General features: G+C 42.7%; 6 long non-coding RNA genes, 36 other non-coding genes and 5 pseudogenes across 46 annotated transcripts; all 47 read left to right on the top strand.

Moving 5' to 3' along the window:
* Positions 1-10734: 10734 nt before the first annotated feature.
* On the top strand, positions 10735-12206 carry LOC136793759 (uncharacterized). The gene is made up of 3 exons (XR_010839403.1): positions 10735-10840; positions 11242-11325; positions 12131-12206. It is a non-coding gene; the product is annotated as an uncharacterized lncRNA (long non-coding RNA).
* Positions 11770-11843, top strand: LOC131754127 (small nucleolar RNA SNORD113/SNORD114 family). The gene has a single exon (XR_009335166.1). It is a non-coding gene; the product is annotated as a small nucleolar RNA SNORD113/SNORD114 family (small nucleolar RNA).
* A 342-nt stretch (positions 12207-12548) lies between the features above and the next one.
* Positions 12549-12621, top strand: LOC131754140 (small nucleolar RNA SNORD113/SNORD114 family). The gene has a single exon (XR_009335178.1). It is a non-coding gene; the product is annotated as a small nucleolar RNA SNORD113/SNORD114 family (small nucleolar RNA).
* A 705-nt stretch (positions 12622-13326) lies between these two features.
* Positions 13327-13399, top strand: LOC131754126 (small nucleolar RNA SNORD113/SNORD114 family). The gene has a single exon (XR_009335165.1). It is a non-coding gene; the product is annotated as a small nucleolar RNA SNORD113/SNORD114 family (small nucleolar RNA).
* Positions 13400-14765: 1366 nt separating this feature from the next.
* On the top strand, positions 14766-14839 carry LOC131754151 (small nucleolar RNA SNORD113/SNORD114 family). The gene has a single exon (XR_009335186.1). It is a non-coding gene; the product is annotated as a small nucleolar RNA SNORD113/SNORD114 family (small nucleolar RNA).
* A 903-nt stretch (positions 14840-15742) lies between these two features.
* On the top strand, positions 15743-15813 carry LOC131754103 (small nucleolar RNA SNORD113/SNORD114 family; annotated as a pseudogene).
* Positions 15814-16704: 891 nt separating this feature from the next.
* LOC131754128 (small nucleolar RNA SNORD113/SNORD114 family) lies at positions 16705-16779 on the top strand. The gene has a single exon (XR_009335167.1). It is a non-coding gene; the product is annotated as a small nucleolar RNA SNORD113/SNORD114 family (small nucleolar RNA).
* Positions 16780-18158: 1379 nt separating this feature from the next.
* Positions 18159-18230, top strand: LOC131754153 (small nucleolar RNA SNORD113/SNORD114 family). The gene has a single exon (XR_009335188.1). It is a non-coding gene; the product is annotated as a small nucleolar RNA SNORD113/SNORD114 family (small nucleolar RNA).
* A 756-nt stretch (positions 18231-18986) lies between these two features.
* On the top strand, positions 18987-19060 carry LOC131754144 (small nucleolar RNA SNORD113/SNORD114 family). Its single transcript, XR_009335180.1, has one exon. It is a non-coding gene; the product is annotated as a small nucleolar RNA SNORD113/SNORD114 family (small nucleolar RNA).
* Positions 19061-21530: 2470 nt separating this feature from the next.
* Positions 21531-21602, top strand: LOC131754114 (small nucleolar RNA SNORD113/SNORD114 family). Its single transcript, XR_009335155.1, has one exon. It is a non-coding gene; the product is annotated as a small nucleolar RNA SNORD113/SNORD114 family (small nucleolar RNA).
* A 1552-nt stretch (positions 21603-23154) lies between these two features.
* Positions 23155-23226, top strand: LOC131754108 (small nucleolar RNA SNORD113/SNORD114 family). Its single transcript, XR_009335150.1, has one exon. It is a non-coding gene; the product is annotated as a small nucleolar RNA SNORD113/SNORD114 family (small nucleolar RNA).
* Positions 23227-23716: 490 nt separating this feature from the next.
* Positions 23717-25933, top strand: LOC136793909 (uncharacterized). The gene is made up of 3 exons (XR_010839991.1): positions 23717-23803; positions 24332-24409; positions 25866-25933. It is a non-coding gene; the product is annotated as an uncharacterized lncRNA (long non-coding RNA).
* LOC131754106 (small nucleolar RNA SNORD113/SNORD114 family) lies at positions 24112-24186 on the top strand. The gene has a single exon (XR_009335149.1). It is a non-coding gene; the product is annotated as a small nucleolar RNA SNORD113/SNORD114 family (small nucleolar RNA).
* On the top strand, positions 24751-24825 carry LOC131754157 (small nucleolar RNA SNORD113/SNORD114 family). The gene has a single exon (XR_009335191.1). It is a non-coding gene; the product is annotated as a small nucleolar RNA SNORD113/SNORD114 family (small nucleolar RNA).
* A 250-nt stretch (positions 25934-26183) lies between the features above and the next one.
* On the top strand, positions 26184-26255 carry LOC131754150 (small nucleolar RNA SNORD113/SNORD114 family). Its single transcript, XR_009335185.1, has one exon. It is a non-coding gene; the product is annotated as a small nucleolar RNA SNORD113/SNORD114 family (small nucleolar RNA).
* Positions 26256-34042: 7787 nt separating this feature from the next.
* Positions 34043-34114, top strand: LOC131754154 (small nucleolar RNA SNORD113/SNORD114 family). The gene has a single exon (XR_009335189.1). It is a non-coding gene; the product is annotated as a small nucleolar RNA SNORD113/SNORD114 family (small nucleolar RNA).
* An 869-nt stretch (positions 34115-34983) lies between these two features.
* On the top strand, positions 34984-35055 carry LOC131754102 (small nucleolar RNA SNORD113/SNORD114 family). Its single transcript, XR_009335146.1, has one exon. It is a non-coding gene; the product is annotated as a small nucleolar RNA SNORD113/SNORD114 family (small nucleolar RNA).
* Positions 35056-35966: 911 nt separating this feature from the next.
* On the top strand, positions 35967-36038 carry LOC131754139 (small nucleolar RNA SNORD113/SNORD114 family). Its single transcript, XR_009335177.1, has one exon. It is a non-coding gene; the product is annotated as a small nucleolar RNA SNORD113/SNORD114 family (small nucleolar RNA).
* On the top strand, positions 35970-40161 carry LOC136793908 (uncharacterized). The gene is made up of 4 exons (XR_010839990.1): positions 35970-36605; positions 38118-38195; positions 39123-39183; positions 40076-40161. It is a non-coding gene; the product is annotated as an uncharacterized lncRNA (long non-coding RNA).
* LOC131754131 (small nucleolar RNA SNORD113/SNORD114 family) lies at positions 36918-36994 on the top strand. Its single transcript, XR_009335170.1, has one exon. It is a non-coding gene; the product is annotated as a small nucleolar RNA SNORD113/SNORD114 family (small nucleolar RNA).
* Positions 37898-37972, top strand: LOC131754098 (small nucleolar RNA SNORD113/SNORD114 family). Its single transcript, XR_009335142.1, has one exon. It is a non-coding gene; the product is annotated as a small nucleolar RNA SNORD113/SNORD114 family (small nucleolar RNA).
* Positions 39527-39590, top strand: LOC131754143 (small nucleolar RNA SNORD113/SNORD114 family; annotated as a pseudogene).
* A 742-nt stretch (positions 40162-40903) lies between the features above and the next one.
* Positions 40904-40977, top strand: LOC131754134 (small nucleolar RNA SNORD113/SNORD114 family). Its single transcript, XR_009335173.1, has one exon. It is a non-coding gene; the product is annotated as a small nucleolar RNA SNORD113/SNORD114 family (small nucleolar RNA).
* Positions 40978-41463: 486 nt separating this feature from the next.
* LOC136793906 (uncharacterized) lies at positions 41464-49700 on the top strand. Of its 2 annotated transcripts, XR_010839985.1 has the most exons (8): positions 41464-41545; positions 42354-42440; positions 42991-43068; positions 44915-45000; positions 46097-46207; positions 47069-47151; positions 48046-48131; positions 49639-49700. It is a non-coding gene; the product is annotated as an uncharacterized lncRNA (long non-coding RNA). The 2 variants fall into 2 exon arrangements; XR_010839984.1 differs by lacking the exon at positions 49639-49700 and having other exon boundaries at positions 48046-48926.
* On the top strand, positions 41860-41930 carry LOC131754161 (small nucleolar RNA SNORD113/SNORD114 family; annotated as a pseudogene).
* Positions 42771-42845, top strand: LOC131754110 (small nucleolar RNA SNORD113/SNORD114 family). Its single transcript, XR_009335151.1, has one exon. It is a non-coding gene; the product is annotated as a small nucleolar RNA SNORD113/SNORD114 family (small nucleolar RNA).
* On the top strand, positions 45309-45380 carry LOC131754104 (small nucleolar RNA SNORD113/SNORD114 family). The gene has a single exon (XR_009335147.1). It is a non-coding gene; the product is annotated as a small nucleolar RNA SNORD113/SNORD114 family (small nucleolar RNA).
* Positions 46510-46581, top strand: LOC131754146 (small nucleolar RNA SNORD113/SNORD114 family). The gene has a single exon (XR_009335182.1). It is a non-coding gene; the product is annotated as a small nucleolar RNA SNORD113/SNORD114 family (small nucleolar RNA).
* On the top strand, positions 47460-47558 carry LOC131754155 (small nucleolar RNA SNORD113/SNORD114 family; annotated as a pseudogene).
* LOC131754119 (small nucleolar RNA SNORD113/SNORD114 family) lies at positions 48441-48515 on the top strand. Its single transcript, XR_009335159.1, has one exon. It is a non-coding gene; the product is annotated as a small nucleolar RNA SNORD113/SNORD114 family (small nucleolar RNA).
* Positions 49701-50056: 356 nt separating the features above from the next.
* Positions 50057-50128, top strand: LOC131754132 (small nucleolar RNA SNORD113/SNORD114 family). Its single transcript, XR_009335171.1, has one exon. It is a non-coding gene; the product is annotated as a small nucleolar RNA SNORD113/SNORD114 family (small nucleolar RNA).
* Positions 50129-50355: 227 nt separating this feature from the next.
* Positions 50356-50427, top strand: LOC131754158 (small nucleolar RNA SNORD113/SNORD114 family). Its single transcript, XR_009335192.1, has one exon. It is a non-coding gene; the product is annotated as a small nucleolar RNA SNORD113/SNORD114 family (small nucleolar RNA).
* Positions 50428-51305: 878 nt separating this feature from the next.
* On the top strand, positions 51306-51377 carry LOC131754145 (small nucleolar RNA SNORD113/SNORD114 family). Its single transcript, XR_009335181.1, has one exon. It is a non-coding gene; the product is annotated as a small nucleolar RNA SNORD113/SNORD114 family (small nucleolar RNA).
* A 494-nt stretch (positions 51378-51871) lies between these two features.
* On the top strand, positions 51872-57243 carry LOC136793907 (uncharacterized). 4 transcript variants are annotated; one of them, XR_010839987.1, is made up of 6 exons: positions 51872-51954; positions 52444-52528; positions 53373-53459; positions 54330-54415; positions 55948-56034; positions 56304-56573. It is a non-coding gene; the product is annotated as an uncharacterized lncRNA (long non-coding RNA). The 4 variants fall into 4 exon arrangements; XR_010839988.1 differs by lacking the exons at positions 51872-51954; positions 56304-56573 and adding an exon at positions 56995-57243 and having other exon boundaries at positions 52344-52528; XR_010839989.1 differs by lacking the exons at positions 51872-51954; positions 56304-56573 and adding an exon at positions 56990-57243 and having other exon boundaries at positions 52344-52528.
* On the top strand, positions 52261-52337 carry LOC131754122 (small nucleolar RNA SNORD113/SNORD114 family). Its single transcript, XR_009335162.1, has one exon. It is a non-coding gene; the product is annotated as a small nucleolar RNA SNORD113/SNORD114 family (small nucleolar RNA).
* Positions 52832-52905, top strand: LOC131754160 (small nucleolar RNA SNORD113/SNORD114 family). The gene has a single exon (XR_009335194.1). It is a non-coding gene; the product is annotated as a small nucleolar RNA SNORD113/SNORD114 family (small nucleolar RNA).
* On the top strand, positions 53775-53847 carry LOC131754121 (small nucleolar RNA SNORD113/SNORD114 family). Its single transcript, XR_009335161.1, has one exon. It is a non-coding gene; the product is annotated as a small nucleolar RNA SNORD113/SNORD114 family (small nucleolar RNA).
* On the top strand, positions 55427-55499 carry LOC131754164 (small nucleolar RNA SNORD113/SNORD114 family). The gene has a single exon (XR_009335197.1). It is a non-coding gene; the product is annotated as a small nucleolar RNA SNORD113/SNORD114 family (small nucleolar RNA).
* Positions 56348-56423, top strand: LOC131754124 (small nucleolar RNA SNORD113/SNORD114 family). The gene has a single exon (XR_009335163.1). It is a non-coding gene; the product is annotated as a small nucleolar RNA SNORD113/SNORD114 family (small nucleolar RNA).
* Positions 57244-57396: 153 nt separating the features above from the next.
* On the top strand, positions 57397-57465 carry LOC131754115 (small nucleolar RNA SNORD113/SNORD114 family; annotated as a pseudogene).
* Positions 57466-58227: 762 nt separating this feature from the next.
* On the top strand, positions 58228-58299 carry LOC131754152 (small nucleolar RNA SNORD113/SNORD114 family). The gene has a single exon (XR_009335187.1). It is a non-coding gene; the product is annotated as a small nucleolar RNA SNORD113/SNORD114 family (small nucleolar RNA).
* An 896-nt stretch (positions 58300-59195) lies between these two features.
* LOC131754148 (small nucleolar RNA SNORD113/SNORD114 family) lies at positions 59196-59268 on the top strand. Its single transcript, XR_009335184.1, has one exon. It is a non-coding gene; the product is annotated as a small nucleolar RNA SNORD113/SNORD114 family (small nucleolar RNA).
* A 508-nt stretch (positions 59269-59776) lies between these two features.
* Positions 59777-63232, top strand: LOC136793905 (uncharacterized). The gene is made up of 4 exons (XR_010839983.1): positions 59777-59858; positions 60391-60466; positions 62313-62355; positions 62924-63232. It is a non-coding gene; the product is annotated as an uncharacterized lncRNA (long non-coding RNA).
* Positions 60197-60268, top strand: LOC131754118 (small nucleolar RNA SNORD113/SNORD114 family). The gene has a single exon (XR_009335158.1). It is a non-coding gene; the product is annotated as a small nucleolar RNA SNORD113/SNORD114 family (small nucleolar RNA).
* LOC131754133 (small nucleolar RNA SNORD113/SNORD114 family) lies at positions 61014-61088 on the top strand. Its single transcript, XR_009335172.1, has one exon. It is a non-coding gene; the product is annotated as a small nucleolar RNA SNORD113/SNORD114 family (small nucleolar RNA).
* Positions 63063-63208, top strand: LOC131754187 (small nucleolar RNA SNORA79). The gene has a single exon (XR_009335220.1). It is a non-coding gene; the product is annotated as a small nucleolar RNA SNORA79 (small nucleolar RNA).
* A 1579-nt stretch (positions 63233-64811) lies between the features above and the next one.
* LOC131754166 (small nucleolar RNA SNORD113/SNORD114 family) lies at positions 64812-64886 on the top strand. Its single transcript, XR_009335199.1, has one exon. It is a non-coding gene; the product is annotated as a small nucleolar RNA SNORD113/SNORD114 family (small nucleolar RNA).
* Positions 64887-119926: the final 55040 nt, after the last annotated feature.

Here is a 119926-nt window from a genome sequence, read left to right as displayed (position 1 = left end):
CCCGTGACCCCTGCATCGGCAGGCGGATTCTCAACCACTGCGCCACCAGGGAAGTCCTGGATGCAGTTACTATTAATGAGTATTATTGAATTGAGTTTGTATACAAGGATACTGATCTTAGTATTATAAATTAATAAATAAGTTAATACCTTAATGAGATCAAAGGGGACAAAGCACCTGGCCAGTGATGAGGATATGATGAAGCATCATTCATCAGTTTTACTCCTGTTGTGTCCCTCTTGAGAAAAAAGAATCTTAGCTCTGGCCAGTTCGAATAAGGGGGATTAGACAGATATACACAATCGGCATTTGTCTCTTGGTTTCTGGGAAGTTAAACATTTTGCATTTTGTTTACGACATGAATGGTTTGTCAGATTCTTTCACACATTAAAGAATGGGTGAATGAAAATTAAAGCTATTAGTAAATAGCTACCGACAAATAAATTCAAAGCAGACCAAATATGGATATATGCTGAAGATATGCAATGTGGCAAGTTTTATGAAGTCATCGAATTCAGTAAAATTTTTTAAAAGTTTGAGGGTTTTACATTCACTTTTACACCTACTTATTATTCCATATTAGGTTTGCACCACAGTTTATGAACATTCCTCTGTGGAAAAGATCTAAGCTGTGAATTGAGTGAAGCAACCCACAGGAAAATGTAAGATATTTACAGTGTTTGGATGTGGAGTGGTTGGTGGGCCCATGGTGGTTCTTTCTTACATCTTTAAAGAATGCAGAAGTTAAATGAAAACTAGTCAAGCACGGATCCATGATGTGAATGGAATGCAGCCTGAATGTGTCTTGTGATTAATTCGTTTCTGCATCACTGAAGTTCATTTCAAAAGGAGATTTGATATATCTGTGGGAATAAGTGTATAGCTAGATTTCAGTAATTTTTCAAGCATCTAATTCTGGGGTTTAAAAGGATTATGGGGACTTATTACATTATTCTAAGGGAATAAATTAAAGAATCAATAGACGGATAGATAGATAGATAGATAGATAGATGATAGGTAGATAGATAAAGAGAGTAAAGCTGAGCTAATTAAGAAAAAATGTTGTGAGACAGAAATTTTTGTTCATATAATTCTGAAGCACGGCAGTGCATTAAGAAACCAGTAGATCAAGGGTTTTACCTCTCTGGGATAGGTTAATAATAGAGCAGTGTCCTTGAGTGGGAATCAGAGTCACCCGAAGGGCTTGTTAAACTACAGATTGCGGGTCCCACTCTCAGCATTTCTGATTCAGTAACGTTAGTGTAGAGGCTCCGCTAATCTGCATTCCTAACACGTCCCCAAGTTCTGCTAATGTTGCATATCAGGAAACAACGTTTCGAGAATCACCGACAAAGTCAAATATATGTCGTAATAGTTAGTGCTGTTGCTGTGTGTCAGTGGTGAGTTCCAGGTTGCTTATTTTTAAAGAAATAACAAATACATTAACTAATAAACATCTAAAAGTCTAAGTAAACGAAAGGGGAAACGCATGGTCCAATGGAGAAAATGTCTCATTCTTTTAACATCATCTTTGTACTCTACAAAATGGGTGCACCTGAACTGATTTAAGCATTCTGAAAAGACCAAGATCTGTAGGCTGCCAGTATGTTTAGGAATGTATATTTAAAATGAGTACGTGGCTACATACATGAACAAAATCAAACAAGGATAGGCCTATACTAAGGATGAGGAACCAAAGTTTATGATTAATTTGATCACTTGGGATGATTTTAAAAACAGGTTGAGTCCATGTCATTCATTTTATAGCTCTTTAAATTTGTTTTAGGTTTTCCCTACACATTCCTTAATTGATAACAATGTAAGCTATTTTCATTTTGAGGACGGAGCACATAGGAGACATAAGTACTAGTCAGTATTGTAGTGCTGATGGTGGGTTCATGCTATATATAGAAACAATATATAAATTATATGAAGAAAAGGCCAACTATGGACCGATTCTGAACTATACTTTATGATGAAAACATCTACGAACTACTGAGGTCCATTACAAACAATATTAAGTGTTTACATTTATGGGAATGAGCCCATGGATAGATTTGAGTAATATTCAAGGGTCGTATTCTCAGTCTTTGGTGCTTCATGGATTTTGATTTTATTAAGTGAATAAATGAAAGAATAAACAGATATGTCAGTGTATAAAGATGAAAAGGGTGAAGCGTATCAAACTATGAAAATATGTGGTGAGGCATGAATTACTATTAATATAACTTAGAACCATGAGAGTTCATTAAGTGATAAATGGATCAATCAGGTTACACTTGGGGTAAGGATGATATAGATATATGTATTAGTCTGTCTTCTTGCTTTGAGGCAGTCATGAGTTTGAGTAGTTTGTTTACTTTAGAAAAAGAAGTATATCACACTATAAAATAATAAATACTTAAATATTAAGAAAATGAAATGAGAAAACCATGTATTAATGGGAAGAATGTCTCAATATTTTATTATCTGCATTGCTTATAATCAGAATGCATGAACTGAACTGATGTAAGCCTTTTGCCATGGCTGTGAATTCTGTATTAGGAGCAAAGAGACCAATGTGAGTAATAATCAAAGCTCTTATCTTGGTGTGGGTGACTTGTTTAAGAATATTCACTGTTTTGTTAAAAACATGTATTAAGTATAATCTAAGAAGTTAGCGATGGCCCACTATGGGTTTCATATGTCACATACGTCCCTTAATGAATAGGTGCAAACTAAGATTGATTAATGAAAGATATAGTTGCTGAGGGAAATTATTCTATGTACAGATGTGAGGGATACTTGAAACTCTTGTTCTTGAGTTTTTGTGCTTCATGTAAATTAATTTTATTATTATTAGGCAATTAAAAATTAGAAATCAACTAGTGTGCAAATGAATGAGGAGAAAGAGGGAAAATACTGGACCGATAAGGGACCACTGGTGGGGTATAAATCACGGGTGATGGATGATATGTATCTGGCTCTGAGGTACTGTACAGAAAGAGATCTAGTCTATGGTCTCTGTCGGAAGTGATCCTCAAGACAGACTAGGAATGCACTAAAGTCTGTTCCTGGACTTTTGTGGTTCATGAATTTTGATGGTATTATTGCTACAAAAAATCAATAACAAAATCTATACAATTAAGTAAATAAAGATGAAAGGGGTGAAGTACTGTCCAGGTATATAAAACAAGAAATACTATTAATTTAATTTGGAAATATGAGTATCCATTAAGATATAATTGGATCAACACTATATAAAAGTTAGTTATTAAATTCTGGAAAGTAATTTAATTAATTAATTAACATCTTTATTGGAGTATAATTGCTTTACAGTGGTGTTAGTTTCTGCTTTATAACAAAGTGAATCACTTATACATGTACATCTATCCCCATATCTCTTCCCTCTTGCATCTACCTCCCTCCCACCCTCCCTATCCCACCCCCCTAGGTGGTAACAAAGCACTGAGCTGATCTCCCTGTGCTATGCGGCTGCTTCCCACTAGCTATCTGTTTTACATTTGGTAGTGTATATATGTACATGCCACTCTCTCATTTTGTGCCAGCCCACCCTTCCCCCTCCCCGTATCCTCATGTCCATTCTCTAGTAGGTCTGCACCTTTATTCCCATCTTGCCCATAGGTTCTTCATGACCTTTTTTTTTTTTTTTTTTTTTTTTTTTTTTTTTTTTTGCGGTACATGGGCCTCACACTGTTGTGGCCTCTGCCTGTCGTGGAGCACAGGCTCTGGAGGTGCAGGCTCAGCGGCCATGGCTCACGGGCCCAGCCGCTCCACTGCATGTGGGATCTTCCTGGACCGGGGCACAAACCCATGTCCCCTGCATTGGCAGACGGACTCAACCACTGCGCCACCAGGGAAGCCCTTGTTGTTTTTTTTTTAGATTCCATATATATGTGTTAGCATATGGTATTTGTTTTTCTCTTTCTGACTTACTTCACTCTGTATGACAGACTCTAGGTCCATCCACCTCACTACAAATGACTCAATTTCATTTCTTTTTATGGCTGAGTAATATTCCATTGTATATATGTATGCCGCATCTTCTTTATCCATTCATCTGCTAATGGACACTTAGGTTGTTTCCATGTCCTGGCTATTTTAAATAGAGCTGCAATGAACATTTTGATATATGACTCTTTTTGAATTATGGTTTTCTCAGGGTGTATGCCCAGTAGTGGGATGGCTGGGTCGTATGGTAGTTCTATTTATAGATTTTTAAGGAACCTCCATACTGTTCTCCATAGTGGCTGTATCAATTTACATTCCCACCAACAGTGCAAGAGTGTTCTCTTTTCTCCACACCCTCTCCAGCATTTATTGTTTGTAGATTTTTTGATGATGGCCATTCTGACCAGTGTGAGATGATATCTCATTGTAGTTTTGATTTGCATTTCTCTAATGATTAATGATGTTGAGCATTCTTTCATGTGTCTGTTGGCAATCTGTATATCTTCTTTGGAGAAATGTCTATTTAGGTCTTCTGCCCATTTTTGGATTGGGTTGTTTGTTTTTTTGATATTGAGCTGCATGAGCTGCTTGTAAATTTTGGAGATTAAACCTTTGTCAGTTGCTTCGTTTGCAACTATTTTCTCCCTTTCGGAGGGTTATCTCTTGGTCTTGTTTATAGTTTCCTTTGCTGTGCAAAAGCTTTTAAGTTTCATTAGGTTCCATTTGTTTATTTTTGTTTTTATTTCCGTTTCTCTAGTAGATGGGTCAAAAAGGATCTTGCTGTGATTTATGTCATAGAGTGTTCTGCCTATTTTTTCCTCTAAGGGTTTGATAGTTTCTAGCCTTACATTTAGGTCTTTAGTCCATTTTGAGTTTATTTTTGTGTATGGTGTTAGGGAGTGTTCAAATTTCATTCTTTTACATGTAGCTGTCCAGTTTTCCCAGAACCACTTATTGAAGAAGCTGTCTTTTCTCCATTGTATATTCTTGCCTGCTTTATCAAAGATAAGGTGACCATGTGTGCATGGGTTTATCTCTGGGCTTTCTATCCTGTTCCATTGATCTATATTTCTGTTTTTGTGCCAGTACCATACTGTCTTGATTACTATAGCTTTGTAGTATAGTCTGAAGTTAGGAAGCCTGATTACTCCAGCTCTGTTTTTCTTTCTCAAGATTGCTTTGGCTATTGGGAGTCTTTTGTGTTTCCATACAGATTGTGAAATTTTTGTTCTAGTTCTGTGAAAAATGCCAGTGGTAGTTTGATAGGGATTGCATTGAATCTGTAGATTGCTTTGGGTAGTAGAGTCATTTTCACAATGTTGTGTCTTCCAATCCAAGAACATGGTATATCTCTCCATCTGTTTGTATCATCTTTAATTTCTTTCATCAGTGTCTTATAATTTTCTGCATACAGGTCTTTTGTCTCCTTAGGTAGGTTTATTCCTAGGTATTTTATTCTTTTTGTTGCAATGGTAAATGGGAGTGTTTTCTTAATTTCACTTTCAGATTTTTCATCATTAGTGTATAGGAATGCAAGAGATTTCTGTGCATTAATTTTGTATCCTGCAACTTTACCAAATTCATTGATTAGCTCTAGTAGCTTTCTTGTAGCATCTTTAGGATTCTGTATGTATAGTATCATGTCATCTGCAAATAGTGACAGCTTTACTTCTTCTTTTCCAATTTGTATTCCTTTTATTTCTTCTCTGATTGCTGTGGCTAAAACTTCCAAAAGTGTGTTGAATAATAGTGGTGAGAGTGGGCAATCTTGTCTTGTTCCTCATCTTAGTGGAAATGGTTTCAGTTTTTCACCATTGAGGGCGATGTTGGCTGTGGGTTTGTCATATATGGCCTTTATTATGTCGAGGTAAGTTCCCTCTGTGCCTACTTTCTGGAGGGTTTTTATCATAAACGGGTGTTGAATTTTGTCGAAAGCTTTCTCTGCATCTATTGAGATGATGATATGGTTTTTATTCTTCATTTTGTTAATATGGTGTATCACATTAATTGATTTGCATACATTGAAGAATCCTTGCATTCCTGGGATAAACCTCACTTGATCATGGTGTATGATCCTTTTAATGTGCTGTTGGATTCTGTTTGCTAGTATTTTGTTGAGGATTTTTGCATCTACGTTCATCAGTGATATTGGCCTGTATTTTTCTTTCTTTGTGACATCTTTATCTGGTTTTGGCATCAGGGTGATGGTGGCTTCATAGAATGAGTTTGGGAGTCTTCCTCCCTCTGCTATATTTTGGAGGAATTTGAGAAGGATAGGTGTTAGCTCTTCTGTAAATGTTTGATAGAATTGGCCCATGAAGACATCTGGTCCTGGGCTTTTGTTTGTTGGAAGATTTTTAATTGCAGTTTCAATTTCAGTGCTTGTGATTTGTCTGTTCATATTTTCCATTTCTTCCTGGTTCAGTCTCAGAAGGTTGTGCATTTCTAAGAATTTGTCCATTTCTTCCAGGTTGTCCATTTCATTGGCCTATAGTTCCTTGTAGTAATCTCTCATGATCCTTTTATTTCTGCAGTGTCAGTTGTTACTTCTCCTTTTTCATTTCTAATTCTATTGATTTGAGTCTTCTCCTTTTTTCTCTTGATGAGTCTGGCTAATGGTTTATGAATTTTGTTTATTTTCTCAGAGAAGCAGCTTTTAGTTTTATTGATGTTTGCTATTGTTTCCTTCATTTCTTTTTCATTTATTTCTGATCTAATCTTTATGATATCTTTCCTTGTGCTAACTTTGGGGTTTTTTTTGTTTTTTTTTCTCTAATTGTTTTAGGTGTAAGGTTAGGTTGTGTATTTGAGATGTTTCTTGTTTCTTAACGTAGGATTTTATTGCTATAAACTTCCTTCTTAGAACTGCTTTTGCTGCATCCAGTAGGTTTTGGGTCATCGTGTTTTCATTGTCTTTTGTTTCTAGGTATTTTTTGATTTCCTCTTTGATTTCTTCAGTGATCTCTTGGTTATTAAGTAGTGTATTGTTTAACCTCTATATGTTTGTATTTTTTACAGATTTTTCCCCTGTAATTGATATCTAGTCTCATAGTATTGTGGTCAGAAAAGATACTTGATATGATTTCAATGTTCTTAAATTTACTGAGGCTTGATTTGTGACCCAAGATGTGATCTATCATGGAGAATGTTCCATGCGCACTTGAGAAGAAAGTGTTATCTGCTGTTTTTGGATGGAATGTCCTATAAATATCAATTAAATCTATCTGATCTATTGTGTCATTTAAAGCTTCTGTTTCCTTATTTATTTTCATTTTGGATGATCCGTCCTTTGGTGTAAGTGAGGTTTTAAAGTCCCCCACTATTATTGTGTTACTGTCGATTTCCTCTTTTATAGCTGTTAGCAGTTGCCTTATATATTGAGGTGCTCCTATGTTGGGTGCATACATATTTATAATTGTTATATCTTCTTGGATTGATCCCTTGATCATTATGTAGTGTCCTTCCTTGTCTCTTGTAACATTCTTTATTTTAAAGTCTATTTTATCTGATATGAGTATTGCTATTCCAGCTTTCTTTTGATTTCCATTTGCATGGAATATCTTTTTCCATCCCCTCACTTTCAGTCTGTATGTGTCCCTAGGTCTGAAGTGGGTCTGTTGTAGACAGCCTATATATGGGTCTTGTTTTTGTATGCATTCAGCCAGTCTATGTCTTTTGGTTGGAGCATTTAATCCATTTACATTTAAGGTAATTATCGATATGTATGTTCCTATTAGCATTTTGGTTTTTTTGTGGTACGCGGGCCTCTCACTGTGTGGCCTCTCCCGTTGTGGAGCACAGGCTCCGGACGCGCAGGCTCAGTGGCCATGGCTCACGGGCCCAGCCGCTCCGCGGCATGTGGGATCCTCCCGGACCAGGGCATGAACCCGTGTCCCCTGCATCGGCAGGCAGATTCTCAACCACTGCGCCACCAGGGAAGCCCCCTATTAGCATTTTCTTAATTGTTTTGGTTTTGTTATTGTAGGTCTTTTCCTTCTCTTGTGTTTCCTGCCTAGAGAAGTTCCTTTTGCATTTGTTGTAAAGCTGGTTTGGTGGTGCTCAGTTCTCTTAGCTGTTGCTTGACTGTAAAGGTTTTAATTTCTCCGTCAAATCTGAATGAGATTCTTTCTGGGTAGGGTAATCTTGGTTGTAGGTTTTTCCCCTTCATCACTTTAAATAAGTCCTGCCACTCCCTTCTGGCTTGCAGAGTTTCTGCTGAAGGATCAGGTGTTAACCTTATGGGGATTCCCTTGTGTGTTGTTTTTTTTCCCTTGATGCTTTTAATATTTTTTCTTTGTATTTAAATTTTGATAGTTTGATTAATATGTGTCTTGGCATGTTTCTCCTTGGATTTATCCTGTATGGGACTCTCTGTGCTTCCTGGACTTAACTATTTCCTTTCCCATATTAGGGAAGTTTTCAACTATAATCTCTTCAAATATTTTCTCAGTCCCTTTCTTTTCCTCTTCTTCTTCTGGAACCCCTATAATTCAAATGTTGGTGCGTTTAATATTGTCCCAGAGGTCTCTGAGACTGTCCTCAATTCTTTTCATTATTTTTTCTTTATTTTGCTCTGTGGTAGTTATTTCCAGTATTTTATCTTCCAGGTCACTTATCTGTTCTTCTGCCTCAGTTATTCTGCTATTGATCCCTTCTAGAGAATTTTTAATTTCATTTATTGTGTTGTTCATCTCTGTTTCTTTGCTCTTTAGTTCTTCTAGGTCCTTGTTAAACGTTTCTTATATTTTCTCCATTCTATTTCCAAGATTTTGGATCATCTTAACTATCATTATTCTGAATTCTTTTTCAGGTAGACTGCCTTTTTCCTCTTCATTTGTTAGGTCTGATGGGCTTTTTCTTGCTCCTTCATCTGCTGTGTGTTTTTCTGTCTTCTCATTTTGCTTAACTTACTGTGTTTGGAGTCTCCTTTTCACAGGCTTCAGGTTCGTAGATCCCGTTGTTTTTGGTGTCTGTCCCCAGTGGCTAAGCTTTGTTCAGTGGGTTATGTAGGCTTCCTGGTGGAAGGGACTGGTGCCTGTGTTCTGGTGGATGAGGCTGCAAGTTGTCTTTCTGGTGGGCAGGTCCACGTCTGGTGGTGTGTTTTGGGGTGTCTTTGGCCTTACTATCATTTTAGGCAGCCTCTCTGCTAATGGGTGGGGTTGTTTTCCTGTCTTACTAGTTGTTTGGCATAGGGTGTACAGCACTGTAGCTTGCTGGTGTTTTGAGTGGAGCTAGGTCTTGGCGTTGAGATGGAGATCTCTGGGAGATTTTCGCTGTTTGATATTTCGTGGAGCTGGAAGGTCCTTTGTGGACCAATGTCCTGAACTTGGCTCTCCCACCTCAGAGGCACAGCCCTGATGCCTGGCGGGAGCACCAAGAGCCTGTCATCCACATGACTCAGAATAAAAGGGAGAAAAAAAAAGAAAGAAGGAAAGAAGAAGATAAAATATAATAAAAGTTATTAAAATAAAAAATAATTATTAAAATTTTTTAAAGTAATAAAAAAAGATAGAAAGAAGAAAGCAACCAAACCAGAAAACAAATCCACCAATGATAACAAGTGCTAAAAACTATATTAAAAAAAAAATAAATAAACAGACAGATAGACGCCAAGGACAAATGGTAAAAACAAAGCTATACAGACAAAATCACACACAGAAGCATACACATAGACACTCACAAAAGAGAAAAAGGGGAAAAAAAAAATATCGTTGCTCCCAAAGTCCACCTCCTCAATTTGGGATGATTCGTTGTCTATTCAGGTAATCCACAGATGCAGGTACATCAAGTTGATTGTGGAGCTTTAATCTGCTGCTTCTGAGGCTGCTGGGAGAGATTTCCCTTTCTCTTCTTCGCACAGCTCCTGGGGTTCAGCTTTGGATGTGGCGCCGCCTCTGTGTGTAGGTCGCCTGAGGGCGTCTGTTCTTCGCTCAGACAGGACGGGGTTAAAGGAGCAGCCGATTCGGGGGCTCTGGCTCATTCAGGCCGGGGGGAGGGAGGAGCACGGATGCGGGGTGAGCCTGTGGCGGCAGACGGCGGCGTGACGTTGCACCAGCCTGAGGCACACAGTGGTTCTCCCGGGGAAGTTGCCCCTGGATCACGGGACCCTGGCAGTGGTGGGCTGCACAGGCTCCTGGGAGGGGAGGTGTGGATAGTGACCTGTGCTTGCTCACAGGCTTCTTGGTGGCGGCAGCAGCAGCCTCAGCGTCTCTGGGGTCTGCGCTGATAACCATGGCTTGCGTCCGTCTCTGGAGCTCCTTTAGGCGGCACTCTGAATCCCCTCTCCTCGCGCACTAGGAAACAAAGAAGCAAGAAAAAGTCTCTTGCCTCTTCGGCAGTTCCAGACTTTTCCTGGACTCCCTCCCGGCTAGCCGTGGTGCACTAACCCCTTCAGGCTGTCCCCAGTCCTCTCCCTGGGATCCGACTGAAGTCCGAGCCTCAACTCCCAGCCCCCACCCTCCCCGGCAGGTGAGCAGACAAGCCTCTCCGGCTGGTGAGTGCTGGTCGGCACCGATCTTCTTTGCGGTAAACTCTCCGCTTTGCCCTCCGCACCCCTGTGGCTGCGCTCTCCTCCATGGCTCCGAAGCTTCCCCCCTTCGCCACCTGTGAAGGGGCTTCTAGTGTATGGAAACCTTTCCTCCTTCTCAGCTCCCTCCCACTGGTGCAGGTCCCGTCCCTATTCTTTTGTCTCTGTTTTTTCTTTTTTCTTTTGCCCTACCCAGGTATGTGGGGAGTTTCTTGCCTTTTGGGAGGTCTGAGGTCTTCTGCCAGTGTTCAGTAGGTGTTCTGTAGCAGTTGTTCGACATGTAGATGTATTTCTGATGTATTTGTGGGGAGGAAGGTGATCTCCACGTCTTACTCTTCCGCCATCTTGAAGCTCCTCTCTCTGGCAAGTATTTTAGTAGCAATTGAACTATCTTTGAATTTTCATGAATACTTTTTTCACTTATACCAAACACTGAGACTTCATTTTACTTGGCCGTGTCATATTTTTGTTTTATGTAATAAATTTACTTGAGTTGTATTAAAAAAATAAAAGAAATAATTGGATAAAGGGTTTTACCTCTTTGGCTAACTATCACATAGCCAGAGATAATATATAGTCATTGTTACTATTCTGGATCAGTAGTCAGTTCAATGTTGTTCTCTTTTTTTAGGAGATGAGAAAAAGAATTATTAACGGCAATTAGTATATATTTAAATGCCTAAGAAAATGAAATGTGGACAGCAATGATCAATGGAAATAATGCTTCAATCTTTTTATCATCTGCTATGCTTTGTGCTCCTTAGGGTGGGTACTGAATGCTGTTCAAGGTTCTGCCATGATCCCTGTGATCAAAAAATTTACATTTGCATCTACGTGTGCAGACCAGAGTAAGTAATAATTAAATTTCTTGTCAAGGTGACTAATGACATTCACTCTCTGGGACTTCCCTGGTGGTCCAGTGGTTAAGACTCCATGCTTCCACTGCAGGGGGCGAGGGTTCAATCCCTGGTTGGGGAACTAAGATCCCACATGTTGCGCAGCCAGAAAAAAATATATCTATGAAATATAATGACAGAAGGCCAACAATAGCCTGATAATGAAGCTGGTGTTGTCATGAAGCATGATGTTGATTAATTGATATATTAAACATTGAGGTCAAATAGAGAAAGAGATCTAGTCTCCCAGTAGATCTAGTGGGAAATAATTCTATAGACAGATCTTAGGAATTTTCCAGAAACTTCTGAGGTTTTTGTGATTTACATGAATTTATTTTGTTATTATTTGTGAATGATTGAGTTAAACAAAAGATGAAGAAAAATAAGGGTAAATTACGGACCAATGATGATGACTGGCGCATATGAGTCATATACAGTGAATATTACATGTCGGGAGCTCTGAGGTCCAACATAAAAAGAATCTAGTACATTCACCCTATTTGACATGTTCCATTAGGTATTGGTCACATATATGCAAGGATCTTTTTCTTGGACTTGTGGTCATAGACTTAAAAAATATTGTTATAAAAGAATCAATAGCAGAGTAAGGTTGATGTTTGATTGATTAAGAGAAAAATAAATATTACTATAAATTAATAAATACCTAAATTACTATGTATATGAATGGTAGAAAGTATGGATTAATGGTGTGAATGTCTCAATCTTTTTATTACCTTCTCTGCTTCGTACTCTTCAGAACAGATACTGGAGCTGATTTCAGCTTCCACCATGATCAAGGTTACTGTACTGCATCTGTCAGGAAGGAGACAAAGGTAGGTAGTGGTCAAAGATCTTGTCTTGGTTTGGGTCTTTGTTTAATGGTGTTCATGGTATTATTAAAATTTCTTAAATCAAAAAGTTAACTATTGTCAATGATAAATATGTATGAAACATGTTGATTAATCAATAATGTGTAACACTGAGATTGAATAACAGCAGAGATATGATGCATGTGGGAAATGATTGTATAGACAGACTGTAGAATCTTGCTCTTGGGTTTTTTTTGTGAATTATATACTTATTTTATTATTATCAAAGAATTAATAATTATTAATAGTTTAATCAATACAAATGTAAACACCAATGAAGAAAATGACACCCTAATATGGAATAACATGACATTGATGACTACTGGTGACATATGAGTAGTGGATGATGAAAATAAGTGTCTGAAATGCTGAGATCCAATACACAACATAATGTGTTCGATCCTTCTTTTGGAAATGATCATATAGACAACTGTCAGAAATATACAAAGGTCATGTTCTTATATTAGATTCATAGATTTAGATTCATCATTATTAATGATCATAAATGGAACCATTAGAGAAAGATAAAAGGGAAAATGAAGCACTATTCAATCATGAAGATATATAGTGAGGCAAGATATATTATTAATAAATATTGAAGACAGTGAAGCCCTTTAAGAAATAAATGGATCAAGGGTGTTACTTCTTTGGCTAAGGCTCATGTAGACATAGATAACAGTCAGTTTCATTATTCTGGATCAGTTGCAAGGTTGAGGTTGTTCTCTTTGTTAATAGAAAAAATGTGTATATATAGTGAAAAATTAATAAATACCTAAAAAATTAGAGTAAGTGATGTGGAAAGGAAGGACCAATGTAGATAAGGTCCTAACTTTTTTTTTTTTTTATAAACTGTTCTGCTCTATACTCCTCAGAGTGAACACCCTTGAGGGATTTAACCATCTTTCATGATCACAAGCTCTTTGGTTGCATCTATACATTAGAAGCATGGAGACCATTGTAAGTCATAGTCAGAGTTCTCGTTTTGGTTTGGGTGGTTTGCTTAAGAGTAGTTACTGTATGATTAGTGTGAATTAATGAATTAATAAACAATTTAGAAATGAACAAAGAGAAATTGAGCCAATCTTAGACCAATGATGATGACTGATGGTTTGAATCAAGGATGATAAATAATATGTGTCTGAAACTCTGAGGTCCAGCAAAAAGAAATCTAATTCATTAACTCTGTTTGTAAAGATCCTATAGATAAAAGTCAGGAATATACAAGGATCTTGTTTATTCTTTGTGTTCATTCATGCATTTTCACTTTACTGTTATAATTGGAGAAATGAAATAATCAAAAACCAAATATGTAAATAAATAAAGCTGAATGGGTGAATCCTTATCCAATTATAAAAATATGTGGTCATACAAGAAATACTGTTAATAAATTTGAAAACAGTGAAATCCAAAGAGAAACAAATGGTGCATAGCTGTTAATCTTTGGCTAAGAATAATACAAACAATAGTAAGATACTTACTGTAATCAGTAAGATTACTTACTGTAAGTCACTGCTCATTTTCTGTGTCAGGGACGAGTTTTAAGTTCATTTTTTTAAGAGAAAATGAAATAAACATACTCCAAATTAACGATTATCTAAGCCACTAAAAATGAAATGGAGAAGCAAGGATCAATGGAGATTAGTTCTCAATATTTTATTATCTGCTCTGACCTGTACTTCTCAGAATGGATGCTCTTGATCTGATTTAAGCATCTTTCATGGACAGGAGCCCTATGGTTGCATCTGTGTTAGGAGGATGGAGAACAATGTGAGTAGTAGTCAATGTTCTTGTCTTGGGTTGAGCCATATATTTTTGAAAATTATTACTTTAAAAGATATTATTTAAAAAATTAAGTATAATAAAAAAGTCCAAGCATGCTAATGTCAAATACCATTGATACAAAACAATATGATTAATCCATATATGAAACACTGAGTTCAGTTAATGAAAGAGTTGGGTGTCAGGGGAAATGATTGTATAGATAAATGTTAGGGATATTCAAGACTGTTTCACATAATTTTTTGTGTGAATTATTTATTTATTTATTTTGGCTTTGTTGGGTCTTCGTTGCTGCACATGGGCTTTCTCCAGTTGCGGTGAGTGGGAGCTACTCTTCATTGTGGTGTGCGGGCTTCTTGTTGTGGTGGCTTCTCTTGTTGTGGAGCATGGGCTCTAGACATGCGGCTTCAGTAGTTGTGGCACGCGGGCCCTAGAGCACACAGGCTTCCATAGTTGTGGCACATGGGCTTAGTAGTTGTGGCATGAGGGCTCTAGGGTGTGCGCGCTCAGTAGTTGTGACTCGCAGGCTCTAGAGTGCAGGCTCAGTAGTTGTGGCGCATGGACTCTGTTGCTCTGCGGCATGTGGGATCTCCCTGGACCAGGGATTGAACCCGTGTCCCCTGCATTGGCAGGTGGCCTCTCAACCACTGGGCCACCGGGGAAGTCCCTGATTTATGTTTATTTAAATAATAGTGAATTAATTAATAAACAAATGTAGATGACAGTAGAGAAAAGTGCCTCTCCTGGACCATTGGCCATGACTGGAGGCATAGGGGTCATGTATGGTGAATACCATGTGTCTGTAACCCTGATTCCACACAACGCAAAACCTAGCCTATCTTCTGTTATAAATGACCGCATGGGTCAATGTTAGGAATATACAAACATTATATTCCTATCTTGGGTTAATAGATTTAGACATATTATTAATAATCAGCCATCTAGCCATTAAAAAATGTAAAGAAACACATAAAAAGAAGGTGAAACATTGTTCACTAGGAACATATGTGGTCAGGCAAGAACTATTATTAATAAAATAGAAAACATTCATGCCCTTTAAGCAATAAATGAACAAGTGTTCTGCCCTTTTGCTGAAAGGATCATACAGACACTGATAAGTAAGAGTCAACATTGTTGTTCTAGGTCAGTCTCAAGTTTAAGGTTTTCTTTTCTTAATGGAAAAAATACTATGTTATGAAAAATTAATGAGTGCCTAAATGAGTAAGTGAAATGTGGATAACAAGGATCAATGGAGATAAGGCCTGAAATTTTTTATCATCTTTTCTGCTCTGTACCTCTTAGAATGGGAGCACTCAAGCTGGTTGAAGGATTCTTCTATGGTTCTTAGTTGTCTGGTTGCATTCATGCGTTAGGACTGTGGAGACCATGTGAGTAATAGACAAGTTTTGGCCTTAGTTTCAATATTTTATTTAAGGCTATTGACTGTATTATTGCAAGTTGTGAAATATAATCAATGAAATCCAAATAGCCCAGTGTGAAACATGGGATTAATATGAAGTACTATATTGATTCATTCATAAAATGAAAAATGAGAGTAATTAATGAAAGATGTTGACACAAGAATGATTCTAAATATATATTAGAGATTTCTAAGCTCTTTGGTGGTTCCGATGAATAACCATTTTAAAAATTATAATTACTGAATTATGAATTGAGCAATAAGTCATATAGAAATGAATGAGTAAAAAGAGGTATGGTATTGGATCAATGATGACTACTGGTGGCGTATGAGTTGTGTACAGTGAATACGTTCTGGAACTCTGAGGTCCGATGCAAAAGAAATTTCTTTTTTCTCTTCATGCATTTTCATTCTTTATTATAATTGAAGCAATGAAAGAATCAATAAACAAACATGTGGACAAATGGAGAGAAAGTCTCAATCTTTTTATCACCTTCTGTTTGGTACTTTTCAGAATAGAAGCTCGAAGTGATTTCAGCCTCTATTGTGATCAAGGTTATCATTTTCAGGTTGGTATAGGACAGAGACCCAGGTGAGTAATGACCAAAGTTCCTCTCTTGATTTGGGTAATTTACTTAAGTGTTTTCATTGTATTCTAAAAAGTAATAAATGCAATCAACAAGTTAATAATGGCCCATTGATAAATATGACCTGAAACCTTATACTGATTAATTGATATTGTAGGGACTTCCCTGGTGGTGCAGTGGTTAGAATCTGCCTGCCAATGCAGGGGACACGGATTCCAGCCCTGGTCCAGGAAGATCCTACATGCTGCAGAGCAACTAAGCCCGTGTGCTACAACTACTGAGCTGTGCTCAAGAGCCCACGAGACACAAGTACTGAGCCTGTGTGCCTAGAGCCTGTGCTCTGCAACGAGAGAAACCACTGCAATGAGAAGCCCGCACACTGCAACGAAGAGTAGCCCCTACTTGTCACAACTAGAGAAGGCCTGAGTGCAGCAACAAAGAACCAACACAGCCAAAAATAAATAAATTTATTTTTAGAAATTGATATTGTATAACATTGATATTCATTAATGTAAGAGTTGTAATCTATTTTGGTAATGATTAGAAAGAAGTTAGGGATATTCGAGTGTCTTGTTCTTTGGCTTTTGTTAATCATATATTTATTTTATTACTATCAATGAAGTAATGATTTAATTGATACAAATATATAAATGAATGAACTAAAATTGGGCTTAAATGAACCAATGATGAGGCTTGGTAGAGATTGAGGCACAGATGATGAATAATAAGTATCTGGAACCCTGAGGTCCAAGACAATACATACTCTGTTTTCATGTTTATTTGATCCTATGGACAGATGTTAGGAATGTATAATTTTCAAGTTCTTTGATTAAGTTTTAAAATTATTACTAGATCAATGAGAGCACCATTAAAGATACATAAATAATAGATTACAAAGAAAAGATAAATTATGTTCTCATTATGAACATCTATGATGAGACAAGAAATATTAATAAAAATTTCCAGCACTGATGACCATTATGAAATAGATGGTTCAAGGGTGTCATCACTTTTGCCAGGTATCAGATAGACTTGAACAATTAGGAGTCAACTTTATTGTTCTGAGTTAGTCTTAAGTATGAGGTTGTTCTTTCTGTTAAGAGAAAACAATTTCTACATTATGAAAAAGTTATAAATTCCTAAATGACTGGGTAAAAGAAATGTAGAATGCAAGAGTCAATGGCGATAAATTTTCTTTTCTTGTTTTCCTCATTGTCTGTGCTTCATATTGTTCAAAATGGACACATTTGTGCTGATGAAGTGTTATTCCATGGTGATGCACCTTATGATTGCATCTCTATTAGAAGCACAGAGATAAATGTGAGTAATAGTCAAATTTCTCATCTTAGTTTCAGTGACTTTTTTCCCCTGTGTATTCAGTGTATTACTTGAAACTTCCATATAGAGTAACAGAAGGCCAGTGTAGCTCAGTGATAAATATAGACCTTCATTAAACACTAATTGATTAACGCATAGATGTATAATAGCATATAATTTAAAAAGAGATACGTTGCTGTGAGAATGATCTATTTACAGTTAGCGATATCATGACTCTTCTTGGGTTTTGTGACTAATAATTTTTTTTTTTTTTTTTTTTTTTGTGGTACGCGGGCCTCTCACTGTTGTGGCCTCTCCCATGGCGGAGCACAGGCTCCGGACGCTCAGGCTCAGCAGCCATGGCTCACGGGCCCAGCCGCTCCGCGACATGTGGGATCCTCCCAGACCGGGGCGTGAACCCGTGTCCCCTGCATCGGCAGGCGGACTCTCAACCACTGCGCCACCAGGGAAGCCCTGTGACTAATAATTTTAAAATTATTATGAGTGACTTACTGAATTAGTCAATAAACAAATATAAATGAACAAAGAAAAGAGTAAAAAGTATTAAGAAGTATTAAATTAATCAAAAACTTACTCATAGTTCAATGATAAATATAAGAAATATTCTTTGGAATAATTGATAATGGGCAGGATTGAGGTTGAAAATTGGAAGATATGGACCCTTAATGGGGAATGATTCTGTAAACTGAGGTTAGGGTTATTGAAGAGTGTTATTCTTGGAATATTTAGTGAACCATATATTGTTTTATTATTCTTCCATATAGAAATGATGGAAGAAAAGAGACTCAGTGATGGACCAGTGATGCTGATCATGACGGGAAGAGTCCTGAACGATGAAAACATGTCTGAAGCTCTGAGGTCCAGCCCAGACCACAAGTAATCTCTTCCTTCTGGTGAAACTGTTTCTGTAGAGAGGTGACAGGAATATAAATAGATCACATTTTTGTATGGATTTCATAGACAGATTTGTTATTATTAATAGATCTATAATGAACCATTATGCACATATAGACGAACATAAGGAAAAACAGGGTGAAGCGAGACAAAAGATACTGTTAATAGATATGAAAACACTGATGCCCATTAAATAAATGGGTGAGGGTCACCTGTTTGGCCAAGGTTAGGTAGAAAGACATGCATAAGTAAGAGTCAGTTTAATTATTCTGCTTCAGACAAAAGACTGAGATTTTCTTTTAACAAGGTAAAAATTTTAGAGAGAAACACCTCAGAATGAAGTTACTAGACATGATTTAGAATCGTCCATGGATATGAGCTATGGGTTTGCCTCTGCGAAATAGGAGATGGAGATGACTGTGAGTCATAGTAGAAGTTCTTTCCTCTATGGTTTTATTAAAGTAATTCAATGTATTTAATAAGAAATGAGGAATATAAATAAAGAAGGAGACTGCATCTCAGTGTTGAGTATGGATATAAAAACCACTATATGGATTAATACATGTATAGAAAACAATGTATTAAAGAGATATATATATTTAAGTAATAATTATTCTATATAGATGAAGGCTTTTCTTATTTTTTCTTGAATTATACTGCTAAAACTAATTAGTGAATTTTTTATTTAATCGAAAGAAAATGTGTACATAGAAAAAGGACCAATATTAGATCGATGATAATTTCTGGTCATCAATATGAGTGATATACAGTGAATACTTGTCTGGAATTCTGAGCTCTGATATTACATTAATCTATTTCATTCTCAACTTGAGAAGGCATCCTATAGGCAGGAATAAATGAGGAGCTTACTTTGGTCTTGTGTTCATATTTTTCATTCTATTATTAAAATAGGAAAATGGGAGAATCTATAAATACATATGTAATTAAAAATAAAGGTGAATGATCTGCATACCTTCTTGGGAGAAATGTCTATTTAGATCTTCTGCCCAATTTTTTGATTGGCTTGTTGTTATTTATTTATTATTTTTAAAATTAATATGTATTGGAGCATGGTTGCTTTACAATGTTGTGTTAGCTTCCACTGCACAACAAAATGAATCAGAGCTGCATGAGCTGTTTGTATATTTTGGAGATTAATCCCTTGTTAGTTGCTTGGTTTGCAAATATTTTCCCCCATTTGGAGGGTTTTCTTTTCATTTTGTTAATGGTTCCCTTTGCTGTGCAAAAGCCTTTAAGTTTAATTAGGTCCCATTTGTTAATTACTGTTTTTATGTTCATTAGTTTAGGAGATGGATCAAAAAAGATCTTGCTGCAATTTGTGTCACAGAGGATTCTCCCTATGTTTTCCTCTAAAAGTTTTACACTATCTGGCCTTACATTTAGGTCTTTAATCCATTTTGAGTTTATTTTTGTGTATGGTGCTAGGGGGTGTTCTAATTTCATTCTTCAACATGTAGCTGTCCAGTTTTCCCAGCACCACTTATTGAAGAGACTGTCTTTTCTCCATTGTATATGTATACTTGCCACTTTTGTCATAGATTAGGTGACCATAAATGCGTGGGTTTATCTCTGGACTTTCTATCCTGTACCACTGATCTACAGTTTTGTTTTTGTGCCAGTACCATACTGTTGGATGACTATAGCTTTCTAGAAGAGTCTGAAGTCAGGGAGCCTGGTTTCTCCAGATCTGTTTTTCTTTCTCCAGATTGCTTTGGCTATTCATGGTCTTTTGTATTTCCATACAAATTGTAAAGTTTTTTGTTCTAATTCTGAAAAAAAAAATGGTAATTTGATAAGGATTGCATTAAATCTGTAGATATCTTTGGATATGTAGCCATTTTCAGAATATTGATTCTTTCATCCAAGAATATGGTATATCTCATCATCTGTTTGTGTCATCTTTTAATTCTTTCATCAGCATCTTATAGTTTTCTAATTACAGGTCTTTGGCTTCCTTATGAAGGTTTATTCCTAGCTGTTTTATTCTTTTTGATGCAACGGTAAATGTGATTGTTTCCATAGTCCCTATTTATGAACTTTCATTGTTAGAATATAGTAACCTAAGAGATTTCTGTGTATTAATTGTGAATCCTGCAACTTTTCCAAATTCATTGAAGAGCTTTACTAGTTTTCCGGTATCATATATATGATTTTATGTGTATAGTATAATATCATTGGCAAATAGTGACAGTTTTACATTTTCTTTTCCAATTTACATCACTTTTAATTCTTTTCTTCTCTGATACCTGTGGTTAGGGCTTGCAAAACTATGCTGAATTATACCCAAATAAAAAGTTTAAAAATATTAGGTGAACGAAAAAGAAAACAATTTCCAATTACGGAAAATTTGGGTGGAGACAATAGATAGCTAGTGGGAGGCAGCTGCATATCACAGGGAGATCAGCTCGGTGCTCTGTGACCACCTAGAGGGTTGGGATAGGAAGGGTGGGAGGGAGGGAGACGCAAGAGGGAGGGGATATGGGAACATATGTATATGTATAACTGATTCACTTTGTTATAAAGCAGAAACTAACACACCATTGTAAAGCAATTATACTCCAATAAAGATGTTTAAAAAAAAGATATACCAGTAATATGTCAAGCAAAGTCTGAATTTCAATTATAAAGCCACAAGACATGACTGTTACCACTTAGGGTAAGGAGGAGGGGTCAGGAGAAGTGGTTGACAACCTTCATATTCTGGCGCAGTGGCAAGATCGAAGATTCCTTTTCAACAGATTTCACATATCCTCAACATTAGGGATAGCTTACATAACGATGTGAATGTGGAAGCAGGGATAAGTGGAGAGTGTCTCCGCCATTTTTATCTTCTGCTTTGTTTTATACTCCTCAGAGTGGACGCATTGGACCAGAAATGAGAATTCTTCCTCGAGTGCCAGCTTAAGATGACATCTTTGTCATAGGAGCCCGGACACCCATGTGAGCATCATCTAGTTCCTAGTCTGGGAGTGGGTGGTTTCTCTAAAAGTAATGACTATGCTAAAAAAATGGGTGAAAGAAGATTAAAGGAGGACATCTTTATCCCATTGATAAACAAGGAACTGTTGTGAAGCAAAAACCTGATAATAAATATGAGAGAGATATAATGATGTGAGAATGGTTATAGAGACAGGTGAACGTTATTGAGGTCTCGCTGGGTTTTGCAAACCCTAGAGTGTCAAAATTCGCATTAATGAAGTAACGCGTGAATCAGTGAAACATATAGAATGAAGAGAAAGTCATCTTTTCTGGATCGATGATGATAAATGCCAGTGCATGAGTCATCGATGACGAATATGTGTCTGGAACTCTGAGGTCCAATACACGAGAAATGTGGTCTATCTCTTCATGCGTTTTCACTGGTTATGCTAATTGAGCCAATGAAAGCATCAGTAAACAAATCTGCTGGTCCATGGAGAGAAAGTCTCAATCTCGATCATTACCTTCTCTGTTTGGTACTTTTCAGAAGAGAAGCTCAAGGTGATTTCAGCCTCCATTTTGATTAAGCTTCTCCTTTTCAGGTTGCTATGGGACAGAGACCAGGTGAGTCATGGCCAGGGTTCCTGTCTTGGTTTGGGGAATTTGTTTAAGTGTTTTCATTGTATACTCAAAAGTCATTGATGTATATCAAAGGGTTGACGAAGGCCCGTTGAAAAATAAGCCATGAGAGCTTATGCTGTTGAAGTGATCTTCTAGATCCTGGAAATGCATTAAGGAAAGAGATCTCATGTATGGTCATAGTGACTGGACAGAAGTTAGGGATATTCGCAGGTCTTGTTCTTGGGTTTGGGATATTCGTGTCTTTCTTTCATTAGTATCAATGGTGTAATGATTTATTTGATAGAGATATGTCAATGAATGAAGTAAAATTGGACCCAAGGGGACCAAAGATGAAGTTGGATAGAGGATAAATCATGGGCAAGGAGCTATAAGTATCTGGAATTTGACATACTCTGTTTTCTACATTGATTTCTTCCTACGGACAGATGTTCAGAATATATAACATCATGCTCTTAGTTTGGGTTACTCAATTTAGATTTCATATTATTAATCGTTAAGTGATAGAACCATTCAAAATATGTAAATAGTAGATTAAGAAGAAAAACTCAGTTAATTCCTACTGTGGACACATGTGGTCTGGCAAGAAAGCAGTCCTAAATATTTCCACTGGTGGATCTAGGAAGTCAGCTGTTTGGCCAAGCTTCATGTGGATGTGAATAATTAAGAGTCAATTTTGTTGTTCTGGGGTGCTCTCAAGTTTGATGGTATTTTTGTTTGTAGAAAAAGAAAAATCTCTGCATTATGAAAGAGTGACCAATTCCTCATGATTGAGAACATTAAATCTGGAAAGAATGCATCGATGCCCATAAAGTTTCCTTTCTCTCTCTTTTGTTTCATTGACTGTGCCTTCTGTTGATTAAAGTGGACGCATTCGAGCTGATCAAGCTATCAGTATTTCATGGTGATGCACCTTATGGTTGCAGAAGCCCTCTGAGTAATAATCAAATTTCATGTCATGGTTTCTGTTATTATTTTGTCCCTCTGTGTGTGCATTCAGTGTAGTATTGGAGAGATCCCTATAGGAAAACCAAGGGCAGTGAAGCTCACTGATAACTGTTACATTTTATGAAACATAAATAGATTACTTCCCTGATGAAAAAAACAAAACAAAACAAAACAAACCACAACAACACAAAACCATCATCGTGATTTACAGGAGAAACACTGCTGTGAGAATGAAGTAATGAGAGAAGAGGGATATCCTGACTGCCCTTAGGTTTTGTGATTAATAGGGTTTTCAATATTTATGAGAGATTTATTGCCTCAATCAGTACACGATGTAGAAATATGCGAAGAGAAGGAGGGACGGTATTGGATCCATGATGACTACTGGTGGGGTATGAGTCGTGTACGATGAATATGTGTCTGGAGCTCTGAGGTCCGATGCAAATGGAATCTCGTCCGTTGTGCTATTGGAAGTGACTCTAGGGGCTGAGGTCAGGAATGAGTGAGGGGCTTCTTTGTAGTCTTTGTGTTCATACCTTTTCATTCTGCTCATACAATTGAAAAACTGAGGCTCTCTTCATAAATATATGAATAAAAATAAAGATGAATGACAGAAAACAATTTCCAATCACGGAAGTATGGGTGGAGATGAGCTATACCATTAATATGTCAAGGAAAGCCTGAGTTTCAATTGGAAAGCCATGGCACATGACTGTTACCACTTAGGGCAAGGAAGAGAGGGGGGCAGGAGAATCGGTAGACATCCCTCATATTCTGGCACAACAGCAAGATTGAAGTGGTTTCTTTTCAACAGATTTCACACATCTGCTACGTTAGGTATTGCCTAAATAACAATGTGAATGTGGAAGCAGTGATGAGTGCAGAGTGTCTCCACCATTTTTATCTTCTGCTTCGCTTTATACTCCTCAGAGTGGATGCACTGGACCAGAAACGAGGATTTGTCCTCAAGTGCCAGCCTAGGATGGCATCATGGTCATAGGAGCCAGGAGACCTGTGTGAGCATCATCTAGTTCCTAGTCTGGGGGTGGGCGCTTTCGCTAAAAGTAATGACTATGCTAACCAAACGGATGAATGGAAATTAAAGGAGGGCATCTTTATCCCATTGATAAACAGGAACTCTTGTGAAGCAAAAACCAGATAATAAATATGAGAGAGATATGATGATGTGAGAATGGTTCTAGAGACAGGTGAGCGATATCAAGGCCTCACTGAGTTTTGTAAACCCTAGAGGGTCATAGCTGGCATTAGTGAATTAACACATGCATCAGTGAAACATATAGAATGAAGAGAAAGTCATCTTTTCTGGATTGATGATGATAAATGCCAGCGTATGAATCACTGATTATGAATAATACGTGTCTGGAACTCTGAGGTCCAATACAAAAGAAATGTGGTCTTTCTCTTCATGCTTTTTCATTGGTTTTGCTAATTGAGCCAAAGAAAGCATCAATCAACAAATCTGCCTATCCATGGAGAGAAAGTCTCAATCTCAGTTGACACCTTCTCTGTTTGGTACTTTTCAGAATAGAAGCACAAGGTGATTTCTGCCTCCACTGTGATCAAGGTTCTCCTTCTCAAGTTGCTATGGGACAGAGACCCAGGTGAGTTATGGCCAGGGTTTCTGCCTTAGTTTGGGGAATTGGTTTAAGTGTCTTCATTGTATTCTCCAAAGTCATCAATATATATTAAAGGGTTGATGATATGGCCCATTTAAAAACAAGCCATGACAGCTTATGCTGGTGAAGTGATCATCTAGATCCTGGAAATGCATTAAGGAAAGAGATCTCATGTATGGTGATAGTGATTAGAGAGAAATTAGGGATATTCATGAGTATACTGTTCTTGGGTTTTGGTTTTTTGTGTCTTTCTTTCATTAATATCAATGATGTAAGGATTTAATTGATAGTGATGTATCGATGAATGAACTAAAATTGGACCCAAGGGGACCAGTGATGACGTTGGGTAGAGGATGAGGCATGGCCAAGGAACTATAAGTATCTGGAATCCTGAGTTCCAAGAAAGGATAAATACTTTGTTTTTTACATTGATTTCTTCCCTTGGACAGATGTTCGGAATATATAAAATCATGCTCCTACTTTGCATTAATCAATTTATATTTCATACTATTAATCGGTCAGTGGTAGAACACTTCAAAATATATAAATAGTAGATTAAGAAGAAAAGGTCCATTATTGCCCACTGTCGACACATGGGGTTCAGCAAGAAGCAGTCCTAAATATTTCCATCAGTTATGACTGTTAATAACAAATGGATCTAGGAGGTCAACTGTTTGGCCAAGCATCATTTAGATGTGAATAATTAAGAGTCAATTTTATTGTTCTGGAGCACTCTCAAGTTTGAGGGTATTTTTGATTGTAGAAGAAGAAAAATCTCTGCATTATGGAAGAGTGATCAGTTCGTGAATATTGAGAACTCTAAATTTGGAAAGAAAGCATCAATGTCCATAAAGTTTCCTTTTCCTTTCTCTCCTTTGTTTCATTGACTGTGCTTTCTACTGATTAAAATGCACACGTTCAAGCTGATTAAGCTATCAGTATTCCATGGTGATGCACCTTATGATTGCTGGAACTAATGTGGGTAATAAATTTCATGTCATGGTTTCCGTTATTTTTTTGTCCCTCTGTGTGTGCATTGAGTGTATTATTGGAAAGAAACATACAGGAAAAGTAAGGCCAATGCAGCTCAGTGGTAAATGTTACATTTTATGAAATATTAATTGATTACTGCCCTGATGGAAGAAACAAACAAATCAAAACAATACAAAACAAATCAACACAAAACCAGAATCATGATTTATGGGAGAGACTCACTGCTTTGAGAATGAACTCTTTTGATAAGAAGGATATATGACTGCCCTTCGGTTTTGTGATTAATAGGTTTTTCAATATTTATGAGAGATTTATTTCTTCAATCAGTAAACAATGTAGTGATAAGCAAAGAGAAGGAAGGGCCATAATAGATCGATTCCATGGCGATCCATCATATAACTGCAGGAACTCATGTGATCAATAATCTAATTTCTTGCCTTTCTTTCAGTCTTTTTCCTTCCTGTGAGTGTACACTCAGTTTGTTTTTAGAAAGATCCATATAAGATAACATAAAGCCAATGCAGCTCAGTTTTAAATGTTGCATTTTTGAAGCATTAGTTGATTACTATGTAACTGAAAAAAAAGTACAAAAGCAGCATCGTAATCCACAGAAGAGATTCATTGCTGTGAGAATGAACGATTTACAGAATAGGGATATCATGACTCTCCTTAGGTTTTGTGTTTAATAGCACTTTCAATTATTTTGTGATGTATTGAATTATTCAACAAACAATGCCCAAATACTTGAGGTCACAGAAGTTCACATTGTATGACTGATTACTCCTGGTGGCTTATGGGTCATGAAAGTTGAATTTGTGTCTGTAACTTTAATGTCTTATTCAAAGCTAATCTAAGGATTTTTCTTTGGGCATCTGCCTTGGGTGGCATCGTTTTTTAGGAGCCAGGAGACCAGTGTTAGCATCATTTAATTCTTAGGCGTTCTTTTTGCTCTGTTTTCTAGGAGTAATTACTATGCTAATAGTATGTTTGGAATATAATTAAAGATGGCCATTTTTATCCTATTGATAAACAAGTAATTGATATGAAGGTTTTTATTGATTAATGCATGTATGAAACCTGATAATAAATATGAGAGAGATATAATAATATGAGAATTTTCTAGAGACTTTATTTCATGTATTTGTTGCATTTTCAATCTATAGAGTGTTAAAATTGTAATTAAGCCTTATTCCATGATGATGTGCCTCATGATGAATCTCTTTGTTTGTTAGAAGTAGAAAGACCAACGTCAGTAATAGTCAAATTTCTTGTCTTGGTTCAGGTGATTGTTTTTCATTAAAAAATATTTAATCATGGGAGTCAGAGTCAAGATGGCAGTGTGGGAAGATGCAGAGTTAGTGTCTCCCCACAACTAGGATGCCTGCCGGCCGCTGGTGGGGACTCTGATGCCCAGGGAGATGGGAGGAACCCCAAAGTGAACCAGTAGGATGTAGGGGGACTGAAGGAGGAGGAGAAGTGGAGGCCAGACAGGATCAGCGTCCCTGAGGCCAGGGAGACCAGGAGAGGCAGGTGGGAGGAACTGTCCAGGAAGAGCGGGAGAGGAGCAGAGGGTGATCGCTTGGCCCACTCTGGCCAGGGAGGCTGCTGAGCTCCCAAGCCGGTACCCCAGCTCCAACACCCCATCCAGGCCGTGTGGGTCCTGGGGGCATTAGAGGAAGGCTGGGGAGATCAGGAGAGGCAGGCAGAAGGAGCCATCTGGGAGGAGCAGGAGAGGAGCGGAGGGCCATTGCCCTGCCCACTGGGGCCCAGGGAGCCTGCTGAGCTCCCAGGTGATCCACTGCCCTCCAAAGCCCCCTCTAGGCTGCATAGGTCCTTGGGGGAATGGGAGGGAGGACCGGGAGATCAGGAGAGGCAGGAAAGAAGGATCCTCCCAGATGGGAGGAGCAGGAGAGGAGAGGAGGGCATTTGCCCCACCCACTCGAGCCCAAGAAGCCTGCTGGGCTCCCAGGTGAGGTACCCTGCCTTCTGAGACCAGGGGTGGGGGGGCATGCCTGGGCCCCTTCTGTTCCTTGAGCCTAAGTCCCACTACCCACAGCCCCCAGGACCTTTTCCAGCTCTGTGGGTCCTGAGCATAGGCCCCACCCACTGCCCAAACCTCACCCTTGCTTAGGTCCCACCCTCCAAAACAAAGGCCTTCCACCCCCCCTTTTTTTTTCTTTTCCCTCCTCCTTCTTTTTACTACTATGGTACTGATATATCTTCTGGTTGTTGATTCATCTATATATATCTATATATTTTTTTAAAAAAATAAATTTATTTATTTGTTTTTAGTTTTGGCTGTGTTGGGTCTTCGTTGCTGCTCACAGGCTTTCTCTAGTTGTGGCGAGCAGGGGCTACTCTTTGTTGTGGTGCATGGACTTCTCATTGTGGTGGCTTCTCTTGTTGTGGATCACGGGCTCTAGGTGCATGGACTTCAGTAGTTATGGCATGTGGGCTCAGTAGTTGTGGCTCGCAGGCTGTAGAGCACAGGCTCAGTAGTTGTGGTGCATGTGCTTAGTTGCTCCGTGGCATGTGGGATCTTCCCGGACCAGGGCTCAAACCCGTGTCCTCTGCATTGGCAGGCGGGTTGTTAACCACTGAGCCACCAGGGAAGCCCCTGATCTATATTTTTATTTTTACATTCTTTCTAACACATCTATTAGTTTCCTAGTCTAATTTTATTTTTTACTTTGTTATTTTTTATTTTTTTTATTTTTTTTGCTGCCCCAGGCAGCTTGCAGGATCTTGGTTCACAAGCCAGGGGTCAGACTGAAGCTTCTGTGGTGGGAGCTCTGAGTCTGAACCACTGGACTAACAGAGAACCTCAGACCCCAAGGAATATTCATCAAAGTGAGGTCTCATGGAGTTCCTCATCTCAGCACCAACACCCAGCTCTACCCAATAGCCTACAAACTCCAGTGTTGGAAGCCTCAGACCAAACAACCAGTAAGATAGGAACACAATCCCACTCATTAAAAAAAAAAAGAGAGAGACGGCAAAAAAATATGTCACAGATGAAGGAGGAAGATAAAAACATACAAGACCGAATAATTGAAGAGGAAATAGGCAATGTACCTGAAAAAGAATTCAGAGTAATGATAGTAAAGATGATCCAGAATCTTGGAAGTAGAATGGAGGCACAGATTGAGAAAATACAAAAAATGTTTAACAAAGATCTAGAAAAACTAAAGAAGAAACAAAGATGAACAGCACAATAACTGAAATGAAAAATACACTAGAAGGGGGCTTCCCTGGTGGCACAGTGGTTGAGAGTCCGCCTGCCGATGCAGGGGACATGGGTTTGTGCCCGGATCCCACATGCCGCGGAGTGGCTGGGCCCGTGAGCCATGACTGCTGAGCCTGCGCATCCGGAGCCTGTGCTCTGCAATGGGAGAGGCCACAACAGTGAGAGGCCAGTGTACCGCAAAAAAAGAAAAAAGAAAGAAAAAAGAAAAATACACTAGAAGGAATCAATAACAGAATAACTGAGGCAGAAGAACGAATAAGTGAGCTGGAAGACAAAATGGTGGAAATAACTGCCGAGGAGCAGAATAAAGAAAAAAGAACGAAAAGAAATGAAGACAATCTCAGAGATCTCTGGGACAACACTAAATGTACCAACATTCGAATTATAGGGGTCCCAGAAGAAGAAGAGAAAAAGAAAGGGCCTGAGAAAATATTTGAAGAGATTATAGTCAAAAACTTCCCTAATATGGGAAAGAAAATAGTCACCCAAGTCCAGGAAGCACAGAGAGTGCCATACAGGATAAACCCTAGGGAAAGCACACCAAGACACATGTTAATCAAACTAACAAAAATTAAATTCAAAGAAAAAGGATTAAAAGCAGCAAGGGAAAGACAAAAAATAACATACAAAGGAATCCCCATAAGGTTAACAGATGATCTTTCATCAGAAACTCTACAAGCCAGAAGGGAGTGGCAGGACATATTTAAAATGATGAAAGGGGAAATCTACAACCAAGATTACCCAGCAAGGATCTCATTCATATTCGTTGGAGAAATCAAAAGCTTTACAGACAAGCAAAAGCTACGAGTATTCAGCATGAGCAAACCATCTTTACAGCAAATGTAAAGGAACTTCTCTAAGCGGGAAACACAAAGGAAGGAAAAGACCCACAAAAACAAACTCAAATCAATTAAAAAATGTTAATAAGAATATACATATCAATAATCACCTTGAATGTAAATGGATTAAAAACTCCAACCAAAAGACACAGGCTGGCTGAATGGATACAAAAACAAGACCCTTATATGCTGTCTACAAGAGACCCACTTTAGACCTAGTGACACATACAGACTGAAAGTGAAGGGATGGAAAAAAGATATTTCATGCAAATGGAAATCAAAAGAAAGCTGGAGTAGCAATACTCGGATAAAATAGACTTTAAAATAAAGACTCTTACAAGAGATATGGAGGGACACTACATAATAATCAAAGGATCAATCCAAGAAGAAGATATAACAATTATAAATATTTATGCACCCAACATAGGAGCACCTCAATACATAAGGCAAATGCTAACAACCATGAAAGAGAAATTGACAGTAACACAATAATAGTAGAGGACTTTAGCACCCCACTTACACCAATCTACAGATCATCCAAACAGAAAATAAATAAGGAAACACAAGCTTTAAAATGACACAACAGACCAGATAAATCTAATTGATATTTATAGAACATTCCACCCAAAAGCGACAGAATACACTTTCTTCTCAAGTGCACATGGAACATTCTCCAGGATAGATCACATCTTGGGTCACAAATGAAGCCTTGGAAAATTTAAGAAAATTGAAATTATATAAAGCATCTTTTCTTACCACAAAGCTATAAGACTGGAAATCAATTGCAGGAAAAAACTGTAAAAAACACAAATACATGGAGGCTAAACAGTGTGCTACTTAATAACTGAAAGATCATTGAAGAAATCAAAGAATAAATAAAAGACTACATAGAAACAAATGACAATAAAAACACAACGACCCAAAGCCTATGGGACACAGCAAAAGCAGTTCTAAGAGGGAAGTTTAGAGCAATACACTCTCACCTCAAGAAACAAGAAAAATTTCAAATAAACAATTTAACTCTACATTTAAAACAACTAGAGAAAGAAGAACAAAGAAAATCCAAAGTCAGTAGAAGGAAAGAAATCATAAAGATCAGAGCAGGAATAAATGAAATAGAAACGAAGAAAACAATAGCAAAGATCAATAAAACTAAAAGCTGGTTCTTTGAGAAGATGAACAAAATTGATAAACCCTCAGCCAGACTCATCAAGAAAAAAAGAGAGAGGACTCAAATCAAAAAAATTAGAAATGAAAAAGGAGAAATCACAACAGACAGCGCAGAAATACAAACGATTATAAGAGACTACTACAAACAACTATATGCCAGTAAAATGGACAACCATGAAGAAATGGAAATTCTTGGAAAGGTACAATTTTCCAAGATTGAGCCAGAAAGAATTAGAAAATATAAACAGACCTATCACAAGTAGTGAAATTGAAACCGTAATAAAAAATCTTCCAACAAACAAAAGTCCAGGACCAGATGGCTTCACAGGCAAATTCTATCAAACATTTAGAGAAGAGCTAACACCCATCCTTCTCAAACTCTTCCAAAAAATTGCAGAGGCAGAAACACTCCCAGATTCAATCTACGAAGCCACCATCATCACCCTGATACCAAAACCAGAAAAAGACATCACAAAAAAAGAAAATTATAGACCAATATCACTGATGAACATAGATGCAAAAGTCCTCAACAAAATACTATCAAACAGAATCCAACAACATATTAAAAGGATCATACACCATGATCAAGTGGGATTTATCCCAGGGATGCAAGGATTCTTCAATATATGCAAATCAATAAATGTGATACACCACATTAACAAAATAAGGAATAACACCCATATGATCATCTCAATAGATGCAGAAAAAGCTTTTGACAAAAGTCAACACCGATTTATGATAAAAACTCTCCAGAAAATGGGCATAGAGGGAACCTGCCTCAACATAATAAAGGCCATATATGACAAAACCACAGCAAGCATCATACTCAATGGTGAAAAACTGAAAGCATTTCCACTAAGATCAGGAACAAGACAAGGATGTCCACTCTCATCTCTTTTATTCAACATAGTTTTGGAAGTCCTAACCACAGCAGTCAGAGAAGAAAAAGAAATAAAAGTAATACAAATTGGAAAAGAATAAGGAAAACTGTAACTGTTGGCTGATGACATGATACTATACACAGAAAGTCCTAAATATGCCACCAGAAAACTACTAGAAGTAATCAGTGAATTTGGTAAGGTTGCAGGATACAAAATTAATGCACAGAAAACTCTGGCATTCCTATACACCACCAACAAAAAATCAGAAAGAGAAATTAAGAAAACACTTAGAACAAGAATAATATACCTAGGAATAAATCTGCCTAAGGAGGCGATCAGTTGATCATCTGATCAATTGGTTGGAAGAATCAATGTTATGAAAATGACTATACTACCCAAAGCAGTCTACAGATTCAGTGCAATCCCTTTCAAACTACCAATGGCATTCTTCACAGAATTAGAAGAAAAAATTTTACAATTTGTATGGAAGCACAAAAGACCCTGAATAACCAAAGCAATCTTGAGAAAGAAAAGCAGAGTTTGAGGAATGAGGCTCCCTGACTTCAAACTATACCACAAAGCTACAGTAATCAGGACAGTATGTACTGGCACAAAAACAGAAATATAGATCAGTGGTATAAGATAGAATGCCCAGAGATAAACCCACACACTTATGGGCACCTAATTTACAACGAAGGAGGCAAGAACATACAATGGAGAAAAGACAGCCTCTTCAATAAGTGGTGCTGGAAAACTGGACAGCTACATGTAAAAGAATGAAATTAGAACACTACCTAACACCATACACACAAATTAACTCAAAATGGATTAAAGTCTTAAATGTAAGACCAGACACTATAAAACTCTTAGAGGAAAACATAGGAAAAACACTCTTTGCCATAAACCACAGCAAGATCTTTTTCACCCACCTCCTAGAGTAACAGAAATAAAAACAAAAATAAACAATAATGAAACTTAAAAGCTTTTGCACAGCAAAGGAAACCATAAACAAGACAAAAAGACAACCCTCAGAATGGGAGAAAATATTTTCAAATGAAGCAAGAGACAAAGGATTAACCTCCAAAATGTACAATAGGTCATGGAGCTCAATATCAAAACCAAAACAAAACAAAACAATCCAGTTAAAAAATGGGCCAAAGACTTAAATAGATATTTCACCAAGGAAGACATACAGGTGGCCAATAGGCACATTAAAATATCCTCAACATCACTAATTATTAGAGAAATGCAAATCAAAACTACAATGAGGTATCACCTCATGCCGGTCAGAATGGCCATTATCAAAGAATCTAGAAACAGTAAATGCTGGTAAGGGTGTGGTGAAAAGGGAACCCTCCTGCACTGTTGGTAGGAATGTAAATTGATACAACCACTATGGAAAACAGTATGGAAGTTTCTTAAAAAACTAAAAACAGAACTACCATACAACCCAGCAATCCCACTACTGGGCATATACCCTGAGAAAAACATAATTCAAAATGAGACATACACCACAATGTTCTTTGCAGCATTATTTACAATAGCCAGGATATAGAAGTAATGTAAGTGTCCATCAACAGATGAATGGATAAAGATGATGTGGCACATGTAAACAATGGAATATTGCTCAGCCATAAAAAGAAACAAAATTGAGTTCTTTGTAGTGAGGTGGATGGACCTAGAGTCTGTCATACAGAGTGAAGTAAGTCAGAAAGAAAAACAAATACTGTATGCTAACACATATATATGGAACCTAAAATAAAAAAGGTACCGATGAACCTAGATGCAGAGTAGGAATAAAGAGGTAGACATAGAAAATGGACTTGTGGACATGGGGTGGGAGGGTGAAGCTGGGGCGAAGTGAGAGTAGCATTGACATATATACACTACTGCATGTAAAATAGTTGGCTGGTGGGAAACAACAGCATAGCACAGGGAGATCAGGTCGGTGCTTTGCGATGACCTAGAGGGGTGGGGTGGGGAGGATGGGAGGGAGGCTGAAGAGGGAGGGGATATGGGGACATGTGTATGCATATGGCTGATTCGCTTTGTTTGCAACATCAACTAACACAGTATTGTAAAGCAATTATACTCCAATAAAGATCTATTAAGAAATATTTAATCATATTTTTTCTCATGGTTTTGTTGATTTCTGTGTTTGCGTGTGTGTGTGTGTGTGTGTGTGTCTGTGTGTCTGTGTGTCTGTGTGTATTAAGGGTAAAGTTCAAAATTTCCATACAGAATAGTAAATGGCCAAGCTCAATAAGAAATAGAGAATTTGATGAAACATTAAATGATTAGTAAATAAATGAAAACAGCATCTAATTCAAAAAAGAGTTTTGTTGATATGAAACTGAACTATTTACACAGTAGGGATATCATGCTCTTTTTGGGTTTTACAGGTAATAGAGTTTAAAAATGTTTGTGAATGGATTAGTTGATCAGTCAATAAAGAAATAGGAATGAACGAATAACAGAGACATATTCATGGACTAAGTATGATGATCGTTCTAGGAATAGTCCTGAGTGATGAAAACATGTCTGAAACTCTGAGGTCCAACACAGAGCATAAGTAGTCTATTTCCTTTGTTAAAATTGTTTGTATAGGGAGATGTCAGGAATACCAAAAGATCATATTCTTGTTGATTTCATAGAGTTAGAGTTGTTATTTGTAATTGATCTGTGATGGAATCATTAAGCAAATATAAATGTATAAGGAAAAATAGGGCCAAGTATTTTTCTCATATGAACACCTTTGTTGAAGCAAAAGATATTGTGAATAAAAACTGAAAATTCTGAATCTCATTAAATAAATGGATGAGGGTCACCTCCTTGACCAGGTTTCTATAGACATGCCTACGTAAGAGTCATTAAATTATTCTTTTTCAGACTAAAGATTGAGGTTTTTCTTTTAACAAGGTAAAAAATAAATAGAAAAACAATAACTAATAAATAAATACTGAGTATATGAAATTCCAAAAATAAGGATCTATGGCTTCTGGTCTCAGTATTTTCATCATCTTCTGTGTTTTGTACTCAGAATGAATGCACTAGAGATGGTTTAGAATCATCCATGGTCACCAGATCTGTGGTTGCCTCTGTATAATAGGAGGATGGAGATTAATGTGAGTAATAGTTGAAGTTCTTTTTTCAGTTTGTTTTTTTATTAAAGAAATTCACTGTATCATTAAGAAATGTGGAATAAAGAAGGTAGCTACATTTCAGTGTTGAGTATGTTATTACAAACCATTATATTGAGTAATGCATACATGGAAAACTGAGCATTAATATGAGACATATATTAAACTAAGAATAATTCCATACACATCAATGCTCTTGGTTTTATTTATTGTAATGCTAAAATTATCAGTGAATTTGTGATTTATACAGTAAAGAAATAAAAATGTATGTAGAAAAGAGGGTCAGTATTGGATCAATGATGACTACCCGTGGCGTAAGAGTCGTGTACGATGAATACGTGTCTGGAACTCTGAGGTCCGATGCAAATGGAATCTATTCCATTGTCTTGTTTGAAGTGATCCTATAGGCAGAGGTTAGGAATATAGAAAGATATTTGTTTTGGTTATTATGACCGTGCATGTAAAAAATTTTTATGATTGGATCAATGAAATACTCAATATACAAATTTGTAAATTAAATAATGATGAATATGAAGGCTTTTCAATAATAAAAATATGTGGTTAGTCAAAAATTACTGTTATATACAAATACATTAATATATATTGAAAAGACGTTTTCAGAGAAAAAGTTATATAAAGATGTTATCTCTGGTTAAGAGTGATACAGAAAATGATAGGTATTAGTTACTGACTGAGTCAGTAACCACTTTGACATTTGATTCATTAAGGAAAAAACAAATAAATAATTACCATAATTTAGTAAATGACTAAATTACTGTGCAAATGAATAGCAGAATATTGGATAAATGGAGAATAAATAAATAAATAAATAAATAGGTAAATCTGAATATTTTTATCACCTTGTCTGCTTGTTACTCTTCAGGACAGATGTTCCCACTACTTCAGCTTCTGCTGTGCTCAGTTGTCCTGCTGCTTCTGTGTCAGAAAGTAACTAAGGTAAATAACAGGCAAGGTTGGTGTTCTTGGATTAGGTGATGTGTTTGAGGGTACTCATGGTGTTATTAAAAAGTATTAAATTAATCAAAAATTACTCATAGTTCAATGATAAATCTGAGAAGAAATATTATTTTGAATAATTGATAGTGGGCAAGACTGAGGTTGAATAATGCAAGAGATGGACCCTTAATGGGAAATTATTCTTAAACTGAGAATTAGGGATATTGAAGGGTCTTATTCTTGAGATTATTAACAATTAATTAATGATTTAATCAATGCAAATATACAAATGAACGAAGAGAAGAGACTCAGTCGTGGACCAATGATGATGATCGTTTCGGGAAGAGTCCTGAACGATGAAAACATGTCTGAAACTCTGAGGTCCAACCCGGAACATAAGTAGTCTCTCCCTCTTTGAAATTGCTTTTGTAGAAAGAGGTCAGGAATATTTGAAGATCATATTCTTGTATTGATTTCATGGATTTAGATTTGTTAGTATTAATGGATCTGTGATGGAACCATTAAGCAAATAGAAATTAACATATAAGGAAAAAATAGGGTGAAGCATGGTCCAAATTGAACATATCTCGTGAGGCAAAAGATACGGTTAATAAACATTGAAAACACTGATGCCCATTAAATAAATGGGTGAGGGTCACTTATTTGACCAAGATTAGATAGAAATGCGTAAGTAGGCATCAGTTTAATTGTTCTGCTTTAACCAAATGGTTGTGTTTTTTCTTTTAACAAGACAAAAAATAGAAAGAATAAGAAAAAATAATATCTAAATACTGACTAAATGAAATGTAGGAAACAAGGATCACTGGCGATAAGGTCTCAATATTTTTATTATCTTTCATGTGTTGTACTCCCCGGAATGAATGCATCATTTAGCATCTTCCATGGACATGAGCTTTGTGGTTGCTTCTGTATAATAGGAGGATGAAGATTAATGTGAGTAATAGTTGAAGTTCTTTTTTCAGTTTGCTTTTTTATTAAAGTAATTCACTGTATTGTTTGGAATGTGGAATATAAATAAAGAAGGCAGCTATATCTCAGTGTTGAGTATGGATATACAAACCATCATATTGATTAATGCATATATGGAAAACTGAGACTCTTAGTATGAGATGTATTACACTGAGAATAATTCTATGTACATCAGGGGTCTTCTTGGGTTTTTTGAATTGTACTGCTAAAATTATTAGTGAGTTTTTAATTTAATCAATAAAGAAATAGAAATGTATGTAGAAAGAAGAACAGTACTGGATCGATGATGATTTCTGGTCATCATCAATATTAGTTGTATACGATGAATACATGTCTGGAACTCTGAGGTCCAATATTAAATTAAGCTTGTCCATTCTCAACTTGAGAAGGTGTCTTAGAGACAAATGTTAGGAATAAATGAGGGGCTTGTTTTTCGTCTTTGTGTTCATGCATTTCATTCTATTATTATAATTGGATAATATGAGAATCTATAAATAAATAATTAAAACTAACGATGAATGGAGTAAAACACTTTCCAATTACCAAAATATGTGGTGAGACAAGAAATATTATTAATATATCATGGAAACCCTGAAGTTCAATTAGTAATGAATGGCGCATGACCATTATCACTTAGGGTAAGAATGTGGTAGACAGGATAATTTGTAGACAACCTTCATATTCTGGCTCAGTGGCAAGATTGAAGTGGTTCGTTTTCAACAGACTTAATACGTACACTAAATTAATGATTGCCTAAATATCTGTGTGAGTGTTGAAGTAAGGGAAAGTGGAGAGTGTCTCCACCATTTTTATCAACTGCTTTGCTTTATACTACTCAGAGGGGACACACTGGACCTGAAAGAAATATTCTTCCTTTAGCACCAGCCTAGGATGGCATCTTTGTTTTAGGAGCCAAGAGACCAGTGTGAGCAGAATCAAATTTGTAGTCTTGGGTTGGGTGGTTTGTCTAACATATTTACTGTATTAATAAAATATTTCAAGTATAATTAAAGAAGGCCATTTTTTATCCTATTGATAATAAAGAGATTAATATGAAGCATTATATTGATTAATGCAGATTTGAAAAACTGATAATAAATGTGAAAGAGATATAATTATGTGAGTATCTTTCTAGAGACATGTTAGTGGTATCAAGGCCTTGTTGGGTTTTGTGACTCATAGAGTTATAGATTATAATTAGTGAATCAATGAACTAATCAATTAACAATATAGAATGAAGAGACATTCATCTTTTCTGGATCAGTGATGATAAATGCCGGCGTATGAGTCATTGATGATGAATAATACGTGTCTCGAACTCTGAGGTCCAATACAGAAGAAATGTGGCCTTTCTCTTCATGCATGTTCATTGGTTATGCTAATTAAGCCAATGAAAGCATCAATCAACAAATCTGCAGATCAAAGGAGAGAAAGTCTCAATCTCGGTCATCACCATCTCTGTTTGGTGCTTTTCAGAATAGCAGCTCAAGGTGATTTCAGCCTCCATTGTGATCAAGGCTCTCCTTTTCAGGTTGCTATGGGACAGAGACCCAGGTGAGTAATGGCCGGTGTTCCTCTCTTGGTTTGGGGAATTGGTTTAAGTGTTTTCATTGTATTCTCAAACAATTGATATATATCAAAGGGTTGATGATGGTCTGTTTATAAATAACCATGAGCACTTATGCTGATGAAATTATAATCTAGAACCTGGAAATTCATTAACCAAGGAGATTTCATGTATGGTGATAATGACTGGAGAGAAGTTAGGGATATTCGCTGGTCTGGTTCTTGGGTTTTGGGTATTCATGTTTTTCTTTCATTAGTATTAATGATGTCATGATTTAATTGATAGAGTTGTACCAATGAATGAACTAAAATTGGACCCAAGGGGACCAACGATGAAGTTGGGTAGAGGATGAGGCATGGGCAAGGAACCATAAGTATCTGGAAGCCTGAGGGCCAAGAAGTGTATACACTCTATTTTCTACATTGATTTCATCCTATGGACAGATGTTAGAAATATATAAAATCATGCTCTTAGTTTGGGTTAATAGATTTTGATTTAATATTATTAATGGATAAATAATAGAACCATTAAAGATATATAAATAATAGCTAAAGAAGAAAAGGTAAATTATTATGTACCTATGAAAATATATTGTCAGCCAAGAAATAGTAATGAAAATTACCAGCACTGATGCCCATTAGGAAATGAATGGATCAATGGTGTCATCTCTTTGGCCAAGCATCATACAGATGTGATGATTAAGTGTCAGTTTTATTGATCTGTGTCATTCTCAAGTTTGAGGTTCTTTTTGTTTATAGAAAAATTCTCTAAATTATGAAAAAGTTATAAATTCCTAATGATTTGAGTACTATAAATCTAGAAAGCAAGAATCAATCACAGTAAATTTTCCTTTTTTTTTTAAACATCCACTGTGCATTGTACTTCTGAAAATGGACACATTCGGTCTGATTAAGCATTATTCCATGGTCATGCACCATATGATTGCATCACTGTGTTAGATTCACAGGAACCAATGTGAGTAATAGTCAAATTTCTTGTCTCAGTTTCAGTGATTTTTTTTCCTATGCATTTATTCACTGTTTTATTTGAAAGTTCCACACAGAGTAAAAGAAGGCCAACTGTAGCTCAGTGATACATATTGAATTTTATGAAACATTAATTGATTACTGCATAGATGAAAAATGTCATCATTATTTTTAAGAAAGATACTCTGCTGTGAGAATGAATTATTTACAGAATAAGGATATCAGGACTCTTCTTGGGTTTTGTGAATAAACTGTTTTAAATTATTATGATTGATTTTCTGAATTAGTCAATAAACCATGTAGAAATGAGCGAAGAAGAAGAGGGACAATATTGTATCAATGATAACTACTGGTAGCATATGAGTCGTGTACGATCACTGGAACTCTGATGTCTGATGCAAATGGAATCTAGTCCATTTTCCTATTTGAGTTGATTCTAGAGACACTTGTCTGATATATACAAGGGACTTGTTTTTGGTCTTTATGCATTTTCTTTATATTTAATAATTGGGTTAATCAAATAAGCAATAAATAAGCATATAAATAAATAAAGATGAAGGCAGTGAAATATTGTCCAATTATAAACATATGTGGTGATAGAAGAAACAATATTAGTAAATTTGAAAACAGTGAAGTCCAAAGAGAAATAAATGGTACATGAAAAATCTTTGACTAAGAGAAATATGGACAATTGTAATAATAATCACTGCTCATTTTCTCAGTCAGCGTCAAGTTTTAAGTTCATTTTCTTAAGAGAAATTGAAATAAATATACTCCAAATTAATGATTGTCTAAACCACTGAAAAATGAAATGCAGAAGCAAGGATCAATGGAGATTAGTTCTCAATTTTTTATCATTTGCTCTGCCCTGTACTCCTCAGAATGGATGCCCTTGAGCTGATATAAGCATCTTTCATGGTCAGGAGCCCTGTGGTTGCATCTGTGTGTTAGGAGGAAGCAGAACAATGTGAGTAGTAGTCAGTGTTCTTGTCTTGGATTGAGCCGTATTTTTAAAAAGACACTTATTGTATTGTTAAAAAGTATTAAATATAATAGAAGTCCAAACTTGCCAAAGTGAAATATCATTGATATGAAGGAATATGATGATTAAGCCATATATGAAAAACTGAGTTCAGTTAATGAAAGAGGTGAGTGTCAGGGGAGATGATGGTTTAAATAGACGTTTGGGATATTTAGGGTCTTACTCATGATTTATTTGTGTGACTTATGTTTATTTATTTATTTATTTATTTATTTTTTCGTGGTACGCGGGCCTCTCACTGTTGTGGCCTCTCCCATTGCGGAGCACAGGCTCCAGACACGCAGGCTCAGTGGCCTTGGCTCACGGGCCTAGCCGCTCCGCGGCATGTGGAATCTTCCCGGACCGGGGCACAAACCCATGTCCCCTGCATCAGCAATGGACTCTCAACCACTGCGCCACCAGGGAAGCCCTATTTATTTACTTTTAAATATTTATTTATTTACTTGGCTATGCCGGGTCTTTGTTACAGCATTCAGGATCTTTAGTTGCAGCATGTGAACTCTTAGTTGTGGCATGTGGTATCTAGTTCCCTGACCAGGGATCAAACCTGAGCCCCCTGCATTGGGGGAATGGAGTCTTAACCACTGGACCACCAGGGAAGTTATTTAAATAATAGTGAATTAATCAATAAACAGATGTAGGTGATACTGGAGAAAAGAGCCCCTCCTGGACCACTGATGATGACTGGAGGCATAGGAGTCATATATGGTGAATACTGTGTGTCTGTAACCTTGATTCCACACAATGCAAAATCTAGCCAATGTTCTGTTATAAATGACCCCATGGGTCGATGTTAAGAAAATACAAACATCATATTCCATTTTTGGGGTTAGATGTATTAATAATAATAAATCAGTAATTGAGCCCTGAAAAAATGTAAAAAAAAGATGAAAAGAAGAAGGTGAAGCATTGTCCACCAGGATCATATGTGGTCAGGCAAGAACTATTATTAATAAAATAGAAAACATTCATGCCCTTTAAGCAATAAATGGATAAGTGTCTTCCCTTTTGCTGAAAGGATCATACAGACACTGATAAGTAAGGGTCAACATTATTGTTCTGGGTCAGTCTCAAGTTTAAGGTTTTCTTTTGTTAAGAGAAAAAAATACTACACTATGAAAAATTAATGAATGCTTCAATGAGTAAATGAAATGTGGATAACAAGGATCAATGGAGATAAGGTCTAAAAATTTTTATCATCTTTTCTGCCCTGTACTCATTAGAATGGGAGCACTTAAGCTGGTTGAAGGATTCTTCTATGGTCCTGAGAGCTCTGGTTGCATTCACATGTTAGGACTGTGGAAACCATGTGAGTAATGGACAAATTTTGGCCTTAGCTTCAATGTTTTATTTAAGGCTATTGACTGTATTATTGCAAGTTGTGAAATATAATCAATGAAATCCAAATAGCCCAGTGTAAAATATGGCATTAATATGAAGTATTATATTGATTCATTCATAAAATGAAAAATGAGAGTTATTAATGAAGGATGTTGACACGAGAATGATTCTAAATATATATTTGAGATTTCTAAGCTCTTTGGTGGTTCCGATGAATAACCATTTTAAAAATTTTAATTACTGAATTATGAATTCACCAATAAATAGTGTGGAAAGGAATGAAGAAAAAGAGATGACTACTGGCAGTAGTGAGTCATATACGATGAGTGTGTGTCTGGAACTCTGAGGCCCAATAACATTAATCTAGTACATTTTCATTATTGGAAGGTATTCTATAGACAGATGTCAGGAATATACTGAGATCTTGATTTGATCCTTATGTGCATGCATTTTCATCTATTATTATAATTGGATAAATGAGAGAGTCTATAAATAAGTATATAAATCAGTAAAGAGGAATGCATGAAGCATTGGCCATTATATAAATATGTGAATGGTATATGAGTGTTAACTGTTTTCTAAGGGAATAGAAGTCTTACATAATGTTCATAATCTGGTCAAGGGTCAAACTTGTTCATTTTCTTAAGAGAAATGAATATTCACACCAAATTAATCATTGCCTAAGGACTGATTAAATGAAAGGTAAAAGCAATCAATGATCAGTGGAGAGAATGTCTCAACCATTTTTGTCATCTGTTCTTCCCTCTTCTCCTCAGAAGCGACACAGTGGACCTGATTTAAGGACCTTTCCTTGATCGACAGCCTTAGGATAGGATCTGTGTTTTAGGATCCCAGAGATCTATGTGAGTAATAAGCAAATTCTTTCATTGGTTTGGATGTTTTGTTAAGGGTCTTCATTGTATTAACAAAAAGAATTAAAAATATTCTAGAAAGTCCAGTGTGTCCTTGTAACAAATATGTGATTAATAGAATCACAATGATTAAAGCATTTATGAAAAGTTGTATAATTAATAACAAAGGTACATTGACTTGAGAATGACTCAAGATACATATCAGGAATAACAAGGACTTCTTGGTGTTTTGTGAATCATATTGTTTTAAAATTGTAATTAGTGAATTAATGAGTTAACCAATAAATGATATAGAATGAATGAAGAGAAAGTCATCTTTTCTGGATCGATGATGATAAATGCCAGCGTATGAGTCATCAATGACGAATAATATGTGTCTGGAACGCTGAGGTCCAATACGAAAGAAATGTGGTCTTTCTCTTCATGTGTTTTCATTGGTTATGCTAATTGAGCCAATGAAAGCATCGGTCAACAAATCTGCCGATCCATGGTGTGAAAGTCTCAATCTCAGTCATCACCTTCTCCATTTGATACTTTTCAGAATAGAAGCTCAAGGTGAGTTCAGCCTCCATTTTGATCAAGATTCTCCTTTTCAGGTTGCTATGGGACAGAGACCCAGGTGAGCTATAGCCAGGGTTCCTGTCTTGGTTTGGGGAGTTGGTTTAAGTGTTTTCATTGTATTCTTTGAAAGTAGTAAATATAATCAAAAAGTTAACTATGGTCCAATGATAAATATCATATGAGACCTTATGTTGATTAATTGATAATATATAACATTCATATTTATTAATGAATGGTATAATCTGTGTTGGTATTAGAGACAAGTTAGGGATATCCAATGGCTAGTTCTTTGGTTTTTGTTACTCAAATATTTATTTTATGATTATAAGTGAAGTAATCATTTAATTGATACAAATATATAAATAAATGAACTAAACATGGGCCCAAATGAATCCATGATGATTAACACATGACCATGGATGATGAAAAATAAGGGCCTGGAACGCTGAGGCCCAACACAGTCCATACTCTTTTTCCTTGTTCATTTCATCCTATGCATAGATGTTAAGAAGTTCAAGTGCTTAGACCGAGTTTAAAAATTAGTAATACAGCAATGAGAGCACCATTAAAGATATGTAGATAATAGATGAAGAAGAACAGTAAATTATTGTCTAATTAGGAACATATATAATGAGGCAAGAAATATTAATAAGAATTGCCAACATTGATGTCCATTATGAAATGGATGGCTCAAGGGTATCACCTCTCTGGCCAAGTATCAGATAGACTTGAACTATTCAGAGTTTATTTTATTGTTCTGAGTCAATCTCAAGTTTGAAGTTCTTTCTGTTAAGAGAAAACAATGTCTACATTATAAAAAAGTTATAAATTCCTAAATGACTGGGTAAATGAGATGTAGAATGCAAGAGTCAATGGCGATACATTTGTTTTTTGTTCTCATTGATTGTACTTCATATTGTTCAAAATGAAAACATTTGCGCTGATGAAGCGTTATTCCATGGTGATGCACCTTAATGATTGCATCTCTGTGTTAGAAGCACTGAGACCAATGTGAGTAATAGTCAAATTTCTTGTCTTGGTTTCAGTGGGTTTTTTTTCCTCTGTGTGTATATACAGTGTACTATTTGAAAGTTCCATATAGGAAGACAGAGGGACAATGCAGCTCAGTGATACAGAAGTTTATGAAACATTAATTGATTAATGCATCGATGAGTAACAGCATATAATTTAAAAAGAGGTACATTGCTGTGAGAATGATCTATTTATAGATAGCAACATCATGACTCTTCTTGGGATTTGTGAATAATAGGGTTTTTAAATTATTATGAGTGACTTACTGAATTAGTCAATAAACAAATAGAAATGAACGAAGAAAAGAGACTCAGTCATGGGCCAATGATGATAATCGTGATGGAAAGAATCCTGAATGATGAAAACCTGGTTGAAACTGAGGTCCAACCTAGATCATAAATAGCTCCTTCCCTGTTTGAAATTATTTCTATAGAGAGGTGTCAGGAATATAAAGAAATCATATTCTTATATTGATTACATAGACTTAGATTTGTTGTTATTAATGGATCTGTGATGGAACCATTAAGCAAGTATAAATAAACATATAAGGAAAAGTAGGGTGAAACATTGTCCAAATTGGAACTTGATGACAAAAGTTACTGTTAACAAACATTGAAAACACTGATGCCCATTAAATAAATGGCTGAGGGTCACCTGTTTGACCCAGTTTGGATAGAAATGCATATGTAAGAGTCAGTTTAATTGTTCTGCCTCAGACTAAAAGATTGAGCTTTCCCTTTTAACAAAATAGAAAGTATTGAAAGAAAAAATAATAACTACCTAAATACTGAGTAAATGAAATTTGGAAAATAAGGATCAATGGCAATTAGGTCTGAATATTTTTATTGTCTCTTGTGTTCTGTACTTCTCAGAATGAAGGCAATAGACATGATTTAAGCATCTTTCATGGGCATGAGCTCTGTGCTTCCCTCTGAATAATAGGAGGATGGAGATTAATGTAATAGTCGAAGTTCTTTTCTCAGTTTGTTTTTTTATTAAAGTAATTCAGTGTATGATTAAGAAATGTGGACTATAAGTAAAGAAGGCGGCTGCATCTCAGTGTTGAGTATTGGTCTAAGAATCATTATATTGATTACTGAATATACAGAAAACTGAGAGTGTTAATGAGAGATGTATAAAAGTAAGAATATTCTATATACATCGAAACTCTTCTTGTTTTTCTAATTTTACTGATAAGATTATTAGTGACTTTGTGATTTACACAATGAAGAGATAGAAATATATTTAGAAAAAAAGGGACAATATTGGATCCATGATGACTACTGGTGGCGTATGAGTCGTGTACAATGAATACGTGTCTGGAGCTCTGAGGTCCGATGCAAATGGATTCTAGTCCATTTTCCTGTTTGCAGTGACCTTATAGGCAGTGGTTAGGAATACACAAAGATGTTTGTTTTGGTTATTATGACCAGGCATTTTTTTCTATTTTTATAACTGAATCAATGAAATAGTGAATATACAGATGTGTAAAATAAAAAAAATGATGAATGTGAAGACTTTTCCAATTATAAAAATATGTGGTTAGGCAAAAATTACTATTGTATATTAATACATTAATATTTTTTGAGGGACTTTCCTGGCGGCCCAGTGGTTAAGAATTCGCCTTCCAATGCATTGGGTGCGGTTTCGATCCCTGGTCGGGGAGCTAAGATCCCACATGCCTCGTGGCCAAAAAAAACAAAACATAGAACAGAAGCGATATTGGAACAAATTCAATAAAGACGTTAAAAATAGTCCACATCAAAAATACAACCCCATAATTCTTTAAAAAAATTATTGAAAAGACTTACAACCATTGGGAAAGAAGTGGTATATCACCTCTTTGGCTAGGGGTGTTATAGAAAGTGACAGGTATTGGTTACTGACTGAGTCAGTTACAACTTTGACATTTGATTTATTAAGGGAAAAAGAAACAAATATTACCAAAATTTAGTCAATGCCTCAATTACTGTGCAAATGAATAGTGTGATATCTGGATCAATGGAGAGCGTATCTCCATATTTTTATCACCTTGTCTGCTTGTTATTCTTCAGGATGGATGTTCCTGCTATTTCAGCTTCTGCTGTGCTCACTTGTCACACCACCTCTGTGTCAGGAAGGAAACTAAGGTGAACAACGGGCAAGGTCGTTGTCTTGGACTGGTGGTGCGTTTGAGGGCACTCATGGTGTTATTAAATAGTATTAAATTAATCAAAGACTTACTCATAGTTCAATGATAAATATAAGAAATATTCTTTTGAATAATTGATAATGGATAGGATTGAGGTTGAAAATTGGAAGAGATGGACCCTTAGTGGGAAATGATTCTGTAAACTGAGATTAGGGGTATTGAAGAGTCTTATTCTTGGAATATTTAGTGAACCATGTATTATTTTTATTATTACCAATTAATTAGTGATTTAATCAATACAAATATAGAAGTGATGGAAGAAAAGAGACTCAGTGATGGACCGATGATGCTGGTCGTGACGGGAAGAGTCCTGAACGATGAAAACATGTCTGAAACTCTGAGGTCCAGCCCAGACCATAAGTAGTCTCTTCCTTCTGGTGAAATTGTCTCTATAGAGAGATGACAGGAATATAAATAGATCATATCTTTGTATGGACTTCACAGACTTAGATTTGTTATTATTAATGGATCTGTGTTAGAACCTTTAAGCAAATATAAATAAACGTAAGGAAAAATAGAGTGAAGCATTGTCCAAATATGAATGTGTTTTGTTTGGCAAAAGAGATACTGTTAACAAACATTGAAAACACTGCTGCCCATTAAATAAATGGGTGAAGGTCACCTCTTGGACCAAAGTTAGATAGAAATGCATCAGTAAAGACAGTTTAATTGTTCTGCCTCAGACTACAGATTGAGTTTTTTTTCTTTTAACAAGATAAGAGAGAAAGAAAAACTAATAATACCTAACTACTGAGTAAATGAAATGCAGAAAACAAGGATCAGTGGCGATTAGGTCTCAATATTTTTATCATCTTCTGTGTTCTGTACTCCTCAGAATGAAGGCAGTAGAGATGATTTAGCATCTTCCATGGACAGGAGCTCTGGTTGCCTCTGTATAATAGGAGGATGGAGATTAATGTGAGTAACAGTTGAAATTCTCTGTTTTTTTTATTAAAGTAATTTACTGTATTATTAAGAAATGTGGAATATAAGTAAAGGCAGCTATATCTCAGTGTTGAGTATTGATATACAAACTATTATATTGATTAATGCACATATGGAAAACAATGTATTAAAGAGAGGTATATATTTAGGTACAAATTATTCTATATACATCCAGGCTTTTCTTGTTTCTTTTTTTTTGAGTTGTACTGCTAAAATTATTAGTGAATTTTTAATTTAATCAATAAAAAATAGAAACATATGTAGGAAAATAGGAACAATATTGGATCAATGATGATTTGCGGTCATCATTATGAGTGGCATATGGTGAGTATACCAATATATTCTGGAACTCTGGAACTCTGAGGAACTCTGAGGTCCAATATTAAATTAATCGAGTCCATTCTCAACTCGAGAAGGCATCCTATAAACAGATGTCAAGAGTAAAGGAGGGGCTTATTTGTGGTCTTTGTGTTCATGGATATTCATTCTATTATTGTAATTGGAAAATGTGAGAATCTGTAAATAAATATATAATTAAAAATAAAGATGAATGGAGTAAAACAAGTTCCAATTACTGAAATATGTGCTGAGCCAAGAAATACTATTAATACACTACGGACACCATGAATTTCAATTAAAAATGAATGATACCTGACTGTTACTACTTAGGGTAAGGGTGAGGGGGCCAAGAGAAGTGATGGAATCTTCATTGTGTAGTGCAGTGTCAATAAAAATTGTTCGTGTTCATAAGATTTCACATATCTGCTCCATTAGGGATAGCTTACATAACGATGTGAATGTGGAAGCAGGGATAAGTGGAGAGTGTCTCCACCATTTTTATCTTCTGCTTTGTTTTATACTCCTCAGAGTGGACGCATTGGACCAGAAATGAGGATTCTTCCTCGAGTGCCAGCCTAGGATGGCATCTTTGTTATAGGAGCCCGGACACCCATGTGAGCATCATCTACTTCCTAGTCTGGGGGTGGGTGGATTCTCTAAAAGTAATGACTGTGCTAACAAAATGAGTGAAAGGAAATTAAAGGAAGGCATCTTTATCCCACTGATAAACAAGGAACTGTGGTGAAGCAAAAACCCGATAATAAATATGAGAGAGATATGATGACGTGAGAGTGGTTCTAGAGACAAGTGAGTGATAGCGAGGCCTCGCTGGGTTTTGCAAACACAAGAGTGTCAAAATTGGCATTAGTGAATTAACGCATGAATCAATCAACCATATAGAATGAAGAGAAGGTCATCTTTTCTGGATCGATGATGATAAATGCCAGCGTAGGAGTCATCAATGACGAATAATACGTGTCTGGAACGCTGAGGTCCAATACACAAGAAATGTGGCCTTTCTCTTCATGCGTTTTCATTGGTTATGCTAATTGATTCAGTGAAAGCATCAATCAACAAATCTGCTGATCCATGGTGTGAAAGTCTCAATCTCAGTCATCACCTTCTCCGTTTGGTACTTTTCAGAATAGAAGCTCAAGTTGAGTTCAGCCTCCATTATGATCAAGTTCAGCCTCCTTCTTTTCAGGTTGCTGTGGGACAGAGACCCGGGTGGGGTCTTGTCTTGGTTTGGGGAACTGGTTCAAGTGTTTTCATTGTATTCTCAAACGTGATAGATGTCATCAAAAGGTTAACTATGGCCCAATGATAAATATGATATGAAACCTTATGTTGATTTATTGATAATATATAACATCGATATTTATTAATGAAAGGTATAATCTATTTTGGTATTAATTCGAGACAAGTCGGGGTATTCGAGTGTCTTGTTCTTTGGTTTTTGTTAATCATGTATTTATTTTATTATTATCAATGAATAAGGATTTAATTGATACAAATATATAAATGAATGAACTGAAACTAGGTCTCAAATGAACCAGTGATGATTAGCAGATGAGTCATGGATGACAAATGAAAAAGGTCTGGATCCTTGAGGCCCAAGACATTTCATACTCTGTTTCTTTATTTCATCCTATGGACAGATGTAATAAGTGTTTAAAGTTCAAGTTCTAAGATTGACTTTTAAAATTATTAATACATTAGTGAGAGTACCTTTAAAGATACAGATAATAGATGAAGAAGAACAGATATATTATTGTCTAATCGTGAAAATAAATGGTGAGGAAAGAGATAGTAAGAGAAATTTCCAACACTGGTGCCCATTATGAAATCAGTGGATGAAAGATGTTACCTCTGTGGCTAAGGTTCAGATAGACTTGAAGTATGGGAAGTCGATTTTGTTTTTCTGAGTCAGCGTCAAGTATGAGGTTTTTCTTTCTTTCAAGAGAAAACAATGTCTACATTAGAAAAAGCTATACATTCCTAAAGGTCTGGGTAAACGAGACGTAGAATGCAAGAGTCAATGACGATAATTTTTCTTTCCTTTATTTTTCTCATCGACTGTACTTCATATTGTTCAAAATGGACACATTTGCGCTGATGAAGCATTATTCTGTGGTGATGCACCTTATGATTGCATCTCTGGGTTAGAAGTACAGAAACCAATGTGAGTAATAGTCAAATTTCTTGTCACAGTTTTGCTGATTTCTGTTTGTTTGTTTGTTTTGGTTTGTGTGTATTCATTGTATTGTTTGAATATTCCATATAGAATAACAGAAGGCCAAGTGTAGCTCAGAGATAACTATTGAATTTTATGACACATTAATTGATTACTGCGTTAGTGAAAAACAGAATCTAATTTAAAAAAAGAGATACGTTGATGAGAGAATATGATCTATGTACACAATAGGGCTATCATGACTCTTTTAAGGTTTTGTGAATAATAGGGTTTTTTTTAGTTATTATGAGTGCATTACTGAATTAGTCAATGAACAGAATTGAACAAAGAAAAGAGACTCAGTCATGGACCAATGATGATGATCGTTTCGGGAAGAGTCCTAAACGATGAAAACATGTCTGGAACTCTGAGGTCCAATGCGACAGAAGTAGTATATTTCCTCTGATGAAAACTTTTTCTGTTGAGAGGTTTCAGGAATATAAATAGATCATATTCTTGTATTCATGTGTTAAAGTAAGAATAATTCTTTATACATCAAGGCTCTCTTTGTTTTTTTTTTAAATTGCACTGATTAAAATTATTAGTGAATTTGTGAGTTACACAATAAAGAAATAGAAATGTATGTAGAAAAAGACGGACAATATTGGTCTGAGGATGACTGTCCGTGGCATATGGGTTGCGTACGATGAATATGTGTCTGTAGCTCTGACGTCTGATGCAAATGGAGTCTTGTCCATTGTCCTGTTTGAAGTGACCTTATAGGCAGTGGTTAGGAATATACAAAGATCTTTGTTTTGGTTATTATTACCATGCATTTTTTCTATTTTTATAATTGAATCAATGAAATAGTCAATATACAAATGTGTAAAATAAAAAAATGATGAAAGTGAAGCCTTTTTCAAGTATAAAAGTATGTGGTTAGGCAAAAGTTACTATCATATAGTAATACATTAATAAATATTGAAAAGACTGATAAACATTGAGAAAGATGTGGTATAATGGTGTTACCTCTTTGGGTGATATAGAAAGTGACAGGTATGGTTACTGACTGAGTCAGTTACAACTTTGACATTTGATTTATTAAGGGAAAAAGAAACACATATTACCATAATTTAGTCAATGCCTCAATTACTGTGCACATGGATAGTGTGATATCTGGATCAATGGAGAGCATATCTCAGTATTTTTATCACCTTGTCTGCTTGTTATTCTTCAGGATGGATGTTCCTGCTATTTCAGCTTCTGCTGTGCTCACTTGTCACCCCACCCCTGTGTCAGGAAGGAAACTAAGGTGAACAACAGGCAAGGTCGTTGTCTTGGACTGGTGGTGCGTTTGAGGGCACTCATGGTGTTATTAAATAGTATTAAATTAATCAAAGACTTACTCATAGTTCAATGATAAATAGAAATATTCTTTTGAATAATTGATAATGGATAGGATTGAGGTCGAATATTGGAAGAGATAGACCCTCAATGGGAAATGATCGGTAAACTGAGGTTAGGGGTATTGACGGGTCTTATTCTTGGGGTTATTACCAATTAATGATTTAATCAATACAAATATAGAAGTGATGGAAGAAAAGAGACTCAGTGATGGACCGATGATGCTGGTCGTGACGGGAAGAGTCCTGAACGATGAAAACATGTCTGAAACTCTGAGGTCCAGCCCAGACCATAAGTAGTCTCTTCCTTCTGGTGAAATTGTCTCTATAGAGAGATGACAGGAATATAAATAGATCATATCTTTGTATGGACTTCACAGACTTAGATTTGTTATTATTAATGGATCTGTGTTAGAACCTTTAAGCAAATATAAATAAACGTAAGGAAAAATAGAGTGAAGCATTGTCCAAATATGAATGTGTTTTGTTTGGCAAAAGAGATACTGTTAACAAACATTGAAAACACTGCTGCCCATTAAATAAATGGGTGAAGGTCACCTCTTGGACCAAAGTTAGATAGAAATGCATCAGTAAAGACAGTTTAATTGTTCTGCCTAAGACTGTAGATTGAGCTTTCTCTTTTAACAAGATAAAAAGTATATAGAGAAAGAAAAAGTAACAAATACCTAAATACTGAGTAAATGAAATGCAGAAAACAAGGATCAGTGGCGATTAGGTCTCAATATTTTTATCATCTTCTGTGTTCTGTACTCCTCAGAATGAAGGCAGTAGAGATGATTTAGCATCTTCCATGGACAGGAGCTCTGGCCGCCTCTGTATAATAGGAGGATGGAGATTAATGTGAGTAACAGTTGAAGTTCTCTGTGTTTTTATTAAAGTAATTTACTGTATTATTAAGAAATGTGGAATATAAGTAAAGAAGGCAGCCACATCTCAGTGCTGAGTATGGATATATGAACCATTATATTGATTAATGTATATATGGAAAACAATGTATTATTGAGGAAGATACGTTACAGTAACAATACTTCTGTGTACACCAAGGCTCTTGTTTTAATTTTTGAATTGTACTGCTGAAATTATTAGTGGATTTTTGATTTAAGCAATAAAGATATACCAATGTATGTAGAAAAACAGGACCGATATTGGATCGATGATGATTTCTGGTCATCATCAATATGAGTCATATACGATGAGTACATGTCTGGAACTCTGAGGTCCAATATTGAATTCAGCTAGTCCATTTTCAACTTGAGAAGGCATCCTATAGACAGGTGTCAGGAAGAGCATCTCATTGTATTATCATCTCCTCTGCTTTATATTCCTCAGAACGGATGCACTGGAGCTGATTGAAGCATCTTGCGTGGTCACGAGCTCTCTGGTTTCATCTGTGCTGTAGGAGTATGGAGACCATGTGAGTAGTAGTCAATGTTGTAGTTTGAGTGGTTTGTTTAAGGTTATTCACATATTATTCAAAATATGACATGGAATCAAAGAAGGAAAAATGCCATGTTAGTACCAGAGTGACATGAAATGTTATGTTGATTAATCTATAAATGTATCCTTGAGGTCAGTTTTTGAAACGGAGTTAGTCTCTGGAAAAGATTTTAGAGATAGATATTGACAATATTTTAGTTTATTTTTAATTTATGTGTATTTCGCAATGAATTTATCAATAAACAGATGTTTATGAGAATGAAAAGAAAGAGGGCTTTCATGGGCCAGTGGTGATGAATGGTAGCAGATGAGTCTGGATAAATGAGTAATATATGTCTAGATACTGAGCTCCAACAAAATACCTAGTGTATTTCTTGTATTTCATGTTAAGATATACCCAGTATACATATTTGGTTCATAGATTTAGCTTTATTATTATTAATGGATTAATTATAGAACCATTAAATAAATATACATAACACGTAAAGAAAAAAGGGTGAACTTTGTCTAACTATAAACATGTGGCGAGACAAGAAATACTATTAATAAAATTGAAAACGCTGAAACTCAGTCAGTAATAAATGGACCAAGAGCATCGCTTTGACTAAGGATCATATCAATACAGATAATCAAGAGTCCATTATATTGTTGTGGGTTTGTCTCAAGTTTGCTGTTGTTCATTTTGTTAAGATAAAAATATCTCCAGTGTGAATAATTTATAAATACCTAAATGCATGAGTAAATGAAATGTGGGTATCAAGAATCCATGGGGGTTATACTTAAACGTTTTTTTTTATCATCGACTGCTTTGTACTTTGCAGAATGGAAGCATTTGAGCCGATTTAAGCAGTGTACTGTGATGGTGACCTCTGTGATTGCATCTCTGTGTTAGAAGAACAGACACCAACGTGAGTAATAGTCAAAAGTATGGATTTCAGTGATTCCATCCAGGGTATTTAGTGTATTATTGAAAAGTACCATATATGATAAGAATGGCCAACTGTAGCCCAGTGATAAATACTGAATTAATATGTCACATAAAAACAAAGGATATAAACAAAGAGATATACTGATGTGAAAATAATTCTATTATATATACAGAATAGGGATTTCAGGGCTTTTCTGGCTTTTTGCAAATAATTGGGTTTAAAAATTATTATTAGTGAATTAATGAATTAGTCAATAAACACTGTAGAAATGAATGAAGAAAATATCTACAACATTGGATCCGTGATGACTGTTCGGTGCGTTATGAGTCATGTACAATGAATACGTGTCTGGAACTCTGAGGTCCAATGCAAATGGATTCTGGCCCATTGCCCCTATTGCAGGCGATCCTATAGACACATGTCAGGAGTATACAAGGATCTTGTTTTATGTTCGTTCATTTTCTTTTTATTTTTATAATTGGATCAATCAAATAATAAATAGATACATAAAGATGAAGGTGGTGGAACTTTCTCCAATTATAGAAATATGTAGTTAGGCAAGAAATACTATCAACATATGTTAAAAACAAATGTATGTTAGGAAACATATGGTACAAGGGGGGTATTCTTTGACTAAGGATGATATAGTTATTGATAAGTCAAATTTTCATGTTCTCTGTCATTGTCAAGATCGATATTGTTCTTTTACTTAGGAGAAAATAAAATACAAATTATCCTAATTCACTACCTACCTAAATGACTGACTAAATGAAGGGTGGAATTCAAGGACTAATGAAAATGATATCTTAACGTCTTTTTTAATCTTCTACTTTGTCTTGTACTCCTTAGAATTGTTGCAATGGGCTGACTTAAGTGTTCCACCGATGTCACGAATCCTGTGGGTGCATCTGTGTGTTAAGAGCTTGGAGAGCAAAGTGAGTAATAGTCAGAATTATTTTCTTGGTTTTGTGGTTTTGTTTTTTATAAGATTTTCACTGCATTCTTAAAACCTGTGAGGGACATCCCTGGTGGTCCAGTGGTTAAGACTTCGCCCTCTGTTGCAGGGGGTGCGGGTTAGATCCCTGGTCAGGGAGCTGAGATCCCACATGCTGCGGGGCCAAAAAACCAAAACATAAAACAGAAACAATAGTGTAACAAATTCAATAAGGACTTTTAAAATGGTCCACATCAAAAAATCTTTTAGGGCTTCCCTGGTGGCGCAGTGGTTGAGAATCCGCCTGCCGATGCAGGAGACACGGGTTCGTGCCCTGGTCCGGGAAGATCCCACATGCCTCGGAGCAACTAAGCCCGTGAGCCATGGCCACTGGGCCTGCGCGTCCGGAGCCTGTGCTCCGCAGCGGGGGAGGCCACAACAGTGAGAGGCCCGCGTACCGCAAAAAAAAAAAAAAAAAAAAAAAAAAAATCTTTTAAAAAAATGTGAAATATAATTGATGGTTGTCGACCATGGCTAAACAGTAAAAGTAGGGTTAATATGAAGCATTAATGAATCTATATAGGATTCATATTAATGAATCTATATAGGAAACTTTGAGGTCAATTAATGACAGTTTCTCTGGGAAGTAATTCTATAGACAAATGAAAGAGCCAAGGTCCTTGTTTGTTTAATTTTTTATTTTTTATTTTTTTTGTGGTATGCGGGCCTCTCACTGTTGTGGCCTCTCCCGTTACGGAGCACAGGCTCCGGAAGCGGCCACGGCTCACGGGCCCAGCCGCTCCGCGGCACGTGGGATCCTCCCGGACCGGGGCACGAACCCGCGTCCCCTGCATCGGCAGGCGGCCTCTCAACCACTGCGCCACCAGGGAAGCCCCTCCTTGTTTGTTTTAAGTTTTTGTGACCGTGAAGCATTTATTTTATTATTATTAGTGAATTGATGAATTAATCAATAAAAAGTGTTGACGTGAATGAAGGTAATGAGGACCAAATCTGGATAAACAATGATGACTTGTGGTCTGAGTCTTTGATGAGGAACACTACGGGTCTGGAGTTCTGAGGCCCGACACAAAAGAAATCTAATATTCTCCCCTCTTTTGAAGTGATCCTGTAGGGAGATGCCAGGCATATATGAGGATCATGTTCTTAGTCTTAGTGTACAGAAATACCTAAAAGTATTATTATTAAGAAATCAATGGCAGGATAAATAAATAAATAGGTAAGTAAATAAATATGAAGAGCGGAAACACTGTTCATTGTTAAAAAGTATTATGAAGAAATCTGATGATGTAAATTGGGATGGAAAGTAAAATGATCAAGTGTATATGTCTTTGAGTGAGAATAACAGTGATAATTGTCATTTACTGATTCAGTTACAACTTTGATTTCTTAAGAGCAAAATAAATAAATCTTGCCGTAAATTAATAAATGGTTAAATGACTATGCAGATGAGTTGTGGAAACTTTGAATCAGTGGAGAGAAAGTCTCAACATTTTTATCGTCTTGTCTGCTTAGTCCTCTTCAGAACAGATGCTGGAGATGACTTCAGCTCCTGTTGTCATCAAGATTGTCTGCTGCTTCCTTGTGTGGAAAGAGACCAAGGTGAGTAATGGTCCACACTGTTGTCTTGGATTGGGTCATCTGTTTAAGGGTATTTACAATATTATTAAAAAGTGTTAAATTCATTAAAAAATTCCTAATGATAAATAGCGTATGAAACATTATGTTTCAATAATGTGCAGGATTGAGGTTTATTAATGAAAAAGTTATAGTCTGTGTGGAAAATGATTCTGTAAACCAGTGTTAGGAATCTTGTCCTAGAGTTTTTATGAACCATGTATTATTTTTATTCTTATCAATGAATTCATAAGTTAATCAGGAGAAACATACAAATGAAGAGGAACAGACCAAATTATGGACCAGTGACAATGTCTGATGGCATAGGAGTCATGGACGATGAAAAAATTTGTGTCTGAAACTCTGAGGTCCAACACAGAAAAAAATGAACCTGTTCCTCTGTTGAAATTGTTTCTATAAAGAGATGTGAGACATATACAAAGATCCTATTCTTGTATTCATTTCATAACTTAGATTTGTTACTATTATGGAATTACTATAGAATCATTAGACAAATATAAATACATACATTAAAAACAATAGACAAATATAAATACATACATTAAAAACAATAGGGTGGGGCTTCCCTGGTGGCGCAGTGGTTGAGAATCCGCCTGCCGATGCAGGAGACACGGGTTCGTGCCCTGGTCCGGGAAGATCCCACATGCCGCGGAGCAACTAAGCCCGTGAGCCATGGCCGCTAGGCCTGCGCGTCCGGAGCCTGTGCTCCGCAACGGGAGAGGCCACAACAGTGAGAGGCCTGCATACCACAAAAAAAAAAAAACAAAAAAAAACACAATAGGGTGAAGCATTGTCCAATTATGAATGTATGTTGCATGGCAAAAGATATTATTAATAAAATTGAAAACATTAATACCTATTCAGAAATGGTGATTAAGTCTCATTTTTTTAGTTGTCTGCTCTGTGTTGTACTTCTCAGTACAGATGCACTCGAGCTGCTTTCAGCATCTTCCGCCCTCATGAGCTCTACGGTTGCCTGTATATACTAGGAAGACAGAGATCAATGTGAATAATACTGAGGTTACCCTCTTGGTTTCAGTGTTTTTTTTTAAAGTTATTCATTTAAAAGTGCAAAATAGATTTAGAGAATGCAACTCTATCTCAGTGATAAATATGGGATAAAGTTATCATATCGATGTATATATGAAAAGCTGAGGAAAATTAGTGAGAGATATATTGCTGTGAGAATAATTCCATATACAGATTAGGGACACAAAACGTATTCTTGAGTTTTTGTGAATCATAACATTTAAAAATGATTATTAATGAGGTAATGATTTAATCAACAAACCTATAGAAATTAATGAAACAAAGGAGGGGCAGTATTGGATCAGTGATGACCACTGATGGCGTATGAGTCATATATGATGAATGTGTGTCTGGAATGTGGTCCAACCTGAAAAAAATCTAGTTCCTTATCTCTGTTTGAATTGACCCTTTAAACTAATGGCAGGAATGTGTGAGGAAAAATAATATAATTTGGAGTGGACAATAAACGTACCGTGTGTATTTTGGCAAGTGTGTTTTGTCTTTGACAAAAGGATGATAACAGAACCTTGTAAGTAACAGTCAGTTATTGTTGAGTCAGTTTCCAGTTTGGCAATTTGATTTATTAAGAAGAAATATATTAACCTATTTTAATAAATACCTCAACAACTATGTAAATGAATGGTATAATCTATAGATCAATGGATAGAATGTCTTATTTTTTGTATCATCTGCTCCTCTTTTTGCTCCTCAGAATGGACCCACTTGAGCTTATTTAAAGATTCTTACAAAGTCACAAGCTGTATGATTGCATCTTTGTATTAGGAGCGTGGAGAACAGCATAATAGTCAAAGTTCTTGACTTGGTTTGAGTGGTTTTCTTAAAACAACTATTCACTGTATTATTAAAAAGTATTGAATATAATCAAAGAAAGCCAACCATACTGATGCTTAATATCAGATTAATATGAAGCATTACATTGATTAATCCATAAATGGAACATTGAGTTCAGTTAATTGAAAGAGATGATTGAAACGAATGAGTCTATAGGTGGATGTTATGAGATATTCAAGCATCTTATTCTTGTTTTCTTTTGTGATTTACATGTATTTCCTTATTAGTGAATTAGTAAACAAATATTGGTGGCATAAAGAGAAAGTTGGCCAATCATGGTCTAATGATGATGACCAGTGTATGAGTCATATACAATGAATTCTCTGTGTCCAGAAGTCCGAGAATCAACACAAAGGGACCCTATCTATTCATCATATTTTAAGTGACTATAGATAGATTTCAGGATTATACAGTGATCTTTTTCGTGGTCTTTGTGCTCATGAATTTAAAAAATACAATTATAAAAGAATCAATGGCAGAATAAGTTAACAAATGTATAAATGAATAAAGATGAAGAGGGGTGAAGCATTGTTAATTAAGAAAATATTTAGTCAGCAAAATGAATATTAATATATACTGGAATAGATAATAAAATGGACCAAATATATTATGTCTTGAACTAAATAAGCATGATATTGACAGTGATAAGTAGTAGCCAGTTATTGCCCTGAGTCAGTTGCATGTTTGATATTTACTGTATTGAAAGAAAAATAAAAATTACCTTGAATTAATAAACACTTAAATGACTATGTACATGGAGGATGGAAATTGTGGATAAATGGACAGAAGAGAATGTGTCAACTTTCTTTTTATCATTATGTCTGCTTGGTACTCTTCAGAATGGATGCACCGAGCTGATCTTAGGTTCTGTCGTGATCAAGATTATGTTGCCTCTGTGTCAGGAAAGAGAACAGATGAGTAGTGGTAGTCAGAGATCTTATTTTGGTTTCAGTCATTTGTTTGAGTATTCCTGGCATTATGAAAAAGTACTAAATATAATGAAAAATTATCCATAATAGATAATAATAGATGTCATAGGAACCATCGTGTTGACTAATCAATGTTGAAGTCACTTAATGAAACAATATAGTGTATATGGGAAAAGATTCTGTAGACAGACTTCAGGAATATGTAAGGATCTTGTTCATGTGTTTTCTTAAATAATTTGATTTTTGTTAAAATCCATGAATGAATTATTTAATTGATACCAATGTAAAACAAATGAAGAAAACGAGGGTCTAATGTGGACCGTTAATGATGTCTGGGGCATGTGAGTCACAGATGATGAGTAGTATGTGTGTGGAACTCGGGGTCAACCTGAGATCTAGTCTATTGCCTGTGTTTGAGATGATCCTATAGACAGATATCAGCAATATATAAATATCATGTTCTTATTTAGATTCATAGATTTAGATTTGCTATTACTAATGAATCAATGATAGAACCATTAAACAAATATAAATAAATAGATAAAGAAGAGGTGGGTGAAGCATTTTTCAACATGAACATATGTGGTGAGACAAAAAATATTGCTCATAAAAGTTTTCGTGTTAATATTAAAAAGTTCTTCCCTAAGAAATAAATAAATGATTCAAGAATGTTACCTCTTTGGTTTAGGATCATCTGGACCCTGTTTTGTAAGAATCAGTTTTTTTAATCTGGATCAGTTCCAAGTTGAAGGTTAGTCTTTTTTGTTAAGGAAAAATGTATATTTATGCAAAATTAATAAATACCTCAATGAGTAACTGAAATGCAGAAATCAAGGATCAATGGAGATAAGGTCTGAGTTTTTTTGGTTTCTTTGTCCTGCTTTGTACTCTTCAGAATGAATGCACTTGAGCTGACTTAAGCATCTTCCCTTGTCAGGAGCTTTCTGGTTACATCTGTGTTAGGACCATGAAGACCATGTGAGTAATAGTCAAAGTTCTTGTCTTGGTTTGGTTGGTTTGTTTAAGAGGATTCAAAATATTATTAAAAAGTGTGAAAAATAATAAAAGATGGGCAACTCTAGACTAGCAATAAATATGAGATTGAGATGATGCATTGTATTGTTTATTGAATATCTGTAAAACTGAGGATATAGTGAAAGATATATATTGATGTGAGAATTATTCTGTGTACAGATTATGTAGGTAAAAACTCTTCTTGGGTTTTTGTGGATCATATGCTTTAAAATGACTATTAGTGAATTAGTGATTTGATCAATAAACACATAGAAATGAACGAAGAAAAAGAAGGGCAATACGGGCTCGATGGTGACCACTGGTGGCGTATGAGTCGTGCGTGATGCATACATGTCTGGAACTCTGAGGTCCAAGTGGAAAGAATTACCATAAACTAATGAATATTAAATGACTGAGTCCATGAAAGGTGGAACGCAAACAGTCAATGCATAGAATGTCTCAAACTTTACTTTTTGTTCTTTTTTGTACTCCTCAGAATGGTCACTCCCGCACTGATTTTAGCATCCTACTGTGGACTCAGACTCAGTTGTCTTAGGAACATGGAGAGCAGTGTGAGTAATAGTCAAAGTTCTTGTCTTGCTTTGGGTGGTTTATGGTGGTCAATGAAGTATTAAGAAATAGGAAGGGCTTCCCTGGTGGCGCAGTGGTTGAGAGTCCGCCTGCCGATGCCGGGGACGCGGGTTCGTGCCCCGGTCCGGGAAGATCCCACACGCCACAGAGCGGCTGGGCCCGTGAGCCGTGGCCACTGAGCCTACGCGTCCGGAGCCTGTGCTCCGCAACGGGAGAGGCCACAGCAGTGAGAGTCCCGCGTACCGCAAAAAAAAACAAAAACAAGAAACAGGAAATATAATCAAAGAAGGGCAACCATAGTCCAATAATAAACATGGAAACATGTCGAGGCATCCATGTATGAAACACTGAGGTCAATTCAAGAAACAGATCTGGTGTCTAGGAAATGATTTTATAGATCTACATTAGGGATATCAAGGTTCTTATTTTGGGTTTTTTCTGATCCATGTATATTTCTTTATTTGTAAGTCATAACTTAATAAATAAAATCCATAGGCAAAGTATAAATGAAGAAAAAGATTCCGTGCTTGGACCTTTGCTAACGACTGGTGGTGTCTGAGTCAAGGATGTTGAATAATATGTGTCGGGACATCCGAGCTCCACCACAAGAAGAAATCTAGTCTATGTCTGTATTGGAAATGATCTTATAGGCAGTTGTTTCGAATACTCAGTTATCCTGTTTTTGCACTTTTGTGGGTCAAGGGTAATGATTATATTAGTATAAGTGAATTAATGCATGGAGGTTTAAAAAATAGGAATAAGTGAATAAAAACATGGCCAATCCTGGACCAACTATCGCAGACGTGCTGAAACAAGTATCAGTACTAATTTATTTTTGAGGAGCTGGGATTCATGTTCCTTATCTCTCAGAATGCAGCACATGCAGACAGATGCATGAATTGTCCATGTTCTCATTCTGGGGTGTCTTTGGTTTACTGGTTGTTTGTTTTATTACTAATTCCGAAACATGTTTATACAATTAAAGATTAAGCGCTGTTTAAATTAAAGAAGGCCAGGGATAAAAGTTTGTCAGGCAGCATGAGCTATTGTGCTCACTGAATTCCATTGCAGAGTCACACAGTCTGTTATCAGCTTGGCAATGAGCAGCGAACGGCGCATGTATTACTATTATTCATGCGATTGCATTGAGCGTGTGCAATTTTTTCATTACAGTGAATAAATGAATAAGTTAATAACAGTCACTAGCTCAAAGGGACAAAGTGTGGGCCAGCAATGAGCGTGTCTTGAAATAATTAATGATTTAACCAGTTCCATTCAGTTGATGTCCCTCTTAGGGCAGAAATTCTGTCTCTTGCTAGTTTGGGTAAGAAGAACATTGACATATACAGTGGCATTGCTGTTCAGGATTTTGGAGGTTTTAAATGTTGTTCCATTTCTTTAAAAAGAATGAATAGTTTCCGAATTAATTTATGAATAAATAAATAAATAAAGTAGGATTGAGTATTGTTCATTGGTATGAAATTACCTTGAAACAAGGGCTGAGATGAATCTAATTCTGAGCAAGTAAGGCTCAGAGATTCAGGTGGTTGTATGTATGTGTGGAGCATTGGGACGGATGCCTCACAGATGCTCTTGTCCTTGATTCAGGTACTGGATTCAAAGGTATCCCTTTTTTTTAATGTAAACTTTATCCTTGAATTAATTAAATTAAAAGAGGGGTTACTTTTTTGCCAATTGTAGCAAGTAACATGGCCCAAAGTTTTAAGGTTAATCTCAACCTTCTCACCCTGCATCCATTAGCGTATTAGAGCAAAGTCAAAATCTAGACTGTTTCATTCTTTTTAACATTTGCTTTCTACTCCCCAGAATGGCTTCTCATGGTTAAACGTCATGGCTGGGGAGTCTCTGGGTAAGAAGCCTATAGGCCTGTATACGTGGTACACAAAGTTCTCATCCTTGGGTGGGTAGTTTGCTCATGGGTGTTCGCTGTATTACAAAAAATGGATAAATGCCTACATATGTACACGAAATTTTAAAAGACCAGAGATGAAAATGAATTACACATCAAGGATTAGGATGTAACCAGTCAGTACAACTGTTGAACTATATATTTTTAAATATTATCCTAGAACACTGAGGTTCATTAATAAACAAACAAATCAGAGGTGTCACCTGTTTGGGATGAAAGTCATTTAGACAGAGAATAGTCATAGTCAATGTTCTTGGTCTAGATCAGTGGTGAGTTCTAGTTTATTTCATTAAGAGAAACAGAAATAAATAATGGAATGAATTAATACCTAAATAGCAAGTCAATCAAGTGGAAAACATGAATCAGTGGAGAGAATTTTGCATATTTGCCTTTTTGGGGAAAAAGATATTCTGTCATATTTTATTTAACATTTTTAAAGTTATAAAAGAATCCATATTAATTTCCTCCCCCCCCCCCCTTTTTGTGCTATTTGCTTTGTGCTTCACAGAATGGACATGAGCTGATAATGGTTTTGTAAAATGATCAAGACGTTCATGGCTCAAAGTGAGTAATGGTCAAGTTCTTGTCTTTGTTGGCATAACTTATTTAGGATATTTAGTGTATGATTTAAAAGTGTGGAATACGTTTGATGGCTGTTCCTCTCACTACTTTACATCTTGGGTACTGGGATTTTAGTCCATCATATAGCAGGCCGGTCTGTTTTCACTCAGAGCACCATGTGGATGCACTGTCTATCCGATAGTGACTCCTGATTTTTGCAGACCGAACAACTGAAACTGAGTTATGTGTAATGAGGTAGATAGACCTGGAGTCTGTCATACAGAGTGAAGTAAGTCAGAAGGAGAAAAACAAATACCGTATGCTAACACATACATATGGAATCTAAGAAAAAAAAATGTCATGAAGAGCCTAGGGGTAGGATGGGAATAAAACACAGACCTACTAGAGAATGGACTTGAGGATGTGGGGAGGGGGAAGGGTAAGCTGTGACGAAGTGAGAGAGTGGCAGGGACATACACACACTACCAAACATACAACAGATAGCTAGTGGGAAGCAGCTGCATGGTACAGGGGATCAGCTCGGTGGTTTGTGACCACCTAGAGGGGTGGGATAGGGAGGGTGGGAGGGAGACGCAAGAGGGAGGGGATATGGGGACATAGGTATGCGTATAGCTGATTCACTTTGTTGTAAAGCAGAAACTAACACACCATTGTAAAACAGTTATACTCCAATAAAGATGTTTAAAAAAAGTTAAAAATAAATAAATAAATAAATGAAAACAAAACAACAAAGAAAGAGTATGGAATATAATCAAAGAAGGCCACATAAGGAGCAATGATAAGATTGTGTCGTAAACCAAGGTTCGTGAAGAATCTGATTCAGCACAACAGACATCTTTAAAAAAATGAAGTTCTACAAACGTATGGACACCAAGGGGGGGTAAGAGGGTGTGTGGGATGAATTGGGAGATTGGGATTGACATGTATACACTAATATGTATAAAATAGATAACTCATGAGAACCTGCTGTATAGCACAGGGAATTCTACCTCACTTCGCTGTATGGTAGAAACTAACACAACATTGTAAAAGAACTATACCCCAATTAAAAAAAAAAAAATGAAGTTCTGACTTCTTAGCTCTGAGGGTAAGGGACCTAGAGTCTCTTGTCTGCAACACCCATAGTTCTTCTTATATTGGGTGGTTCATTTACAGGTGCTTATTATGTTACTAAAATGAATAACTGAATACATTAATTAATAAGATGGAGGTCCATTCATGAACCAGAGATAAGAGTGTGGCATAAATCACTGTTTACAATTAATTGTTGTCTTGGTTACCTCATGTTCACTAAATTAAAACCCAAATCCAGGCCTTTTCATTTGTTAGCATCTTACATTCCACAGGATGGATGGACTATAACTAATTAAATTATTCTCCAGTCATGAAGATCTTTGCCTAATCCCTCTGGGGAAGGAGCATATCATGCCATGTAAGTAATAAAGTTCTTGGTTTGGGTGGTTAGCTCATGGGTTTCCGTTGTATCATTAAAAAAGATTAAATGTAATTAAAATTAAATGCCGTGCATAGACCTACGGTGACAATGTGTTATGAGCCAAAGTTTATGATTAATGCAATTTAGCACAAATGAAGTACAAGAAAAAAACCTTCACTTTTCCCATTCATTTCAAAACTGAAATGTCCCATTTTATGTTTTGTCCCATTGATTATTTAAACATCCCTCTCTTGATGAAGATCTAGGCTGTTACTCATTTAGGAAGTCAGTACCCTAGTTGTTGAGTAGGACAACAGTTTCACGGTTGTTCATTGTAACATCTAAAAATTGTTCAAATTAAATGCAGAAGGGCCACACCTGGACCAATGATGTGAATGGAATGCATCTGAATAAAAATTATGATCAATCATTTTTTTGAACCACTGAGGTCCATGGCAAAACGAGAACTAGTGTATGACGTTTTTGGGAATGATCTCAGGAAAGTTGGAGAATCTAGTTCATAGATATTGGTTTTATACTGTTAGTGAATAAGTGAATGGATCAATAAACAAATACATTCAAAAGAAAAGAAAGAGGTCAGAACACGGACCGATTTTTAGGATGTGTTATAAAATAAGGAATATAATTACTTCAGTTCTGAAATATGTTGGCCCAATGAGAAAACATATACATAAAGCTGTTACCACTTTGTGTAGGAAGCAGCTAGAAAGGGGTATTTAATAATCAATGTTCTGCTTTTAGTCTGCAGTGGGTTCCTAGATGTTTGATTCATGAAGGAAACAAAATTAGGATTAAACAAATGGTTAACTAAATGAAAGAGTGCAAAATATGAACCAATGATCAGTGTATGTTATTCTTTTTTCTATCTGCTTTGTTCCCCAGAATGGCCACACCTTCGTTGTTTTAGTCATTAGTTAATGACGAAGATCTTGACTGTTACCTATGTGGCCAAGGAGAGTATAGATCAGGGTAAGTAAGAGATTAAGTTTTTATTCTTGGTTTGGTCATTTTGTTTATGGGTGATGACTATATTCTTTAGAAAGAATAGATGGCCTCATGTAATTATAGAACAAATCAAAGAAGATTATGCAGGGACCAATGATAAGACTTTGTCTGACAAGGATCGTGGTTAATTCATTTTGCAAAACCAAGAAAAAAACAAGATTTCTGTTAAAAAATAGATTTAGACTGCTACCTCTTAGAGTAAGAAGAGCACAGATGAATTCTAGGCTTAGTCAAAGATCTTGTTCCTGGGTTGGGTGTGTTTTCCTTGGGTAATAAATAATTGAACAAATTAAAGATAAATATGTTAGTAAAATCACAATGGCCACTCATGACCAATGATGTGATTATTCATGAAACAAGGATTTGTTTCACTCAAGTCAGCTATTTTACCACTCTGTTTAAGGAGTATATAGGGAGACGTAATAGTCAAAGTTTACCCTCTTGTTTGGAAGTGGATTCTTTGCTGTTGACTTTACTTTTGAAAATGAGTACCTGACTAAATTAATAAATAAGAGAAAATCCATATATAAAGAAAATTAAAATGACCAAGAGTATTTCAGAGATAAAGTTTTATGAAACAAGAATTATGAGTGGCCCAATTTTGCTTCTCTGAGATCCATTTAACCAAAATGATTTAATCTGTTACCTCTGTTTATAAGGAGGACATAGATATTAAAATATTTGTTGTTTCTTGGTTGTATTTTAGTGGGTTCTTGGGTGTTACTATTATCATTATTATTATTATTGTTTAGTAAATCAATCTATGAAGAAGTAAACTAGAAGAGGGCCAGTGATGGAAATGTGTTTTGGAACAAGGATTATGTTTATTACAGTTCTGCACCACTGACATTTATAAAAATAAAACACTTTAAAAAATATTTGTTTTAATAGTATGTAGTGTGCAGTTCATGTTGTACTGAACTAATTTGGATATTTTTGCATGCTGCTTACCTGGATTTTTTTTTTTTTTACCCTATCTCAGGAACAAATACTAATGACCTGATTGGAGGTGATGGCAGGAGGTCCCTGTACCCCATATTTTAAAATTTTCTGGCACTTGGTATCTGAGAGAGTGCAAAAATAAATGACACTAAGGTATTAATTTCAGCTCAGCAAGTATTGATCCAGATCTGTGTCAGGCTCTGTATTGGTCATGGCATTCATATCTCAATCTGACCTAGTTCCAGCAATCAAGGAGCTCTTTGGGATTAGGTGGAGACCTGCTGATAAGTATAATAATTCAGTATAAATAGGGCAAGTCGATGGGCTTTCCAGAAGCACAGATGGCAGGACTTCAGCTCAGTCTCAAGTATCAGATGCTTTATAAAAGAGAGGATGCCTATGCCAATGACCACCTCCCTGGGCTGTAAGGTCCAGGGCGATAGGACTCACACTCCTCCTACCCACTGCACAAAGAGCACATGTAATATAATACATTTGTTGGATGAGTCATTGAATCAAAGGTGAATGAAATAATGATGAATGAAGCAGTGAGTGAGTGAATGAATGAGTCTTTTTAAAAATAAATTTATTTTATTTTATTTATTTTATTTTTGGCTGCGTCGGGTCTTTGTTGCTGCGTGCCTGGCTTTCTCTAGTTGCGGCGAGCGGGGGCTGCTCTTCGTTGCGGTGCGTGGGCTTCTCACTGCGGTGGCTTCTCTTGTTGTGGAGCACGGGTTCTAGGCACGCGGGCTTCAGTAGTTGTGGCATGCGGGCCCAGTAGTTGTGGCTCGCGGGGTCTAGAGCGCAGGCTCAGTAGTTGTGGCACATAGGCTTAGTTGCCCCACGGCATGTGGGATCTTCCTGGACCAGAGCCTGAACCCATGTCCCCTGCATTGGCAGATGGATTCAAAACCACTGTGCCACCAGGGAAGCCCCTGAATGAGTCTTTGAGTAAACAAAGGAATGGAAAAAAAGGAGTGAAAATGTGGAGTACGCACATGAGTGAACACATTGACAATACGTAGAGTAACTAAATCAGTAAGTACTTAAGTGTATGATGAATTCATGAGTGGATGAGTCGATGTGTAGGTACAAATGTCCAGAGGTGGATGGCAAGTGACGAATGAGTAAGTGAAGGAGGGAATGAATGAAAGACTAGTAGTTCAGTGACTCAGTAAGAGAAAGATGAGTATGCAACCAGCTGAGTGAATTAATAAGTGGATTCCAGAATGAGTTTATCAATAAATGGATTACTGAAAGTTAATTCGTAAGGACAGAATGAGTGAGCCAAGTGAGTCAATGAGGAACCAAATGAATTAATTGATGAATAAGTCCAAAAAGGAGTGTGGGAATAAAGAAGTCAATGAAAAGAGGACAAAGTTGAATAATTTAACTAATGAGTAGATAAGTAAGTCAAGGCCTGAGACAAATTAATGAGGGAGTGAACAGGCAAATGGATGGAGGAATGAATATCTTAGAGTCATTGAATAAAAGAATAATAATTGAGTGATTAAACAAGTCAATGAATATGTCATCCAAGAATAAATTGAGTGCTCTGTGAATGAATGAGTGAATAAGTGAACGAATCAGTAAATGAATGAGTCAGTGACCTGTGTGTGAGGCAATGAGTAGCTGAGGTCCCACTGGGCTTCCTTCCCTGACCAGTCCAAAGTCAGCCACACTCCAGCCTCAGAGCACATTCTAAATACCGCACGGAACACCCATCCTACTCCGTCGTGGGCATTTGTTTACATGTCACCATTAAACTGACCTGCTCCATGAGCCAAGAACTGGGTCAAATTCTTCTCTGTCTCCCCAGGGCCTGCCCAGCCTGAGCCTAGGAGGCGCCCAGTAAATTACTGCTGAATGAATGAATGAGTGAGTAGCTAAAAATACATGTGCTTTTGTGGAACCAGCATGGCCCTTCTCAGAACGGCCCGGGAGCTCTTCTGCAGGGAGGTATGCTGTGTGTCAGATGGTCTGTGGCATCCTCCTACCCAAGTGCAAATTCTCCCTTGAGTCCAGTTTCCTGTGGCCAGTGCTAGACAGTGAGACAGGATTCTGGCAGTTCTGACTGCCCTGGACCTTGGCCCATCCTTGGGCAACATTGGCTTGGACTGGTGGAATGGAAGTCCTGGGTCTTCCCGAAAGCTGCCCTGGCCTCTGCCAAGACAGGAGATTGAAAATAACCCAGTCTTGTTTTTATGCCTCCAGTGAGGGGGGCCACTCCTCACCTTTCATCCTGCTTCTAGCTGTGGGACTTTGGGTTAGACAGGAAGCACTCCGGACCTCCAGCTTCAGCGTCACCTATTAGAGGAGAATAACGATACCTACCTGGCTGGATTGTTGTGAGAATTAACCTTGTCTAACAGGAGCTTCTTATAAGGCCCTTATCTGGTGTAATACCTATCCTATACGTAATAGTGTGGTACCAGAGAGGAAAGAGATGCCTCGGAAATTACCTGGAGGAGCTGTAATTGATGGTGTCAACTGCATTCATTTAAAAGCTCCCAAACGGATGTGGTACCCCAATTCCCAGAAGAATGGAGAGTTCAGCTAAGTTTTGGAAGAATACCAGTTTGGATGGGACGGGCCAGCCCAGACCACGCACACTGAAGGCATCGTAACATACCCTCTACCAGGGACAGACAACGAGAAATGTGAGTTGGCAACACTTTTGCACTGTGTGGGGCATTTGCCCAAGACTCTCCCTCCCTCGCATCCTCCCTCCCTCCCTCCAGCGATCACGTATTCAGTATCCACTGTTTACCTAATACCGACCATGACTCTTCCTCTCTTGTCTTGACCAGCTCCTGACCCTGGATTCCGTCTCCCACTCCTGGTCTTGCATCCTTCCTTTGAACTTGGTGATGGTACTTGGTCATCCGGCTTGGAATATAGCCACATCTCCTTCGCAAGGATTTGATGTCAGCTCAAGCCATTCACCTGAATCAGGTAGAATCCCCCTTCTTAACTGTGGGCGTCTGGGCCTCTAAGTTTGAGTCTTCTGGGTCAACTCTCTCCCATCTGGGCAAACCCCAGTCCCTCCGGAGAGGTGTTCAGAGCACGTGGGTAGCAGGTGGACCCTCCGAACGCTGAGGGTGAGGAGCATCATCCGCATTGATACCTTTGGGCTAGAGCCTAAGATTCGGCTGTCAAGTGTGTGCACATATGGGAATCAGGTTCTCACAGTTCCCCAGAATTCCTGGGTAAACGAGGTGTGCTTCCCTCACTGTCTAACCCAGATGTCACCCGCCTCTCACATTCCCACAGTCCCCTGCGCCTCCTTTGACTTCCCACATCCCTGTGTCCAAATTTGCCCTTCCTCACTCATCCATCCTTCATCAGTATCACTGACAGAGCCCATATTACATTGTTAAACCGTGAGTCACCAGTCTCCGAAGGGCTATGAACTTCTTGAAGTCGGGTCTTCTTTTTGAGTCATGCTCACCCAGCAGAAGGTCTGGGCATCTGGAAATGCTTGGCGAATTAATCATTCATTCTTTCATTTACTCGGGAAATATTGGGCCCTTTCTATGGTGCCAGAGCCTGGGTGATAAATAGCAAGAAATAAGACATATCCCGTCTCTATCCTGGTGGAGCTTCAAGTCTTGAGTGGGAGATAGATTTTAACCAACTGTGCATGGCAAGATTACCTGATTACACATGTGACCAGTGCTATGAAGCCCAGGTGCCCGGGGCTTTCTTAACCTGCCAGCTGGACTGGTCTTGACCCTCATAAGAAGCTGCATCTGCTTCTTTCCTGTGTTTCGGGGGGGACACTGAAAGGAGGACAAAGCTATAGACTTGGTGGGAGCTGGTTGTTGGCTTTGGCTCCCTGGGATCAATCAGGTCAGCAGAGTCTTCGGACATCCTTGGAGGAAAGAGAGACAAGTGTACTTTGGAGTTTGTGCAGCTGCTGCCTGGTCATTTCCTGGGCAGTTGTGACCAGCCAGCCCACCACAACATTCACTCAAGCACCGTGCTTGTTAAGGAAAGTTCTCTTGAGTGTGAGGGTTTGATCTGCCCTGTCAACTTTCAAGTATTTCTCTTAGATGTGTTGCCAAATGACAAACCGAGGGTAGAATGGAATATGTGTTGACCTTTTCACTTCCCTCTACCGTGTTTCTTTGAGTGTCTCAAAATGGCTGCCTGGGACACTGGCTATCGCTAACATTGCTAGAATGTTCTACAGCACCCCCGGCAACGGGCATACGTTGTTTCAGTCGCCATCCCTGACGCCTCCCTCCCTCTGCTTCCAACTCCAGTCCACCTTCTGCAGCATCTCTCCAGGGAGCCCATGAGTCTACGGTTCTCACCATCATCACCCCCTTGTTGGTCCAGGCTCCTTGGGCTGTCATCCACCTCTGACTGGTCTTCTTGCTCCTCCTCCAATTTGCTCTCCTCCCTGTGCGTCTTTCTAGAATGACTGAGAAAGAGTCCCCTGCTCCTTAGAGCTCTCTCATGAGTTCCCAAAGCCCCAGGGTGAAGTCCAAGCTCCTTGGCTTCATGTTCAAGGATCCTCATGACTTGGCCTCCCGTCACACCTCCCACCACAAGCTCCCTGACCTCGTGCATCACCCGGCAGACCATCCCCCCACCCCCGAGTTTGCGTGCATCTGTGCCCCTGTGCCTTTGCACAAGCTCACCCTTTAGCCCTCTCCCCACGGTACTGAATCACTGGAGGGCTTGTCCTGCCCCTCCGGATGGGATGAGTCCCCCCACACTCTAAACTGTTCCATGGCCGTGAACTTGACTTCCATGAGGAAACCAGTCCTGTTGCTTGGCCATGATCTGGTTAGGCATCTGCCTTCCCACCCAGACCTTGAGCTTCCCAACTGGGGGTGTTTGGTCTTGGGTGCCTCGGACTCCCCGCTCTCCAGTACAGAACCTGTGCAGAGTAGCTTATCCATCAGGAAGAATACGGGTTGAGTGAACGAATGAATGAATGCACAAAAGAATGATTGTGAGGCTGTGCTGGGGGGCAGATTATATCCCTGGCAGAGGACCGGAGTCCTTGGCGCTGAGGTCTAGCACCTCCTCATGACTGAGGCTGGTCCCCCTCCTCCAGCCAACTCCACTTTGCTTTCTGCCTGTGACTCATTAAGAGATATGTAACCTTAATCCTTGAAATTGCCTGTGATGGAGAGTGTTTTCACTCAATGGCCTGAACATAGGGATTTTATTCCTTTCTTAAATAAATCTCGCTCCCCCAGGAAGTTTGGACAGGATGTGGGCAATCGGACCAGGGCTCGAAACTGAACATTTTGCAAAAGGCCCGTTTCAAAATTTGAAGGCCCGTTTCAAAATTTGAAACCCCGTGGCCACCGGCCAGAGCCGAGTCTGGTTTGTGGGGGTCGCTGGGCCCTCCTCCCAAAGAAGGGAAGGGAAGATTGAAAACAAACCTCCAGTTGTCACTGAATAGGCTGAAGGTTTGCAAGACAGAATTCCGCGGTTTGGTTTTGCTTCTCTGATGAAACTTGAGCGGGCTAGGTCACCCTCATCGGCTCTTCTTTCAGGCTTTCTGTGGAGGCCTCAGACCCTCCCGAAGCCAGAGGGGAGTTTGAGCTGGTCCTGAAATCAATGGGACAAGTGTGTGAACGCTACAGGGACCGGGGCTTTGGCCCAGGCCTGGAGGAGAGAGATGCTCAGGAGCGGGCCCAGGGACCATCCAGCCCCACTTGGGGGACCGCGGCGACCAGAGGCTCACCTTCCCTTTGGGAGCAGGCCCCAGAGGGGCTGTGCCCTGGAGCTCAGTGGGCCTGACATTGGGGGGAAAGAATAATGACATTATCTCGTGTCTGCTCTCACGGCCCCAAATTTCCACACCTCGCTTGGAGGCGGGTGACACCCATTCCTCACTGTGGAGACAAGGACACTGGGGCCTGGGGGGAGGGGTGGAGCTGTGCCCTGGGTCCCGTCCGGGCCACAGTTGAGCCAGACAGTCCTGATTCCACATCCTGCGCTCTCCCTGGGCTTTTCCTCAATGGGCATCCGACACACAGAGCAAAGCCTGAGGCCTGGCTCCAGGATCACAGAAGCGGTGGTGGTGGGGCACAGGGGTAGACACGGCCCTGGAGATCAGTCCTCAGTGTTCACACCCTGTGGCTCCTGTCCCCGCTGTCCTCGGTGAGTGGACACTGGCCCTGGATTGGCCCCCAAGGACAGGGGATTCTGTTGTCTCTGGTTCTCTTCTGACTTTTCTGTTCTTTTCTCCTCCAGGAAAGAGAGCACAGAGTGCCCTCGGAGAAGTCACCAGGCCCCTCCAAGTCCTACGCCCGTCAGCCGTAAAAGGGAAGTAAATTTCATTCATGTATTCTTCAAACATCTCGAAAGTGCGAACAGCTGTGCACTGACCAGAGCTCGTGGCCCATGCATGCAGCTCCGCCCCTGCGGGGTGCGTGCTGTCCGTGCCATGGGTTCCTCTCCTGTCCCTGCCCTTCCGGAGCCTCAGAGGTGCTCGCTCACATGACGAATCTCCCCACGTGCCCTTTCGTCCTCACCTCTTCCCTCCACTGGCCTCCCAGGCTCTCGGGGAACCTCAGTATCCCCCAGGGACCCTCACAGAGGGTGATGTTTCCTTCTTCCAGCATCTGAGACTCGAGCTGGAGCCAGTGGCCACCCAGCCTGGCTTCAGTGTCCCCATCTGCAGACCTGGAAGAAGGGTGATGTGTTGCCTGCTGGGGAGAGAGAAAAGATGTCTCCCTGTTTCACTGCGGTCCTGACCCCGCTCTCTTCTGTCCTTCTAGGCCCTTGAGCCTCACTTGTAATTTGGGGCCAGTTTTCTGGTTTTTTGTTTTGTTCTTGTTTTTCAATATTTATGTATTTATTTATTTGTTATTTTACTTATATATTTTGGCTTGCTGGGTCTTAGTCGCGGCACGCGGGCCTCTCGGTTGTGGCACGTGGACCCTTAGTCGCGGCACGCGTGCGGGATCTAGTTCCCTGACCCGGAATCAAGCCTGCGCCTGCACTGGGAGTGTGGAGTCTTACCCACTGGACCACCAGGGAAGTCCCCAGTTTTATTTTCATTTCCCTGAGATCCGAGGCATCTCCCAGCGCATGTTTTTTCAACCTGATACGATGACAGTCCCTCTAGCTTGGTGGGGGCTGGACTCTGTCTGTGGCAGATGTTCCTGGTATTGGTCCGAGCTGCTGGCAGCTGCCCAGCGGGGAGGAAGGTGGGCCTGGGCACAGGTGTCCCTGCTGCAGCCTCAGCTGTCCTCTCACCTCTGCTGCACTGCCCACCCCCGGTGCCGCCGGGCTCCTGGCTTCATTTCCTGACGGCCCCACCTGCGGGGTTCTCCAGGGAACCCCGGCCCACGTCCAGACTTCTCAAAGGCCATCTGTCCGGCCGCCTCTGCCCCTGGCCTCTCCCCGTATCTCTGGGCCCCTGCCTCCTCCTCCTGTCCACGCCCCTCCTCTCTATACAGACCCTCTGCACGACCCTTCTTCCCTCCCCCCAAAACAGCCCCGCGGATCTGCAGGTCACGTATCCAGAGATTCGGTACCCCGGCAAGCCGTGAGCCCACGTTCCTCGGCTCGGCTGTCTGTCCAGCTGGCGGGCACTCCTCACACTTTGAAGGAGCCGTGCTTGAAGGGGGGGAGGTGACCAAAGGAGACTCATTCCCTTTGCAGAAGACAGGGAGTGAGGGGGCCGCTGGGACCCTCCGGTCTGAGTCCTTCGCTTTGCGCGTCTCCCAGCCTCTCCTCCCAGCTCTTTCTCCCCGCCACGCCTTCTCAGGGACCGCGCTCGGTGCCCGGTTTGGAGGGAGACTGGGGGTTGTGAGGGCGGGGATGGCTGGAAGATGAGGCTCCCCATGTGATAGCCCTTCTCTGGGCTGCGACAGGGCACACAGAGGGAAGGGTTTTATGAGCTAGAAAGCGCTGGGCAGTTGTTGGAGACACAAGGGAGGGAGAGGCCCTTCGGGGACCCCCAGCCCACCTCTGCACATCCTCCCTGACCCCTGCCCCGGAGCTGCTCTCCCTTCCCTTCCTGCCCCTCCCCGGGAGCTGGCTGAGCCAGCGGGGCTGCCGCATTTGCACCCCACCGGAGCCCCCAGTGCTACAGGGGGCACATCATTGGCTCCCCCTCGCAAAGAAGGAAACCGAGGCTCAGATGAGTGTGACGAGCCCAGCTCTGTGCCTGAGCCCGGGGCGGGTCCCCTGGGTGCCACAGCAGTCCCAGCACTGGTCCCCTCCCTGGGTCGTAGGGTAGGAGAGAGTGAAGCCGGAGGGGTGCTCTGGGGGCAGAGCCTGGGTGTCTGCCGTCCTCACCTGTGGGATCGGAGGCAGTGTCCCCTTTCATGCGAGGGGTCGGGCCCTGAGGGCATCACGTGTTTATGGTTTGCCCATCAGGATGAAAGAACTGAACAAATGTTCCAGGCCGACTCCACCAGCGTGGTGACCTTTCATAAAAGCCCTGCAGGGAACCATCTGGAAAATGCTCTTCCTCTCTTGAGTGTCGCCCCAAACAGCACGTTTCAAAATACACTGAACACGAGGCTCCAACCATCAGGGGAGCCGGTGCAGGGCCACCCTTGGCCCGCCCGAGCTGCCCCCTGCCCCAGAGCCCGCTTGGTGCCCACTTGCCCCCAAACCCTGGCTTCTGTGACCTCAGGGAGCACTTCAGCTGGGGCTTTGTCTGAGACCAACCCATTTCTTTCACAGCGGCGAGAGCCTCGCCTCGCTTAGTTCCCAGGCCAGGAATGGCGTGGCGGGAACGGATCGGAGCTGGCAGTAAAGAGCTGGAGCATGGCTCCCAAATCCGGGATCGGGGGGTGTCAGCCGCCAATGGCAGGGCTGGAGGGGAGCCCCGTGACCCCGGGGCCATACGGAATGGCCACCCAGCCCTGGGGGATGCAACTTAACAGTCGGTGTCCTAACTCTGGGCTGGAGCTCTGGTGGCTTTATGAATGAGCATTAGATCCTTAAGAAGTTAAAAAGAATAAACTGAAAGAGCCATTTGTGGACCAGTGATTATTGGTGTCATGGGATGAAGACTGTCATCCGTACAATTCTGTGGAGCCCTGGATACGATAGGCAACGACAGTGATACAAACCACAGCGCTAACTCGACGGGTGGAAGTCGAGGGCACTGGTCGGCTAGGCCAACCCCACAGGCCCCTGTGTTCTTTATCTCACAGACGTCCCACGTGGCCGACACCGAGGTCATCCTCTCCTTCCTCCCCTCCGCCCTGCTCCAGCCTGAGTTTCTCGTCCGTGCCCCGTTCACACCTCCTGTCACCCCGACCCAGATCTGCCCCGTCCGTCTCACGTTGGGATGGGAGGGGAAGCTGCCTCTGCTCTGGCCGCACGTCCCCAGGGCTTGGCCTCTGCATTAACCAGCCACCCCTCCAGGGATGGACCTGCGGGTCAGACACGTGCTCACACAGTTGGACGTGGTTTTGTGACTCGGCCCTCTTGTCTCGGAAGGTTGCTCGCACGGAGCCCGTGGGGGTGTGGCTGCTTGAGCGCACGGCTTCCTGAGGACACTTGCAACGGGTGGAGCCCTCGCTTCGCTGGGTGAGTTGTGCTTTTCCTGGTTACACTCTAAGAGGCTTGTGCGCCCGTGACTAAGGGCCAGGCTTGGTCTGGAAAAGGGACAGAGTAGAGGTGATACTAGCATGTGCGAAGGCCTCTGAGGGGCCCGAATGCACGCACCGCCCACCTGGGCAGTGGCGGGTAGAGGCTGGGCCGTTTCTGGCAGCTGCTTCTCTGGGTGAAGTATGAAGCCACTCAGAAGCTACCCAGAGCATAGAGGGGAGGTCAGCAGGGGCCCGACCCCAGACACCTGGCCCTCATCTCTGGTCCCACCCAAGTGGTCACTTTGCAGCTGACCAGACGCCAGAGTCCTTGTTGGCCGCTTGAGCTGGGACTCCGGGTTACCTTCACACCCCTGCCCCCTGCTGAGTCTCTTATAAATTACGCAGATAATTGTGTTTTGTGAACTCATTTCTGTCGTGGGGAGTGAAGACGGGGGAGCCATGTGAGTTTTTCCCATAAAAGTTACTAAGCTGATAACTAAACCTTATTGCATGTAATAATTCTAGAAAAAAGAAATACATTTGTTGTGAAAACTTGTAAAATACTACAAAGAACAAGAGTCTCACTGCTCAAAGATGACCACTGCCAGCGTTCTGGTGACCAGCCTCTGGTCTTTTGGTTTCACCTATAAATTGCAAAAGTGTGTGTGTGCGTGTGTGCGTGTGCGTGTGTGTGTGTGTGCGCGTGTGCGCGTGTACACACATATGTGTCTATATTGTAAATTGCGTGCATCACAGTCATCCTGATTTTTCACCTAACTATACATCCTGAACATTTTCCCATATGCCATTAAGTAATTTCCTGTCTTGTGATTTTTTTTAACCTAGTATCCTAGCAAATGACTATATCATAATTGATTTAATTGACCTGCTCTTGTCAGATATTTACATGACTTTTAAAAGTTGGATGGTGTGAGTTGGGTTGAACAACTTTGTTTTTTTCATCTTTCAGTTTCCTGCAGTGCATTCTGAAAGTGGAATGGCCATGTCAAAAGGTGTGAGCATTTTGTGGCCAAATTGCCCTTCTTTGTACCCACTTACTTACATTCTCAGAATTAGTTTAAGAAGTGACTGTTTCTCTGGGAATTATCAAAGTTTTTAAACATTTGCCAATTTGTCAAAACGCAATATTTCATTCTTCTCATTTTCAGTTATTTTATTACCTGCGATAAGGGCATTTCCTCCCATATCTTTATTGGTGCTTTGTACCTGAGTTGTCATTTCAGGTTCTTTGCATTTTTCATTGAGTTTTATTTTTGTTGAAGTCATGCACATACATCATTTTAAGCATCAAATAGTTTTACAACATTTTGTAGAAGCATCAGCCTTCTCCACTCCAATACCATCTCCTGCTCCACAGAAGCAACAGCTTTTAACTCTTTTAACTGAGTCTCTTGACATTTACAACCATTTTTCTAAGTAACATTCTGATTTTTCTAGTTCTCAAAAAAAGTTTTTTAGCTTAAGGATTATCTTGACTTTTTAACCACAGAAGATGAAGATTTAAATCTCTTTCACAAATGCCCTTGGCCTCACCACACACAGGAAGACCTCTCTGTCCCATCCTTTCAATATATTTAGCTCACATTTTTGGTTTGATCAATATTCAGTGTTTACATTATTTTAACAGTGTAAACACTCTTGATAGCGGAACAACAGCACGATGTTTACTTACTTCTCCTTACAACTTTTTGTTTTCTCTGGAGGTAATAATTGTCTTGGTTTTTGTTTGTTTCTTTTTTTCCTTCTCTCTTTGATTGGTTGGTTAGTTTTTAATGAACTTATCACAGATTTATCCTCAGCCTCTCAAGACATTCAAACACATTAGTATTTTTTGTTTTTATTTAATGTGTTTTACCTTTTGAAGAAATCTCTTCCTGGAGCCTCCTTGCCTCTTCTCTTCTGGATTGGTTCATCTTTGGGCTTTCTGCCCTTATCTTGGGATCTCCTCCTCATTCTCTACCTGGGGATTCCCTTGACCATCTCCCCTTGGTTGGATCCCTGATTTTGTAAATCCCGTGTTATCCTCTTTTTTGGTTTACTTCCTTGTTTAGCTAGAGTGCATCCTCTAGCAGTTTCCTGAGAAAGGGTTCATGGGAGGTAAATTTTTAGAGACCTTTCACATCTGAAAAGGAAAATGTCTAGTCCACACTGATGTTGATGGCTTGTCTGGGAATAGAATTCTACTTAGTAACTTTTTTCCCCTTCAGATTTGGAAAGCATAAATAATTGCCTTCTGGCTTCTAGTGCTGTTGATCAGAAGTCTGAAAACTTTTGGATTCCTCATCCCTTGTATGTGATCTTTTTTTCTCCTCCCTTTCTGGAACTTGCAGTGTTTTCTTATTGTCTTCTTGTGCTCTGAATTTCATGTGTGTGCGTCTTGATGTGGATCTATGTTCATCCATTTTTCCAGGCCCTTTTGGTCTGAAAATATGTGTCCTTCAGTTGTGAAAATTTTTCTTAAATGATTCCTTGGACAATGTCCTCCTATCACTTTTCTCTTTCTTGAACTTATATTGTTTGTATGTTGGATCTCTTTGACTGGTTCTCTGCTATTCATGTATTTTCCCTCTGATTTTCATCTCTTCCCCTCTTTGTTCTTTTCCTGAGAGATTTCTCTGTCTTCTTCTTTTAACCTATTTTCACTTCTGCAATCTCTGATATTCAAGGGTTTTTTTTTTTTTTTTATACCCTAAACGGTATTTTATAGCATTTTGTTTCATGGATGTAATTGCTTCTTTGATATTTCTGGAAATATTAATAATAGGTTTTCTGAAATTTTCTTTCTCTTACAGAGTCTCCAAGCTTTTTTTTCTTTTTCTTTTTTTTTTTTTTGTCTCTTCTTCCTTCCAAGTGAGTCTCTAACTTCCATGTTAGGTGCTTTTCTCAACTCTCTGGTCATATAGATAGATATATAGATATAGATGATATAGATACATATCTGTAATACACGCATCGAAATACACTAATGAGCTATTTGGAAGCTCTTGGTATGTGGCTGGGCCTTGGAAACTCTGGGCTTTACTGTAGAGTGAACTAACTGGTCTTTTTTATTGGGGAACCCAGGTTTCGGCATTTTTATGTTTTTTTCTTTTAGATTGCTCAGATGCTCCAAAGAAAGTTTCTCAGTTTCTGGTCTAGAGTATAAGTAGCTGCCAGTGCTCTGGGAGGTATGTGGAGGAAGACTGGGTGGTCTCAACATCCAACTTGCAAAGCTCTGCCTTCTTCCTCTTTTTAAAATTTGGGACTCTTGCCCTCAACTGGGCATACATCTCTGCTCCAGTCACCTCTGCTTTGCTTTCTGCATGTAATACATTTTCAGTCTTCTCTCACAGTTAGGGAAGGCTTTGCCTAATGGGTGAAGATCTGGGGCTCTGTCTTCTTCTTTAACAGACTTTTAGCCAATTCATCTTATTTAGGCCCAGATTTTCCTGGAGGCACCTGGTACTGCCAAGTCCTGAGACTTCAGTGGGTTCCATGGCATACCCTGGCCTTTCTTTCAGCTTTCCTCACTGCCAGTCTAGTGTTCCCAGCTCTGAATCAGTTACCACTGCCCTATCCTCTTGTCCTCTTCCCTGTGTACTCGTGCTCCAAATGAAAATCCCTTCACTTTCATTTAGCACAGTTTCAAGAGAGAGGGCAGGTGAATATCTGTATGTAATTCACCATATTGAACTGAAAGTCATTTTCCCATTTTTCTCTACTGGTGTATCTTTTATTTTTATTTTATAATACCTTTCAAAATAAGAATAGTAACTCTTTTTCCATCCTATATTACCAGCATTTCCCCCCCATTTTTCATTTGCCATTCCATTTTGTTCATGGAACTTTCAACTTTTTTATTTAAAAGAATTTTATGTTCTAAAAATCTATCACTAATTTGTTCTTATAGTTTCTTCTTGCTTAGAAGCTCATATAATTAGTCACTTTTATTTTTTCCTAGTTCTTTCATGATTTCTTCTTTATATTGCGTCTTTAATCCTTTAATTCTTGTGAGAAACAACTGTATCCTTCATTTCCACATTTACCACATGCTAGATACTTGTATAGTTTTTGTTTCTCATTGTGGCTTTCTATTATGCCATTAATCTGTCTGTTCTTACCCTAGTATTGCTTTGTTATAATATATTGTACAGTTATAATATGTATTATTATTTGATAGCAATAGTCTTCCTTCATTCTTATTTTTCAAGATTTTCTTGTTTAGTCTCATTTGTTTATTCTTCCAGGTGAATTTTAGTAATATGGTGAAGTTAAAAACATGCTTTATAGATATTTTGTGGAATTTTATAAAATTGTAAATTAAAGAGAATTGGTATTTTTTGATACTTTGGCTTTACGTGTTTTACAGTTTAATATATATATTCACAGTTGGTCAAATTTGACAAATTCACAATTTGTCATTATTTCAAGGAATTAAGTACTGCTTCTATTGTGAATGTTTTCTTATATTTTCTGACTGGTTGTTACTGGTATGTAGGGAAGAGATTATGTATCTATTGTTTTGGCTATCTCATTGAATTCTCTCATATGTTCTACAAGTTTTTAGTTGAATGTTTTGGAATTTCTAGGTAAAGAGTCATTCATATCTATACAATTATAGCAAATTTTAAAAAGTTTTATCTCTTCTATCTCTCTTCCTTGTCTTATAGTATTGGCTAGATCTTCCAAAACATTAAATTGTTGATAACAGAAAACTTTGTCTCATTTCTGGTTCATGTTAAGTATGATAACAGATACTTTTTTAAGGCTGTATGTTTTTATAATGCTAATTAAGTATTTATTTCTATTTCATGTACGATTAAAATCAGGAATGGATTAGAATTTTATGAAATATTTTTTTGATATCTGTAGAGATATTGGTGTTGTTTTTCTCCATTGACCTGTTGATGCAATGCATTATAATAATGTTTCATAACTTTGAAACATTTTTGGATCAAATTCTACCTGGTTGTGGTATACTGGCCTTTTAATATACTACATGATTTGGTCCACTAGTATCTCAAATTAATTTTTTGTTCATTTGATTTCAAAGTTATGCTGGCTTTGTAAAATGAATTAGGGAACCATCCACCTTTTTCTGTATTCTGTACCATATATACATCATTTGAATGATCTATTTCATGAAAGCTTGAAAGAACTCAGCCATATAACTCTCCTGGGATAATTGTGGCAACTTTTCCTATTTCTTCTGTATTTATTGGATTCTTTAGATTTTCTAAGTCTTTCGAATGTTTGCTTCTTTTCCTAATATAGCTCAGTGTTTACATGTGCAGGCCCTGGAATCAGACAACTTGGGTTCAAATTCTTGCTCTGTCATTTCTCATGTGACCTCGGGAAAACTATGTCTTCTCCCTAATTCTTAGTTTCCTCACTTGTTAAATGGTTAATGAGAGCCTGTAGCTAAGAGGGCCACTGTGAGAATTAAAGAGATAAAGTATCTTGCACTGAGTCTGGCACATAGTGAGTGCTCCATGATTCTTTTAAAGCTAATCTTTTTAAAGCTGAGCTTTTAAAGCTAATCCTAGAAAATAATCTATTTTTCTGAGATTTAAATATTTCTTAGCATAGAATTATAAATAGTATTTTTATAATAAAATTTTATCTATTTCTGTGATTATATCATCTTTTTCATTCTTAATTTTGTATGTGTGTACTTTATCTCTTTTTTTATTAGGTGAGGTAGAGGAGTGCATATTTTAGAGGTTTTTCAAAGAATCAGTTCTTGGGAACAGTTTATCAATTCAACTGTTTTTGTGTGTGTGTTCAAATTCACCAATATTTGCTTTTATCTTTATTGATCCCTTCCTTCTGCTTTCCTTGTTTTATGGATCTGTTCATATGTCCCTTATGTTATTCTTCTTTAATACTGAAACCATTTCGTAGTATGAATTTGCCTCTGGTTGCAATTTTGACTGCCTGTCCTAAGTTTTAATATGTAGTCTTTTCAATATTTTAAAATTTTTATAATTATGCTTTTCATTTCTTCTTGTAATTATGCTTTTCATTTCTTCTAGTTCTTAGAAGAAATGATTATCTGAATTAAATATGCAAAAGTAGAGCTTACTTTTTAAATTAATTTCTACTTTATTTGGGTTGTGTATTGTTGCTTATACTTTTTTATTCAATTGTGGTCATATTTCATTGCGTTTAGAGAATGTGGACACACAAATTCTACTTTGGGGAACTTATGGATGTCTTCTTTGTGCTCTCTTTAATTAATTTTGTGAATGTTTCATGGGCCTTTAAAAGTAAGGTGTACATCTTGTTTATAGGATACAGATTTTGATGTAAAGACATTTAGTTTTACTAGCTTTTCAGTTGATTCTTTTGGACTTCCTTAGTAAAGAATTAAGTAATTGTAAATAACCATAATTTAAACGTCATTCTAATAGTTTATAACGTTTATCTATTTTTTGTTTTATTGTATTGGTTAGAGCTTTTAGGACAGTGTAAACTAATATTGATGAAGTAAACATCGTTATTTCTCATTTTCTAAGTACAATGTTACTTGCCTCTAGATTTGAGGTATGTTTCTCACTTGCTTTTTGCCTATTTGATGTCTTTATGACTGAGAGGGCTCTGGACACTTTCTGTTTCCCCATTTTTGGATGCTATTTTATTCCTAATGTAAATGTTTGTGAATGTTGTTGCTGTGGATGGTACCTTCTGTCTCTGAGAGGTGGTTTTCTTCAACCTGCTTAATGACTTTGCTCTTGGGTACTTGAAATTCAGAAGCATCTCTGCTTTATTTTCATTTGTGTTCCCAAGTTAGGTAACCCTGCTTTCTCATATAATTGTTTCTGGAAGTCTGTATTCAAGGCAAAGTGTTGTTTGAAAGTTGAACCAGAGAATTTCATGTTCCAAAGAATTCTGCTCTTCGAGAGCTCAACATTCTGTACCTTTCAAGGCAATTTCTAGCATTCCACGGATATTCTTTAATTTCATTCTTTCCAAACACATAGTTGACTGCCTTAAATTCAATTACTGAGGCTAAGGACTGGCCACATTAGGTTCACCTAATGATTTCCATCTTTGTCTTCATTTCTTAAGTATATATGAGATCTATGTTCTCACCACCGGTATCAGCGATTTTATTTTTCCATTTTCCACTTATCTTTTTAAAACAATAAGAGCAAAATGTAATTAAACACTGGTTTTCAAATGCAGCCAAGCCTTTTATTCAGACCAAATATTACCCAGAAGCTCAATAAGTAAAATAAATCAAATCAAGGCTGCCCTATTTGGAGCTGGGTGGAGACCTTGAGCTGTGGGCACCATCCTGACAGTGACAGGGGGCCCCAAGTACCCCTAAGAATACCCTTTGAAAGCCTCTGTAACGAGATATTTAAGTAATTGCAGAAACAAATTGAACAAATTGCTGTGTATGCAAAACTGGGGATGCCGTTGATAGGGAGTGTTGACTGCTGGCCATCAGCTGCTGTATAAATTCCGTAGTTTTTTCAGATGTCAACGCGTGACTGTGTGGGCTCTGTGAGAGGCAAATGCAAAAAAATTGAGGCCCATCCCTTGGATTTGAGTTTTTTTGAGTTAATTTATTGAAAGTGTGTTTCAAATAGACAACATATAGTTGGCTTTGAGGATTTTTGACTTGAAAACTCCCTCTTTTAAGGGTGTTTAACTCATTTACATTTTTTTCTGGATTGTCTTGTTTGAACTTAAAAAAACTACACTTAATGCTTGTTTTCTTTTTTTCACCCTTTCTTTCTTCCCTGCTATCTTTTAGTATATTATATAGACTACATTTCTCTTAAAAAATTTTTGCTGATTTAGGATGTACACAACCAGTTTCTAAGTCTGTTAGTGCTTACACCTCAGTTAAAACAAAACAAAACAAAACAGAACATGCTTACGTCTGAATTTCTGTGTGGTAAAGCAGTGAAATAGTGTTGTCCTGACTCTGCCTTCTATAATTATTCAGCTGAAGAGGTATCTGTTTCTTCCCCTTCCTCCTGGGTATCCCCTTCCAAATGCTAAGATATGAGTGGGATTTATCACCATCTCCTCTACTTAGCTTTTCCACCCCTGTGTCATAATCTTTGGGAAGAACAAATCACCCATCTGCTTTCTGTGGTCCAGCCCCCCTCTGCAGTAGCTGAAACTCCGTACTGTTTCTGGACTAGAGATCATGGAAGCCTGAAATCCTAGCGTGCAGCATACCTCCATCATCACGTATTGGTGTGTGGATCATGTCTGTCTTCTCCCATCCTGTGAGCTCCTGGGAGGCAGGAACACTGAGGTTGCCCCTCGGGCAGCCTCGGGCTCCACCGGGACTGATGTCAGCACGTGTGTGCTTACGGTTGAGTGCCTGCGAGGATGTGTGGGCGAGTCAATGCAAGGATGAGTAGCAGAGAAGTAAATGTGTGCCTGAAGGGGTGAGTTTGTGAGATAGAGGAGTGCATGGGTGGGTGTATCGATGTGCCGTTGAAAGAGCGACCGAACCGGTGGACAGGTGAGGGAGGGGAGTGATGCCTGGGGAAGTGAAAAGGGCCACCAGCCACCAGCCATCTGGGGTCGGGAGGCTGGGTGGGGAGAGTGAGCTCACCCACGTCTCTAGCGATCCAGGAGGCTAGTAGGGTTGCATGTCACTTTATCCAGGAGGACGAGGGTACTTTCAGGGTCCACCTCTGCTATTCAGAGTTGTCTGTTCTTTCCTTGCCACTACTCTGTGGAATATCTGGTGCTGGGCACCGGAGATGCAAAACCAAGGTCGGTGACCCCTTCTTGCAACAGAGGAGCTCCCATACCAAGGAGCGGCGGGGTTGAGTTCCTCTCCCATCACAGACACAGGGAAAATAAAAGCCACCCAAGTGAACCCCCACAGCTTCCCACCATCTTCCTCGCCCACTGGCTTCTCTTTCCCTAGGACCAGGGAGGAAGTGACCTGCTGCTGGGCCAGCAGCACCCGCCCCCTGAGCTTGGGCTCCATCCCTCCAGCTTCTCAGGAGTCTCACACAGCCCTCCCCCACCCTGCAGCCTTCCCATTGGCCCCTACCACACTGCTGTCCTTTGAGTCTGAAAAATCCCAGGAGTCTACCTCCTCCATCGAGCTACCACCCTCTTGGTAGAGTCTCTGTATCTCATTTTCGTTTGACTTCTCACCTTATCTCTCCCCTGGAAGTGCTTTCGTTAGGATCACCAGCGACCTCCATCGGCTTGCTGACTCAGCATGTCCGCTAGGATTTCCCACCAGCGCTTCGCACTCAGAGCTAAACTCCCGCTCCCCAGCCAACGCTCGTTCTTCATCACATGCTCCCCAGCTCAGAGGCAGGCGCCACCCGCTCCTGATGTCCGTTCCAAACACTTGCACAGACTCTTTACGTTGTCTTACTGCTCCCCATTCCTCACCCACATCTGGGCCCTTACCAAGTCTGCTAGGCCCTTCCTTCTAACTATTTCCAAACATGCCCACTTTCCTGCATTTCCATGACTCCCACCCTGTCCAGGGCGCCACCCTCTTCTTTTAGACCCTATACTCTTTCTCCCTGCCTCCACTTTTCCCCCAGCGCTTTCTCTTCATATCAGCAAGAGATGTAAAAATGTAAAACTCAAGTCCTTTATCAACCAATAGGAGCTTTCCCTTGGCTTAAGGATAAAATCTGTAATCATTAACCTTTGCTGTAAGGCTCTGAATGATCTAGTCCGCACCTAGCTCCTCAGCATCATTTCTGGCACATTTCTGGCTCTCCGTGTACCATTCACATAGATGCTCTTTTGCTTACCATGCTCCATCCAGACCATGCTCCACCTATCTGGTCCCTGAGCCACCTATCTGGTCCCTGAGCCATTTATCTGGTCCACGCTCCATCTGGTCCGTGAGCCATCCATTCTGTGTTCCATCTGGCTCACGCTCTACCTGTCTGGTCCATGAGCCCTCTCTATGGTCCGTGCTCTATCCATTCCTCTGCTTCAACCCTGCACTGTCCTCTCTCGTCCCCTCTCTTCCTAGCTTAAGTTTCCTCATCCTTCATCTTTTATTTTAAACTTCTTCTGAGAAACTCCTCCTGATTCATCAGCTCTTCTTCTAATACGCTCCCTGCTCCTTTGCAACATCTTGGCCCCTTTTAATTTTGAAATCAATGCTCTGCAATAATTATTTCCATGTGAGTCTCCCCTGCTAAGCTAGAAGCTCCAGGAGGACAGAGACCATTTTTATTCACAGCTCCAGCACCTCATGGGTTGTTTGTTTTTCTTTTTTTAAAATAAATATGAGCTTATTTCTCTGAGTCACCACATGGAAGGCGTGATGGAGCTGGGGGAAAGACGTGAGCAGGGTGCTGTGGAGGGTAGGGGATGCAAAGCTTGGAGCTGGAAGGTAGTGTCAGAGCTCAGGGATCGGGGAAGAGGACGGAGACAAAGGCTGAAACCGTGACTGCTGTTCTAGGGAGTTTGTTGTTCAACATCTGGATTGTGAGCAGGGGGGTGCCATGCAGTGGGTCCCGAGACTTCGGAGGATAGCCATGCCCCCCACCATTGCTGCCCAGCAACCTGCCCTTGCCCTTTCCTTGGAGACTAACTGACCTCACGGCCGTGCCTCCCATTCATGCAGGGTGATGGTATTGACAGTTGGGCTACGAGAGGGGATGGAGAGACCCAAGGAAGACCTCTGGGAGGAAGTGGAGGTGTTGAGCAGGATCTGGAAGTACCCACTGCCCACTCAGCCCTGTGGCTTGAGTCTACAAGGGCATGTGGCATGTGGCGAGGACTCTCAGAGCTTGGGTGAGCTCAGGCAGGCTGTTACCCAGAAGTCGAGGCCCCCATTTCACATATGAGCTCTGCTCTTAGAATTTCCCATCCTGCCATATGCAGAGCAAACCACTGCCCTTCACGGTGACTAAGAACCAGTTGACCGTGTAACGGCCAAAGCACGGTCGGCATTGCATGGTTTGCTTCTTCTCAGTCTTTCCAAGTTGGCATGGCCTTCCTAGGGGAGATGCTGCTTCAGGGTAGAAGCGCGTGTTCCCTGTCAGAAATGCTACCCCAGACTTGAGGGGGGCAGTTTATGTTCATTACGTGCCTGCTTCCCAGTGCCAAATCAGGCCTCAGAAAGTTTTCTGGAAGCCTGGAAGCGACACCAACTTCAGGGACAAGCCCTGGTTCTGGGGTCAGCACCATGGTTCCTGCAGAGATGGTAGACTATGGAACGTAGGCTTTATGATTTTTGACCTATGTAACATGGTCCACTAACTCTCGGTATCCAATCCATCCTCGGAGGGCACCCGGAGGTGTTGCCAACGTGAGGGAAGAGGACACTGGGTTTAGCTGCGGCCCTGCTCCACGGTAATCCCTGGGGCCCATGTTTGATGTCTGAGTCTTACAACAAGACCTATTAAATGCAGCCCCCGGGGGCTTTTCTGGAGGTGATGCAGCTTTGGGGAGAGACACCGGTTCCAGCCTCAGCCATGGTCCTTGAAGAGATGGCTTGCCGTGTGGCATATACACGAGGAAAGATTTGTGTGACGTGGCCCACCACTTCCCAGTAGCCTGGCCAGCTTTGGAGGGCTTCGTGGAACCGACGCCACCTTCAGGGAGACCCACCAGCCCAGCCTCCGTCACACTGTGTGGTATTGAAGAGATACTCCCCTGTGTTTGTACGAAGGCCCACCTCTGATCAATATTAAATTCGGTCTCAGAGGTTTTCTGGAGGCAGTGCCAAGACTGGGGATGAGATGGAGGTTCTGACTTTAGGGAGAATCCATTGGCCAAAACGACATCCACCTGGTTTATGAAGATGGCACGGTGGTTGCTGCTCAGATCCCATGTGGCCTGAGAGGACCTCCTGGAAATGCCCCTGGCGTTGAGGCAGAGACGGCCGTCAGTCTTTCCTTGTGGCACAGTTATTTTTTTTTAGTGCTCAAAACGAGTGCTCGTGACCTGGGCTTCACGTGCCCTGAGGCTATTTGCTTGGCCTGCTCAGGATGACTAGGCAGGTGTTCTTTTCGGTGGTGCACGACACGCCATCTTCTAGTTCTCATTTTGCTGTCCACCATCCCCCACACAGTCCTGTTAGCCACATGCCATGCCCACCCTCCCACCACGCCCACCTACCCGTTCCCTCAGATCCGACATGGTGCCCGGCACCTAGTAGGCACTTGATCGGTATTTCTGGACTGATGAAATCCAGAACATCGTCCACTTCCGCCCAGTGGGACTTTCAGCCTTGGAGGGCTTCCTGGAGGAGTTGCCAGCTTTGGGGATAAGCCACCAGTTCCAGCGTCTGCGTCAGCTCCTGACAGTGGAGACAAGACTCCTAGCCTGTGTGTGCTTGTCGCATGATGCATGTGTTGTACTCGACCTGCCCTCTGATTCCCTCCAGCTCTGGAAGGCTTTCTGGACGTGTCCTCAGCCTCTGTCCTCGGCATCCCTGTGTGGTACTTGGAGAGATAGTAGACCGTATAGCGTACGCTTTATCTGTGACGTATGTAACACGGTCCACTAACCCTCAGTATCAAATCCATCCTCGAGGCTCCCCGAAATGACGTCGTCTTCAGGGAAGACGCCCTTGGACCCAGCATCAGGCCTCTCCATGACACTCGAAGAGATGGTTTTCTGTATGGCATGTTCTTTTCTGCATGATGCGAAATGACATACTCTCGCTCTTCTTATATCAAGTTCTGCCTCGGGAAATCTCACCATCTCTGGGGAGGAGATCTTGATTCTCTTTCTGGGATCAGTGCTGCTCTCTGGCATTCAGTGACGCGGTTGACTTCGCGACTCTTGTTTCGTGTGACACCATGACCTGCTTCTTCTCAGCATCAAACGCAGCCTTGAAGAGGTCCCCAGAGGCAACTTGGCAGCCGCGAGCCTTCTCCCAGTCACCACTGCCATCGTGCGGTACTTGAAGAAATGGTTTACCGTCCCACATACATTTTGAATATGTATGTGGGACGGTAAACCGCTTCTTGGTATCCAGCCCAGCCATCCAAACCATCCTGGAGAGAGCCTGACGTTAGAGAAGCGACACTGGTCTCAGCACCCTCCCTGCTCCATGGTACTTGGTGGAATGGTAGACTGTTAGATGTGTACTTAATCTGTTAATGCTTGCGACAGTCTTCTCCTCAGTGTCAAATGCAGCCTCTAAGGGCTTCCCTAGGACAATGATAACCTCTAGGAAGGTATCCTGTTTCCACCTTGGTGCACCGCCCCCCGCCCCCCGTAGTACTTGAAGAAACGGTGGTGGGCACCGCAAATGTTCACGAAGGAGGGCTGTTGTTCCACGTCCCGCCTCTTGCCAGCCTCAGAGCTGTCCTCAGATGGCTCCAGGACCGAGTGCCCGTGTAGAGGTGGATGTGGGTGCCCGCGAGACGATGCCACAGCAGGTACTTGAAGACACACTGACTCGTATTTGTCACTGATGGTGCGTGTACAGTCTATCTTTTTTCCATATCAAGTTTAGTCTTCTCGGGGAAGACGCCCTGGCTCTGGACTCACCATTGCTCCTCCATGAAGATCTGATGGGCCACATATGCTTACAGACGATGTATGGTCCATGGGCCCGCTTCCTCCCCTCTCTCCAACCCAGCCTTGGAGAACTTGCTGGAGATGCTGCCACTCTGACAGTAGAGTCTGAGCCCTGGTTCTGGCGTCAGCGCCGACCTCACGGTACCTGGAAAGGGTTCAGCCGCACTGCATGTGTTTGATTAACAGCGTATGTAACGTGGTCTGCTTCACCTCAGTATCAGATGTTCAGCCTCATAGGTCTCCAGGGAGGTCATGTCAATCTCTGGAGACAAGGTACTGCTTCTGGCGCCAGGTCCACTTTGAGACACTTACTAGAAGTTGACCACGCTTCATACGTCTTACTTACAGCGCATGTGACTCGGTCCACCTTTTCATAACAGCCACTGCACCCTGGGGGCTTCCTGTAGGCAATGCTGAGTATCAGGCATAGCCCTCGTCCTGGCGTCATCTCCACTCTGGGTCCTTGAGGGCTTTCTCTGTGCCACGTCCACCGTGCCTCTAGCAAACATTGCATGGTGGCCTCTTCTCAATACTGCATCTAGCCTCAGAGGGCTTCTGGAAGGCAAGGCTAAGGAGAGGAAAGAGACGCCGGGTCCGACATCAGCCCTTCCCACGGTACCTGAAAAGATGGTTGACCACAGAACATGCGCTGTCTCTATGTCGTATGTAATGTGGTCCACGTCTTCTCAATATCAAATTCAGTCGCAGAGGGCTTCCCAGAGGCAAAGCCAAGTTCGTGGGAGATGCACTGGTCTGGCCTCAGCTCCATTCCACTGTATGTGGAGAGATGGTCGACCATAAAACGTACGTGGCGTTTATGACGTATGTCACATGGTCCACTAATTCTCAGCATCAGTCAGCCTGAGGGGACTTCCTGGAGGCCATGCCAACTTGGGAGCAGGGCCTGTGTAGTAGGCGCCATCCAGCACAGATCACATGCTTTATCCCCCCAACCAACCCTCAGCGCTCAATCCCAGCCTTACAGGGCATTCTGGAGGCGGTAGCAGCACTGGGCATGGGTCTGTGGTCGTTGCCACCCTTGCTGACGGCTGATAACTCATGATGCAGGTTGCAGGGGCTCCCTGGAGGTGATCCCAGAGGAAGGGGAGAGAGGCGGGGTTGGCGTCCCTTCCTGGTATTTGAAGACGCGGTTGACCATGGTGTGTACGCTTTATTTATGACGTAGGACACATGGTCTACTTCTTCTCAATATCACATCTCGCCTTGGAAGACTTCCAGGAGGTGATCTCAGCTTTGAGGAAGAGCCACTGCCCTGGTGTCAGTACCGCTGCTGCTTGGTACTTGGAGAGAGGTGGTCCGTGGCGCGTTCGCTTTATTTATGGCGCACATTACACGGTCGACCTCTTTGCAGTATCTAATCCCGCCTTGCAAGCTTTCCTGGAGCTAACATCAACGGTGGGGTGGGGACACTAGGTCTGCGCTCCGTGCAGCTCGGCAGGGTTTGTCTGTGATGCGTTTGTCTCGTGTGCGATGGTCACTCGCGGGTGGCAGCCTTATTCCCAGCAGACCACGCTGGCGTGGCGGCTTCAAGGGCAGGGCTAACTCGTGGACGAGCAGAGTGACCTCAACACGTGCCTGGGTACATGAGATGGTTGACCAGAGAGCACACGCTTTATTTGTGCCGTTTGTGACCTGGTCCACTAACCCTCAGTATCTAATCCCCCCCTGGAGAACTTCCGGAAGAAGTGCCAACTCTGGGGAAGGAGACAATAAAGCAGGGCCAGCTGGGCTCCGCTAGACTTGGAAGAGAGAGCAGCCTCGAGGCGTTCGCCACCCGTGCGCCACATACGGCAAACCTGGACTCGTTTTCAGCAGGGTCTTTCTTTGGAGGGCTTCCCAGATGTGAGGCCATCCAGATTCAGGGGGAGGGGCGTGCTGTCTGCACCACCCCGAAGTACTCAAGCGACCCACTGGCCGGGGTGTGTGCACTTTCTTTATGACCCAGGTCACTTGGGCTACCACACCGCCATATCCAGGGAGTCCTTGGGAGGACCTTTGGGGGAGCCCGCCTTGGCTTGGGGCATCCGTGTCTCTGTGATAACTGAGAAAAATTTGCCCTGGGTGGGGTGGGGGGGGGTGAACCAAAAATGGGACAGATTTTATGAGCAGCGTCTCTGTAACCTCAACACCCTCTGGCCACGATGCCAACGTCAGGGTGTTGAGGATGCCGTCGGGGTGTGCCCCACGGGGGTACTCGGATGGACGGCTAACGGACAGCATGCATTCATCCGGTGGCTTACGCCAGCGCTTCAACCACTGCGGTATCGAATCCCATACTAACAGGACGTCCAGGATTGAATGTCAAGTCTGGGGAAGAATCACTGGTGTTCTGGTCAGTGTTCATCCGTGGTACCTGAAGAGAGGTTTTCTGGGTTTCTGTTTCTTTAATGAGGATGAAACACACCTGGTTAACCTCTTTTCCAGTATCAAATCCCATCTTGAAGGCCTTCTGGTCCAGACCTCAGCTTCAGGGAAAGATGTCACTGTCAGCTTCCGCCCAGTGGACAGAAAACCTGTGCCTTATATTTATGACTCATGTCACCTGTTCTACTAACCATCCGTGTCCGATCCGTATTAACAGGGCTTCCAGGACTGGCTGTCAAGTCTGAGGAAGAACCAGTGGCGATTGTATCGGTGTCATTGGTGGTACCTGAGGACAGGTTTTCTAGGTCTCTGTTTCCTTCATGAGGGTGAAACACACCTGGTTAACCTTTTTTCCAGCATCAGATCCCACCTTGGAGGCCTTCTGGCACAGATCTCAGCTTCCGGGAAGGGGCGCTGTGGACACGCATTGATGGTTGCCCACAAAGCCTGTGCCATATTTCTGACTTTAATCACCTGTCCCGCTAACCATCAATATCTTATCCATTCTTAGGAGTACTTCCCAAGGGGATGCCCGCCTGGAGGAAGACTGTGGTCCCCAAGACAGCTCCACGCCTGGAACATGCAGGTGGGTTCTCTGTGGCTGCATTTATCTTGGACTTAGCCCAGCCCATGCTGGTGAATGCCTGTGGCACAGAGAGCAGGCCCTGGACAATGTAGGTGGCCTGGACCACTGCCCCTCAGCCTCTGGTTTATTCTGAAAAGATGTCCTAGGTATAATGACATCTGAGGGAAGAAAAGCCAGTTCTGAGATCAAGATGAAGCCTCCGGGGTCTCTAGAATTGGTCGGTGGTAGGACCTGTTTATTTCCAACAGGAATTCTGGAGTGGGCTTATTTTAAATCTGGAGGAATGCTTGATTTATGCCAGTTGAGGGGAAAGGGCCTTATCATCAACCCTGGGTCAGGAGAAATAAGCCGAGAGCTGACCACAGGCCACGTGCTTTACCAGGGACACACCTGGTTCACTTAACCATTGTATCTAATTCATCCTTAGGAGGCGATGCTGCTGTTAGGGAAGAAGCTGTCTGTCGGTGGTTCTTCTCTGTGGTACTAAGGAGAGGTTTCCTTTGGTGTACTCGATCTTTTATGACAGATCGTTCCCACCGACCACTCTTCAATATCAAATACCGGCTTGGAAGACTTCCTGAATGAGACAGAAGTTGTCAGCTCCAGTCCAGGGTGAGTGAGCTGAGACGTCTGCTTCCTTTGATCTGCATGGTGTGTCTGACGCTGATGCTTCTTACCCCGTCCTTTTCAGGAGGACTTCATGGAGGCAACGCCAACCTCTGGGAAAGGAAGTGGTTCTTGGCCTGCTCTAAAGAAGGGGCACAGAGGTAGGTTGTTGGCAGTGCGTTTGTTTCGATGGCAATAGGCCATGACTCAGCTCTGGGCTTTTTCGTGGCATTTGGGGAAGGGGCACCGGGTTCTTGAAAAGGCCCAGGTCTTTCCACTTCAACCCCACTTGGTTTGATGAGGGTCAGAACAGGTGCAGTGGCAGCCGTGATCTTTCACATGTGGCACAACCAATGCTTCTTCTCACATGATGCCCAAACCTCATTCCTTCCACCTGGGAAGAGCCCCGAGGGAAAAGAGAGAGGCAGACGAGGAAATGGGGCAGTGGTGAGGTGCCATCACCTCTGATGGATCCAGGGCAGGTGGCTGCTACATTCTTGCAGGCTGGGCACTCTGGTGCCTAAGCAGGGGTCAAAGGCAGACTGTCAGGGTGGAAGGAGGCTGCATGGCCCATGACCCTCTTTGTCCTCTGTTCTAGAGGCCAGCTTCAGAGACAAGGGAGGGCACAACTGCCCAATGTTGTAAGAGAAAACCTGGACTTTTCTTTTCCTTTTTTTTTTTTTTTTTTTTTTGCGGTACGCGGGCCTCTCACTGCTGTGGCCTCTCCCCTTGCGGAGCACAGGCTCCGGACGCGCAGGCTCAGCGGTCACGGCTCACGGGCCCAGCCGCTCCGCGGCACGTGGGATCCTCCCGGACCGGGGCACGAACCCGCGTCCCCCGCATCGGCAGGCGGACTCTCAACCACTGCGCCACCAGGGAAGCCCCCTTTTCCTTGATTTTTGACTCCTGTCTCTCCATGCCTGTTAGGGTGGGCCTACATCCCCACGGAAATGATAAAGAGTCTGAAGAGATCAGTGTTCCCCCTACAGTGAAAAAATTATGGTCAAAGGCATTTTGCAGCAAAACAGAAAAACCAGTCCAGATTTGGTACAAACATTTGGTGAAGTGACTTCCAGAAATGAAAATTGCTTTTCTTCCTTAATTCTTCTGACTCAAATGGAAGGCAGCAGCAGGTGTTAAGTAGTGTTTCATCTGGAGGGTCGAGGCCTGGCCCTGTTCCCAGCGGCCCCTACCCTACCCTGCTGCTCACTTTACTTATGACTAACCTGATACCGTGCATCTGTTTTTAGAACCAACCACAGCTTACCTGGAAGATTACTTGGACCCAAAGCCAATTCCACGCAGGGGCCTGGGTGTCAGTCCACTGCAGACCACATCACCTGCCTCTTGACCACAAAATGCGGGATTTATTTGTGAATTCTCTCCTGATGCATTGACCTTGGGATGCAGACCATTGCTGGGGCACTTCTTGCTGAGGCCTGATGGACTTCCAGGAAGAGACTATGTATGGTTCCCCCATCAGGAAAGCTCCGATTCCTGGAGAATGGTATAACTAAATGTTCTCTGTACTGGTGGAAAATATTTCACAAGTGACCTCTTTTCAGTATCAGGTCTTAAAAGGTTTCTTGGATGACCTCCAGAAACCAACCCAGGACACTCCATTCAGACTCTCCACTTGCATATGACACATGACATCTGGTCTACCCGGGGCCATGTAGACTTGGGAAAACTCCCCGGAGGTGACACCAACGTCGCTGAAGATTCAGCAATTTTGTTTTTGTTTTTGTTTTCGTTTCTTTTGATCAGTGCTAATCCTTGATACTCGAAGGAGAGGTTGTCCGTGTTGTCTTCTCTTTATTTATGATGAAACATACACGGGAAACCTCTTTTTTAGTATCAAATCCCACCCTGGAGGCACTTCCTGTTCCCGATGCAGCCTTCAGGGAAGGGACCTGGCCGGCTGCACTCTGGGTAGGCACAAGGAAGGCGGATTGTGTGTCGTGTGTCACAGAGTGGGGTGGAGGGTGGCCTTCAGGATCCAGCCCTCCGAGGACAGCTCCTGGAAGGGAAGCCAGTTTGGAGAAGGGCCCGTGTTTCTGTGGTGGAGGGAGGTTGCTCCTTGTGTGGTTTCCATCTGTTTGATGACTCATGGTGGGCGGTAGCTCTTCAGGGTGAGGTCCTGCTCGGATGGCTTTCTGGACACACCAGCCGGTCTCCAGGGTAGCTGAAAGGATGGTAGACCGGTGACGTGCACTTCATTTATGATGTAGGTCACCCGTTTGACTATCCATCAGCACCCAGTCCATCTGTGGGATGACATCTTGGTGCACATGGCGACTTTGGAAAAGATGTAGGAGAATTTGGAGCCAGTGTGAATCTGCTGTATTGAGAGAAGGGCTGCCCTCTTGGCACCCCCCCCACCCCCACCCCCGCCTTTTAAAAATAAATAGAAACAGTCATCAGTGAATAATCTCTTCTCAGTCAAATCCTTCTCAGGAGGATGGTTAGCTTGCACAGAAAATGTCAGGGAGGAGGCCTGGGTGTCAGTGCCCTCACCAGGGGAGGCCCACTGCACAGCACAGGTTGAATGCAGGATGTGTGTAGTATCTATTTCAGGGGTCCGGTCTGTCCTCAGGATAGTATGTGTGTGTGTGTGTGTGTGTGTGTGCAATAGCACTAATGTTGGAAGCATCTGTGGTTGTGATGTCAACTCTCTTCTATGGGGCCTGAAGAGAGGCTGACAGATGAGCTTGTCATGTATAAGATGAATATCACATGCTCATCTCTTTTCAGTAGTAAATCCCACCCTGAAGGATTTCCTGGATGTGAAGCCCAATTCCAGGCAGGGCCATTGGTGTCTGTACCACTACTGGTGAGTGAGTGGATGGGGGACTGTCCTCACTGTCCTCACAGAGAGGTTTTGATGTGACCTTCTGGGTCGTTATCACCTAGAATCCAGCCTCTCCTTGGGCGGATTTCAAGTCCATGACCATTACTTGGGGAAGGAGGCTTTGCTGTTATCAGCCATCTCTGTGTCGGTTGTCCAGCTTGACTTGACTTAGGAGGACCCAAGTGGACTGGTTCCTCCTCAGTGTCAGATCCTGCTTAAGATGCGTTCTGGATGTGACACCCACTTCAGAGAAGGGGTTTTGGACTCACCATCAATGAAGGTATGGGTATGGACGTTTCACTCGAGAACATACGTTCAGCTTAGCATGTGTGTCTCCTGGTCCACTAATCCTAGATATCCTTTCCATCCTTAGGTCGACTTCTGGAGATGAGGCCCACTCTGGGGGCTGAAGGTGGGACTCGACCTCTGTCACCCTCCTCTTGGGCTGGCCAGCACATTGGTCTCACAGTGATGGCAGGGGCCCCGGAAAGTAAGTGGAAACCCAGAGGCTGCTTAAGACTGAAACTTGGAACTGGCACATTTCTGTCCGCGTCTCATTGGCCAAAGCAAGTCACATGGCTAAGCCCAAAGGCAAGGGGTGGGAGGTACATGCCACCCACAAGGTGGTTCTGGTGAGGGTGTGGAGCCAGTTGATCAGTCGTCCACATGGGCCACCAGACACTTGCGTTTCATTCGTTGTTCGTCCGTAACTCATTAACCTGCGGTGTCCTGTCTGCTGTGGGAACACTTCTGCAAGCTGAGGCGGTCAGCAGTGGTAACAGGATCGAGGTCATTCCCTTTACTTTGAGGCAGGGTTGTCCACGAGCCATCGTCTGTGTTTTGACAACCATGAAACATCCCTTCTGACACCTATTTCATGAAGACGTGTTGCCTGATGGGCTAGCAGGACCCGTTCGCTCTCAGGAAGTCCGCCGAAGTGACGCTACCGCGAAGCAGAGTCGCTGGACGATTCCGACCTGTGGTACTTAAGGAGAAGTTGCCCGTGTCTTTTTCGCTTTATATGTGACGAAACATTCGCGGTGCACTTCTTTTTCAGTATCCAATTCTGCCTCGAAGACTTCTTGGTTCTGGTGCCAGCTTCAGGCAAGGCATGTGGGCACTTGTAGTGGACTGTGGTCAAGATTTTTGCCACCCTGAGGCTTTTCCCTTCCCCAACGTCCCCTGATTTCTCTCATGCCTGCTACGTGGCTCGGCTTGGGTTGAACCTCCCCCACCACCCTTCACACACACACACACACACACAAACACATACACACACCAGCCCAGGGCTTAATGAGTCACTTTATCCCTCCCCCTTTGATGCTGTGATTGGTTCAAAAATGGACCCTTAACTCCACTGAGTCAATGAGATGCAAGATGTTTGCTGAGGCTTCTGGGAAAGGAACTATCTTTCCCTTCCCTGTGAGAGCTGCCAGAGTAGACCATCTGTGTTCCCTTCAGCCTCGTGATGTGATAATGTGAACCTTGAAGCTCCTACAACTATCTAAAGATCAAGAGGAGAGTGCCTGGGACTCTGCATGGGGATGTTATGCAGACTCAGAGGAGGAAACCTATACCACAAAAGGCATACTGGGTCGTTAGAAAGGAAACAGGACCTGGGAGACATTGTTTGAGCCCCTGGATCAAACCCTTCCTGAAGCTTGCCCTGCCTCAGCACTTTTCAGTTGTATAAGCCTATCAGTTATATAAAGCATATAAATCCCTTTATTGTTTAAGCCAGTTTGAGTTGGGTTTTATCTTACTTGGGATATAAACAGGGATACCACAGTGCTGTGGTGATTGGAAAACCTGCATTTCTTTTCAATTCTATGTGTCTCTTGGTTCAGCTACCCTCAATATCCCAAGGTGGGTTCTTGGTGAAAAGTGACTTTTTCTTGTGGACTCACTGTGTTTGTACTTCAAAAGTGTTTTCCTTGTGGTTTAACTTATGGATGACAAATAACGCCTGACTAATGTGTTTTGTGTCCAGGGAAGGGCCATTGACATGGGCCCCTCTCCAGGAGGCCTGAAGGACGGTGGACCCCAGAGCATCTCCCCTGCCTCCTTCACCCCCAGGGTCCCCTTCTCCCTGGGAGGACTTCCTGGAAGTGGCAGTGACTTTGGAGAAGACATCCATTTCCTCGCCCCTGCTGTTCTGTGGCTCTGTGTGATGGGTTTGCTGTATTTGTCACAAGTCATTGAATGGCCGGCATTGAGAACCACGTCTCAAAGGAGCCAGGAGTTCCTGTAAGGAGGGGACACTGGAGTCAGAACCATGCCAGGAGCACGGAGGAATGGTCCAGGGACCGCAGATGCTGCTTCGGTGGCTTGTTTCACCTAACTCGAGGTCCGCGGTTTCGCATCTCTCAAGAGGATGCCTTCCTGGAACCACTGACTCACAGAGGAGATTTTCTTTCAGGGTCCAAGACCATCCCGTTTCCTCTGAAATGATGCTCTCCCCTCAACGTTGGTGGAGCTGGCATCAAACAGTCTGGAATCCATCTGCCCTGATTATCGAATTCTGCCCATGAGCTCTTCCTGGAATCCTGAGTCAGAGGGAGGCTGGGTTGGTTCGCTGATGACTGCGTGATCTGCCTCTGCTCTGTGTCAGCGTCACCTGCGAGGGCTTCCCAGACGCTGCAGGCATGGAGTGCCATCTGCCTTCTCCAGGGTGAGCAGATGCCCCATTGCTTTCAGGCACACGTTGAACACACGGCGTTGGCCACGGCCTGGCCACTGCGCCCTCACACTCACTATCCCTTCCACACAGGTGGGCCACCGGCAGTGAGCACAGCGCCTGCCCAGCAGTGCTGATCTCTGGTACCTGAAAAGAAGTCGCCCATGTTCTTTTCGCTTGATACGTGACGAAACAAACATGGTGCACTTCTTTTTCGGTATCAAATCTCACCTTGAGGAGCTCCCTGGCCCTGATGGAACTTTGGCGTCACTGCCTCTCTGGGTATGTAAGCGGAGGATTGCCCCTTGTCCACTGTGTGATGGCCCATTCGGTGTCCAGCCATCCTCGGTCTGAACGCAGGCAATGCCTGCCTCTAAAAGTGGGCACGGATGGCGAGGCCTTGATCGCACGTCCACTCCCCGCTGCAGGGGAGGCTGGGGAAACATGTTTCCAGGTTCGATTGCTCAGAGTTTCCCCCAGCATTTGAGAGGGGTTCAGATGAGAGCAGCCCGCCCCCGAAATAATACCACGAAATAGCAGCCGTGACAACAGAAGCACAGAGCCGATGGAAACGATCCACCGGATCCCTCCAGAGATGGAGGCACGTGGTGCCCAGGTGCTTGGAGGTTAGCTGTGATTGTCACCTTGGGGACTGTCACCCACATGTCCACGGTGGACTTGATCGGGGACACCTGCTGCAGTGGAGGGGTGGTGGTCCCTGTGGTTCTGGGAGAGCGCTTTTCCCAGGGCAGCCACTTTGTTGGGACTAACTCTGCCCAGCCCACCTCTTTCCAGGTTCCAGTCCTGCCCCGGTGGGATGTGCCCCCAGAAGCCGGAGAAGGGACATTGGTGTCAGCCCCCAGTCGGGACCAGCATGTGGACATGCCTCCTGAAAGACGCTGCTGTCCGGTCCTTTAGCCTCAGTGCTCCATCCACTTCGAGGCCGTCTTCCTGTAGGAGGTGCCATGGGGCTCCACGGACCGTTCTGCTCTGTGGTACTTGAAGAGAGGTTTTCCCAGGTGAATTCGTTTTCTTTATGACGAATCAGTCTTGGCCAACCTCTTTTCAGTATCAAATCCAACGTGGAGGAGAGGCCGTCGGAGCTGGGGCTCTCGGTGTCGGCGGCTCCGTGCGGTAAGTGGCCAGTTGCTGTCTCTAGAGAGTGTTCTAGTGGCAGTCCTGGTCCCCCGGTCCCCTAACGCTCAGCATCTGTCTTCCCTAGGAGGAGTTTCTGGAGCTCTGCCAGCTGGGACCAGAGGCCTTAGGATTACTCTCGGTGCTATATTTTGGTACTAGAAAAGAGGTTATCCGTGTTTCTTCGCTTTATTTATGACGAAAAATACGGGTGCACTTCTATTTGAGTATCATACCCCGTCACTGAAGCCCAGCTCTGACTTCCGTGAAGAGATGTTGACGGCAAGCCCCATCGCTGGTACTTGGGTGATGCTAGCCTCAGTGGATGCCTGGGTAATGGCTGGCTCCTGCCCCCACCATCCTCGGGGGCCTGTCCTCCTTCAGAGACCTTCATGGGGGGGCAAAAACACCTTGGGAGAAGCAGCAGCTGTCATCTGAGGTCCGTCGAGACAGGCTGTCCAAGATGTGGTCTACACGGTTTACCTGTTTTGCTCAGTGTAGGACCACCCTTCTGGACGATGGGAAGGTCCAGATGCGGGAGCGCTTGCCGGGGTTTTCTGAACCGAGATACAGGGCAGCTGGGCATCCTGGCTCAGACGCATCCCACCTGGCCCCAGGGCCCTGGCGTCTCCGCAGCCCGGAGGACCTCCTGGAGGGGATTCTGGTTCGGAGTCGCCTCTGGAATGTGGACAGTTGCCCAATGATGCCTTTGTCCTACGCCCAAGGAGACATGAGAGGTACAGCTTTCAGAACTGAGCCTCTTTTCCCACCTTGGAGGCCCTCAGCACCCTGCAGCTGATGTCAGGGAGGGCCCCTCATACCTGCACACCCAGGTACGTCAAAAGAAGCCTCGGGGGAGGCGTGAGGACTCCGATAGCGTCTGTGCTCTGTGCGTGAACCCTCACCGTCCATTTCCTTTGCAGGAGGACGCCCTGGCGGCTGCGGGAGAAGCATGTCACAGAAGCTGGTCTGAGATGTTCGAAAGGAGGTTGTCCGTGATGTATTTGCTTTATTTGTGGCAGATATTGCACGGTTGATCTCTTTTCTTCATCAAATGCCTTCTTGAAGGACTCAGTGCACGTGGGGTCATCTTCGGGTTGGGGGAGGGAAGGGGGGAGGTGTCAGCCCCTCTCTGGGGGCAAGTGAGCACATGGTTGGCCAGATGACGAGTGTTCCTCTTTTATTTTTTATTTTGCGAATTAAGAATTTATTGAAGGAATCACCCTGTCACCCTGTTTCTTAAGGTAAATCTATCAATGTGAAAAATGAGGTTGTGTAACACCGATTTCTTTGAAACAGCTGACCAATAAATGTGAACAAAAACTTGTTTAACACGGTTTTCAGATCTTAAGAAGAATCCTGAAATAGACACGATCCAGTCCCTTGGTTTCCAACGCTTAACCTCTAAAAGAACAGATGAACCACGGGACATACACTGAACAAATTATAATGCTAAAGATGAGATGATACGGGAAGTTTTATGATTATGTGGCAGGTGTACTGATGTTTCAGTACATAACTTATTTTCACGTAAAATAAATTAACTTTATTTTAATACTAACTTTTTGAAGGGAAAATACCAGCCTTCTTGGGAAAGTTACAATTTCCAAATGCTTAACAGGAAGAGACCACAAGGTCTTCACACTCTCTCCAAATGTCCCTATATCCTATCTCATCTAATTGTCTCTGACATACCTTTCTGTTGTTTTCCTGGGGGCCAGACTGCTGTTATTAACACATAACCTCTATCTTAAGCTTGGAGGGGGTTCCTCAAGATTTGTGGGCAAGTGGTTTATTCAAGGACAGCTCTCCGGGAAGGTCATTCCAGGAGGAAGTGGGGGTAACAGGAGAGAGGGAGGGGGTTAAGCGAACCAGTGAGTAGACACGGTTCTCAGCTCACAGGCCCTTGGTACCCCAGCTGGCATTTTAGCTTTAGCAGGACACTTACGGTGTGATGCCAGCTTCCTGGAAGAGACGACAGGTAGGCTGACATTGCTTTCCCAGGGTACCTGAAGAGGAGTTCCGTAGCTAGTCACTACATCTGTCCCAAATCTCACCTGGCTGCCTATCGTTCAATTTTTTTAAAAAAACCCAACTGGGAATTATTCCTTGACAGCGTGCCCTTCTCGTTCATGGCCAAGCTGGTTAGAACCACTCCTGGGTACATGAACGATGTTGGCCCCAGAGTTAGACCCTCTCATCCCCTAACCAGCCATGTGTCTCACTTATTCTGGACAAGGCTTCATGGAGAAAGCACCAACCTGGACGGCGTGGCATAGCTCTCGATGGTGCATGAAAAACACTGGGCCCCGTGTGTTTGCTTTATTTATGACAAATGATGCTTGGGGGTACTTTGGGGGATCAGGATCGCTTCCTCAGCAAGTCTCGGCTGCAGGGGAGGGGCTGGGGCTCTGCAGATGATGGGGGTGACCTGGCCCACCCGCCTTGGGATCCATTCATCTCTAGGAGGAGTGCCTGACTCACCCTGTGACAGGCACTGCTTTTTCAGGTCAAGGCTTTTTTTGAACCAATTCCAACTTTAGAAAAGCAATACTGGAGTTGGGTGCCTCTTTGTGGAATATGAACAGAGGGTCGACCGAAAAATGTGTGCTTTGTTTCCGAAGAATGCCGATTGGCCCATTTTTCTTCAATACTGAAATCTGTGTTTAGGAGGACCTCGTGGAGGAGCTGATGGCAACCTTGCAGAACAGGGACTGAGTCTGGGATTATTACCGATTTATTGTTTGCTGTTGGAGGCGCGCTTTACCAGGAATTCACAGCACCTATTTCCGTAAGTCTCTGTATCCCCCAATCCACCTGAAAAATGACTTTTCTGGAAGTTGTGCAGTATTTTTAGTGGGGGTGGTGGTGGCTGGTGAACATCATGCTTTGCTGCCTCTTGGTTGCATTTGAAGAGATATTGTTTGTGATCTATTTTGTCTAATATACCCAACAGCCTATCCTGCTGACTTATCCACTCCTGCCCATCGGGACCTTCCAAACACAAGTCTCGCTTTCTGGAAGGTTCTTTGATGTCCTCAGACCTCCAAGGTATGTGAAAGGCTGCTTGACTGTCCTGCACACTTTTCTATGCCCTGTGTCATCGGGTGCCTCAGGAGGGCTCCATGGAGTTGGCCTTGACTTTAGGAACTTCATAGGATTTTGCTCTTTCTTTCTATGATCTTTTTGGGAACTTAAAGGATGGTTCTTCCTACTGTATTTGCTTTATTTATGGTGACTTTTTGAAGTACATCCACTTTTCCAGAATGAGACTCTGCCTTTCCAGGCCCCATCGGGGAGGAGACATCAGGGTTACCCTCAGCAGGGCAGTGACATTAGGGCAGAGACCCCAAGCCACGTGCCTCTGAATCACGTCCGTCATCGGGAGCCCAAGAGGCTGGGGTCTGATGTCATAGTTCCTTCATGGAGCTGTGAAAGGGCTCGACCGCCCCAAGTTGTTTTTATTCTGGCTGAGTCATGTTGTGGCTTGTGCTTCCCAGGGCTGCTCAATGTTTGAGATTCAAAAAGTGGATATTCCTTCTATGTTTACAGGATTTACGGTTAAGCATAGAGGAAAATCCACATTTTCAGTATCTAAAGTTGGTTTTAAAACATTTCTGCACACAAAATCCCCCCTCAGGGAAGAGAGAAGAAGGTTAACACCCCCCCCAACACACACACTCACACACACACACACACAACTCACACTCACACACACCACTCACAAACACACAGCACTCACACACACAGCACACACACACAGCACAACACACACTCAAAAACACACACTCACATACAACTCACACACACAGCACACACACAACACAAACACACAGCACTCACACACACAGCACAACACACAAACACACACACTCAAAAACACACACTCACATACAGCACACACACTCACACTCACACACACTCAAAAACACACACTCACATACAACTCACACACACAGCACACACACAGCACAACACACACACACTCAAAAACACTCACATACAACACACACTCTCACGCACACACACACAGCACACACACAACACACACACTCACACACACGCTCACACACACACGGAGGGAGTGATTGGAAGGGGGACCCCAAGCCCTCTCTCCCTTAGCGATGGGACAGGTGACCTCCCCGTGCTCACTGTTGTGGCCGCCAGCTCCGCAGGCCCGTGCCTAGTGTACCTGTCCTGTGTCACCTTTATTTGTGACGGATTGCGCTCAGGTTCATGCTTTCCGGGACTAAATCCTTCTTTGGTATTTAAAAGGTGGATATTCCTTCTATGTTTATGTTATTTATGGTTAAACATAGAGGAAATTCCACGTTTTCAGTATCAAATGCTGCTTGGGAACTTTCCTGGACTGAAATCTCCATCAGGGAAGCCAGGTGGGGCTAAAAGCCCCTCCAGGGTAAGTGGAAGTCGGTGGACCCCAGCACATGTGATCCACTCGCGCCATATGTCTGTGGACCACCCGCTCGTCTTGGGGAGACCCTTCCCGCCGAGCTGCCGACTAGGGGGAGAGGCTGGGGTCCCGGTTTCTCCAGGGCAGCTCAACAGTCTTTGCCGTGTGCCGTGAGCCTGGGGTCGTGCTTCCCAGGATTCATCCTCTTTGGTATTTAAAAGGTAGATTTTCCTTCTATGATTACGTGTTTGATGGTTAATCATAGAGGAAAATCCACATTTTCAGTATCAAATGCTGCTTTGGAGACATTGTCGGGACTGACGCGGCAGGCGGGGGCGTGAGGCAAGGCTGAGCCCCCAACCCGGGTGACTGGAAAGACGGTGGTGCCGCAGAACATGCGCTTCGTTGGCGCCATATGTCTGCTGACCACCACCTTTAGAAGCCCCCTCTCGCTGAGGAGCCCACCGGCCAAGGAGGTCGTGGCGTGTGGCCACAGCTCTGCCACGGGACTGGACACAGCTTCCCTGGCCATCTTGCTTCTACTTTTGGTGAATTGTGCACATCGGTCCTTTCCAGAACTCCATCTTTCTTTGGTATTTAAAAGGTGGATATTCCTTCTATGTTTACGTGATTCATAGATAATCATAGAGGAAAATCCATGTTTTCAGTATCAAATGCTGCTTTGGAAATATTTCTGGAAGAGACTGGAGGGCCAGCCTCGCTCACGGTCCCCTGGGCCTGGCAGGCAGAAAGACGATGGGTGGGCAGCCTGCCGGGGCTTAGTTAAGGATGGTTGCCTGGGGGTCTCCCGTACTCAGGAGCCATTTCTGGCCAAGCAGCCCACCCAGTGAAGTTTACGTTGTGGGTCTGCCGTCTGTTTATCCATGGAGGCTTGTCCGCCAGATGTGACTTTCATGTTTGATGACTCAAGCACAGATTCGCGTTCTCCTGGACAGAATCCTTCTTTGGTATTTAAAAGGTAGATTCTCCTTCTATGAGTACATTATTTATGATTAATCATAGAGGAAAATCCACGTTTTCAGTATCAAATGCTGCTTGGAAACCTCCGAGGATGTGACTTCGCCATCAAAGAAGAGGTGGTGCAGGGGTGTCCTGTGCTTTGTGTGAGATGGGCGGTCCAGCTGACTTACCCTCGGCCTGGTTGTGTTGTCTCGAGGCTGTGCTCTCAGGATGACTTCAGTGACCTTGAATGAATTTTGTTCTCTGTGTGTTCACCATGTTTATTATGCATTTTCCAGAATCCCCTCTTCTGCAGTAATCTTAGAGATTACCTGGGTAGGCTGTCAGTGTTAGCAGGAGGCAGTGGTGGGGGTACCATTTCCGGGCATACGGAAGGAAGGGATGCGTGATTCACCCACGGGCAGGAACTCCGCATGTGGCTGTGTGTTGCTCGCTCGCTAACCCTGCAATATCCAATCTGTTTATCTTAGGCTCACTGCTGGAGCTGAGGCCAACTTTGTCACCCTGAGAGTGGCTTTCCCACCAGTGGTGTTGTTTGCTACTTGAAGAGAGATTATCCTTCCTGTGTTTGCATTCTTTGTAATGAATATACAAAGGGCAAGTTCTCTCCGAGGAGCAAATGCCTGCCTGGGAAGACTTCCTGGAGATGAGGCTGACCTCTGGGAGCATCAGGGACCAGAACCGCCGCAGGGTAGGCAAGTGCATGGTTGACTGTGGGGCATGTGCCTCTCTCTTACTGTTTGTGACCTGGTCTCTCGCCCTCCCCCCACCATCCCCTGCATCCTCCCGAGAACTTTCTGGAACAGATGATGGCTTTGGAGAGGATGCAGTGGTTTCCTTTCCAGAGCTGCTTTGCTGTTTAGAACGTGGTGCCTTCCTTGGTGGGCTACTCTGGCTGGTCTCCCCAGACGTGATGCCAGTGTATCTCCCAGATAATGAGAAAGAAGGGTCAACAGCAAGCCAGTGTCTGGTTCACCCTTGGGTCATCTGGTCTACCCACTCTCCACACCCAGGCCATCCTTGGGCTGACTTCTGGGCCTTAACATCCATTTGAAGGAGGGAATGGGTGTTGCTGCCCGTCCAGAGTAAGGGAATGGGGTAGCCCCAGAGCACCATGTTTTATGGGACTTGCCGTGTGACCATAAGCCCCCGTGCTCTCTTGGTCTTTAGGCCTCCTCTTGGCATCATTGCCAATTGTGATGGGAGAACGCTGGGATTACTGATGTCATTATCTGTTTCGTTAGATAGAGTTGGCCCATGGGGACTCCAGTTTCCTTCGGTGAATCTTGCTCTAGTCGAGTACTTTTGAGTAATAACTCAAGTGGCTTTTTGGACGCAATGCCAAGTTCAGGGGGAGGGACGCTGGTCTTAATGCTGCTATACGATTTGTGGATAAGTGTGGATCATGGGATGCGTTGGTTTTCTCTTTTGCTTTTTTCCTTTAACGATGACGCTATTGTGTCTTCTAACTGCAGCAGCCAGCCTGTCACCTGGGGGACGTCCTGGAGGGAAAGGCTTTGGGCAGAGGGCGGTTTTGCAGGCTCTGAAGGAGTCAGCCAGCTGACACTTGCTGTCGAGTCATACAGGATCACCCTGTCTTTGGGAGACAGTCCCATCTTGGAGAGACGCTGGGAAGTACAGCCCATCCCAGGGCTGGGTCACAGTGCAGGGTCAGTGTTGTCACCGGCCCCTCCCCCTTGGTCTCAGGCTCCGCAGGAGGCGAAGCCCCCTCTGGGCAAGGTGCGGCGTGGTCCTCACTGGAGCTGCTCTTTGGTACTTGAAGAGAGGATACCCTTTGTATGTTCACTTTATTAATGGCGAATATACAGAGGGAGACTCTTATTTGCGTATCAAACTCTGACCGGGAAGGCGCTCGGACCCAGCTCCATCTTCAGGACAGAGACACTGTTGTCTGCCCCTCTCAGGTATGTCCTAGCTTTCCAGGCCCTAACGTGGGCTTCGGCTGTGATACGGGCCCCAGGTCCTCCTCTGGGCGACTCCCCGGAGGCTCTGCCATGCTGGCAGGGGACAGGGGTGGCCTTTTGTGCATGCTGTCTATTGTCTGCACTGACTTTAATGGCGGTTTGCTTTTTTAAAGATGATTCGTGCGTGGACCTGCCCTTTGTCACTACCAAATCATACCCCGGAGACTTCCCGGTACAATGTCAAGCTCAGGAGAGAGACCTTGATGTCAGACCCTTTCAAGGGTAACGCATGAGTGACGGTGGACGACAGGGCTCTGGCTTTATTTACGATGGTTCCAAGCAAGTTTGACCAACCCCTGCAAGTCCATCCTGGAGGGCTTCCCGGAGGTGGCACCCACATGGGGGGAAGAGGCTGAGATTTGCTCATCAATGCTCCTCTTCGGTGTTCGGGAGGACACCCTCCTGCTCAAGGTGCCTGAGCTGAATCTGTAAGAACTATTTCTATTAGTGATCTGTGGCTCCAGTCCTTCCTGGAGACAGTGTCCTCCACGGGAACTGCCCGGCTCTGGGGAAGAGCCGCGGGAGCCGTCGCTCTGGGCCAGGTACGTGGATGCCGAAGGTCTGAGGGAAGTGTTTTTGTCTCGATGTTTGTTCTCTAGTCCTCTGACCTTCCCGCATTCCGTTCATCTCTAGGACAATGGCCGGAAGACGAGGGCTCTGGTTCTGCGTTTGTGGAGACATTTCTTGGGCCACCTGACCGTCCACTTGGCACAGCCTGACCGCCCTGGGGGTCCTCAGGCCCTGAGGCCAGCACTGGGGAAGGGGACTGCAGCGGCCACTGTCAAGGAGAGGGAATGTCGTCTGCGAGAGGTGGGCAGCTCACCCGGGGGGATGAGTGAGGTCACCTGCTGGCCGGTAGCCTTCAGTTTCTTCTCCTTCCACAGGGGCCTCCTGGGGGGTAGAGGCCGCTGTGGGGAAGCGCTCGTGGTCTGCTGTCTCCATTTCCTTGTGGTACGTGGAGTTTGACTCCTTTTCAATGTCAGCTCTTTCCTAGCATGGCTTCCTGGGCGTAATGCCAACCTCCGGGGGGTAGGAGGTGTGGGGAGGAGGCTGGTGCTAGAACAGGACATTGATGTCCACACCCCTGTGCGAGGTATGAGGGCGACCACAGGGCCTTTGCGTTATCTACGATGTAAACTCGCCCAGTCCCCTTGCCCTCAGTGCATTACCAGGAGAACTTCCTGGAGGAGGTGTCCGGGCCGGCTCCACCCCCAGCGTTGTTCTGCAGAAAGTGAGAGGCTAGCTGAGCTCCGGGCACACTCTTGAAGCTCACGGGGTTGATCTCCGTTTCAGGAACGAGTCCTAATTTGGAGCGATTCCTGGAAACGAAGCTGATTTCAGTGAAGGAGCACTGGCTTCTGCCCCTGCCCGGGCTAGTGGGATGGAGAGCAGACCAGGGGGCACACACCTGGCAGGAGGTGTGTGCCCCCTGGTCTCCTGATCCTGCATCCCCCACCCCCTCCCTAGGGTGTGTCCGGGGAGACGAGGCCAGCTCTGTGAACGGTAGCGATGGACCTGCCCAATGCTATTGTTTGGTACTTACAGCGAGGTTGCCCTTTGTATATTCGGTTTTTTGACATAGAATATACAAGGGCAAGCTCTCTGTGAGTATCAAACCTTGGACCCAGTCCACAGGCAGCGAGGGATTCGGTACGTGTGTGCATGACCTTGTGCCCATTGGTGTGTGGCATATCGCTTTAAGGTCACCGCTTTGCAGAGGCGACTTCTCAGGCACACAGCCGACTGCGGAGAAGGCAAGGCGGTAGCCCCCCGGGAACGTCACCCCTCCCAGTACTGCATTGGCGGGGGCGGGCGTCGGGAGGCACGCGCTGCGTGTGTGGTCCGGGGCCGGAGCAGGCCGGGTCGGCGCTTGCGTGTGGGCGGTGGTTGCATCATCACTGCACACGTATGCTGGGGGCCCGTGAACTGATCCACTAACCCTCGGCGTCTACTTCCTCCCCAGGACTGTGCCTGGAAGACGTGCCAAGCCCCCCCCCCAGGCGGCGGCTCTCTTTTCCGTGCTGACCGTTGGTGCTTGGAGAGTGGTTACCCCTGTCCCGTTCGTTTTACTTACGTCGAATCGTACAGGGTCATCCACTTTTTCAGTATCAAGAGCGCAGGCCGTGGAGTCCGGTTTCCCGTGTTTGGATCCCGCCTCTGTGACACTCACTAACCGGGCAACCTTGGGCGAGGATGTCACCGTGCCGTGCTGCTGCTGCGGAAGGGGAATTGGAGAGCTCCTGGGGGCTGAATGAGTTAAGACCTGTACACGGCTTAGCGCAGAGCCATAGCCAGGACTCTGTGCGCTAGGAAACTGTCGGTGATGGCGATGTGATTATTAACATCTCTCCTTGGTGTCTTGGAGCAATGCTGAGATGTGGACAGCAGACTCACCCCGCTCAGCTATGTGAGTGGATGCTGCGCTGTACTCACGATGGGGGTGGCCGAGGCTTTGGAAGTACAGCAGCTAAGCCCTTCCCGTGATGGCATTCAGAACAGGAGGCCAAGTGCGATGGGGGTCGTTAGGCCCACGACAGCGGGGCCACCGAGAGCGTTCGCTCCAGGGAAGGGGGACAGTCCTTGGCCCCTAGGCTGAGCCACCCTCCGCCCTCTGCAGGACGCTAGGGTGTGGTCCCTGAACAGAGCGGGCCGCAGCTCTGTGCCCCCTCCCCGGTGCCCAGAGAGGCATGATCCGCGACGCATGCTCTGCGAGTGTGTGCGTAGGGCTGTGTGCACGTGTGTGTGTGTGCGCGCCTGGGCTTGCTGAGGTGCAGTCACTGTCCGTCCTTGAGCCAAAGACCTGGAGGTGCCGGTGTTCCTTTCCACGTTGCTGTTTCATACTTGGGGAGAAATTATCCTTGGTGTGTTCGCTTTATTTGTGATGAATCATACAAGGACAATTTCTTTTTGAGTATCAAATCCTGCCTCGGCGGACTTCCTGGACCCTGTGATCAGTTCCATAAAGAGACGCATGTGTTGACCCCTCTTGGGGCTCCTGCCTGGCTGGGGGCTGGGAGAGCTTGCAGTGGCTCGTGCTGGGGAACCAGTGCTCTAACCTTCAGAACCCTGGCCACGGGGCCAAGCTTGGCAAGGGGCCGGTGGGCTCCCTGGTGCTTCTTTGACCTGCAGTGGTCATGGGTATGTGTTCAAGGCTCATCAAATCCTGCTTCTTGAAGGTCCTGCTTGGACACCAAGCCAACTTTAGGGTCAGGTCACTGGTGTCCGCTCCCCTCCCCCACCTGAGGACGTGACCGACCCCCAAGCATGTGGCTGACTCAGTGACTGAAGCTGACCCACTAACCCTCATTGTCTGGCCCACCCGAGAAGAACTTTCTGGAAGGGACACTGACCTTAGAGAAGACGCCAAGCTCTTCTGGATGGCACAATTCTTTGGTGCTTAAAGAATGGTTGTCCGTAGTATGGTCTCTGTATTTATGGTGATTAATATCGGACAACCATTGTTTTAGTATCCAAATTTGCTTCACAAGTTTTCTCGAGCAAGGTGCCGACTTCAGCGAGAGGACGTGGGGGCCTGCCGCACCATGGAGCATGGCTTTATTGACAATCTGTAACAACTAATTCAGTGACCTCAGAATGCACGCCAGCGGTGCAATGCCCTTGAACTAATACACACCAGCTTTGGGGCGGACCTACAGTTCGGGTGCTCAGGGCTGTTTGGAAGATGCTGATACTTATTCATCCGTCTTTCTCTTGTTATTCAATCTCAGCCATGAGGAATTCCTGGAAGACAGGGTGCTGTCAAGCGTCTCTCTAGGCAGCTGGAAGGTGGACTGGGGCGTCTGGGTCCCACACCCCCTGATCTTTGGCATAAATTCTGAGCATGGAAGACGTCCTAGAGGAGATGCAAAATTAAGGAAAACACAGTCCATTTCCTGCCACCACTACTGTTTGGTCCTTCCAAGGAGCTGCCTATTGAATGTTCCTTTTATTCTTGACGGACACGGCATGGCTACATGCCTGTTTCTGGATCCACCTCATCTTAGAGACGCTCACGTGGAACACGGACCCTGGGAATAAGACATTGTGGTCAACGGCACCTCTGGGGTGTGTGCGTGTGCGCGTGCGCGTGCGTGTCTGTGTGTGTGTGGGGGGGGTGTATGAATTGTTGGCTAGAGGGGGTTTTCTTGAACCTTAATATGCTTCTAAGATTTTCATCACCTAGGGATCTTGTTAAAAGGCAGATTCTGATTCAGGGACCAAGATTCTGCATTTTTAGCAAGTTCCCAAGTGATGCTAATGCTTCTGGTTGGCGGACGACACTCGGAACAGTCTGAGGAGATGTTGTGGCTTCTTCGTGACGTGTGTCCCCTGCTTCCCGCCTTGCATACGTCCCCGTCACGAGAGCACTCCCCAGGTCAACGCGTTGCTCTTGGGTTTGTGAACGATGGCTGTGTGCGAAGGGCTCTCTTATGCATAAGTGTCACGAGATTACTCTTCCTTAGAATCAAATCCTGCCTCAGAGGGCTTTCCGGATAAAAAGCCTGCGTCGGGGAGAGGCCACCAGTGTCAAGACTCATCAGGCACAGGGCCTACAGCCGTACTGATGTCTGGGGGCCATCGAATTCTGGGCTTGTCCCTTTCCAGTCAGTCCTGGGACCGAGGCCATCTTCTGGGGAGCCCCTGTCTTGGGGATCCATGGTGCACTCCGTTTTATCAGAAAAGGTACTATCATGCCGGCTTTGCATTATGTGTGACGCATTTATCTCCTGGTTTCTCCTTGTCAGCAAACCCCACCTCTCGGGAATTCCCGGAGAAGATTTTGTTGTTGTTGTTTTCAGGACCTGCTTTGGAAGAGTCTTTCTGAGTGTGGTTCCAACTCTGGGATTTGGCCTTTGGTGCTGGGGCCCAGGACCCAGGTACGGAGATGGAGGATTGATGCCAGCACGTGTGCTTTCTTTACAGGATCTGAGCTCCCGGCTCCCTGACCCTTGGGATTCAGCTCATCCTAAGAAGAACCTTCCGGAGGCAAAGACGTCCGACGTCCGACGGTGGGGAAGAGGCCATGGTTTTCGTTTCAGAACTATTCAGGGATATTTGAGGAGAGGTTATCCGTGTTATGTTCGCTTGGTTCATCATGAATAATACATGGTTAACCTCTTTTTGAATATCAAACTCTGCCTCGAGGGCCGCCCGCACAGGAGACGTGAGATCGTGTGCCTGGTGTGAGCTGTTAGCCCCGGGGCCTGGCTGAGCTGTGGAAGGCATGCTTCCTGGAAGGGAGGCTGGCCGTGGGAGGGGCCCGGGGTTGCTTTGCAGTGGTTTTGCAGTGAAGTTGATGTGTTTTTACGATTTGGACAAAGTCACCCGGCCTTTCAGCCCAACCTGCCTTGGGGTGAGGGTGTGGTGCAGGGTCAGCTCCAGGGACGGGACCGCTGAGTCCACGTCACTGCAGGCCCAGTCAGTGGGTGCCTGGCGGCTGAGCCTCCCTCAGGGAGTGAGAGCTCTCCCCGGCCCTGATCCTCCAGACCCCGTCCTTTGCAGGGTTGGCTTCCTAGAGGCTATGCCGGCCCGGGTGGAGAGGATGTGGTTTCTGTTCCCTTGGGACCTTGAAGGATAGGTCCCTTCCTTCATGAAGATTCCTCTGAGGGCAGTCTGTTTTTTGAGGGTCAAGTCCCACCCAGGACAGCTCCCCAGAAGCAGGGCCACCGTCCGTCTCTCCAGGTGTGTGAAAGGCAGGCCATCCTCTGCTCGCCTCCCTGTTTCTCTCCAAGGTCACTGACCCCCGTGTCCATTTGCTCTCCAGGTAGATTTCTCCGAGGCGCTGCCGGCAGAGCCAGCAGGGTTCCTGTCCCTCCGCGTGGCACCTGAAGAGCCTGGCTTGGGGCCGTATCCCCTTGCCTCACTCAGGAGGAGGCCTGGTCAGGGCACTACTCGTGTGCGGTGCCCCCCCGGGACTGGATCTCCCCTGCTTGTGGGGGCGGGAGGCCGGCCCAGATCCCAAGTTCGGTGGAGAATGGTGGCTCCTGTGCCCCACTACCTCTGGGATCTTGACGGTATGGACATCCCGGGGCTGCCGCAAAGCCCCGCTGCTCCCGTCTTCCCGGCTTTGTTGGCTTTGTGGCGGCGGGCACAGCGGAGTCCTTTCGTGGCATCAGTTCAGGATGGACGCCCGCTGGGCATGCCAGCTTCACAGTAAGAGAGCAGTCCACCTCCCCCTAAGGTACGTGACTGCAAAGTTGACCCCAGGGCGTGCCCTGGATGGAGGCACGTGTCCTCAGTCCACGAACCCAGAGAATGCCTTGCATCCTCAGGTGACACCCCGGAAGTGACCCCGGCTTTGGAGGCGAGACGCCGGTGTTCCCGTCAGCGTCAGCACGAGGGGCCGTTGGGGTGCCCCTCCGTCGCTTGTGGCGGATATTCCGGAAGATTGAGTGGTGGTATCCCACTTGCAGGGCGGGGACCTGTGACAGCCCCCTCCGCAGGTCCACGGGTGGAAGGGGGGCTGTGAGGACCCCCGGGCCCTCAGAACCCAGTCATCCATAGGGGACCTCAGGGGCCAGGCTGTTTCAGCGCTCGAGTTCACTACATCTCCCTTGAAGGGGCTTTCGGTCTGGAGAGCACTGTGTTTACGGCCGTGTGGCTGGTCCCCCCCTGCTGTGGTTATATCCCACTTTGCCCAGGACGACCTCCTGGAAGGTACCTCTGTTCCAGGGAAAGGTTATTGCTCTCGCTGCCAATCCAAAGTCTAAGGAGGGCTAATGTGACCCCTGACCCTCAGCATCTAGTCTACATACAGGAGAAGCCCATGGGAGAGGGGGGGCTTCTCCTCCGCCACACCTGATCAGGTGCGGTCCACGGCGGGGTCACGCCCCGATGCTTCTTCTGTTATAAATGTAGTGCCGCGTTACATCCTTCCTGGACCTAATTCCGTCTTCAGGAAGGAAGTACCTCCCCGCAACACTTGAAAGGTTGGCCCATCTCAGACCCTGGGCCTTCATGAGGAGGAAGGCACCTAGTCCCCCAGCTGTAGCATCGAGGCCTTGAAAACTTAGCCTCCGGCAGCGGGGTCGACTGTTGGGGCATCGCCGTGCATATGGCTAATCACACCTGAGCTGCTGTTTTTCAGGACAAGCTCCCACCTGGAGATGCGCTCCGACGGGACTCCAACCCGAGGGCAGGGCGTGGCCCATGATAGGGGAATGGATGGTTGATCAGAGAACATACATTTTATCAATGATGTATGTCAACTGATCCACAGTTCCTACCTATCCAGTCACTTCTTGGGACAGACTCCGGAAGAAGAGGCGCTGCTTCCCTCTCCATGCTAGTGCCTGGCCCTCGAAAAGACCTTCTCCTTGCCGGTTGGCTCTATTTATGCTGAGTCACGTAAGGGAAGGTTTGTGTTTTTCAGTATTGATCTTGCCTGGGAAGCTTCCTGGGAAGAGCTGTTGGCCTCAGCCCCTTCCCAGGGGACAGGAATGCATGGTTGGCCAGAGAGCATTTACATGCATGGTTGGCCAGTGGGCTTTATTTCCAACGGGCCACACCCAATCCTCCTAACCCTCAGTCCCCGATCCATCCTTAGGAGGACTAGCTGGAGGGAAAGCCGGCTCTGCTGAGGACACGGTTCATCAGCATTAGCCTTCGGTACTTGAAGAGTGGCTATCCCTGCTGTGTTCGCTGTATTTATGACGAATCATACAGGGACATCCAGTTTTTCAGTATCAATTACTGCTCTGGAGGGCTTCCCGGACAGCGTTCCGCCTTCAGGGAGGAGGTCTTGGTTTCCGTACCCACCCGAGGTATGTACGTGGATGGCGGGTCACAGTGCACGTGCGTCCTGTAGGATGCCTGTCTCTTGTCACACCCGTGACCGGAATCTAATCTGTGCAGAAGGTGGCTGCCTAGGAGGGCTTCAATCTTCTGGAAGGGATGCTGGCATCTATCTGCACCAAACCATCCTAAGATGTTGACCCCTGAGAATCCCATTCACCCAGAACACCTGCCAGCTGTCCCAATGGAACCCAGACCTTTCATACAATGAATCCCTGGAGACCCTGCAACGTGAGGATGTGGTGGTGATACTGTCAGATAACCTAATTGGTCATCTTTACGGTGTTTGTTCCAGGAAAGACTTTTTGTTGGTCAGCTCTTGCCCGGGAAGGCTTTCTGGAAGCAGTGCCAACCTCCGGGAGACGTGTTGGCGTCGCATCTTTCCAGTGCACGTGGACAGTGAGTTGAGCAGAGTCTGATCTTTGTCTCTGGTGGGTCACACTTGGTTTCCTCTCTCGCAAGACCCAGCCCATTGGAGAATTACTTTGGGGAAGGGATGTCTGCCTTGGCCATGATGCTTTTTCAATAGAGCTCTTTCTTTATATTGTCAGATTCTCTTGTTAATAGCATAACCACATAGCTGATGGATTGTCCATGGGTTGATCAATGAATGAGGAATGATTCAGTCATTCCAAAAATCGTGATTGGATGCATTACTGTCTTCTAGATGATTCTAGACCTTAGTTGTTTCCTCTAAGCTGGGGGTAGAGCAGTGAACAAGATAAAGTCCTTGTTCATGTGAACTTGACAACCATAATTTTGTCCACTGTTAAGTTTTGTGAAGGAAAGGAAAGCAGGATAAGGTGCGAGAAAGAAGTCCAGGTCGAGTGGACATTTATTTTAAATACAGGGCCTGGAAAGCTCTCTCTGGGGAGGGGAAATGGGAATGAAGTGGGAGTGGTTCAGATGAAGAACTTGGGGTCGGAGCGTTTCAGAAGGAGGGTGTGGCACTTGAAAGCCCTCTGGCATCTTTGAGAAAAAGCGAGAAGGGATGTGGGGCTGTTCTGAGCTGTGGGGTGAGAGGGGCAGCCTCAGAGGCTTAGGCGCCTTTGGAATTTATTCTGAACGTGATGGAAGCCATGGGTGGGTTCTGAGCGGGGAGGGAGGTGTGCTCTATGTTGACATGGTCACTCTGACCACAAGGGTGGCGATAGAGAACCCATGTGGACGGCTATTGTGGAGATCTAGGGGGGGCGCCCCCGCGGAGGTAGGAGACACAGAGAACATGGGGTGTCCCAAAGGTGAAGCCAGTAGATCCTGGGATGGATTGGATGAGCCCAGCCAGGGTCACGAGTGAGAAGGTGGGGGCAGGCGATGAACCAGGGGTTCTACAGGTGTGACCACTGCTGGGTCAGGGCTCTGGGGTGAGTCAGTGGGTAGCCAGGAGCTTTGGGAGAAGTGTCACTGCCAGTATTGCCAAGATCCACGCTGAGGCAGCGACCGTGGGGCTGGACGGCCGGGTGGGATGGAGGCAGAGGTAACTGCAGGTGAGGCAGCCCCCCGGCCAACGCTGGGGAGCTGGGGGCAGCGCTGCTATGTGGTCGTTACCACGAGGGAAATGAGGAGGTTTTCCAGGAGGGAGATGGTGACCCAGAAGGAGGACCTGAGTGGCAGTTATCCAGGTAGAGGTCTGATGAATATGCTGTGAGTGAACTGGAAGTTTAAAAGGCAAAGAGAAGAAAGGCAGTCTGTAGGTGATATAGAACCAGGATGCCGTGTCCCCACTGCAAGCCTCTGGTGTAGGAGACGGGGGTGCAAATGGCCCTTGGTGGGTGGACGGCGAATTGTGTTGGAGAAGCGAGGGCACGGTGATGGGCCGTGGTTCCAGGTGTGGAAGAGCTGTGGGGCGTGCGGACTGGGAGGTGAATTGGGGACATGGGACCTGGTCCTACTGGTCTGAGGTTGTTGGGGACAAGGTGGGGACCTTGGATGTCAAGCTTCTTGGAATTGCTTTCCTGGGTGGTTCATCGGGGTGAGGTGGGTGGGGTAGCGGAGGGGTGGGAAGGGAGTGGGGGTCTCCCGGGATCGTGAAGAGCTTGGTGAGCCTCCCTCAGATCCTCCTGAAGGTGCCTCGGGGCCCCGGCTGGCCAGACTCTCCAGGGCACCCCATGGTGGCCGTGGGCTCTTTCTGGAACTCCCCTAGTCTGGTAGATCCCACAAGTCCTACCAAGGAGCTTGACCAGTGCCTCGATGTGCTGGATGGAGAACCGAGTGTGCTCTGTTGAGAAGTCCGAGGTCCCCATTCTGAAACCCCAGGGCCCGCACCCATGTGGAGAGTCCCGAGCTGGGACGAGGTGCTACTGTGAGGCCCCCGTCTTCTCGTTTCTAAGCCCCGCGCCCTGAGGACTCAGGAATGCAATCGCCGCTCCAGGAAAGGGGCAGGGCGATCAGCCCCACTCCAGGGGAGGTGAGTGGCCAGCCCCCCCACCCCGAGTCCCGGCGTGTTCTCGGGACACGCGTTGTCCGTGGCACTAACACTCGGTGTCCAATCTGCCCACAGGACGGCAGTTGGAGGCCGCACCCCTCAGAGACGTGGAAGGGGACCCCTTGTCTGTCTTGTCTCTGCTTTTCTGTGGTACTTGAAGAGAAGTTGTTCGTGGTGGATTCGCTTTACTTATGACGAATCATTCACGGACAACACTTTTTTCAGTACCAAATACTACCACTAAGGACTCCCCAGACATGACGGCCACTTCGGGAGAGAAGTCTTCGTGTTCTCCAGGAGACGAGAGCGTCTGGCTGGCCAGGGCCACGGGCTTGTCCTAGCTGTAAGTCATCTGGTCCACTAACCCGAGCGCCCTCCACCCGTAGGAGGCCTTCCCAAGGGCCGTGCCAACTCCGGGGAGACAGCTGTGGTTCTGTCACCAGTGTCACCTTACAAGACCTTGAAGAGAGGCTTCCTGGGCCCAAGGCCAACTTCCAGAAGAGATGCTGGTGTCAGGACGGTTCAGGGTGTGTGACTGGTTGACCAGAGGGGCAAAAAGCACTCTGTTCACCCTCTGGGCCACCTAGTCGCCGACCCTCAGCACCAACCCCACCCGGAAGACTTGGAGGGGGTCCTGCCGACTTTGGGAAGCAGCAGCGGACTTGCGGCGATGGCTGCCCTGTGGACAGTCGTGGTCGGGAGGGCGTGTGGACGTAAAACGTGACGGGTCACCCTTGGTGGTGGCGTCACTGTCGTTGCCAACAGCCTCCTCGAAGCGCTCCTGGGACATAATGCTGTCTTCCATTGAGGGACCTGAAGCCAGCGGCCAGCTCTTCTCGGGGGTGTGTGACTGTTCACACAGTACGTGCTTAGTTTTAGATCTGGTACCCGATACTCTAACCCCCGGCTTCCCGTCTCTCCACAGGAGGTTCCGTGGTGACGCCCTCCCGGGGAAGTAGCCACGGTTCTCGGGTCAGTGCGGCTCCATCGCAGGAGCCAAGGAGCTACCACGGTGTGCTGACCTCATGATGACTGTGGGATGGCAGCCCTTCTGGGCCAGGAGGACTAGCGAGAGCCGCCCCCACTTAGGGTAAGTGCGTCTCGGGTGAGCATGCAATGAATGTGCCTCGCATGTCACTCGGCCCACTACCCAAGATTGTTCCACCCCTTCTTTACAGGGCAGCCATCTGGGCAGGACAGGCAGTGGATCTCTCACAAGTGTTCACTTATGGTACTTGAAGAGAGGCTGGCCGTGATGAATTCGATTCATCAAAGCGAGTCATACACGGCTCTCCTCTCTTTTAGTGTCAAATTCTGCCTCGGAGGGCTTCCCGCGCCAGCGCTGCTTCCAAGGTAGGTGCCAGGACGGCTGAGCCCACAAGTGCTTTTTCCTGAGGATGCCTGCTACTGACGCTCACCTCAGTGTCCATGCTGACCCTGAAGCAAATTCCTGGGGCACTGCCAACCTTAGGACAGGCTAGCGAGGCTGTGGGAGTGCCCTAACTGTAAAAAAATTAACATTGAAATACGTGTGGCTGACTTTTTTAAATTGTGGAATCCAACCTCGAAGAGGCATCTAGAAGCATCTTTTATCAGTCAGCTCTCGGGATATAGGAGAGAAGAGGGGACTGGACCCGTGTGCCCCCCAGTTTACTAACCCTCCGCAGCCTCACACTCTTCTGGGGACCTCCTGTAGGGTGAGGCCAGGTTTACCAAGGAGGGAGGCGCTTCCCTGCTCTTGCAAACGTGTGGTCTTTCAAGAGCTCGTGGCTTCACTGGTGATGACTCACACGGGGCTGACTTCTTTGCATTTTACCGCGTGTCACTTGCATGGCCAGCAAAGTACAGGAAGGGGCGCTGCTGCCCACACAAATCCTGGGTTGGTGAACCAGGGGCGTGGGTTTGACCTGGGGATTGACCCAGTTGGTCCGCTCGTCCTCAGCGTCCCGTCCACCCTCAGAGGCCACTCCCCAAGCTGCCCAGACCGTGTGGATGCGGGGATGCTGCAAGCAGTGCTGCCTCATGGTACTCGGAGGGAGGTTGTCCGTGGTGAGTTCGCATTATTTAATGATGCCCAATACACGGTCGATCTCTTTTCGGTATCACACCTCACCGGGCGTCTTCTTGGAGCTGACGGGGATTGCGGGGAAGACACGCTCATGTTGGCTCCACACCCGTCTACCTGAACGTGTGGTTGGCCCTGGAGCTACCAGACAGGTGCCGCCTGTGTTCCTGTTGTTCAGTTGATTCATGGATGACCTTGCCAGTTTGGGGGGAGAAGCATATGATTTAGGTTTAAGACCCAAGTGATTGGGGTAATAGGGGTGTCCAGCCCATGATGCTTCTGGCGGGGGGTTGTTTTTCTTAAAAAAAACCCACGATGGATAGTTCCTTTATCTTTCAATATTATATCTTGTCCTGGAGGGAGGACCTCTGAGACATGTTGGCAAAGTCAGGGAAGTGGCTGTGAATGTTAGTATTTTTTCTGGGCTAAGTGAATGGATGATTCACCATATCTGTCGACCTGGAAGCCCTACTGAATTCGAGGACAGAGGGCAGTTCTATTTTCAATTTCTTGTTTTTCTTTGAAAAAAGAATAATTATTTTTACTTTATTACCATATGTATAAAAATGACATACCCTTAAAATAAAAATTCAAGCAGT

This window comes from Kogia breviceps, chromosome 3 (genome assembly GCF_026419965.1).
Source record: "Kogia breviceps isolate mKogBre1 chromosome 3, mKogBre1 haplotype 1, whole genome shotgun sequence".
NCBI classification, from domain to species: Eukaryota; Metazoa; Chordata; class Mammalia; order Artiodactyla; family Physeteridae; genus Kogia; species Kogia breviceps.
The sequence above is the reverse complement of the archived record's forward strand: the minus strand, read 5'-3'. Positions and strand labels throughout refer to the sequence as shown.